This window comes from Molothrus ater, chromosome 16 (assembly GCF_012460135.2).
Source record: "Molothrus ater isolate BHLD 08-10-18 breed brown headed cowbird chromosome 16, BPBGC_Mater_1.1, whole genome shotgun sequence".
NCBI classification, from domain to species: domain Eukaryota; kingdom Metazoa; phylum Chordata; class Aves; order Passeriformes; family Icteridae; genus Molothrus; species Molothrus ater.
The window spans coordinates 2,872,943-3,011,181 of NC_050493.2; the positions used below are offsets into that span (position 1 = coordinate 2,872,943).

The 138,239-nt window shown below is 53.1% G+C and overlaps 4 protein-coding genes and 1 long non-coding RNA gene across 9 annotated transcripts; 2 read left to right on the forward strand and 3 right to left on the reverse strand.

The window, feature by feature from the left end:
* The first annotated feature begins 14,605 nt into the window (after positions 1–14,605).
* Positions 14,606–25,490, forward strand: DHRS7B (dehydrogenase/reductase 7B). 3 transcript variants are annotated; one of them, XM_036392168.2, is made up of 7 exons: positions 14,606–14,661; positions 19,242–19,417; positions 21,283–21,398; positions 22,031–22,241; positions 22,869–22,961; positions 24,245–24,397; positions 24,741–25,490. In XM_036392168.2, the coding sequence occupies exons 1-7, from the start codon at positions 14,642–14,644 to the stop codon at positions 24,944–24,946; spliced, it is 975 nt and encodes a 324-aa protein (XP_036248061.1). In that variant the 5' UTR covers positions 14,606–14,641; the 3' UTR covers positions 24,947–25,490. The 3 variants fall into 3 exon arrangements, with proteins under 3 accessions (XP_036248061.1, XP_036248062.1, XP_054372493.1); XM_036392169.2 differs by lacking the exon at positions 14,606–14,661 and adding an exon at positions 15,047–15,326; XM_054516518.1 differs by lacking the exon at positions 14,606–14,661 and adding an exon at positions 15,651–15,691.
* Positions 25,491–28,825: 3,335 nt separating this feature from the next.
* On the reverse strand, positions 28,826–37,680 carry TMEM11 (transmembrane protein 11). 2 transcript variants are annotated; one of them, XM_036392171.2, is made up of 2 exons: positions 37,613–37,680; positions 28,826–29,646 (listed from the first exon to the last, which is right to left on the reverse strand). In XM_036392171.2, exons 1-2 carry the CDS (start codon positions 37,675–37,677, stop codon positions 29,130–29,132), a joined length of 582 nt encoding a protein of 193 aa, XP_036248064.1. In that variant the 5' UTR covers positions 37,678–37,680; the 3' UTR covers positions 28,826–29,129. The 2 variants fall into 2 exon arrangements, with proteins under 2 accessions (XP_036248064.1, XP_036248065.1); XM_036392172.2 differs by lacking the exon at positions 37,613–37,680 and adding an exon at positions 30,886–32,982 and having other exon boundaries at positions 29,020–29,646.
* Positions 37,681–39,540: 1,860 nt separating this feature from the next.
* Positions 39,541–50,458, reverse strand: NATD1 (N-acetyltransferase domain containing 1). Its single transcript, XM_036392738.2, has 3 exons — positions 50,291–50,458; positions 43,577–43,695; positions 39,541–42,869 (listed from the first exon to the last, which is right to left on the reverse strand). The coding sequence occupies exons 1-3, from the start codon at positions 50,385–50,387 to the stop codon at positions 42,753–42,755; spliced, it is 333 nt and encodes a 110-aa protein (XP_036248631.1). The 5' UTR covers positions 50,388–50,458; the 3' UTR covers positions 39,541–42,752.
* Positions 50,459–53,546: 3,088 nt separating this feature from the next.
* MAP2K3 (mitogen-activated protein kinase kinase 3) lies at positions 53,547–83,934 on the forward strand. Of its 2 annotated transcripts, none has more exons than XM_036392636.2 (13): positions 53,547–53,634; positions 70,510–70,542; positions 70,922–70,991; positions 72,730–72,778; positions 75,057–75,170; positions 75,817–75,936; positions 76,096–76,212; positions 76,353–76,404; positions 77,186–77,313; positions 77,884–77,961; positions 79,962–80,101; positions 80,778–80,823; positions 81,230–83,934. In XM_036392636.2, exons 1-13 carry the CDS (start codon positions 53,619–53,621, stop codon positions 81,311–81,313), a joined length of 1,047 nt encoding a protein of 348 aa, XP_036248529.1. In that variant the 5' UTR covers positions 53,547–53,618; the 3' UTR covers positions 81,314–83,934. The 2 variants fall into 2 exon arrangements, with proteins under 2 accessions (XP_036248529.1, XP_036248530.1); XM_036392637.2 differs by lacking the exon at positions 53,547–53,634 and adding an exon at positions 65,632–65,911.
* Positions 83,935–90,586: 6,652 nt separating this feature from the next.
* On the reverse strand, positions 90,587–95,008 carry LOC118692550 (uncharacterized). Its single transcript, XR_004981170.2, has 3 exons — positions 94,856–95,008; positions 94,419–94,726; positions 90,587–91,019 (listed from the first exon to the last, which is right to left on the reverse strand). It is a non-coding gene; the product is annotated as an uncharacterized LOC118692550 (long non-coding RNA).
* Positions 95,009–138,239: the final 43,231 nt, after the last annotated feature.

Below are 138,239 nucleotides of genomic sequence, written 5' to 3' on the forward strand. Positions count from 1 at the left end.
GCAGGGGGGAAAGGATGGGAATTATGCCGTGGTTTCTCAAGAGTGAGAGTGGAGGCTTTGCAGAGGCTTCTTAGACAATCACTGCAAACGCTGTGCAACAAGGAAATAAGTGGCAAAGTGCCACCACATTATTTCACCAATCCCATTTTTCAGTGCATGCTAATCCCATTCCTCAGAAGCTGTAACCTTGAAATCTTCACCTTGCAGATCCCCATATAGCGTCCAGTTTCCTGACCTGCTGCTGCAGCTTGCCAGAAATAAATACAAAAATTTGTGACAATCACCTGAGGACTTTCCGTTTCCTCCAGAGGTGCTGCTGGTTTAAAAAGAAAGCAAGGTAAATAGTAGGAAGCTTGGTTTATGATCTGTACGTAGCTAGAAGGTTTGGTGGCAAAGCAGGGCTGAGCAAAGAGCTGGGTTTGTGCCCCCAGGCTGAGGCAGCAGCAGGACACGCTGTCCCTCTGCGTGGGACACCTGTAATTGCTGCTCCTCGTGGCTCACACTACTTATTAGCCTCTCCCAGAAATCCCTGTTCCACACAGTCTGGGGATTATACTCCAGTGATAAACCTGGAATTGCCCCACAGGTGGAAAAATAAAGGTGCCAAGAGCCAGGAGAGGACCCAATTATCGCGCTGTGTACACAAATTGCACTGAATGTTTCAGAAGATTATGAGTGGAATGTGGAGGGAGGCTGTACCCTCTCTTTGACCCTGTGTAATCATTAGACCTATTAAGTCATCACAGTGCAGCCTACAGCTCCTTGGAATGGGAACAGCAATTGGTGCTGCACGTCCTTCCCGTGTTAACCCAACTTCCAGGAGAATTAACCAGTTTTCAAAAGCAGGAGTCAGAGCCAGGCGCCTTCCCTGAGAAAACCACCCTCAGAAAAGAGGGAAGTTAAGGATTACCAGCTCAAGGTGCATAGAAGGGAACAGGATGGGTGATTAGTGTCCTAACAGCATCTAATAATTTTTCTCTGAATATTTCCAATTAAACAAAGCCTCCGATACTGCTACAGTCTAAATACAAGCAGAAAGTTATTCTTATTCTGCACCAACCTACTGTTACTAATCTGGGGCTTTTCTCCATGGCTACCACATCAAAACAGGAGATAAAGATAAAAGAGAGAATTTCTGCCAATGAAATTTAAGTCCATCTCACTGAAAAAGCAGGATACCAAAGAGACAATACATATGTTCAGGGTCCTGCAGACTCTGAAATTTTCACAGAGATTTCTCTGCCACTCTGTCTTGCAGAGTCCCTGTGTTTACTCCCTTTAGGGTGTGCTGTCTTATGCAGAAATAACAAGAATTGTGAGTTTAAACACAATTGCTTTAAGAAACACATTTTTAGTGGTTCTCTTTCAAAGAGAGAACCTTTGAAAAAATACTGATCTTTCTGCCTCTGGCCACTTCCAGAATAATTAGCACAGTTACCTACTCCTGTCCTGAGGTTTCTGACCCTGCTGAGGGTGTGAGGAGCATCCTGAGAGCCACAAAGGACCCACATGGAGGATCCCACATGGAGGATACCCATCCTGGACCCCACCTGGTGAGAGCCACTGTCACTTCCCAAAGGCAGCAATGTAGAAATTTAAAGATCAACTCTTAGGGGACATTTCCAAAGTGTAGATGTTACCTTTCAAACTTAAAGCTCCCCCAGGGTTCCCTTGGCACCTTATCTCCATAAAAGGGGTTTATTTATGCTAGAAATTCAACTTGGGCTTCTTGTGGTAAATTGGAACCAGAGTAAAAATCCGCTTTGGAACAGTGTAGAAAACAGTGGCTTTTGAGATTTTTTTGAGGCCAGCTCCTGATTTGGGGGGCTTGAGGCAAAACTCTACACATGTCATTAAACCCTTTGCTTTCTGTCCTGTGAAGACACCAGAATCTTTCCTATGAAGTATAAAAACTTCCAACTCTACCAACACTTCTTGCTTGTTGCAGCCCACACACTAAAGGCGACACAACAGCACAGAGCAGCAGCCAAAACAAAACAGGACTGGAAAACAGTGACAACATTTTGTCAGGTAGTAATTGTCAAATCAGGGCCTGCTTGCTGCACACACACACACACACACACACACACACACACAGACACACAAGTTTACAAGTTTGCTGTAGTTTAATTTACTCTTGGGAATGTTTCTAGAAAAAAACCTTTTGGTGCAGCAGATAGCTTGGGAAAGGATTTGCCTCTGGGGGGAAGAAACAGTTTCATTCTCTCCTGTGTCTCTTAGAAGATTTTTTAATTTTAAAGCATTGATGATTATGCTAATTAGTGCTTACCCTCAAATGCCAGTGGAATATAAATGTTGATAGTAGCTAAAACACACTGCAAATGTGCAGCAAAGTCTTCCTCCAGAGAGTCATCTGCGTTCCATGATAGCTCAGCTGGGGAGAAGCAGCATTCTTCACATGGAGGAGCAGAGTAACTGCCTCTTCTATCCATGTCATCCCAAGGTGGCACTTCTAGGCTCCTCTAGATAGCCATGAATCAGCTGTCACCTCATCACCTGGGCATGCTCTGCCATGATATGTGTTAAAATGTCCAGTTTCATTCTTAGGTAAACAGGAACCTTTCCCTTTGTCCAGGTGTGTGAGCAGCATCAAGGATTTGGGTAGGATTCCTCCCATAACCCTGGATTACAAGTGGAGCTGGCCTAAGTTTGGACCTGCAAGAGGCTGAAGGCCCTGGCTCCACAAGTGGAATTGAAGGGGGGTGTTCAGGAGCTTTGCTCCTGCAAGCACAAAGGCTCTCCATGCTAATAACCAGTACAGAATATGGGAAGATTCCTTAGTACCTCTCCTGCTTTTTTTCAGGCACTCTAAAAATACAAGTTCTTCCACATTCTAAAAGGAAAGAACTTACAGAACTACTATGCTTACCTAAACACACACAGAAAAATATTTCAAAGCCTAAAAAGAACACTTTTACCTCTTAAAAATTACCCTATTTTTAATCTTCAGGATTTTTTTTTCCCCTGAGCTCAACTCTTTTGTCATCCAAGCATTGTAAACTTCCATGCAAGTAGTACTGCCATTGCTTAATCCACAGGCTTTAAAGCAGATGAGGCTGAATGTCTGGCTGCAGGGCTAAAAGCTCTGGAGATACCAGAGGCAGAATCCATTGTGTGATTCTGCCTGAAGCTGATTGCTTCTGAATCCCTGTGAAGTTCAGCTGAGTTACCTCAGACACCTGAAGGTTTGTAGGGAAACACTGGTACCTGTCATTTATCTTGGGGAAGGAATACTGACCTTGCTACAAAACCAAAAGGGTTGGAAAGTCCCAGCTATGCCAGCTTCTCTAAAAAGCCTGGTTTTCATCCCAGTCCATCAGTAATGGCACCTGGTAGGTGCCAGAGCAGAGATTTCCACGTGGCTCAGTCTTAGCTTAGGACACAGTGGTTTCTGGAATCCACAACATTCCATGACAAAGGATTGGTTCAGCTGAGCAGATCCTGCCAGAAGGATGATTGTCAGTCCAAGGGCTGCACAGACAGGTGGATTTCAGTGGATAAAGCTGACTTTGGATTCATGGCCCCCTGTATAGCAAATTTAAAGGTACTGACACTAAAATTCCTTGTCTTTGAGATCTTTTGCAGACCTCTTCAAAGCAGTGCACAAGACTCCAAGGATTCATGGCCTGTGGATTGAAAATAGTCCTAGAAAAACACAATGCCTCTGCTTATTTTTCTGCAGATCCCTTGTTAGATTTCCCGTCAGCGCTGTCAGAGGGTGAAATCTTGGCCCCAGCTGAACTCAACAGGAATTTTGCCACTGACTTGAATGGAGCTAAAATGTCACTCCTGCTATTTGTCAAGGCAATTACATCCAGACAATACTTTTAACATCTGGCTTCAAGTGAACACACAGAGCAGTTCACTCCCTCAGTCTCTGAAGACAACACAGGACATTGGCTATCTCCATAAGAAATGAAACATTTGTCCTTGGCAAGCTGCTTGTAATGAAGAGGGGATCCATCCAGTGACATCCAGGAACCAAGTCCCTGTTCCTTAGCCTATAGTTATTGGCAATAGCATCAATAGATTTTCTGTCACTTTCTGGGAAGAATGTCAAAAGCACCCATGTACTGTTGCAAGTCATTCTCTTGTAAAAACTTTGTTTAGAACTGCAGATCTGGCCTCATCTGTGGTTTCTCACAGACAAGGGGGGTTTTCACCCAGTTCATCTCCTGTTTCTCAAGGCACTGGAAGGTCCCTTCTTAGGTCAGGGAGCAGCATTTCTATCTAAACCTTTCTCTGAGTATGGTGGTCAAAGGTAAGGCTGAAGGACAACTGATTATAGGAGAAAAAATGGTGTGAGCTCATTTAATTTTCTAAAAACCCACCTGAGACAAGGCAATATTGATTCATTGCAAAATATAAAGGTTAGGTCAACCTCAAGTGGGGCACACCTTCTCCTGGTAGGAAAAAATGAAATCTTAAATATAGGATTACTTGATTGGTGGTGATTAAAAAAAATCTCTTTGAATGGGAAGAATCACAGGATCATAGAATGGTTTTGCTTGGAAGAGATACTGAAGATAATCCAGTTCCAGCCCCATGCTGTGGTCAAGGACACTTTTCACTAGACCAGGTGGCTTCAAGCCCCGTCCAACCTGGCCTTGAACACTTCAGAGATGGGGCATCCACATCTTCTCTGAGTCACTGGATGATGTCTGGAAGAACAGAGATGTACAAAGAGAGGGGTTTTTATGCATGAGGTAGGCAGGGATCTGTTCCCAGCTGGTGAGCTGCTGTACTGCTCACCTGTGCAAAACCAGCTTCCCTTGGTCTCCTTCCATCCCCTGGGATGCAAAGCCAAACTCAGTCACCAGCATCTGATGAGCCTTAATTCCCAGCACTTAAATAATTAGCTTCTCAAATGTACAAAAACAACTCTCATTTTCTGGATTAATGAGGGGAGCTGGGTTCCACTGAGCACAGCTATTATGGAGCTGCTAATGCAGGGCAGGATTCCATGGCTGCCACTGAGCACGGAGCCCTGGGAGAGCAGGAACACGGGGAGAGCAACGCTGCAGGGCAAAGTGGGAGCCAGCAGGGGAAACCCTGGCACTGCTTGGTGGGTTTATGCAGGGAGGGTTTTATTTCTGTGTCTGCTGAGTCTCGCCATTGATGATGATGATGCCACATAACCCAGATGAAGGCTGAAGCTCAGGCAGATGCCGAGGGTGGGGAGTTTGCTTTAATCACAGGCCAGGTAATGGCAGTTTCTGAAGCTGGGTAACAAAAATGTGACACAAACAGAAACCTAAATCTTAGGATGTCACACAGCAGCTTCTGCCCAGTTTCTGTAGCCAGAGCAGTAGGGAATGGCGAGGAGCTGGAAGGCTACAGTGGAACTGGAATATTCTTGTGTTCATTTGGCTGAGAAGTTGGTAGGAAACTGGTTACAAAAAGTCAATTTTGCCTCATTTTGGCAGGTACAGGCATCTAAACTCATCAAAACAGACTTCTGTTCTCTCTTTGGGATCTTGGCACAGGGCTGGCGAGTTTGTTTTTCCCAAATGGAAGGAGAGGGGACTGAGGAAATGCCAGCCTGCAAAGGCTGCCTTGCTCTGCCCTGGGAGGTTTAAACTGGGGCCACATGACATGGACAGCTCAACACTGTTGGGACTGTTCCCTTCCTCTCTCTGTGTCCCTGCTTCCCTGCCTTGTACATGGAATAGGCAGGAGAGAAAAATTGCAAAATCAGGGAATTTGAGATGCAACTGCAGCCACTCAACAAAGTCATGCAGCTTCTCAGAGAACTGGAGATCAAAAGGCCTGGAGTGTTGATTTCCTCAAATTCTTAAGCCATCAAAGAGCCCTTCAGTACATGTCATTCTCCCCCACCCATTAGTACATCCCAATTAGTGGTCATGCAGCCCTGGATGTGGATTTGGGGCTAAATATCTTCTCACACTGAAGTTCTCCTCCAACAACATGGCCTCAAGCACATAACATCTGTCACATTTGCAAACCAAACCAAACCAAAACTAGTGACCTCTGTAAGACAAGTCTGAAATTGCAATGGAAGCCCTGGGTTAATCAAGAACCTTGGTGAAGATATAGCAGGAGTTGAGAGGTTAACAGGGAAATTCATGGAACTGAGATGGTTTATGCAGAAAAGTTCCTGCTGCATTCAGTGCCAGGCACCAGGGACACCAGGGCCCTGCAGGTGCTCAAGAATCTCAGCACCTTCCCCAAGCAGGAGCACTTCCCTGGAGGTGGCCATTCAAAATTAAGCTCCTTTGAAAATGCATGGATGCTGCCTCTCATGTCAGGGCTTGTTGGACCACTGACTCCAGAGGAGTAATTTAGCTGAAGCAATCAGGAAATAATTATTACAGTGGAGAGTTAAAAGACAGTAATTAAACTGTATAAATAAATAACTGAAGTGACTAAAAAAGTCCACCCAAAGCCTACTTTTGGAGCACTATTTAATGTAAATGAATCACTTAGTGGACAATACAACAATCATCTGTTCAGCTTCTATTCATTATCAAAAACAATACAGAAGGATTGGCAGGGAATAGCCATGTGCCAGAGGGAGCCCTTTAGGAAATACCACAGAATCTGGACTGGCTTTTGTCTGTTCTTCTATTGTGTTCTGACAATGCTCTGCTAATGAATGTCCAACGTCATTTCAGTTGTCTTTTTCTTTTTTTTTTTTTCCCCAAAACCAGATCAGTGGTAATCTTGGCCTTCTAGGGTTGCTTGTTCCTGTTGGGAAGACTTCCACACATTATGTATCAGTTCAGCCAAGGTCCAAGAGGCTGAGGATGTGTTGTCTCAGGCCCTCTGGGAAATCCCACTGTAGCTGATGAGACAAAATCCTTTGATTTGGGCAAAAATCCACCAAGTTTTAAAGAAATCATCACATATCTCTGAAAGATGCAGTACTTCAGTGAGTTGTATACTCAGTAAATTTGTCTTTTGTTACTCTATTTGAAAGGACAATAACCTCATTCTGAGAAACAAGCTGCTTTTCCATAGGGAGTATTTACACTGATCATTGCCAGCATTATCATGGGAGTTATCTGCAGGAAGCTGCAGGCTAAAGGGAATCCCCAGCAGGAATCTGGGGAGCTAAACCCAGCAGACAGACACCTATGCTAGAACAAACACAGGTAAGACAACACCAAGGACTAAAATGGTGTCACTATGCCTCAGAATTGATAATCCACTGACATTCCCATCTCTGAGGAGTTGCTGGTTTGGAATAGCTCCAAGTTCCCACCTGAGGGTGCAGCAGGTACCCAGAGGGGTTCCCTTTTCTGACCTGGCTCTTTGGCTCACTCCTGCATTGCTGCTGCAACTTTCAGCTCCTGCAGCGCTGCTGGTTGGACTCTGAGGAGCCCTGCAGTGCAAAATCACTGTGACAGTCTGAGTTAAGAAAAAAGGACAACAGTGATACACTTAAGAAAATAAACAGGCTTTTCTGCTGAGAAAATGCACGTGGAATAGCACCCAGATTTCACTTTTCAATGCTGTCTCTGAGGTTGTTTTATTTTGTATTAAAGAAAATCTGAGGCTCTGCAGCAAATTTCTGCAGCCAGGGTTTTCTGTCAAATCCAGTGACAATGGAGGATGTGGGTTTCTTGTTAAAGCTATCTAGAATTTGAGATAGAAATGCACACTTCATAAAATCTTGCTCTGAGCTCAGTCTTCCAAATAAAGCAGAGATGGCATCAAACCCTCCAGGGCCTGCAAAATCCCCACCAAGTTCACTGCAAGCTTGGTGAGCAATTTGGGAGTTTTACTCACAGCATGAACTCAGAATGCCACTGAAGGTGGGACCTGAGGGTTGACAGCCCCTCTGGGGGCTATTTCTGATATTCCTATTTCCAACTTCTCCTTGTCCTTCAGCTGGAGATCACTGGGGCTGCAGGATGGGTGGCACATCTCTCCGTGTCACCACAATGCTCGGAATAGCAGCAGAACCTGAAATGATTGCTGGCTTGGATTGATACCCCGGGCTGTGTGTGGGGATGCACAGCCCAGCTGCCACCTCGGGGCAGGACTGGCACCTCTGACAGTGAGCTGGGGCAGCAAGAGCCAAAATCCACCCTCCTGGAACTGCTGCACTCCTTGGGAGGCACCAGTAGTGTTACAGCCACCTCCAGACTTACAGATCTTGGCACCTGCGAGGCCAAGCTGCCAGGTGGTTATAGCACCCTAAAACTGCAATCCTGAGTGCTGCCCTTTCACTAAAATAATCTGTCACTGGGCTTGGGCAGAGGAGGAAAACTGCTGAGCTTCTGATAAACAGTAGTTCATTTTGCAAGATCGTTGCCACCATTTGCACTAATTGACACTTTTTTATAGTAATCTCTGTTAAAAGACAGAATTTATCAAGTATGCTTTTGGTAGGAAAAGAAAAGCTGATTTTGTTAATGCTCAGTATATTAAAGGCATCATCCTTATTTTGGGAGAAAGAAAACCCAAAATAACTACCCTCCCTTGTTTAATAAACTTCCCCTAAAATATATTTTTAAAAATTTATTCAGTAAAGTTCTGTTCCTCCCTGCTCTGGTTAAGAATTCTTTTTGTTAGTCCCTCGAGTGGATGCTTAAGTCAGGTCTCGCTGTAATTACACACCTCGCAGCAGTGAGGGAGACTTAATTAAGAGAGTCACTGGAGGTGTGTTGTCAGACAGACACAACCCAGGGCTGCTGGAGGAGGCACCAGCATCCAGCTGCAATGGGCATGTTGGGGAAGAAAATTCAACTTTGCCAAAGATTTTGAGATCCTCCTAAAAAAAAAAAAAAAAGAAAGGAAAAAAAGCAGCGTGGACACACCCAGCAGCCTCTGTTCAAAGCCCCTCAACTCCATCATCAGGGAGTCTGTGGTTTTAAAAATCTCTCTGTACTCACCAGGAGACGCTCTGCCACACGGCAAGATTTCAGATTCTCCCTCCCCTCCTCCCAAAAGTGTGACTCACCAGTTTCAAATGGTGACATTTCATTCCCAAACTATTCCGGGAGCAGCTGGCTCCATAGCACATGGGGATGTGGGGAGAAGGGAGGAGGGAAGGAAGAGCCAGCTTGCACAGTGCAAACCACTCATTCTCTCCCCCACACAGGTATGTTGCTTTTACATCTCAGAACCACGTAATTTGGGACACGCTGGCAAATTCCATCGGAGGAAAACAATAAAACAAGCACATTTCAGGGGGAAAACAACAAAAAAAAATCTGCACGCGCCAGTGATGCAATTCCTGGGTCACCAAACCCCTTCCCTGTCAGGCAGGAGGGACTGGGAGAGGGGTTTGCTCTCCAGATGGAAGAGATGTGAGGAAATGCCCTGTCCCCCCTTCTCACTGGGTGAATTTCTGTGTGATCAGGGTCAGGGTTTAGTCAGCATCAATATCTTAATAACGATGAACAAATGCATGTGCAGTGGGACGCTAACAGGGGAATGGCACAGAAATCCGTGTCAGCCCCTGTCCGCAGAGGGGTTTTGCGTCCCACTGCAGTCCGGCAGCGCTGTGTCCCTGCTGTGGGGACATCGCTGCCATGAGCGCAACGTCCTGCGTGTGAGGAGTGAGGTGCTGCGGGCACACACAGGATTCTGCAGGCACAGAATCCCGGGAAATTCCGAGCTGGGAGGGACCCACAGGGATCACCGAGCCCGACTCGGACGTGAACGGCCCAGCCGGGGATCGAACCCGCCACCTTGGCGTTGGCAGCAGCGGCCGGGGCGGCGCTGGGGGCAGGAGCGAGGTCTGGGGCTGTGACTGAGCGTGGCTGTGGGGTCAGAGCTGGCACCCAGCCCCATCTCCAGCCCCAGCCCCATCTCCAGCCCAGCCCAGCCCCGGCCCCGGCCTCAGCCCCGGCCCCAGCCCCAGCCCCGGCCCCGGCCCCAGCCCAGCCCCATCTCCAGCCCCAGCCCCATCTCCAGCCCAGCCCAGCCCCAGCCCCGGCCCCGGCCCCAGCCCAGCCCCAGCCCCAGCCCCAGCCCCAGCCCCAGCCCATTCATCGATGTTCGCCAAAGCGGGGAGGGAGCTGTGCGCGATGGGACCCGCCGGCAGAGCCGGGGTGCCCGCGGGCACTGGCACAGCCGCCTGGCACCGAGGCACTGGCGACACCACTGGGGCTGCAGGGACCGTCCCCAGGGAGGCGACAGCCCCAGGGAGACGTGGCGGGGGCCCAGCCGCTGGTTCTCCCCGTGTGTGCCGGATTGGAACAGGCTGTCACAGCCCAGCCCAGCCCCGTGCATGTCTGCACAGGAAATGTTTGATTACAGCTTCATTCATCCCCTCGGCTGCCGTTGGAAAAGGGGACGCTGTTCCTGTGGCTTTCTCTGCCCGGCAGCAGCCTGGGACCTTGTGCTGCCCAGATCCAAGCCTAATTCCTATTTTTTTCCTTGGGGGAGCCCCACTGAAAGCAGCGCTCATTCACGAAGAGGAGCTGCTCGCTGCTCGATCCAGGCATGCAGCAGCAATGACCTTGGCTAGGTAACCATCTCCTGAATACAAAAATGGATATAAAAGCAGCAATCCCCTTTTTAAAAAACACCCAGTTTTCTGCTAAGGTAGGGAAAGGCAGTGGTTTGTTAAATAAATGCGTCTGTCAGGGCTGGATTTCTTTCCCAGCTTCCCTAAATGCCCTTCACCAGCAGAGAGGGGGAGGGGACCTGCTCTTTGAAGCCTTTTCCTTATGGGAATAGAAAACACGGAAAGAATTCAATTCTCTGCCACAGCCCAGCAGCGCTGATCCACACTTCAAACCCCAAAGCCCGGGAGCCCGGCGGGCTGGTGGGTGCTTGGAGCCTGCAGTACCACAGATTAGCCTTGTTCGATATCCAGCATCATTAAGTGTCCCCCGTGGTGTTAAAGCACAGAAAAAGGGGCAGGAATGGAGACTGGGGAAGAAAAAATTAGGAAATTCTGTGCAGAAAGAACTGCGGTTATCCAAATCTTTGATCAAAGCACCATCTAGTGAAGAACAGGCTCCTTGCAGCTGGCAGCGCTCTGGGCAGCTGCACCAACATTTGCCTTTCACCACAAGTTTGCTGCTAAAAAAACCCCAAAATCACCCAAATATGCACAGCTCGTGCTGGATCCGAACGATCAGGAACATGCCCCAAAAATTGCTGCTCTCTCCTTAAATCTTTCTGAGTGGAAACGCGTTCCTGTGCTCCCCTGATCTCCCACCAGAGAACCTCAGCCCCCTGAATCCTGCAGGGAACGAGGCACCACAGGAAGAGAAGGATTTCCATGTTGTAGTTCGGGAGCTAAGGAAAAGAAAAGGTAAGGGAGCGGTCCAAGGTCGTGCAGGAAGCCAGAGGCAGATCCGGGAATAGAGATCAGCCACCCTAGACCCAGGGATGCCTGAACAATAGCACAGCCTCTCCCTCTGCTGTCATTTAACTCCTTCCTGACCCACCCAAACCCAGACAGGGGTGGGCTCTCCTCTCCTCTGCAGATGTGTCTGCACCTTTACAGCTCTTGGGGGGCCCAACCCTCAGCCTGGTCCTGCTTTTCCTCCTCCAAACCAAGTAAAGGCAGCAGGGAAGGGCAGGGCTGGGTATCCTGAGAGCAGTGAAGCTGCAGGTAGGAAATACTTCTGTAAAGCTGGCCTGAGCTGTCCTCTCATCAATTAAAACAACCACAATTAGCATCTATTTATGGAAATGGTGGCTCAGCTTTGCCATTTCTGTGTGTGACAAAACATCACTCTCTCCCCTGGAAGCATTCAGCTCCATTAAAGTGGCTGTGGAGTGTGGGGATCTGCAGGAGGAGAGGATATTGCTGCCTCTCCCTCTTCCCCAGCTCTTGGGTTATCTGCAAGGATTGGGGATTTGCAGCACGATCACACATCAGAAATGCAGTTTCACTAAGTCTACACTGTTCTCACACTGAGCTTGGAAATGCTGCAGTGCAGGCTCTGGAGGAGACAGTAATTACAAACAAACCTTATAGAAAATAGCTGGGAAAGAAAAATAATACTCAGGTGGTGGAAAAAAACTGAACTGCAATGAACTGAACCTGCAGCAAAATTCTCCCAGAGACAAGAGCTGAGAGAAATAGTGACCAAGTACCCAGAAAGTTCTCTGAAAGGAGTTTGATGTCCTTGAGTCAGAGCCCAGGTCCAAACCAGAACTACAACTGAGGCAAAAGTTAAGAACATTTTCTTGGGTCACTGTCTGAAAGGGACACAGACAAATCTGCAAACAGCTGCAGGGGCAAAGAATTGGAAAAGCCCTGAGAAGCCCTTATTTGTCTGTTTTCCATCCTAGGTCTGCTTTTTTCCCCCCTACCACCCCAGAATGTTTTCATTGACTCCAGTGTGGGAACAGGGAGGGGAGGATGAGAGTCTGCACCCTTCTATGAGAGGCTGAGACAAGAAAATCTTTAATCCTGCCACAGCCCTTGGAACATTTACATCTCCCAGCCACGGGCATTGTGAAACTGGGAACTCTCAGTTCAAGCTAGTTCAAGGATGTTTTCCCTGGGGAAGGGTTTTGTTACCCTGTGGGGATTTCTGCCCAGATCTTTGCTCTTAGGGTAAGCAACCAAAGCTTTTCTTACAGAAAGAAGCTGCATCTTATACTCCTGGAAAAAGAAAAAGTGACAAATAAGAGCCCACAGGAATTAGGGCACAAAATTGCTGCCCTAGAGATTAGGGTTAAAAGGCTGCAGATCTGCACTCAGTGATTGCAGATGTCACCAAACACAAGTGCAAACTCAAATCCTTGAGTTTGGAGATTTTTTCTTTTCTCCCCGTCAAGAAAGAGCTCCTGCACTGCAAGAGGGCAGCAACAAAACAGCAGGATGTTTGTCAAGGAAGTGTTAACATGCTAAAAGGATTCCAGCCCTCTGCAGTTGTGGCCTGACAAAATGAGAAAGGAAAGAGATTTGAGTGCAAATAAAACCAACAAGCATAGTTTTACATGATGCCACTATTTACCAGTTGGGGCTTGCCCAGTCTGCAAACCAGTCCTAGATTTGGGGGAGAGTCTTCACTGGTGGTTCTGAGAACAAAGACATGTTGACATCAGTAAATCTTCTAATCCCAGTGCATGATGTGTCAATGAGCAGCTTTAAATCAGAGGTGAATTTCTTGCTAATTACATTAGATTAACCTAAGGAAATGGAATCCCAGTCAAAGCAACAAAGTCAACCTTTACTCCACTGACTTTGCAGCTGCAGCTCCAATCTGAGCTTTTGCTGTGGGACTTGGTTTCAATCAGCTCTGCCAGCACCTGCCAGCCTGGGAGAGAGCATTTGAGCAGGTTCCTGTTCCAATAAGCACCTGGGAGATGCCAGGGAAATGAGGAGAGCAGCCTGGGCACAGCTCTCAGGTCACTGCTGTGCTGTGCATGAAGCTCCAGCTCTTGCTGCCCCACCTGGGTGGGCAAGCAGGACTGAAATGGCTTTTTCCAGCTCTGAACCAACTACAGCTCCCAGTAAGGCTGCCATGGCATAAACTACCTTCTTCTGGGGTTTATTTTTCGATTTAATTTGTGTAAATTAAATGATTGATTCTTCCATATCATTACATATTGTCCCTGAAGTCAAAAAAGTGCATGATCATCCTTCCTTTCAGACAGTAATTTTTAGGAAGATTTTGAATTATTTTCTCATTTTTCCCTGAAATATTGATCCCTTACTAATCATGAACCAGCATTGAAGCTTTGAATTAATTTCAGTGTTTTCCCTATTAGAAGAGATGAGCAGAAAAAATTTACCATAAAAATGGATGATAAAACCACCTTTCAAAGAACTGCTGCAAAAACCCTGTCCTTTATCTCTCTGCTGTGCACAGGGAAAGACATCTGGGATTAAATACCCTTGGAAACATTTCAGTATTTCTGATTCCTCTGTAAATGGAATCATAAAAACCTCACAAAATCCTTCACTAAGAGCAATGCCCTGTGCCTTTCCTTCCTCAGGGCAAGAATCCTGACACATTTGGACTTTGGGCTTTTGGGATCACTGGGGCCAGGTTTGTGCCCTTATCAGTGCCAGGGGATTTACAGCTGCTCACCCAGGCTCCATTTCTGCACAGAGCTCATGGAAAATCAGAGAAATTTGGGTTTTTCCCCATCACAGATTTGAAAAAGGCTCTGCAGAAATGTCTATTTTCTCCTACAGGAATTTACTGCTGTTCCTCACAGTCACACCTTGCACAGTCCTGTCCTGTGCCAATGTCACCCTCAGGGTGGGATTTTGGGAGTGTCCTGTGCCAGTGTCACCCTCAGGAGGGGATTTTGGGGTGTCCTGTGCCCATGTCACCCTCAGGGTGGGATTCTGGGGTGTCCTGTGCCGATGTCACAGTGCCCGAGCTCTGAGGGGAGAGGCTGTGGAGCCTCCCTCCCTCACCGGCCATATTCCAGAGCAACCCTGTTCCGTGCTCTGGGACGGCCCTGAGCAGGGAGGCTGAACCCACGCCCCACAGTCCCTTCCAGCCTGACCGCTTCGGGATTTTGGGATTCCGGGACTGAGGGCAAGACCCACCCGGCGGGAACCCCGAGAGGGCGGAACCTCTGATTGCATCGCCGCTTCCGGAGGGGCTGCGCAGGCGGAGGGACAGGTGAGGGCAGCTACTCTCCCACAGCCACTTCCGGTTGGCGTCACGGGGAGAGGAGTCCGGGCGGAAGCGACCCGGGCCCACTTCCGGCGGTGGCCATGGTGACGGCAGCGGCCAGGTGGGGACAGAGGGGACAGGGGGGACACCCGGGAGGGGCCGGGGGGCTGCGGGGCTCAGGGGAGTGCGGGAGAGCTTGGGGGAAGGCGGCGCTGGAGCGCGCAGGGACGCCAGGCGCTTTCCGGGACAGAGTTCACCGCTGGTACCGACATTAAAAACCCAATTACAGATAAATTAAAAACCCAATTACAGATAAATCAGGGACAGCCGGCTGTCATGGCCTCACGGAGGTTTAAGTGGCTCTTGATTTGGTAAATGTCTGCAAAAGGCTTTGTCTGGAACAACAAATGTTTGAGTTTTCTGATCAGGCTGCCTTTGTTTCTGTCCCGAACACCAACGGAGGAATTCCGTGTGGGAGGGAGGGAGGGAGGAATTACACTTTGGAATTACACTTTGTACCTGAGTAAAAGGGGCAGGAAGATAAGAGAAAACGATTTCATAGAATCCTAGGCTGGCTCGGGTTGAAAGAACCTTAAATCCCCTCTCATTCCACCCCTGCCAGCACCTTCCACTAGACCAGGTGGGATTCCAGGTAATTCCTCAAGTCCGGGCTGGTTTCTGGGTGCTGCAAACAATTTTTTTCCCTTTTTGCTGCACCTTGGGTTGAAGAACTCGGGCAGGATGCACTGAAGGACTGCAGAGATCCAGCAGAGGCTGATGCTTCAGGTAATGCCTGGCTGGCTTTGGGAATTCCAGCTTTCTTTGGGAATTCCAGCTGGGCTGTTCTCTCCTCCTGCTCCCTGTTTGGATGAGGAGCTCTGCCCAGTTGCTGCATTCCTCCTGAGCAGTTTTTACTGCTTTCAGCGTTTGAGCTCACTCTGTTTTCTCGGTGTGGGGGTTGAATTCCCCGTGCCCTGGAAAGGTCAGGGCTGTGTTCCCTGGGTTTGTTTTTAGAGGCAGCCCGGGCTGGGCTGGCATTGGACACTTGCTTGGATCGCTGCCAGTTCCACATTTAACTCGGGGCTGTCCTGAGGCAGCACCGAGGCAGCTCCAGCTCAGAGCCACTGTTGGTGAGCCCCTTCCTTTCTCAGGTAGGACCTTGTGCTTTCTTCAGACTAAAGCCCTCACTCAAGCCCACAGGGGCTGTGCTTTTTTTCCTTAGGAAAACCAGTTTTTTCCCCCCTTCCTTTTATCCCTCAAGCCGTTGGGTTTGGGGTTGCAGCCTCCCAGCTGGTGCCACTTGTCACCTAAAGGACAATGTGATTCTGGGAGCCTGGAGCTGCACAATCAGCTTTATTCCCCCCTTGTTTGGGGAAGCTTCCAGGGGTTTGGTTCTTTAGGATCTGCTCTCATCTTTGCACCCTTGACCTTATTAATGAATAAGGTCATTAATCCTTGTTCTTTGAGAAACCACTGTCCTGGCTTTTATAGGAGAACACCCAGTTTTGTTTTAAAGGGAAAGTTCTGGGTTTATTTTTAATTGGATGGTTGTAATTTATTCTATGGGAATAAATCACATTTATCCAATTAAAGTGGATAAATGTGATTTAAAAAGTTTCAAAAAAAGTCTCCTGTCACCTGTATTTGCTGACATTATCAGTGTTCTTATTTCTGCTCTCTGGTAACCTGCATGTCCCAATCCTGCCCTTTGGGATGGAGAATTGGGAATTGCAGGACTTGGGTTGCAGTTAATGAGCAGAGGCTTCTCCCAGGCTGAAACCCTGGTGTAATAAACATTACCTGTTAAAAACAGAGGGGTTTTTCAGCCTGAATACCCAAATTACTGAACAGAGGTGATGGTGGGGTCTCAGACCTTGGAGCAGGAGGCCTGGAGATGGTGAATGCATCTCAGATGAGGGGTGGCCCCCACGTGTCCCCCACCCTCACCCCCATTTTCAATGTGACACAGCTTTTCCTGCTCTGGGCTGCCTTTGGCTGCTTCAGTGTCACCTAAAGTTGGGGTTGTGATAGAAGCAGGTCAGGAAATCAAAGCAAAACTTGTTGCTGTGGGTCTGAAGTGCTACAGAAGTTTTTCTGTCCCAAATGATTTATTCAGCTGGGTTGTGCTCTCTCTCAAGTCTGACTGATCTGAGATTTTCTTTGTTTTGGGGTTTTTTTATAAGAGGCCATTTGAGCACCTTGGAAGAAGGCACTGCATCTGCATGCCCCCAAAAATATTAATATAATATAATATAATATAATATAATATAATATAATATAATATAATATAATATAATATAATATAATATAATATAATATAATATAATATAATATAACTGATATATCAATAATATGTTTATATATTATAGATTAAAATTATATACTATATAAAATAATATATATATAATTTATAATATATAAATTATATATATAAAATATATAATATATATAAATATATAGATAAAGATATATAAATTATATATTAAAAATATAATTAAAATATATAGAGGGATTTACATCTCTGATTGGCAAATCCTTGTCTCTCTGGCTCCTCTCCCTCTCTTCCCCATCCCATCTTTCCCCTCCCCAGAGCTGTTACCTGTTGGCTCAGGCTCCAGCCTGGGAGCTGCCAGAGCAGCTGTTGCTCCTGCCTGGGTTCTTGGTTTGCTGCAGCCTTCAGGCAGAGATGGACAATCTGCCCAGTTCCTGTGTATAGCATGAGAAAAAGGAAAGAAATGCAATAAAAGATTAGAAATATTTGTCAGATCTCAGTGTGCTTTAGTCAGGAGAGGTGTCAGGAAAGGCCCCTCTCCTCAGTTACCTTTGCACCTGCATTTCACTGAAACCACAGCAGGGCCAGATTTTTCCAGTGCCTCATGAAGGAAGTGCCAGTGCAGCTGTCAGCTCCCACTTGGGAAATAATGAAAGGGCCTGAACGTGGGCTGAGGATTTTTTTTTTTATTCCAGAATGTCCTGTAAGCCCAATGTCAGCACAGCACCTGCTGTCCCTGCCCACACTTTGTGCTGTGAATCTCAAGAGACCTTTGAGAGAGCAAAAAAAGGGGAATCATAGAGAAGGCAGCTGCTGAGCATGAACCAGTCAGGAGAACCTTTTCATCCAGCCTGAAAATCCAGTGGGCTTGTGTCAAAACATCCCTTTCACAGGAATTATTCCAGGGAAGATCCATTATCTTATGGCAAATGAACTGTCCCAGTCCCTGGCTGCAAACCAGTGCCAAACACGCCCTGTGTGCACTCCCAGACTCGGGTGCAGGAATAAGATGCTGTGCAGTGCCTGAGCTGAATCCTCCTTTGGTGTTTCTGCTTCCCCACTCTGGGCACGCTCCCTGTGCCTGGGCAGCTGCTGCTCTGGTGTCTCCCTGCATGATCCCCACTGCATCCCACCAGGAAGGACTTGAGACACACAAGAGTCACTTTGGGAATGGGAAGCTCCAAAGGACCCCAAGAAGATTTGTGTTCTACCTTGGTGGTTTTGTTTTTAGACCTTGCCAGGTTTATTTAGAGCTGTCTTTATGTGTTACTTTATTGTGTTCCAGCTGTAACCCCAGAAATAGTTATTTTATTCAGTTCACTACTATTTCAGCAAGCTGTTCACTGAGCAGCTATTTGAGGAATTCTCTCCAAGCCCCTGATGGGTATCTGGAAGAGCCTGACATTTTCCACATTAGCTCTGTTCCATGGCATGCAGAGCCTCTGCCATCCCCTCAGTGACACTGAATTCTGCCTTAGCATTGTAGTTACCTCTTGTTTTCTGCTTCTCATGCTCTCCTTGTGTTTGAAGGAGCACAAGTTGTGTGCCCAGAATTTCCCAGTATCTTCCCAGTAAAGGCCTGTCTTGCAGTTCAGACTGCAAGAGTTCAAACTCTGCCTGCATGAGAAAGAAGAAGGGAAGGGAAAATACCCTGATGTTTCATTGTGACTTCATGTGTGACCCAGAAGATTTCAGGAAGGGGTTGTAATTAACTGTACTCTTACACCAAGCTTTGATAAAAGCTCAGGGATATACAGAGGGAAAATTAGTGGCCTTTTCACAGGAGTCCCACTTGCTCTTTGGCCCTTAGTAAGCTGTCACATAAACTCTCTTGAAGGAATGGCTTAGCAAGGAGATTAGGGCTATGCCTTGGTATCAGAATCCAATCCTAGGATGAGATTTCAGTGTGTTAAGCAAATTACTGGCTCAGAGAGAAAACCTGGAGCCTCCAAAAGACAGACTGGCTTACATCCATCTGGGATAACACACAGTAACTGATCTCTGGCTTGTAGATACTCTGGTACTGGCTGTTCTAGAGAAATCTGAACAGTTTTTTACAATCAGAAGAATGTGGAGAAATATCCCAGCCCTGAGGAACTTCCACACAAGAGGGTGAATTTAGGGCAAAACATGGGAACAGCATCCCTGAACCCAAGTTTGTGATGGGACAGCTGACAGGATGCAATGCCAAGTGTCCTGCTGGGATGTTCACTTCATTACTGTTTCAGTGCTTAAAATTGGGTACTGATGTGAACTTTCCAAAACCTGAATGAAGGGATGAGAAAACCTGCTGAAGACACAGAGGTACCTTGGTGGTTTATTGGTGGTCTAAGGCAGGGTTAAGAAGAATAATTTCAAAGTAGTTTTCAGGCCTTTGCTCATTTTCCTCATGGTGAAATGATCTCTTTCCTCTCACCCTGTGGCTCTAGGAAGACAGCTGAGAAAGGGAAGCTGATGGATTTCACCAGCACTGTCATCATCCCGCTGCTCTTCGGCAGCCTGGGCATCTTCGCGCTGTTCCGGCTGCTGCAGTGGGTGCGGATGCGAACCTACCTGCAGGAGGCTGTGGTGGTGATCACAGGGGCCACCTCTGGCCTGGGGAAAGGTATGGACACACACAGCCCATCAAGGGCAGCACGGGCAGGGGGCTGTGGCAGGAGCAAAGCAGGAATGAGCTGAAAGCTCCTGCTGATCTGAGTTTGAGACACGCAGCTCCCACCTGAGTCATAAGCACTTGGTTTCAGTCAGCTCTGCCAGCACCTGCCAGTCTGGTAGAGACCATTCCTGTTCCAATAAGCACCTGGGAGATGCCAGGGAAATGAGCAGAGCAGCCTGGGCACAGCTCTCAGGTCACTGCTGTGCTGTGCATGAAGCTCCAGCTCTTGCTGCCCCACCTGGGTGGGCAAGCAGGACTGAAATGGCTTTTTCCAGCTCTGAACCAACTACAGCTCCCAGTAAGGCTGCCATGGCATAAACTACCTTCTTCTGGGGTTTATTTTTCGATTTAATTTGTGTAAATTAAATGATTGATTCTTCCATATCATTACATATTGTCCCTGAAGTCAAAAAAGTGCATGATCATCCTTCCTTTCAGACAGTAATTTTGATTGATTCTTCTTGTAGATGTATATGCAAGGAAGTCTCAACATTTGGTACAAAAAAATTAAATCACCTTGCATAAACTGGAGCTCATCAAACAAGGAATTAGATGCTGTTCTTGTGCTGTCAGGGATCTTTTCCCTAAATCCTGAAAAAGCCAGGAAGCCAAATTGTTTCTTTAAAACCTCCCAGAAATTGTGTTCTGCCTTCACTTAATTCCAGCTGCTCTGCAAAACTTTCCACTCCTTTTCTTTGTCCCTCACCCTCAAGTTAAGGTACCTGTCATGGTACAAATCCATCCACTCTAAAGTCAAACTCTTGGCATTATTAACACCAGGGAGTATTTTTTTTCCAAATGAAACTTATGTTTTGCTTCAGTGGCTACATTCTCTAATTCTGCTTTCTATAATTGCTTTAAAAGCTGCTTGAAGAGAAGACAAGGTGCTCTCTGCTATCAAGTCCTCTCATTAGGATGAGTACATTTCTAGAACAAATAGAGCTTTAATTGATGCTGCCTTTGCATGTGAGTTTGTCCCTAAGGACAGGGGTGTTCAGGAACTGGCCAAAGGAGATGAACTGGTTCTCTCTGCCTGCCTCAACCAAAGAGTGGGAGTGGTAAAGGATCTTGTACTTCTCATCAAGAAGAGAGGAAATTAGCATTCCAGGAGAGACCTTCCAGCTGGAGCTGTCTGTGCTGTGGGGTGTAGAGACTTCCACCACTGTACTGTAAAGTTTCCTCCCTTTTTGACTCATTTGCAAGATCTTCTACAACTCCCCTTACTCCTAGTTATTAATACACCAGACCACCTCTAATTACTGTGTGTTCACTGCCATCCACTGTCACCCCTTGTGCAAACAAGCAGTTTGTCCCTCTGGCTCCCAGAGGGGACAGGAACATGCAATTAGGAGGACAATGGCCTGGCATCCCTTCTCCAGGCTTTTCCCCATGAAGAGAATCACCTTGATGAAGGCATTAAAGCCCAGGCTCCCAGAACCTCTGGAGGTGTTCATTAAAACTGAAACTCCTAAGACCTGTGGTAGATGACACACACAGGGTAACTGTGGTCAAAAACAAAGAGGCAAATGTGACCAGCTGAGGGGGAGGATGTGTGAAGAGCACAGTGAGTGTCTGACCAGCACTGAATGTTGTGAGCACAGCAGCTGCCTCATGTGTCTGTCACAGTCCCAGGAGAGTGGGAGTGGCTGTGACCTCTCTGTCAGTCAGCCTGGCCACCACACAGCAGCAATAAAGCCACCTGCAATAAAGACCCTGCAGCAAACAGCACTTTGAGCTATCCCCAGGGCTGATGTGGATCTGTCCTTTGGCTGATATTCACATGCCCACTTTACTCTCTTCTTGCTTCTCCACAGAATGTGCCAAAGCTTTCCATGCAGCTGGCTCCAGGCTGGTGCTGTGTGGCAGAGACAGTGAGAAGCTGAAGGGGCTGGTGCAGGAGCTTTGTGCTGTCAAGAATCACCGCAAGAACGTGAGTGTGGCACCAGGACAGGCCCTGGCCTCACCTGGCCTGGATTTCTGCTTGGGCTCTCACAGGAGTTACAGAATTGCCTGTGGGCTGTTCTCTTGAGCAATAGGAAAAATGCAGCTCTGTGTTAGGGATGGATGCTGATACAGGAGTACACTGAGCTGGCAGGTCATTCCTTGTAAAAACCCCTAAAAGAAGCCAGCTTGGCTAGAAATGGAAGTGAAAGCACACGAGGGCAGAGTGTCCAGACCCCTTACACCTGCACCTCATACACCAAATCTAGAAAAGTGACTTCATTTCTGTTTTTATTTTTTATGCCTATGCCTGCTGACTGTGGCTAAGAAAGGTACTGCTGGCTCCTGCAGAAAACACATGGGTTAGGTTTTGCCTTTTTCAGATGCATTTTCTTTAATAAGACAACAGGAAACTTTAGTACTTGAGGAAGATCTCCCTTGTCCCTTTGCTAGGCTCAGGGATAAGGAACAGGGTACAGGAGCACAACCTGATTCTGCCATGAATTCCCCACGTGGAACAGGGTCTGGATGGCCCTGCTCCTGTGCTTCCAGAGCTGGGGGATCCCAGAGCTGGCACACCCAGCACTGAACTGGATTTTGCTAACTTGAGTTTCTTCACAGCCACACGAGCCTCACACCGTGGTGTTTGACCTCTCAGACACCAAGGCTGTGGTGAATGCAGCTGAGGAGATCCTCAAGGCCTTGGGTCACGTGGACATCCTGATCAACAACGCTGGCATCAGCTTCAGAGGCACCATCGTGGACACAGGGCTGCATGTGGATAAAAAAGTGATGGAAACAAATTACTTTGGACCTGTAGCCCTCACCAAAGGTACCTGTGACCCACAGGATTTGGCTGATGCCTCTGCAGACCACCAGAGCTGAGCACAGCTTTGCTTGTGATGTCATTGTGGCTGGTACAGCACAGGCTGAAGGGAGGTTTGGGGTTCTGGGCAGGCCTGAGGGCACGACTGTGTGGGAAATGCCCCAGTGGAGATGATCCCTGGTTCCATCTCCTGATTTCAGTCTGGCAGGGGCTTGGGAAGAGGTCCAGTTATCCTGTCTGCCCTGACAGAATGTGTTGGGGGGTTCCAGTGGAGCTGCAGCTTTCCTGGGAAGCTTTGGTCACACAGAAAGATCAGCCTGGATCGTGTCAGCTGCAGGAAATGGGAAGATGTTCTGGTGGCAAGAAAAGCAAATCCTGCTGCCCACTGTGTGGGGGATCAGAGCCACCACAGCAGCCCTTGTGCAGCCTCTGGCACAAGGAATCTCCTCACAGGTGACCCTCCCAGGCAGACACAGCTTCAGTCAGAGGCACCCCAAGCACTGTCCCAACCCCTGCCCTGAAAAGGGATCTTGTAATTCCCTTCAGCATCTCTGAGTGCTCTGAAAGCTTTGATTCTTGACAGCAGCAATGGCAGGAGTGTTGTCTGAATGGGTCTTTTCTGTCCTTTGCTAGCACTTCTCCCCTCCATGATCAAGAGGAGACAAGGCCACATTGTGGCCATCAGCAGCGTGCAAGGCAAAATAAGCATTCCTTTCAGATCTGCATGTAAGTACCTCCACAGAAGATGGGAAAGACATATTTGGGGCACCAGGCTGAATAAATACTTGGCTCCTGCTTCCACATTTAGCTCTCCATGGAATTGGCTGTGTGCAGGGAAGGCAGAGCTGTGCATCACCCTCAAAGGGGTTGCAAACCACTGACAGCACTCTTAAATACAAAATCTTAGCCCTGTCCTAAAGTTGTTAAGGGATGGAGAATATGTTTTGAAAACAGCTTGATTGTCCTATCTTGAGAGTCATTATAATTCCATAATTTTATGGTATTTTGTCCTTGTCATTTGTCTGCCTTATCTCCTCTAAGAAAGCAGGAATTTTTGGTTTTAATAAATTATGAAGTGCTGTAGTACAAACAATGCTAGAACAAAAGCCTAAACAATCTTGATCCAGCAAACTCTTCAAGGTAAATTAGTTATGACAAGAAATATTGGTGGGATTACTGAGAAAAAAACCTTTTAAAAGATGGATGAACTAGGATGAGAGCAGACACACAAACATCTGTAAATCACTGAAAGTGAACACCAGAAGTAGAGTGGTGATGGCATGCAGTGGGTCAGGAATGATGCTGAGGGGGGGAGAGCCTGGAATGTCTGAGCCATGGGGTTTTGCAGGTGATGTGGGTCCAGCTGCAGAAAGTGTGTTCTGAGGAGCTCCCAGGCTGCTTCCCAGGGACCAGAGCCTGTGGATGTGGCAGCAGGAGCTCAGCCCTTGCCTGGATCACTGCAGGGTCCTCAGCCCTTGCTGAGCTGGCTCTGGTGCTGCTGGTGTGGTGGGGGCAGCCACAGGCAGTGACCAAGCACAAGGACTCACTCAGCCATTTCATGGGGGAAAATCCTGCCCTAGGCCACGCTTCCCTGCTGTGCCTGCCTGTGTCATCTGCTGTTCCTTTGTGCAGCCAAGCCCTGAGCCTGCTCTGCAAGTCCCTGGTGCTCAGCACGTGCAGGGCAGCCAGCTCTGCCTTCCAGAGGCTTTGGGTCTCCTTTATCAGGACTGGGAGGCAGCTTGGGCTCACTCTGGAGTGCTCTGGCAGGGCTGTGATATTAAGCTCAGGATCCCAGCCAGTTTTGAACTTGAGTTTACATTTTGTCTTCCTAAATTGCCTCTGACTCCCACTACCTGTTGCTGCCATTCACTAAACAAAAACAAAGGCAGAGGCTGGAGAGCAGCTCTTACTCAGGAGTGGCTGCATTGTAGTGAAAATCCCATTCAGAAAGTGAAAATTCCTTCAGCCTGCTCCTCTCCTTGGTGCACAGTCCTTGTCCTGTTTTCCAGATGCTGCCTCTAAGCACGCTACCCAGGCCTTCTTTGACTGTCTGCGAGCAGAGGTGGAGCAGTATGACATTGAAGTGACAGTTGTGAGCCCTGGGTACATCCAGACCAACCTGTCCCTCAACGCTGTCACAGCGGATGGATCTCGCTATGGAGGTGAGATACCCCTCACTGCCCTTTCCAAAGCATCTCCATGTCATCATAAGGTGTGTTTGCAACACATGGCCTCTGGTGGGGCCACAGGTTAGCCCTGAAGGATCAAAAACCACCTCTGGATGTAGGGTAGGAACAGCAAGCCCCAAAATTGAACCTTTCCAGACAGCAACTATTGCCTTCAGGGCCAGCCATGAGCAACAGCTGCCTGTGCTCCCATACCCAGCTGGAGTGAGAGCCAGAGCAAGCAGCCATGTGCAGTTAGAGCACTCCTAGGAAAGGTGCTCAGTGGGGTTTACCTGCTGCTGCTGCTGCTGCTGGTGCTCACTCAGCTTTCCCTTGGCAGTTATGGACAAGACCACGGCCGAGGGACAGACGGCGGCCGAGGTGGCTCAGGTGGTTCTCAATGCAGTGGGACAGAAGAAGAAGGAAGTGCTTGTGGCTGGCCTGACCCCCTGCCTGGCTGTCTACCTGAGGAACCTCTGCCCCAGGCTGTTCTTCACCTTAATGGCATCTAGAGCAAAAAAGGAGAGAAAAGCAAAGGGCTCTTAGAGCTCAGCTGCCCTGAGCAGGGAGAGGCTGAGCCCCTGCAGTCGGCTGGGACATCACTGGAGGTGCTCCTGCAGGAAAACCCTTCCTCCAAAAGCTGTTTACCATTGCATGGAGACTGGGAAGTGGTTTCCCCCACACTGCTGGAAGACAGCACCTAAACCTCAGCTGGAGAAGGAAGGTGCTTGGACAATGGGGGAGAGATGAGGTGCCTGGGAGGGGTCAGGGGAACACTGCAGCTGGGGAGGCCCTGGCTGGGAGACTCCTCACCTCACTGCAGGCATGCTCAGCTTTACTGGCCTGCTACAAATAAACCCCACCTGTTCTGCCTTCACACGAGCAGCCCTTGGCTGTCCCCACCCCTGTGAAATACAGTCCTCAGCTGGGAGCTCTCGTGATCAGTGTCTCATTCCCACTCCTTCCAGTCTGATCCAGGACATGCTGCTTGCAGTGGGAAACTTCACAGCCTCTTCCTGTTAACGTGCCAAGTCAGCTGATAAATTAGGCTCAGTCCAGTGCCACTTTTAAAGAAGTAACTGATGTACAATTTGGGTGTATTTGGCATCATTTTACCTGTCTGAATCATGCCCTGCTGATGGACTGGGACAGTTCATTCTGCAGTGACAGCTCTGTGGATCCCAGCCCGAGGAATGCAGGGAAGCACTGAACAGGTAGAACAGCACAGCAAGGCAGCTGCTGCCAGGACACACTGCACAGGTGACAGCAGCACACCTGGGCCACCTGCAGCACAGAGCAGGTGTGATCCTGTGGATGCCAGGCACTCTCTGGCACTAGAGAAGAATCCATGTGTGTAAAGTGCAGAGTGTAGCAGACAGACCCTTTGTTCTCATCTGCTTTAAAGCAATCACAGATGCTAATTAGGATCACATCCAGTGGGGAATGATACCTGCCTGTTCAGGTATCACTTCAGGGAGCCTGACAGCCTGAAGGGTGCTGTGTTCCATTCCTCAGCCCTTCTCCTCATGTGAGGGATACCAGCACCATTAGGAAAAAGGAATTGCTGCACAGACAGAGGACAGAAATAATCTTAAAATTGAAATTACTAGTAGGAACCAGACCTCAAGGTTCAGACCTCTCCTGCCCCTCCATGCACTTGCCAGCATTTTCCACGTGTCCTGCCTCACATGTCCTGCCTGGGAGTGCACATCTGATGACAAATAAATTAAATTGCTATGAAATGAATCCCTTGGTCTACTCCAGCTCCTCACAGCACATAAGAGGAAGGGAAAGCAGGAGGGTTTTGTTTTTCCTTACATCCCTGCAAGGTGCTATTGTACCAGTAGTAGCTGCAGAACAACATGCTTTATCCCAGCCCTCTTTATGGACCTGTTAGCTTACACAGTGTGAATCCACACAGAGGATTAGTCACACAAACTCTGATATGGGTGTGCAGGCTCAGCAGGACCTTCTGCTTCCAAAAGCCTCTTCTTAACCACTACAGATTTATAAACGACCTCTGAGAACCAGAATGTGTTTAATGGTGACAATGCTGCTGCTCTGTCAGGACATCCATCCTCTGCCACCTTCCCTGTGTCACAGAAAGGCCTGGGCTTGGACTGACAAGGTGAAGCTTTCAGGTGTAGACACCTTTTTTCCTGTTAAGAGAGGAAAGCAAGGCATTACCTTCTGTGCCTCTGCACAAGGGGAGTGTTGGTGTTAGTTGTGCTTTTCCTTTTGTGTTTCCCATGCTCAGCTCCTCAGTTCCTTGGTGAAATGCAGTGCTCCTGCCAGGCTTGTTCAGCTGCTCCATGTTCTGGTGTTCCAGGTCGTGGCTACCCAGGAAGGACCAAGGGGCTGCTTTGCATTTCTGTGTTCCCATCCAGGGCACTGAGGGTGAAACACATCAGGCCTGAGGGGAAAATGATGTGTGGGGAGTTCCTGGAGTTCCTGTGGGAGCTACAGCTCCGAGGCAGAGGTTGCTGAGAGTGCAGCCATTCCCTTTGGAGGTAAATTCCCTCTCTGTGATGAGGGGAATGCTGCACATTCCAGAGCAGGTCCACAATGGGCAGGGGGGACAGCAAAGTGTGGGGGCTTCTGAAGGGAGGTTTGTCCCCAGCCACTGATGATTCCACTGAGCTACTGGCACTGGGGACTGCAGATACAGCATCACTCCACATGGATGGGAATTTCTGGAAGTTGTTTTACCCTTTCACCATGTACAAAAATGCCTCTCAAGACCCCTCTCATTCTCCCAGGTCACCTTGCACAGTTACAGCCCTGACTGACTAACAACCAGGATGTTAAAAAGCATTTTAGCTACGTTATCACTGAGATTCCTTGGAAAACAAACTCCCCTGCCCCTCCACCTCAGAATGGAGTAACAGCTGTGTTTTTCAATCAGACCTACCCGTTGTGACAGCTAAGCTGACTTTTCACCTTTCCTCCTGCAATAAGAGACCCCAGGAAACTTGCTAATTTTTAACTCAAGTCTCTGATGCCAGCCATGCATTTAGGGAACCTGCCATAGTGATCATTCCAGACCAGGGGAAGCTTAACACAAAAAAGCACCAGGACCCCAGAGGTTTGGTGCAGGAAAGGAACTAACAGCTCTGAGAATTCTGCATTGAGGAAAAAAAGATCAGGAACACCTTTGGTGTGGCCAGCACAAAGGTATTTCAGGGCCTTCTGTAGCAATAGGTAGCAGTAGCTGTGGCAGATGTGCCACTGGCTTCAAATCCATCCAGCAGGACTCTGGAAACACGTCAGGGTGGGAGGGCAGCCTGCCCAGCCTGGCCTGACCACTGAGAGATGAAGTAGTTGCATTTCTTTGCCTCCTCTCTGCCAAGACAACTGTACATTGTTGCTATAAATAGATGCTCTGGATCCCAGCTTCTTTTAACCTTGGAGGGAGAGAGCTCAGCACTGTACAAAGGGCTGCTGCCACCCAGAAATGTCTCAGTGCCACTGGAGCTCCTCCAGCCCCCTCAGGTACAGCTGCCTGTGCTGGTGCTCAGGGCTGGGACACCCAGCAATCCCAGTCTGCCCAGCACACACACAACGGGCTGTGTGTCCTGCTCACAGAAAAACTGCCCCAGCAGAGCAGCACAGGTCAGAACCGTGCTCAGAACAGCCCATGGAGGTGAGGACAGGGAGACCTTGGTGCCTGCTGTGGCAGCTTGGAGAGATAAAGACAGAAAGGCAGAATTTGGGGCCTGACCCCTGTCAAGGTCGGTGTTTGAGCTGTGAAGGTCAGGCTGCAGCTCCCACTGGAGCAGGGAGCACACAGTGCACGGGCAGCTCTCACTGCAGGCCTTTGCTCTCCTATTTCAAATGTAACACCTGGAGCTGTGCCAAGCTGGCCCTGCCAACGCCAGCCACACCTATTCCCCATGTGGTGGGAGGAGATTACAGACAGCAAGCCCCTATCTTTTAAAAATAACTGGCAGATGTCACAGAAGAGTAAATGCTTCCCACTTTAAGAACAAGATTTTGAGTTTAGAGCTAAAAAATGGAATAATGCACAGGACTGAATTCTAAAATTTCAGGTAACAGTTACAAGGTGCACTCATGTGGATGCCATGCAGCAGGAGCAAACAGCTCCTGTGTTCCAGGCAGAAGCAGTGGAATTGTGTGGTCAGGGCACAGCACAAAGGTAGGTCAGGTGAACTCCCATCTTGGCAGCCCCCAAGGCATTTCAGAGATGTATCCACCTTAGGAAGAACTTGTACAAGAACTGAGCAGAATGTGCTTGTACCTGGACACTTCAAGTGACATCACTTTGATAACAGTGACAAGAGAGCGAGAGCATTTGAAATTCTCATCCTTTAATGGTCAATGATAACTTCTGGCTGGTTCTGTGTAATACAATTAAACAATATACTTAAATGTTTCCCAAAAAAAAAAAAAAAAGAAAAAAAAAGAAAAAAAAAAAAGAAAGCAGCTCTCACACCCCTTCTTTCTATTGCTTTCTTTCACTGACATTCTGCTGCTGGATTGGACTCCCCTGGCCTAACATACGGATCTCAAGTCACCACACATCCACATCTCAAGTGTAACGAAGAGCTGAAAAACCTTGGTGCACCAGTGATATGTTATTTGAAAAATAACAGCTCTATCAAACCAAATCCTTCCCAGTCTCCACCGCTTCTCAAAGAGGAAAAACAAAATGTTACTGTGGGAGTCTTAATACACTTGTCTTTGTGGGTTTCTCTCTTCCCTGCTGAAGTCATACAGCATAGAGTTCATAGATCTTCTTTACACAGTACACCAGGGCAGCGAGTGCTATCGTGTTGTGCAGTCTCTTTCTGTGCAGGTCGTCCTTCCTCACCAGCACCACGGGAGTGGACGAGGTGAGCGTATGCAGGGGCAGGCGCGAAAGTTTATAGGCATCGTACTCCACCTGGTACTTGCAGCAGGGATCAAACTGCCACGAGATCCCGTACAGGGTGCAGCAAGCCACGCTCAGCACTCCAGCAGGCAGGGAGATGTAGTGAGAATAATCTACGGGCAGTGCCAGGGGGGTGAAGAGGCAGGTGGTGCCTGCCAGCACAGCCGTTTTGTGCAGGCAGTTCCCCACGGTGATCCAGCGCGCCGTCTCGTCCCCGATGCGCGTGGGCTCGATCACGATGTACTTGTACTGCGCCTCCAGCGCCTGCTCCAGCTCGTACTCAAACTGGTCCTGAGCGTTCTCCCCGTTGTAGATCTCGTGCACAATGTAACAGTCCGTGGAGGACAAGGTCACCCTGGTGAGGGGAAATGAAGAATTAAAACTACAGGGCTGAAGGACAAGGCTGTTCACCCACCCGGATGGGAGAGCAGGACAGAAGTGCCCCAAGTGAGGGCAGCCCCTCAAGGTCACTGCCTGTTTCACAACCCAGCAGCTTCTCAACTCAAGCTTCATTCCACATCAGCTGATTACTCCTGCTGTACAATAATTCATCCTGAAAGAAGGCAATGTATTTTTCTTACCTTTTCCTAACTTGGAGGACCTAGAACAATTTGAGAAATAGGGTCTTGTAGCAGTCCTGAAATGGTTTCTCACACTGTTACCCAAGCAGAAGTGTCACTAACACCTTAGTGACCACGACACATCACTGAACAAACCCCACAGACTTCAGGAGCTTTCATAGACACCAAGACAAGCAGCTCACTGATCAGGAGGACAAGCTGCTCTGGGAGGTTTGGAGAGAGGAAACATCTCCAGATGAATACACTTGCTTCCTGATGCAGCTTGCTATTTAGTCCTCCATATGAACACAGCCTAGTAAATCCATGGTAGATCCAACAAGGATGGCCAAGGAACGCTGCTGAAAGGGAAGGTGAAGAAGGCAGCAGAGCATTCAGTTTGTGGCAGAACGCTTCCCTCTCTCTCCTGAAGTGGGATGCAGCAAAGCAAGACATGAACAAGTTTTTAGCCCAGGCACTGCTCAAACAGTGAAGAAAGAGCTGCTCACTTCACCTGGGAGCACATTTCCTACTCAGGGGATTCAGGGAACTTGTATTGGAGCAGCAGCTTTCAGCTACTTAATGTCACATCAATTTCCACCTTCCCTCCACCCCCTTCACCACATCACCTTATATCTGCAGCTACATTCATGTACAGACTGCTAAGAAATAGGATTATGACTGTTCACCTGCTCTGAGAAAGGGTAAAAACCTGTCCATCAGAACCAGGCAAAATCCTCTCTTCTATGCAGAAATGAATATTTCTGGCATACTTGTGCTTAACCAGAGCAAAACTGAGCACATGGCCTAGCAAAGATAAAAATATCTAACATTCCTTTAGCAGAAGGAGAACAAATCACACATCTGACCTAATCACAGCAGACAAAACAGCCTCATCCCAACAGCATTCAGACCCCCGTGATATCAGGAGGAGCACACTGCTCATGTGGAGAACAGAATGAGCACTTTTTGCTCCATTAGTGCAGTGGTACTTATGTGCATGCACTGGAAAAAAAGGGAGAAAAATACACACTCACAAGCTGCTGTTGCCAAACATTATCCTTAATGTGCAGCTCCACTCAGGCTGCAAAGGGGATTGAGCAGTGGCCAGCTGTAATCAAGAATATTGTTAAATTACAAGCTGTTGCAGACATGGCTGGGTTTGTAACAGCAGCAGACATCAACCAGCAGGACCTGAGAGGCACCACCCTCTCCCAAAGCAGAGTCATAAGCAGTTTCATTAAAAGTCCAGCTGGAATTTATATAACCTACAAGGAAAACTCAACTTACAATGTAGTTATTGAGTTCTTGCAGCGCATTTCCCCCTTGGCTTGTTCATGGGTAGAAAGAAAAATAAAAGTCCAGCTTAATTCTGTGCATGCTGGGGGCTTCTTTAGGGCAATGAGTTGTTAGATATTGTTGGGAAAATTACCATTAACCCTTTCAGCACAGGATGTGGTGGGCTCTGATGTTCTGCAGTGAACTGAGTGGTATTTAGAGAAAAAAAAACTTTAAGAACAGGCTCTATATAAGGATTTTCTAACAAGAAACCAGTTAAGCAGGTGTTACACTGACACCAAGGACACAGCTGGTCATGGTTTCTGCCAAGGATTCTTTTCCCTGATAACAGCTGCTCCAAGTGCAGCTTCTTCCAAATCAAAAGTCCAGTTTCATTGCAAAAGACATAGAGAGGCTTAAGGTAACTGCACACCACCACCCATGACTTTGTGAAACCACTTGCTGGGGCATAATGACTTCATGGAAAAGCTATTGCTGAAAGGCATTTTCAAGCTGGAAGCCAACCCAGAGCTAACCCAACTTTCCAGACAAAATTAATATTCCCAACAAGGAGCACTTTCAGTGTTTTGTAATACCTAGGAACATGCAGATGGGTGGGCAAAATAGAGAAGGAGAATCCAAATTCAAGAGAGAACTTCCCAGAGGCTTGGGCACAGCACAGTTGTCATTCCACATCTCCCTGTCACCACTGGGATGATGTGAGGCCATTCCTCACATCAGGGATGAAGTGAGGCCATTCCTTCCCTGCCTCTGCAAGAGCCATGGGAACTGAGCTTCTAACTCTAGCATTCAGTACCTACATGGGATTTCTCCAGGCCCAGCACCAGGACAGGTGGCACTAACCCTCAGCCTCGTTTCTCCTTGCTCAGTCTTGCCTGTTCTTCCCTCTGAACAGCCTTTTTTCCTTTCAGCATCACTGCACAAGCAGAGCCACACCACAAACAGCCACCTGTCAGCAGGAATCCCACAGCCTGGCCAGAGGCAGCACTGCCCATCTCCTCTGGAATTTTCTGGCTTGCCAGGCTCTGGGGCTTTATAACAATACAGTTGAGAAAAGCAAATGCTTTGTTTTCTTGGCCTCCATAGCCAAAACAAGCAGAATTTCAAGTATGTTCTGCTGGGAAAAATAAAGATTTATTGGGAACTGAACGGCACAAAGGCTCCATCCCTGAAAAGAGTCTCCCCCCCCCCAACTGTGCTGCTTTTGCAAATGAGTCCTCTAAAATCAGAATAAATCTCTATCATAGTGCTGAAGCTGCAAATGGCAAAACAGCCAATCCAAAAAAGGTATCTGCTTAAATAGGACATGTGAAGAGTCAGCAAAGCAGGCAGCAAGTCTCAATTTCTGCACAGGGAAGTGGGGTATCATGTGTTATTTCCACACAAGAACTGGCTGCCCCTGGAGCATGGAAAGCTGCAAACTGTTTGGATTTCAGATGATACAGAAAGAGACTCAGATATGTGGGCTTGAGGAGGTTTCAGCTGAGGACTTCACAGACACAACTCTCCTGACACAGCCTTTCCACTGAGCACAGCAGCTGCACACCAACAAATCCAGTCAAAGCAACTGCATCTGCTCAAACACTGGAGGCTCTGGAGTTTGCCTTTTGGAGCTTGTCACCCACCCTGGCCATGACAAACACAACTGCAGAGCTCTGCAAGCAACTCAGAGCTGGCATCCACCACTTATCAAGTGTGGGGATTTGATATAAACTCCATTTTACTTGAAAGAATAGTAAATAACCAGAGAGCACCTAATGCCAGAAGACATAAAATGCTGCCAGCTGTTCAGAAGCCTGATAGGCTGTTTACCAGACTGGAGCCTAAAAGCAGTTGTTAATATTATTCAATCAAGTGATTTTCCAGGACCTGTCTCCCCACTCCAAAGAAGAGGGCACAGTTAAAAAGTTGTAGAGCTCTTCTGTAGGAATAGTTCTAGGCCTTATATCCAAATATTTGTTCTACTGCAGCTTCAGGCATTCTATATCTGAGAACTTTTAGTGTCTCATTCCTGGTGCTGAATGAATGCCTGGATGGGAGGATGTGACAGAACTCTCAGCTATTCAGCACAGCAAGATGTAAATCACTTAAAACTCAACAATGTCAAATTTTGGTATTGCCCAAGTTAAAAATAAGGAATCCATTGTTAACAGAGCTGCAGCAGCAGGAGGGGCAGAAGTGTCTGCTAGCTATAGAGCAAGCTTCAAATTACATTTGGATTGTCTTCCTAACATGGGAATATGGGAGAGCACCAGGAGAGGGTGAACAATAGCAGCTCCAGCAGTTCATCAAATCCTGAAATGGTTTGGGTTGCAAGGGACCTCAAAGCCCACCCAGTTCCACTCCCTGCCATGGCAGGGACACCTTCCACTGTCCCAAATTGCTTCAAATCCTGCCCAACCTGGCTTTGGGCACTTCCAGGGATCCAGGAGCAGCCACAGCTTCTCTGGGAATCTGTGCCAGGGCCTCACCACCATCACAGGGAACAATTTCTTCTGAAGTTCCAGTCCTCAGAGTGGCTCCATTTCTCTGCCTCCACCTTGGAAGCAGGCTCCTGGAAACAGCAGCCTGCCTGGTAAATGGAAATTTCAGTTGGATAGTCTCTATGGATGAAGAAATAAGAAACATTCCAAAGAGGAGGCACAATGTCACTCCATGCTTTGCCAGGTGCCAAGTGGCAAAAGCAGAAACAAAGGAACAGAGCAATGGGAACAAGGCAGGGGAAAACATCCTGGGAGAACCCTCAGCATCCTCCTACCACTGCCCACCTGCAGTCTGGAGAAGGACTGAGCCTCCTGAGTTTGCTGCCTTCAGCCTAATGGCACCTGCCAGACAGACTTTTGGTGAGGGTTTCAAGTTATCCAACTATCTCAGTTCTGCAAATGCTCAAAATCACACTTGGAAATAATCTTAAGCTGCACAAGTACAGTTCTGGACAAAAATAAAAGTTCTTTTGAGCCCCTCCCATAACACGCAGGTCAAGTTTTGGTAAAGTTTTCTCTCCTGGCCAAGAGTTTTGCTCAGAGCACCAAACAATCAGATTAACTGAAAATGGAGACCAGTTTGATAAGTAGTTAAAAAAATTAGAAAGAAGAAGCTTGCAGCAGTGTGATAACACTTGGTCACAAGCAGCACACACAGCCCAGCTCAGCAGTGCAAGAGGGGTTTTGTGCTGGCTCTCCAAGATCTCAGAAAAAGGACATTAGAGATGGCCAGAGCATGTCTGGGAGCATTGCTGGCATCTCAGGCAAGCTGGAGGAAGTCAACAGAGTCAAGGCTTGACAAATCCAAACACTAAACTTCCCTCCCTCCAACATAAATTCTTCCTGAAATTTAATTTAATTCCAAGATTAAGAAATGAGCTGTGGCCTGGCTTTAATTCTCAGTGGAAATATTCCACCTCCCAGTCATATTCCCCAGTGGATGTTTCTACTCAGGATATGGTGCGCAGAAAGCACAAACACATCCCACCCTAAACACCTGGAGAATTGTTCCTCTGCTGAAGGTCCCCACAATCCACCAGGCTCAAGCCCTCAGCCAGGGCTGTCAGGCCTGGGGCTTTAAGAAGGGCACTCAAGCAGAGGAAGAACAGGAAATGCAGGGCAATAAAGCAAGACCTGAATTCAAAAGATGCACCTTTAATTCAAATAGGAAAAAGGACAGGAGAACATTGGGAAGCTCTTCAAGCAGCCTTAGGGAGGGACAACATTACCTGAACTCTAAGGAAAACATCACCAGACCATTACAACAAATCCAGCCCCAGACAACAAGGAGGTGTCAATTTTAAGTCAACTAATGATTAGCCAGGCTGATGGAAATAGGTCAATCATTGCTGCAAGCAGAGCACAGAAATCTGAGCAGTGCAGGCAGCGAAAGGGGAGCTCTGTGAGGGCACCAGTGCAGGCAGTGCTGATGACATGGAAGCTGCTCTTTCCAGAGTTTGTCAGAACATCTCCCAGGGGAACAAACGACATGCTGTCCACTGCTCTGGCGGGCACCAGGCTGCCTTTTGTACAGAAACACCCCACACAATCCTGTGTCTGTTCTGTATGAAAAAGTTGTTTTGGTCTACAGATTAACAATTCCCTTTAGACAGGCTCCATTAAAGAGTCTATCCAGAATGAAGAAAAACAAATATTTAATTGGTTCTCTTCAGTGTTTTTGGTTATTTTGTTTAACATTATTATTTCACCACTAGAGCCAGCTGGAGTTCACAGTCAACATCCTTTGAAATTAATGTCCTTACATTCACTCCTAGCAAGGAAAGTACTTTTTAACCAATTATAGCTTTCTCAGTATCAATAAAGTCACTTATGAAGGGACTCAGTCTCCAGAGATACGCTGGTCTATTTTTTTAAAAATAATTTTAAATGAAAGCTGCTGTATTCTCGTAGCAGACAGGATTTGATTCAGTACTGAGTCTCCTCACACCACCTCCGACACACAGATGCCTTTTAGAGCGGCTGGCTGACAACTACAAACCCTCCTTGAAACAGCTCAGCTACCAGGAGAACTGGATCAGCACATTCAGTTCAAAGGAACGTGTCTTTGGACAAGAATCCTGCCCAGAGTAAGAAAACTGTATTCAGCCTATAAAAAGCACATGTCATCATGTGATGACATCAGGTCTGTCAGCGCTGCCTTTGCTCAACCGGTGCTGCAGCAGCCTGGCAAGACAGGCAGGGGTGGTTTGGGATCAGCCACTGAGGCACAGGCAGAGGCCCAGTCATCCACAGCTCCTGCTCTGCAGCTGCCAGGAAGGAGCAGCACCTTGCTGACATCACCCAACACCTCGTGGAATTCTCCTCCTGCCACGTTTGTCCAGGGTGACACCTAAAGAACCACCAGCTTTTGATGGAGATTCTGAAATGCTGCTCAGGGGAGGATGTGCTGCTCTGTTCTCTTCCATACCCTTCTCACTGGCAAAGGAAAAATAATAAATGCAGCAGGTTCATGGAGTGACTCGTGTTTAGGAGTATTTTTGATCATAAGATCAAGAGCAATCACAGCTTTGAAAAAAAGATCACCTCAAACAACAATTAGATTATTGTACAGGTTACACATGAAGTTACACAGTAACAACTCACTTTTAAGTCTGCGTCAATTTTCACCCTGGAAGAATAATTGAAGTTATTAAGTGTTCTTTTCCATATTCTTTTTCTTCCCTTCTGCTGGGAGGACACGTCTGCCACATGAAAACTCCACACCTCCCATGCTGGGGCAGTGCCAGCCCTGGGTGCAGACAGTTTTACCACTGTGGTATTCTTAGCTGTTTATTTAAACCACGCTGATGCAGGAATTCCATTGGCCCTTCCAGTTCAATTACTTTTGAATTCCCTGAACATAGGCAGCATTCCTGCAGTTCACATTAGCCCCAGAATTTTCAGGGCTACTTGTGGCTCTCCTTGGCCGGGTGGATTCAACAGCATCAAAGCAAACGCTGCTGGATCACAGCAAGGGAACAAAGTCAAGCAAAAGCCACGAGACAAATGAAGGGGATATCAAAGTTTCTAATTAAGAGGGATATCAGAGTTTCGAGGCGAGGCAGCAGGACAAAGAAAAACTCAGAGAACACTGCAGCAGCTTTCAGCAGCTGCCGGTTACATCAGTCAGCCCTGGGGCAGAACAGAAAAATGCCAACGTCAGGAAATGCGGGATAAACCCAGACATTTTCAGCAGGTGGAGGGCTGTGCACACAGGTTTTAAAGTAGCTCGACCAGACACTGTCTTAAGCTGTGCCACGGGAGGTTCAGGACTGACATTTGGAAGGATTTCTTCACAGAAAGGATGATTAAACACTGGAATGGGCAGCCCTGGGAGGTGGTGGAGTCACCGTCCCTGGAGGTGTTTAAGGAAGGACTGGGTGGCACTGAGCGCTCTGCTCGGGGTGACGGGGTGGGGATCGCTCCCAGGTTGGACTCGATGACCTCCGAGGTCTTTCGAGCCTAACTGATACCGTGACATATCCCTCCGTCTCTTTTCCCCATTTTAAAGTTGCGATTCCCAAACTTCCACCGCTGCTCCGTGGGTATTTCCAGCCTGTGCCGGCCGCTCCTCCGCGCCGGCAGAGGCCGGAGCGCGGTCCCGAGCTCCGTGCCCGCCGCGGCCCCGGCAGAAGGAGGTCACCCTGGAGGACTCGCCGCTCCCTCCCCGCCTTTAAAAATAGCCGTGGACGGAAGGAGCCTCCCGGGGCCGGCCCTCCTCTCCCCGGCCCGCAGCGCCGCATCCCGCCGCGGGCAGCGCTGCCCCGGACGCGCCGCGGGCCGCGCTGACCTTCCCCGGGCCCGGCTCCGCCGAGCGCCCCCGGCCCCTCCGCGCCTCAGCGCGGCCGCGTCCCGCGCCCGCCCCGCCCGGCCACGCTCCCCTCGCGGCGCCCCCGCCCTTGCCGCGAGGTCGCGGGGCCGCCGCGGGCGGTGCGGCCCCGCAACCCCCGCCGCCCCTCGCCGCCGCCCGGCCGCCCCTCACCTGTCCCGGCCGCCGCCGCTGTTGGTGCTGCCGGGGCCCGCGCGCCTCCTTCCCCACGCCGCCATCTTGGAGACACTCGCCTCGCAAATGTCTCCGCCGGCGGCCCGCGGGCGCGCCGCGATGCCCGACGGAAGATGTAGTGCGTGGGGGCGGCGGCGGCCGCTGCTTGGGGTGGGGCTGAGCCCACGGAAGGACTACAAGTCCCACAGTGCCTCGCGCCGCCGCACAGGCCGCGGGGGGCTCTGGGGCGTGTAGTCCCCTGCACGGGGGCGGTGGGGCCAGGCGGGCACCGCGGTGAGAGCCCGGCGAGACCCCCGGGCACAGCCCCGTCAACGGCGGCGGAGCGGCTCCGCGGGGCTCGGCTCGGCTCGGCCCCGCCGCCCGGGATCCTCCAGCCTGTGGGAGGAGCGCGGCGGCGAGTCCCGGCCTGCCCCGCGGCCCCGCCGTGAGGAAATGTGGCTGCCCAGGGTCGGCGCCGTTCAGCATCGCCTCCTGATCCCAAAAACCCAGGGGGCTCCTTCCCTGGAGAGACTAGGGATGGAGGATCCCCTGTGCAGCACTTCCCTGGAAGAAGAGGCGGTGCGGTTTGGGGGTGAATTTCGCCCCCTGAATCAATCTCGAAATAGGGGCAGTGGATGGGGAGACTCCCCTGCTGCATCTCTGAGGAGGAATAAATCACAGAATCACTTAGGAAAAGACCTCAAGATCATTAATTCAATATAAAATTGAATACCAAACGCTTCTCTAGAATTGCAGTGTAGCTTTGGTACTGCCAGAGGTTTCCCAGCTCCTGTGGATCCATCAGAAGGTTTTGTGCTTGGATGGTCTCTCCAGGGTGCTTGAGCCTCTGCAGGGCTCCCTCTTGCTCCGGGCTGGATTCCTCCCAGAAGAGGAGCCTTTTTATCAGGAATTTTAAGTTTTCCTTATCAAACAGCAGCTCCTTGCTCCACACCCCCTCCTTTCTCAGAGCCCTCCTCCAGCCTGACAGCGCTGCCTCTGCATCTCCTGTTCCTACAAAAACCCTCTTTCTGACAGCATTATTCCCAAGTGATGTAATGTGACTGTAAGAACAAACCCCTGGCTGCCTCCACCTCCCCAGGCATGCCGAGGCCCTCCCCCAGCACTGCCCTCCCAGCTGTGTTTTGGGGGGCAGCTGTTTCGGGGGAGGTGAAGGCTGCATTCACAGGAACAAGGAGGTGTTTGGGAAGCGTGCCCAGCCCGCAGAACGTGCAGCAGGGCTGGGACAGGCCGGAGCACGGACTGTGTGGAATGTGGAATGTAAACAGAGTGTGTTACCAGCAACAGCCCGGCCACAGATCCCAACCGGCCGTGCTGTCCCTCGGGAGCAGCAAACCCCACGCTCCTGCTGCAGCCCAGGGGCAGCTTGTCACACTGGATCAAATCATAACTGCTCCCCACACCAACCTTCCTGGCAATCTGAGTTATCCAAACTCAGCCTCTGCAGCCTTCTCACAGTGCTGGGAATTGACACAAATGCCCTGCTAGGATCCTGAGGGCCCAGGCTGTGCTCCCAGCCCTGGGGAGTGCTGGCTCCAGGAGGGAAGTGCCTTGTGTCCCTCTGAGTCACCTGCCTGCCCACCTTGCTCTGACAAGCACAGCAAATGGATATTTAAATATTTTCATGCCCATCTTAAAGCAGTGGACACAAACACTGAGTGTCTGCTCATTTGCAGGACAACTCCCAAAGACTGGCCTGAAATCCCAAGGAGGAATGGTGAAGGCGAGCAGGGCTGGATCAGCTGGCAAAGGAGAGGAACCAGTTGTGATCCCGCTCACCCTGAGCTCTGCACAGTCATCACCAGGTCAGCCAGCCCTGTGATCTCAAAACACAATCATTTCACCCCTTACCTACTGATCCTTTGCAGTGGGAGCATGTGGTCCCCTCAGCACAGCACAGCCACTGCAGCTCAGTTAAGCCACACTTTTATTGTATTGTATTCCATGCATTATGTTCATGTTTTATAGTATGACAGAGGGAGGGATCAAGATAAATGTTAAACAAAAACAAGAGCAGAAAGGTCGTTTGTAACAGGTCCTGAGAAGGAAAGGCACATCGTAACCACCGAATCCAACAGAACGGAAACCTTGGACAGAGGAAGACAACGCTGGAGAGCGGATGAGGGAGGGGGTGTTTCAAGTTGGGGGCTGTGGAAGCAGGTTTGACAGCCACCTGCATTCCCCCACCCACCACAGGTCTGTAGTTCAAACGGGTTTGGGGAGCTCAGCATTCAACCAAACCACTTCCACACTCCTGTTGCCCGGGGAGAGTCCAAAATCCCAAACTCCTCCAGGCTTAATCAGCACCAAAGGGCAGCACAGGACTCCAAGCTCCTTTCTGCAGAGACCAGCTGGGAAAAGGCAGCTGGTGGGGAGGCAGGGAAGGGTTACCCAGCACCGAGGGACCCCCAGGCAGGTCCCACCCAGCCATGCAGGGTCACAGGAGCACCGTGGGCTCATCGCTGGTGAGCTGCGGGTATTGCTATTCACTGGCATCGAGGAGGAGGGGAGGCTGGGACGGACAGAGCAGGGACACAGTAGAGAAATGGTTGGCACAGCCACTGGCACAGGTCTCTGCCAGCTCAGACACCAGGGGGTTGTAGCACCTCGAAGGAAGCAGCAGCAGAACCGGGAGCTGTGCTGAGTTAAGGCAGCGATCGCTGCAGGGATCCAGCGCCGGGAAGCTCGAGGTTCCTGCCAGAGCAGCACAGGGGCTCCAGAGCCAGGCTGGGCATGGGGCTCTGCCCAGACAGTGAGCACAGCACACCCTCCACTGAGCTGACACATCAGGGGGCTGCTGGAGACTGCTCACAGTGGAAATGAGCACTAAAGCAGGACAGAGCTCAAGCATTGCACCCAGCCCGGCTGTGGCACAGACACAAGTGTCTGATCTTGGCTTCCAGGGGACAAAACAGCTCAGCTTCACCTTGGAATCAAGAGAAGGGATGGTTCAGCCATCACAGCAGTACCAGAGCCAGCCTTGCTCCTGTAACTATGTGTTGAAGTGTGTTGTGCATGTTAAAGAAGGAACATTTAGCAGCCCACGTTTCTTCTTGAGCCCCTTTAGTTTGTTACCTGTCACCCTTTCCCAGTCCCTCGAAGCCACCCTAAAGGTCACAGCCTGGGTGAAATAAGCAGCAGGAGGGCAGAAATGAAGCAGAGGCAGGGCTGAGCTTGAAGCCTTTCCTGAGCAGCACAGGGCAGAGGTGGCTCTGCCCCCTGGCACAGGTGGTGGGCACGGGCAGGGGTCTCACAGCCTGCAGTGTGCAGGGCAGGGATGGAGGTTGGGAGTTCTGGAAGCCTGAGAGGGCTTGGCTGTGCTGTGCTGGTGATGGGCAGCCCAAAAGCACAGGCAGGCAGCAAGGGTTCCCCTCGAGCTGGTGGCCAGGGACAGCTCAGGCTGAAATCCTGGCACAGGGTCTCCATCTCTGGCCACCCCAACCAGGAGAGAAGTTTGTAGGAGTTTTTGCCTTTGCTGCCATGGATTTTGTGCTGGGCTCTGGGAAAGGGCTGAGCTGCCTCTCACCTGGGGCTTCAGTCACTCCGTGGCACAGATTGTAAACTTTAGTCCCTGCTGAGCTAAGCAAGGCCTGGGTTTGGTCTCCAGGTGAGAGGTTCTCCATGTCCTGCCTGGCTGCAGCCCCCAGTGGCTGCTCAGGGCTGGGAGTGTTGAAAACATCTTTCCCTCACCACAGCTCTGCCTTGGGACACTCCAAAATCCTGAGAGCTCAGTGTGAGATGCTCTGAGGTGTAGCTCAGGCCCTGGAAAATGCAGGCAAGGCAGGACTGGCAGCAAGCTGGAGCCTGGCAGTGCCCTGCCATCGTGGTGTCACCTCCACGTCTGAGGGTGGCAATGCTGGGTTGTGCTACAGAATCATCATCCACCGAGGGAAGAGCACGAAATGAGGGTGTTCCTGCTGCTGGCCAAGGTCCCCACGATGCTGCCAGTGCCTTGAGCTTGGAGCTGTGAGGGGGCCCTGAGCAGACAGGTAATGCCATGAGCCAGGGCTTCTTCCCAAAGGCTGTAAGGAGGAGCCATTGGAATCCACATGGATGCAGCACCTCCAGCACTGAACCCTGGAGATGGGCCAGGAGCAGGTCCTGGAGGCCTCACCCTGCTGCTCTCAGGATGTCCTGGTGGGGCTGATCTGGGGCACGGACAGGGATGCAGAGATGGAGGAGAGGGAGATGGAGGGAGCCTTCCTCTTCAGCTGCAGGAAACCACTCTGGTGCCCTGGGATGTCCCTCACTGCTCAGGCCAAGGCTGGCTGTGGGGCTGGTCTCTTCTCCTGAGCAGGCTGTGCCCACACCAAGGGCAGGGAGACAGGAATAACCATCCATGACCCTCTGGGATGCCACTTCAGGGTTGTGTACACAAGCTGGGCAGGAGCTGGCATCTCCAGGGAGCAGCATCTGCAACTCAGCCACGTTTCTTCCTCTGCACAGACTCTGCCACTGCCTCTGCAGTCCAAGTCCACTCCTCACACGGCTCTTGTCTCCAGCCTCAAGGGTGTCACCATCCCAGTGTCTCCACAGCCAGGGCAGCAAAGCCCCTGAGGTGCCACCATGGTCCACACGTTCTGGTATGTACTGCAGGTGGCCTTGGACACGGCCTGGTGCCCACCAGGTGCTGCAGGGGATGAGCCTGACACAGGGCTGGGGCTCCTCCAGCACCTCCCTCTGTCCCACAAAGCTGAATCCACAGCATCTCCCCAGCTGCCAGGAGCAAAGGGGGGCTGGTAGCCCATGAGCAGCCCTAACCAACATCCCCCAGCAAGTTCAGAGCTGTTGCCAAGCAGGGGGGAGAGGATGAGGTGCAGAACAAGTCATGCCCTGGCCTTGTGATGGAGTTTGGTGGAAAGTTCACCCTCTTCTATCCCCTGGCTTGGGAAAAGCACTGGTGGGCAGCCTGTGTGCCCAGAGCAGCCTGGCCCAGGGGCTGTGGCCATGCTCACACGTGGGCACAGAGGAGGAGGAGGTGGTGCCCTCACTCACACACCGCATGGACACGCTAAAAAACCGGGAATTGCCAGTGTGGGAAGGGGGTTCCTGAGACTGCAGAGAAGCCAAGGCCGCCTTGAACAGTCAGGGCCAGGTGTGCTGGTGAGGGAGCAGTCCTGCCTTAAGGCTGCAAATGTTCCAGGTACTGCGGCAGAGGGTTCTCCTTGACGTATTTCTGAATGTACCAGCACGTCAGGTGCGCCTTCAGGTCCTCCTCCACCACAAAGTCCAGGGCTGCCTGCAAGCAGTGCAGATCAGATGGGTCACAACCAACACCCCCAGCCTCAGGGGAGACCTGTACCCCTCACCCAGATGGGGGAAGCAGCAGGAGTCCCTCAGGTACCCCCTGTGTGAGGCAGGTGGAGGCAGAGGCACAGCTGTCCTGCCACAGCCACCAGCTCAGCACAGAGTCCCCAGTTTAACCCTCAGCACATCCAGCCCCGTGGATGCTGTGCTGCAGGTGACACAGCCCATCCTGTGAAGGCCACCTTCATCATCCCTTTGTCCCTGCTTACAGGGCCAGGGAGCAGCTGGACCCCAAAGCAGCACCCCACTGTTGTGCTCATGGCTCCCCAGCTCCCCCTCACAGCCCAAGCAGGCAGAGGGCTCATGAGGGCAGTGAAGGTCTGAGAGGAGGGGTCCAGCTTGAGCTGAGCTGAGCCATCAGCCCCTGCACAAGGGATTTCTGTTGAGAGGAGGAATGGGCTGAACCTGGGGGAGTGGCTGGATTTGCTGACACTTACCCAGCTCCTCTTGCCACAAAACCCAGGAATGTCTGAGCCCAGATTTCCATCTGCCCCTCCAGCCACCCCATCTCCCATCAGAGCAGGATTCCCACAAGGCACACACGCAATTCCAACAGGACAGGGCCTGGTTCAGCCAGGATCTTTACCCACAGCTGGGATGGCAGCAGGATGGGCACCTTGCCCTTCTGGGGGGCTGTACCTTTGCCAGGTGCTTGGCAATTCCTCTCCCTCGATAGGCGTCCGGCACCTCCGTGTGCTGCAGGTCCACGATCCGCTTCCCCACGTACTCGTAGAGCAGCACGGCCTTGTCGTGGCAACCTGAGGGTGGCACAGAGGGGACAGGGCTGGGGTGACACCAGGGAGCCCACAGCAGGGCATGGAAGAGAGGATTGAGGGTTGGGATGTCCCTGGAGAACCCACACCAGGGGATGGGACAGAGGGGTCAGGGTTGGGGTGTCCCCAGAGAGACCCCAGCGGGGAATGGGACAGAGGATTGAGAGCTGGGATGTCCCCAGAGAACACACAGCAGGGGATGGAAGAGAGGATTGAGGGTTGGGAAGTCCCTGGAGAACCCAGAGCAGGAGATGAGAGAGAGGATTGAGAGCTGGGATGTCCCCAGAGAGACCCCAGCAGGGGATGGGACAGAGGACTGAGAGCTGGGATGTCCCCAGCAGGACAGGCAGTTTTGGGACTGCTACGTCATCCCTCATGCCACGGGAATGGCTCTGGTGCTGGGTTTCAGTGGTGGCTTTTCTTTCAGTGACACCTGGATGTCCTCGCTGGTCCCCCCAAGGCCTTTCCATGCCCCTGGAGCAGGAGCAGGTTTCTGACCCAGCTCTGAATCAGTGATGCCAGCAACACAAGTTTAGGGTGGGAAAGCAGCTGTGGGGAGGGAGGAGATGTGTTGATGGTGGGGGAGAGTAAAAAGAAGAGGGGGAAAACCAACAAAGCTGACCCAGGTAACAGCCAGTTAATTTCTCCTCCAGCACAGGGTTTTTTTTTTGTTGTGGCACATAAAACAGGACAAAACTCCTTGGCCTGGTGTTGCAGCATTGTCTAGACATGTTTTGGGAAAGATGAATCCCACAAACACACAGGAAAGCACACACAGGTGTGCAAGGGGGGCTGTGCACATAAATTTACATGTACACACACACAGGCTTCCTGTTTCAACAGCCTGACCTTTCTCACAGCAGCTCAGTTACAGGAAAAAAGAAGTTTCAGCTCATGTATAAATCAGAGGAGTCAGAACAGCCCTCTGGTTTCATCCACAGAAACTGAGCCTTCAGTGCAAAAGCAAATGTTTCATTTCTAGAGAGTTTCTGTGCTTAAAAGTGAGTTTCAGAAATGCAAGATCCCAATCAAAGAGACAAGTTTGATTAAAATAATGGGAACTTTTACTTCTCTCTGATGTTTTTTTAAGGCTGAAGGGCTGCAAAGTTCACCTGCATTCAGGATGAGCTTTAGCTGAGCTCAGTACCCTCCATTTCACTGCACTGACAACTCCAACCCAGCTTGCCTCACCCCTGTATTCAAGAGAAACTAGAAAGGAGCCCATTGGAATTTTGTGTTTCCAGAGAAGCAGCTCAAGCTTTTATTCCTGCTCCTTTTATGCAGACACTCCATTCTCCTACACTGGATGGAAACCTTCACATTTCCAGCCCGAGTTTATTCCTGCTGGTTTCTGCCCACTCCTTCTTGTGCCAACATTGTTCTTGGGTGGACATAAATAATTTCCCTCCCTGCCATTCCCCCAAGTATTTCTAGGCTTCAGTCCTGCCCCTCTCAGCTCTGGCTCACCAAAAAGCTTTGAGTTTCCCCCAGACAGAAAAGAGGGAGCACTGCAATGTTTCTCCATGTGGATCCAGGCACCCCAAAAAAGCCAAGGGAGCGGGTGAAGCCCTTCCTGCAGCACAGACCTGGAGGGAAACCTGCCCAGGCTGGGGCATGAGGTGCCCTCACCCTCACAGAGCATTTGGTGGCAGCTCTCAGGGGTGGCAAGGGCAGAGTTGGCAGCACCAAAGGCTGTAAAATGATCTTATAGCAGCAGCTTTCACTCGTTCCAGCCCTTCCACCCCACTCTCCTCCCAGGCTAAAACTTTCCATAGCCTCTGCCTGAAGCTTTGAGGAGTTTAAAACTAAATTGACCACAGAACAAAAGATCTTTTTTCTTTAAATACACTTTAAAACATATTATCTGTTTAGAAGTATCAAAGACACAAATGCATTTTAAAGCAGGAGGTGATTGGAGTGTTTGGAGGATCTCAGACATGTCCTGGACAGGCTTTTCCTGGATATTCCCTGTACCACAGCAGCACCCAGCCAGGACAGGAGCTGCAGAGTGCCACCAGGGCACAGATGAACACACACAGAGAGGATTTTACAACCAGCCTGATTTTACAACAGTCAGTGCTGCTGGAAACTGGGCCCAGTTCAGAAAAACATCCCAGCTCAGCCAAGTGCACGATCACATCCACACACCTCGGTGGCACAGCACCCAAAACCAAGGACCCTCGTGCCTCAGGGTGTGGTGTGGGCCCTGCAGGTCCCAGCCATGGCTTGGAAAGAGCCAACCCTGGAGCTGTGTGCTGCCCTGGCCATGGGGGCAGCTCCCAGAGCAGCTGGGGGGGCTGTGCTGACCCTTCCAGCCCCAGTTTGGTGCAATCTCCCCCAAAGAGAGGGGGCACAAGCAGAACCCCCCCCAGAACATGGCATGAGAGACACCTCCTGCCAGCCTGTGCCACCCCTGGGCTCTGGGACAGGAGTTTATCACCTGCACACAGCTGGGCACAGACAGCCTGCCCTGGAGTTTGACTCAGTGACACTGAGGAAGTGGAGTCGATGCAAATCAGCACAGCCAGAGAGGAGCAGGATGGCAGCCATGGCAGCACAGCTGGTGCCCTGCTCACCCCCTCCCAGGGGCCACAGGGAAGGGGAAGCTCTTCTGGGAACTGGGCAAGGGAGCAGCTCTAACCTCGCTCTCCATGGAAGCTTTGCTTGCACCAGGAGCAGTGGTGGGCTCAGCCCTGAAGCCAGACACAAGTGCCCAGGCTGGGGGAACAGCAGAGAGCCCAGTCCCAGCCCAGCTGAGGAAGGGACACCTCAGGCATCTGGGAGGACACAGACCCCCCAGCCCAGCCCATCCTTCACTGCCCCCCTCTCCTGGCATCCACAAAGTACCCAACAAGGGGAGGCTGCAGCACTGCAGGGCTGTCCCTTGTCCCTGTCCCCTGCACCAACCCCAGCCCACGACACCCCTTTGTGTGCCCAGGACCAGGGCAGGGCCCTGGCTGCTGCCTGCAAGGCCAATTTCTGTGCCCCAGCCCCCTTTGGACACTGCTCAAAGCCATTCCCTGGGAGCAGGGGGACAGAACAAATGTCCCAGGAGCAGGAGGCAGCTCAGGTCTGCTGCTGCTGAGCCAAACAGTGGGGGAAAACAAAAGCAAAAGCTGTGTGTGGGGTGGGCTGAGAGGACAAGAAGTGCTGAGGAGCTCGTGCATCCCAGGCTGGAGCTCTGCCTGCCATGGGCTGGCCTCACTCCCCAGGGAGCTACTGGCACGTTACTAGGGAGAGAAAACACAACAGAGCACAACAGCCAGAGAGGAGACAGCACAGGGCTCGTGGAGGGGCCTCCCTGGCAGGAGGGGCAGCAGGGGGGGCTGGCTTGGAGCAGTTTCCTGTTTAGGAGCTCTCTGGAAGTGCCTGTGGCACAGGAGGAGTGGGGATGTCTTTGATGCAGGGCCTGGTGAGAGATCCCCTGGTCCCTGCTGCAAACTCAGCGCCTTCTCCCCTCCTGAAAGCACCTGCCCATCAGGCAGGAAAGCTCCAAGGCATGACCTGCTCCAGTTTTCCCAATAAACCTGAGCCTGGGCTCCTGGACAAGGAGCTCCTGAGACTCAGATCAGCAGTGGGCAAAGCAGGAGCTTCCAGCCAAAATCCTGCCCTAGTGCAGCTGGGGAGGAGTGGGAGGTTTGGGAAGTGTGGTGTGCCGCAGCCAGCAGAAGTGTTGGAGCTGGAATGTGTGAGAAGCCCGAGCATCCCTGAGGAACTGGAGCTGCTCCATGCTCGTGGTGAGCCTGATGGGTGTGATGGGCATCAAGAAGAGACAGCAGCTGCTGCTAAAAGCTCTTCCCCTGCCCCAAACATCTGTGCCAGCAGCTGGACCAACCAGCCAACTGCTTTGGCATGGGGGGGTCCCTTTGAGTTTCTTGTTTTGAGCTGAAATTTCATCTCAGACTCAAAGAAATACCCAACTATTCCTGACAAAACCAGCCTATATGATTCCCATGGAAGCTTTTAGCTTTGACAAATTGATGTTTTCCAAGAGAGTCTCTGCACAGGGAGGTTTCTGGCTGGCTCAGGCTGTTAGTCACATCCTAACCCATTACAAATCCAGTTGGGCGTCTCTCTGCCCTCCTCTCGAGGGATAACGAGGCTCAGTGAGGTCTGGTTATAATCAGCTTTACTTTCAGCTTCTAAATGCTCCTTCATTTGGGATGCAGGGGAAAAGGGAACGTGTTCAAATGAAGCAGCTGTTCCTACCAGAGATTTAGCAGCTACTGCAGCAATGAGAGAGGGGAGGAACCAGCAGAGAAAGGGAAGACAGGGCAAGCCCCAAAAAACTCAGAAAACTCGAGTGCAATTCATCTTCCCTGTGCACAAGGAGGAAGTCCTGACACGAGGTCACACAGGGGCGCAGAGGCAAACACAGGATGATGCTGCAAATGAACACTTTCACAACCAGTTCACAGCTTTCACTGTCTCAGCCTCCTGCTCCTGGGATTTCCAGAAATTCATCACCATGCAAAGTTTTCTACCTGGCATCACACCACCATAAACCACCAGCTGTCAAAGTCTGGCTGCTTGGTCCACGTGCCTGGTGCATCCATGCTCTATCATCCACACTTGACATTTAGCAGAAATTAGGACATCACAGGAAAGTTGACCCTGGAGCCCACAAAGTGCTGCTCATCTCTCAGTGACACGGGACAAGAGTGCTCTCTGAGGGACATGGACGGTCACTTTGATGCCAAAATCTGTGTCTGACCCATTTCTTGTCATTCCCTGCTTGCTGCAGGGAAAACCTCCCAGGGCATTCCACACCAGTGATGCTCATCATGCCAGGAGGGACAAAGAGCAGTGCAGGAAATAAACACCCAGCCATGCACTCCCACAGAGATGTTATCTCCTGAGCAGCTTCCAGGGCTTGGCTGCTACCAGCAAGGGCCTAACAAGGAGGAGGAGAGGTGGGTCACCCACTCCACGTGGATGTTAGTCAGCACAGCAGCACAGACACCAGCACAGCAGACACTGCTCAGCCTGGTGTGGCTGAACTCACAAAAAAGGGCTCAGACTCTCCGAGCTCCCAGAGAAAACACAACCTTGGTCATGGGGATTCACCTGGGTGAGGCCATGGCCACACTGGATGGGGCTTGGAGCAACCTGGTCCATGTCTGGACACACAGGTGGTATCCCTGCCCAAGGCTGCAATGAGATGAGCTTTAGGATCCTCCCAGCCCAAACCACTCTGGGATTCTGTGACTCCGGGACCCCCTCCTGAATCAGGAGGTTCTGTGCTGATTCACACACGACTCCCACAGCTGAATTTCTCCCTCTCAAAGTTCACCCTCTCCAGTCACGACTCATCCCTGCTCAGCCACCAAATGCTGCTGGGCCCGTGGTGTGGCTGCCAGAGCTTTTATCCAGAAAACCACAATAAAAGATTATGTCTCCCTAATAATTGTTGACCCTTGGCTGTCCCCTCTATTTCCTGCACACACCAACTTCACTGGCTGGGACAATGCTCTGCTGGTGGCAGTGGGGACCCAGCACCTGGGATCTTGTTTGATCTCAGGCTGAAATAAGCAGTTGGTGAAATTGTTTTCTCCGCACCCGTCTCCTCCTTCCTCGCTCCACCACTGCCGAGCTCCAGCCTGCACTTTGTAATTAGTGGTTGAAATGAAAATGGGGTGGGGGGGGGAGGAAGAAAAGTCTAAAATAAAATCTGGACTATTCTTGTTTTATTGACAAAGCCTCCTGCATTCCCTGTGATTTCTGAACTACGCTTTTATTTTTTTTTTTTTTTTAAAGGCAGCTACCCTGCAATTTCTGTATCGAGAGTAGTTCTATACCCAGAGTAGTTCTCATCATAACAAATGGATGGGGAAGAGATGCTGGGATGGTTGAATATCTGTAATTAACCACCAAGATGAAGGCTGGGAAAGAATCAGTGCACCACAGAGAAATTTTAGTGGCATCTACTTTTTGTTCCTTTGTTCACTCCACCCAATATGTGACAGAGCTTTTTGGGGGTCACTGTGTCACCAGAGCTCCACAGGTGGCTGTGGCAGCTTGGATCCATGTCGTTGGTCCTACAGAACCGCGGCACAGACCCTGCTGGAGCTCCCGAGGGGTTTCCCTGAAGGAATGTCCCCAGAGCTGGCACCCCCACATCCCCCACAGGCACCTGCTGGGGGGCAACAAGGCAGTGCCCCCAACCTGCCCGTGCCACCATCGGGCTCCACAGCCCGGCCCCAGCCGAAGGAGCCGAGCGATGCCCACACCTCCCCTGGGAGAAGGTTCTGGGGGCAGGAGGGGGTGGGAGGCACTGGGGGGGGTCACACCGCGGCAGGGTGGAGAGTACGGGGGAAAGCGCAGCGGGACACAGGGCACGGGAGGAGGAGGGAGCGGGGGAAATAGGTGAGAACCGGAAAAAGGGGAGGAACAAGAAGAAAAAGGGGGGGAGGAACGGGGAGGGAAAAGGGGGGAGAGACGGGGGGGGGGGGGGCGAAGGAGGGGGGGGGGGGCACAGCGAGAACTGAAAAGGAACGGGAATCTGTGTCCCCAGCGAGGCGGAACCGCGGGCGGAGGGCAGCAGGTAACGTCCCGGGGAGCCCCGAGCGCCGTCCCTTACCGTTGAGCCGCACGGTGAACTGCCGCCGCTTGCGATCGTGCTCCACCTGGATGGGGCAGCCCTGCTCCAGGAGGCCGAGCGGCGCCGAGTGCGCCATGGCAGGCCCGGTGCCGGTGCCGCGGTCGGTTCCGGTATCGGTGCCGGTGTCGGTGCCGGAGCGGAGACGCGGGCGGGCCCGGCGCGGCCCCGGCCGCAGGAAGCCCCAGCTGTGCGGCACGTGCCCGCCCCGCAGCCAATGGCCGCGCCGCGCTTTTGTTTTGGTACGGCCGCGCGGCCCTTAAAGGGGCAACGCCGCCACCGCCGTGGGGACCGCAGCCAGCGCCCGGCGCCCCCGCGCGGGCGGGCACCGCCACCAGCGGCCGCCAGAACAGCACGGGTCCGGCACGGGTTCTGTACTGGTTCTGTACTGGTCCGGCACGGGTTCTGTACTGGTCCGGCACGGGTTCTGTGCTGGTTCTGTACTGGTCCGGCACTGGTTCTGTACTGGTCTGGCTTGGTATCTGTACTGGTCCTGCACTGGTTCTGTACTGGTCTTGCTTGGGATCTGTACTGGTTCTGCACGGGTTCTGTAGCGGTTCTGTACTGGTCCCATACTGGTTTTTACTGGTGCTTTACTGGCCCTGCACCGGTTTTCTGCTCTGGGTGGCCGGGGCCGCTGTGCTGGGGCTGCCCGCGGTGCCGGCTGCTCTGCAGCAGGGCCTGGGCTGCTGCCCTGCCTGTGCCCTGTGCTCTGCCCTGTGCCCGTGCCCTGTGCCCTGTGCTCTGCCCTGCCTGTGCCCTGTGCTCTGCCCTGTGCCCTGTGCTCTGCCCTGCCTGTGCCCTGTGCTCTGCCCTGTGCCCTGTGCTCTGCCCTGTGCCCGGCTCTGCCCTGCCTGTGCCCTGCCTGTGCCCTGTGCTCTGCGCTCTGCCCTGCCTGTACCCTGTGGTCAGCCCTGCCTGTGCCCTGTGCTCTGCCCTGTGCCCTGCCCTGCCTGTGCCCTGCCTGTGCCCTGTGCTCTGCCCTGCCTGTGCCTGGCTCTGCGGGGGCTGCGGGGAGAAGCCCCAGGTCATGGCTCCTATGTTATTCTGGGACCAGGTTGCTTCAAGTCCATCCAACCTGGCCTTGGACACTTCCAGGACCTGTGCCAGGTCCTTCCCACCCTCACAGGGAGAATTCCTTCCCAATATCTCATCCATCCCTGCCCTCTGGCAGTGGGAAGCCATTCCCTGTGTCCTGTCCCTCCATCCCTTTTCCAAACTCCCTCTCCAGCTCTCCTGGAGCCCCTTTAGGCCCTGGAAAGGGCTCTGAGGTCTCTCTGGAGCCTTCTCTTGTCCAAGCTGAACACCTCTGGCTCTCCCACAGCAGAAGTGCTCCATCATGTATCACACACACATCACATATCACATACACATCACATCTGTGACCCCAGAGCTCTCAGTGACAGGAGCTGAGAGTGCCCGAGGTGGCTGTGCTGGCAGCTGCAACAGGAAAAGCAGCAGCACCTAAATTCACAATAAAGAATAGTTCACCAGCAGCTTCTCTGCACCTGAACACCATCTCATGTAGCTCAGCCTTTGTTTACTCATCCCTTCAGCTCCTGCTGCCCTGTGGGAAAGGGATTTGTAAAGAATTCAAGGCCATAGAATAGAAGGCCATAGTGGGGGAAAAAATACAAGTGATTTGTGGTAAAAGTAATAGCAGCATTGTGTGGCAAAAGCTAACAGGCTGAAAAACATTTATAAAGTATTGTGACCAAGAAATAAGTTAGCTTCTGATAGGATGGCATTGAGTTTTACATCATTTGTGTCTCGGTACTCATCGAGACTGAAAACAGAATAAAATTTTTTCAAATGCCTCTCAGTTGCCCCATCTCTGGGCCAAAAAAAAAAAATATTATCCAACACCCAAGCACTGCCTCAGCCCAGAGCTGTGTGGATCAGCTCAAACTCCACTGCTGATTCCAAGATCAGCAAGATCTTTTACCCAAGATGTGGATAAATGTCAGAAAGGGCCCCTCAGCTTGCCCAGCCCTGCAGTGACACCCACAGCTCTTGCATCAGCTGATGACCCGTGGCTGGGCTGCGGAGCGGTGGCTTTTTTTTGGGAAAGACTCCTCCTCGTCTGTGTTGAAAGACTTGAAAGGTGGTGAATCTGCGACGTCTCTGGGGAAGGTAATTGCTCTCCCCATTAAAAACCTGTAATTTATTTTCCATTTGAACTCTTCCACCTTCAGCGTGCAGCTGGATCTGGTGCCTTTGGTGCTGGATCGCAGCTCTGCCTGAGGCACCCGTGCAGCCACAAATCCCAACCCCTCCAGCTCCTTCCCTCTGGCAGTGATTCCCCTCCACTGCCTGGCTTTCAGGAGGTTTTTCCAGTCCTCAAATTTATCCCAAATGCTCTGCAAAGCTGCGAGCTGGCTGTGGCAGAGCAGCTGTGATCTCACCAGTCCTGTCAGCAGTTGCCACCCCTCCAACCCCTCCTTTGCATCTTTACGGATCACACTAAGAATTCCAGCCAGAAAGTGGCATTTGGTATCTGCTTTTTTTTGCTTTTTTGACTGCATCTCTCACATCCTGTGCAGCACTTGTGCCTGCAGCCCAGCTCGGGGGGCTGTGGGAGCATCCTTACCCCGGGATGTGCCACGTTTAGGAGGGATTGATTCCTCAGTGACTCAGAGAGGAATTAACCACAGAGTCACAGAGTGTCCCGAGCTGTGAGGGACACACAGGGGTCACCCAATCCCACTCCAGGCCCCAAACCCACACTGTGCCTGCCCGGGAGCGTTTTCCAAGCACTGCTGGAGCTGTGGCAGCCTTGGGGCTGTGCCCATTCCCTGGGGAGCCTGGGCAGCGCCCGAACACCCTTTGGGGGTAGAACTTTTCCCTCATACTCAACCCGATCCTCCCTGGCCCAGCTCCAGCCGCTCCCCTTACTCCCCGTCCATTTCCCAGCCGGACACACCGCTGCCACCCGTGAGGGACCCACGGGAGATGTGGCGAGCTGGCCATCCTTAGCTGACAGCTGAGGTGCGCGGGTCGAGGAGCAGCACAGGACAGGGATGCTCCACGCTCCAACCCCACGGGTTCCGCGGAGGGGCCACACCAGCGACGGTGACACCGAGGCCACCTCTCCTGAGGGGCAGCAGCGCCCGCCCGCCTCACTTCACCCTCACAGCCGCGCCCAAGAACCGCAAAGCCGTTTCCGCGCGGGGGCCTTAGCCCCGCCCCCGCGCTGCGCTGGCCAATGGCGGCGCGGGGGCGGGCCCGGCGGGGCGGCTGCCGGCGGGGCCGCGGCGGGCGGGACTCGCGGGCTCCGCTCGGGCCGGGCCCGCCGGGCTCGTACAGCGCCATGTCCCTGCCCAGAGGTACGAGCGGGCTCGGGAGGGCCGGGGGGGAACCGCGGGGCCGGGCATGGTGCTCAACCCGCCGGGCTTGGGCTCCCCGCGGCTTCCTCTGCGCGGGCCCCGGTGGTTCCGCAACCCCGCGGCGTCGCTGGGGCCGGAGCCGCGATGCGCGGGGCAGCGAGCGGGGATGCGCGGAGGGGCCGCGGGGGACGGGGCGAGGCTGCGTTTGGCGTGGGGACAGCGATAAAAACAGGCGAGTTTTGTTTTCGCTGCCTTGAGCTTCCGCTCCTCGGGAATCCTGGGCTGGGAGCCCTCGCCGTAGCTCAGCCGGGTGGGAAGGACCGGGCTGAGGTTCCGGGCGTGGGCCGTGTCGCCTCGTGTCGCCTCGTGTCGCCTCGTGTCGCCTCGTGTCGCCTCGTGTCGGTGTTGGGGCACGGCCGGGAGCCGATGCCGGCGTGTGCCGGGGTTGCCTCGCTGCTTTCCCGCGGTCCCGGCCGGAGAACGTGACCGTGTGTCACCGGGGTTATTTGTGGAGCACGGCCGTGACTCAGGTGTCCCCATCGCCAGGTGAGCACCGGCCTGCAGGTGTCGGCCTGCGGCGGCCGTGCTGGGAGGGATGGATGGATGGATGGATGGATGGATGGATGGATGGATGGATGGATGGATGGATGGATGATGGATGGATGGATGGATGGCGACAGTGGCTCTGCCGGTGTCCCGGTGCTCCCCGGAGCCGGCCCCATCCGCACACCGGGCGGAGCAGGGATCGCACGGAGTGTGGCTGCCGCCTCTCGAATCAGCGGAATAAAATTCGAGGGGTTTTCCCTGATGCTCTGGAAACTCGAAGTCAGGAGCCATGTGAGCAGATGAACGCGCCTCCCGTGACTTTTTTTTTCTTTTCCTCCCCCCCCCTGATTTTAAACGATCCGTGTCTTATCCGGAGGGAATGTGGACCTGAGTTTCCTGTTTGCTGTGTAAGCAGGGGGTGAATCAGCAGCGATTTTTCGGAGCTGCTGAGTGGAGCTGCTGACTCACAGGTAGGAGCACATGCCTCCAGCCATCCAGCCTTGGAAGGGATCATCCAGGCTTCTTAAAAGGCTGGGACACCTGAGCCCACACCTTTCCTCGGCTGCCTGTGCCGGACCAGCGGATGTGTGCATGGAGGGACGAGGTGAGCCTGGCCCAGGGACCACTTGTGCCAGACGGGAGATGATGCTCAAGCTGAGCCTGGAGGATTTTGGGGGAAGCAGCAAGAGGTGATGCCTGGAGGAGCACCTGGGAGCGCGGTGCTCTCCTCGGAGGAGGTTTGGAGCTGCTCTGTGCGTGCAGGTTTCTGTTGGTTGCGATAAACTGGTTCATTCATGCAGTTAGCCTGGTGTGCTGTGCTGGAGGTGTCACACGTGTGCTGGCAGCTCCGACTCCCTGTGTGACCTGAGCTCCTTTGCTTCCACCAGGGCAGCAGCAGCAGCACGAGGGTGGATCCTGAGTGTGTGGCACACATCTGCCTCCTCTCATCCTGCCTCTCCTTGCCTTGCACCTGCCTCCCAGGGGGTTTTTCCAGGGATGCTCGCAGGTCTGGCTGTGTGCACCTGCTGCTCATGGCAGCTGCTTCCCTCTCTTTCAGGCAGCCTGAATTAAAGCTGAATTTCCCTGGTTTTCCTTAGGGAATTTCAGTGAAAAATCTCAGGTTTCCCTTGCTGGTTCTCCTTGGGTTTGTGTTGCTCAGGGTTGTAAACAGAGGCCTGCTGTGTTGAGGCTCTTGGTTGGTTCTTTTTGTGACAGATGCCTTCCAAAACTCACCTGCCATCACTTTGGTTTAGTCACAGGGCAGTCTCCTGCCTCGGGAGGTTTTTGGGACACGTGGCTGGCTGTGACACCGGCGATAGGAATGGTGCTGTGCCGGGGCTTTGCTCTGCACTAAACATAGCTTGGGAGATAAACACCTTCTGGGGATTTTGTGGAGCTTAGGGAGGATTTTGGCTTTCTTTCTTCCTCTTCCCATCGCTCCTGTCTGCTTGATCCAAGTTATCTCACAGGATCTTGTATGTGGGAGAGCATCTCCTGTGTTATCTTGTGCTGTTGAGGCTGGTGTTTACTCATGTATGCAAAATCTCCCTGTTTTCTCAGGTCACCCAAGTTCCCTTGAGCTGTGTCTCATGGCCTGGGTGGCACTGAAGGAAGGGATTGGGAACAAAGCTCTGGAGCTGTCCCTGTGTCCTCCTTGCAGAGCTTTGCAAGGGACACAGCCTCTGTCTGCAGCTTGCAGCATGTGGCTGGGTGTGATTTTTCCAAAAGGTTCCACCTTTTTCAGGGAATGGATGCTGTGCAGGGGGAGGGTGTTGTATCCCAGAGGGTTAAAGCAGGAGGGGATTGAAGCCTCAGGGAATTTTCAGCCTTTGTGTGGGTGCAGAAACACAGTGGAGGATGCAAGGTCTGAGACTCTGGGGGTACAAAACCAGGCTGTTGCCTTTTCCCTGGGCCTCAAGGTGTATCTTCTGCCTGCCCTGCACATGGAAATCCCTGTGCCCATCCCTGGGGCTATTGGCTGTGCCCTGAGTGGCCCCTGATGCCTGGGAAGCCCCTCCTGGAGGGACAGGCAGGAGCGTGCTAGTGGGGAAACAGTTGTTTCCCAAAATTTTGGGGTTTGCTGGGAAAAGCAGCTGCAGGGAGGGAGGGAGGGTGGGTGAGTGCATGGTGGGATCTGGAGGGAAACCTGCTTGTCCTGTCCTGGCTCACCCAGCACCGATGGCTGAGTAATTCAAAACCGAGTGTTTTTCCTTAGCAGAGAGATTGTCCTTTGGGAATAGAGGTGCTGCTGGGGAGAGGGATCAGGATCTGTCTGGAGCCAGGCTGTGTCTCTGGGGAGGCAGCTCTGCTTTACCACAGAGGCTTGGAAAAACCAGCAGTGAGAAATGCCAGGGCCTGGGGATGAACTGCTGCTTGTTCTCGTGGCACATCTATTCTGGGTGGGTAAATAAGTGGTGGTGCCTTGTCCCTGCCGTGCCCTGGCCGTGCCCTCCGTGGGAGCACACCACTGTTATGCAATTCAGTCTGTGAATCCAGCACTGTCTCATCTGCCATTCACACTTTTCCAGCTGCCATCCCCAAAAAAAGGCAGCTCTGCCAAAAATACACGTGTGGGTCGTGACCTGCTGAAGCAGGACTTTGGCTCCTGGGCTCCTGTGCTGTCCAGGCAGAGCAGCAACCAGCCTGGTGTTCCCAGGGTGTGAGTGCTGGGACAGGTGGGAGCTCTGATCCCATGGAGCCATTATTTAATTTGAGTTAGAGCATCATGGAGCTCGAATCCAATTAATTGTTAACGATCCTGGAGCAAACACAGCACTTTGCTCCTGCCTTCCTCCTCTGCTGCCACAACGGTGGGTGCCTGGAAAATATCATGCTGGATGTGATAAATATTTAGCTGTGCCTCAGAAATCCATTTCCCTCCCTGGAGGGATGCTTCCCTGCTTTTCTTTTAGTGGATAATGAGTCTCACTGCAGGCTGATCCCTTTGTTTTCCAGCTCTGAGCCGTGGTCCAGGGCTGAGCCTGGAGTTTGTTTGCAGAGGTTGTTGTTGTTGCTGGAGGAAACTCATCTGTGCTTTGTAGAGGCTCCCATTGGGAGCAGCTTTCTGGTACTGGTGATTTTGTGCCCCAAAAGGACACCTCGGCAGGTGTGGGGCTCTGTGGGTTTTTGGGCAGAAGATGTTTTTTGCTTGTGTTGGTTAATAAGGCACAGCCTGGGCTGGCTGTTTGCTGGGCAAAGAGCTGGGAGAGGAACTTGTGTTGGCTGGGGACGTGATTTTACTCTATCAACAAAAAGTTTGGGGTTTTGCTGGCATGACTCAGGATGGCTTGTGGGTTCATGTGGAGCTGGATCTACCCGCTGCCTCTTGCTGACAAACCTCTGTAGCACAGGTCAAGTGTTAGTCAGGGATTTGGAGTGGGGGAAAGGGCAGAGAGGATTTTTTTTTTAATGATGGAAACTGGAAGTTTCTGTTGGTTTTTTCCACCTGGGAGATTTTTCATCCATCTCCTCACAGCCTCTTATCTGTGTGGGGGCAATGCTGCAGTGGTGCTGTGGCAGTGCTGTGAGTCCCAGTGTTTGTTGTCCTGAGGAACTCTGGAATTACTGGGCACAACTGCAGCAAGCTCAGATGTCACAGTGCTGCCTTGTGGCCCCAGTGGGCCTCAGTTTGCCCTGGATCTGAGTCTGCTCCCTTTTTTGGAGCTGGGACAGGGCTCCCTGTGTGCTCCTTTCTCTTGCAGCCATTTCTCTGCCCAGCAAAAGGCTGGAGCAGAGGTGCTGCTTGTATGGGATGTGGTGGGTTATGGTGTGGCCAAGGGGAAGGGCAGGATTTGGGGGTCCCAGTGGGTAGGGGAGGAAGGAAATCATTGCCTTGTGCTGGGGACCTGTAGTGGGGTGAAGTGAGGATGAGCTGGAGCCCCTCCAGCACCCACAGAGCTGCCACAAACTCCCTCCTCTTGCCTGCACTGTGCCCAGGGAGGGGCACTGCTGAGTTGATCTGTGCTCCAAGCCTTAATTTCATCATTTCAATTGAAATTATTAAAAAAAAAATTAAAAGATAAATTTCCACTAAAAGCATAACTTGTAAGAGGAGGCAGGATGAGGAGGAGACAACGCTTACCAGAAGTTGTTTGTGGAGCATTCACCCTTCCTCCCCCTTCACCACCACCAAAGACAAATCTGGGTTTGGAAAGGAAGAACCCTCCAGAGTGCTCAATACAAGTAATTTCCCATCAGAGGCTGCTAACCTTAGCTGTGGTTTGGCACTGGCATCAGCCAAGCTGCTGGTGCCTGATGCAGCTCTCTGGGAATGGCTTGGACCCTTTTCTCCCTGGGATCTGCCTGTTGAGCACCAAGTGCCCCTTGTCACCAGTGTTCATCCCTGCTGCCTCCTCTCCTGCTGTGCTAGTGCCTTTTAGGAAGTGTAAAAAGCAGCTTTTAATTTTTGTACTTAATTTCTAAGCATCTTGGAGGTTTCTCATGAGGAATGCATAAATCCCTGCAGCTGGGATGGGGTCCTGCCAGCATCAAGAGCCACATCCTCCCTCAGCATCCATGGGTGATGGCTGTGGACCAGCAGTGCAGGACAGAGGGACAGGAGGGGAAGAAGTTGTCCTGCAGGGCCTGGCAGGTGACAGTCATGTGTGTGACAGATCACAAACACGCGGGGCTGGTTACGTGGATGGGCTGGGGTGGTTTAGGGGAGGATGACGGGGTTATCTGGGGTGTGTCAGCTTGTCTGGGCTTGCAGGCCAGTTAGAAACTGCTCTGTGGTGTGTGTGTGTGTGTGTGTGAGAATTCCTTCCTAGCTGGGGTCCCGTGGGGATGGCTGACACAGCGCTGGGCTGGCTGCTGTGGATGCCTTCACTGGGCTGTGCTAACAGCAGCTTGGAGATGGCAGCAGCCTGACCCTGCTGGCTGGAGGGCGTTTGGCACAGCTGGAGCAGATGCTCCCTCTTGCTGCACAGCAGAGACTGTTCCCTGCTCAAGCTGGTGAAGGACAAACACGCTGCAGGATGGAGGAGTTTTCTGCTGTAGCACCAAGATCTTGGATTAGTTGGTGTGGGAGTGGGAAAGCTGAGGCTTGAGAGGGAGATGATGAAGCAGCAAAGTGTGCAGCCCTTGGGATGGCCCCTCTGAATCAGCCCTGAGCGCTGGGGGCACGGCTGCAGGGCTGTGTTGTGCTGCAGACACGAGGATGTCTTTGCAGCTTGTCACCAAAGGTGACGTGGCTCCTGTGCTGAGGGCCAGATGTGCTCATGGTCAGGGCTTTTGAGGAAAGCTGCTCTGCATAGTTCACAATCCCCTGCTGCTCTGCACCGCTTGGTTTCTCTCCTGACCTGCTGCCAACTTGCACCCTGGCCAAAGCTGAGATGATCTCGCGCTGATTCGTGGCTTTGGCTGCTCTTTGTCACCTTCCAAACACCTCTGAAAGGTGCTCGGGGGTAGGTGACAAGCCCAGCCCCACGTGCCTGTTTGTAAAAGTCCCAGAAAATCCCTGCTGGCACGGGGCAGGGCAGTGTGAGACACCCGTGTGTGCGTGCACGTGTGCTCAGCTGACTTCTGAGGTTTCCCTGGTGTCCCCAGAACTAAAATCCTCCACTCTGTGCTAAATCCTCACCTGTTTCACCTGTGGTGCTGACTGCCACCCCTGTGGTGGTGAGGAAAATAAAAAATAAGATGTAATTGTGCAGAAAGAGGGATGAAGGTGCTGGTGGGTGGTGATGCTGCTGGAGGACCAGCCTGGACCTGACCAGCCCCTGTGCCAAGCTCTGTCTGCCTCTCTTTGGCAGCACCCGTTTTCCCTAGGTCTGGAAGCAGCTCCACACTGCTTTAAGGCTGCTGAAAAGAGGGATGTGGTGGGTGTTGTGATGATCTGCTTGTACAGCTGCCTGTGTTCAGTCCCTGTTAGCATCTGCAGCCTGTTTCCCTCAGGTTTTTGGTTGATCCCTGCAATTGTTTGGCTTTGAGCATCAGGTGCTAGAGGATGGCTGGTGCCAGCCAGGGCTGGGGTAGTCCTCAGAGCCCAGGATACCTGCAGGGCTGTGCTGGAGCTGCCTCTTGTGCTCTGCTGATGCTGCTTTCTTACCCAAGAGCAGCTTTTTACAGGTATTAATTACTCCTGTCCCTGCCTGGTTTCTTGAAGGGTGATGAGAGTGAAGCGAGGGCTGGAGGAGGTGCCTCCAGAAATAACCAAGCAGAAATTGTGGGTGAATTTCTAATTCTTATCAGCCTTGTGTGTGCTGTGCTAAGGTGCTTGAAAACCACTCAGCTTTTCCTCCAGTAGCTCCCCTGTAGGTGTGATGTTTTTGTGTACATTCCAGGTACCTGCAAGAGTTTCCCCTTGATTTTGGATCCACAAAGGGTTTTGTGTTTGGTAACTGTGGGTTTCCCCAGGGGGTTTTACAGCCTCAGCTCAGTGAGGGAAACCATGTGTAAGCATCCCAGGGACAGGAGGCAGGGTGTGTTTCCCTTGATCTCAGACAGGTTTGATGTTTCACACGTCTCCTTCCAGCTCCTCTCCACACCTCACCCTGCAGAGAGAGCGCTGCTCCTTTCCCCAGAACACGGATGTGAGGCTTGCTCTTCTGAGAGAAAAGGGGTTTCTTAAAAATTGATTTTCAAATGGAAATGGTTCTTGGAAGCCCTGAGTGTGCCCCGAGACAGCTGCTGGCTGGGCTGGGCTGAGTCACTGCGAGCTCTTGAGCTGGGATGTGAGCCGGATGCGTCGGGACCAGCCCGGCTGTGGAGACCTCTGCCTTCCTGGGATGGAGAGCTCTTTAATCTGCCTTTACCAGGAAAAACCTGCAACTCTCACTTCCCTGAACCCTGGAAAAAGTGCAGTGTGATAGGGTGGATGTGAGAGAGTGACAGAAGGAGGTGAAAGAAGATCAATCCCACCCAGAGGAGCAGCTGTGGTGGCAAAGCACCGCTGAGCTGTGGGCACGTTTCCTGTGGAGCTTTTCCTTGTCATGAATCAAAGCTGCCCTGTGGGTACTGGGCAAATCCACCAGAAAATAAAAGTGTTTTCCCCACACAGACCTGGTACAGCCTTTGATAAGAGCCAGGGTGATGCTGGGCAGTGGGGCTGGCAGTGTGCTGGTGTTCCAGCCTTTAAGTGGGGGGCATTTTTTAGGCTTTGCAGCAGGGAGTGTGAGGGAACAAAGGAGAGAAGTGTTCACAGGTGATTTCTCATGGACCAGCTGGACGTGGGGTTTGTTCTGGGAAGTGCGGATGCAGTCTGTCCTGTGGGGCAGAGGAACAGTGATGGGAGGGAGGGCAGGAGGAACGTGGTGTGGGTCATAAGGGTGGTGCGGGTAATGCCAGGGAAAGAGGCTGCAGGTCCAGCTTGGTGGGGTTGAGCTCTCTCTTGTTTGTGTCTCCTGCCTGGTTCCCTGGAGCAGAGAAGGGATGGGTGAGAGAGGCAGGGAAGAGGGTTGGCACTGAATATGTACCAAAAAGAGCAAAAATTTGGTGTGGGGCAGCAGGAAATGCAGGGAATTGTACTGCAACACTCTCCTGCTGCTATCTGTGAGCTGCTGGAACAGCACCCTGCTCCAAATGGAATAATCCAAGGTTTTCTCTGCTCCTGCACCTCAGAGATGTGGCGCTGGCTCAGTGCTGGAGGTCAGGAGTTTTCCTCTGAGGGAGCACAGGCTTTGTCCACCCAAGCTGTGGTGGCACCCTGGGAGTGGGAAGCATTCCAGGTCCCTGGGGAATAATGTCACTGTGAACCGTCTGAGCAGCTGCTTGGCTGTTCCCCAGTGCAGATGCTGCTCTTGAAAGTCCTGCCTGAAGTCTGTGGGCCAGGGAAGCACCTGGGTCAGTCTCTTGTTTCTTCTTCTCTCCCAGAGCAGGCAGCTGGGAATGTGAAGGGGTTTTTTTCACCTCCATAAATTCCATTTTCATAGCAGGTGTCTGCTCTCTTACATCATTTGCAGAGATGACATCACTCTATCCCTGCCCAAAGCAAATGGGAGGGAGGATGGTAGAAATCTTTCTTTTTTTTTTCCCCTAATTTTTCTTTTTTTAAAAAGCAGAGAGGGGAATACTTTGCTCTCTTGATAAGTTTACAAGGACACCTGGAAGTACATGAATGATGCCAGTTTGGGTAGAAAAAGTGTCTATTGATGCAGGAGTTGAGTTACTGCTGACAATTACAAAGTCAAACTATTCCCTTTCCCACTGTGCCTCCTGTCAAGCTGATCTATTCCAAGGACAGTTTGAGTTTTCTCTCCCATCAGGAAACTGTCACTAGCCAGTCACATCAATTCCAAGCAGATTTTGTTTTTTCATGGCTTAGCCTACGGAGTGAGAAATCAAAGGAAGGGGTGATGCTGGTACCTGCTGGCAAGGAGAGGGGCACAGGTGATGATGTATCTGGCTTTTTTTTCTTCTAGTGTGTTCTTTGCTTTCCCTAAGCATTCTCTCCTTTGCCTTCCCCTGACAATCCCAGGGCATCAGGGCTGGGATTCCTTCCAGATCTTTGTTTCAGAACAAAGCTGAGTTTTGAAGAGGTGCAGTCTCAGCCACTGCTTTTGGGGAGAAAATCCAGTTGGAGCAAGGGATGCAAAGGAGGCAGTGGCCGTCCCAGAGGATGCTCTGCCTGCACCCCAGCTCGGTGCCTGCTCTGAATAGCTGCCCCTGTGACTGTCCCCACCTTTGCACAGGGCTTTTGCACAAGCTCTGGTGCAGAGCACCACAACTCTGGGCATGTACCTGTTGTGTCCTGTAATGTCACCGTGTCAGTGTCAGCCAGATGGGGCTTCTCAGCTTCCTGAGGGGAGTCTGGCCTCTGGTCACATGTGGGAGTGGAGCCCTGGTGTTCCATTGTCACGGGGCAGGCTGACACATGGAGACGAAATCAAACGTTTTTTTCCAGCCCTCGAGGTTGTGCAGGTAACCTAAAAATACATCAGGAATGTGGCTGGGCGGTGACATCCTCCCTCCTGGGGCTGCCCCAGCCTTATCTGCCTGCTGCACAGAGCCCGGGCGTGGCTGCGAGCCCCAGAGGTGGCTGTGCCAGTGCCTCTGCTTGTCAGACACTCTGGCTGAAGTGCCCATCCCCAAATTCCTCACTGGACACACCGGGATGTCACATCCTTCTCCCTTGCACAGTCTCATCCAGAGCTGGTGGCACTGTGGCTGGGATGTCCTGCTCTGATTGTCCCCAACCTCATGGACAATGTCATGCCCCATCCACGGGGATGAGAAGGATAACACTGTTCCCTTTCCACCTGGATTCAGTTCAAAGGCTCTGTTTTCAAGCAGAGTTTCCAGCCTGTGTGTCCCATGCATAGTGGGGCATGTGAGGCATTCCCATGGGATGTGTGAACAGTGAGCACATCCCAGACTGGGGCAGTGCCTGTACTGCAGCCTTGACTAGGGAAGCTGCTGCCATTCCTGGGAGATTTGGGCTCATCAGGCAGTGTGGTGCTGGGATGGGACAGCCAGCTGGTGCATGGGCTTGTCTCTGAGCAGAGGGAATGAAGTATTCCATGAAAATCAGACTGTCCCCGTGGTTAGGCAGCAACTCTACTTAGGAGACACGTGAAGTAATTTAATTTTGTGGCCTATCCCAAATACACCTATAAGAAGCTCCTTTCCAGCCCCAAATGGGACACTTCTGCTGCTCATGGCAAAGCAGCTCGTCCCCTTCTCCACTCCCTGGCTGTGATGGTGACCCAGCCTTAACTGCAGTGGCCTCGGGAGGGGCTGAGTGTCCACAGGGGAAGGGTGGGGAGAGGGGCCCGCTGTTGGCAGGGCACTGTTTGAGCTCATTGCTGTTTTTGTGGGTGTGCTCTTCCCCTTATTCAAGCCAGCCCCCTGGCAGGAGGCTGCTGGGAGGGATGGGAGCCATCCTTGTCCCTGGCTCTGCCCTGGCATACCCAACCCTGTGCAAGTACCTGAATTCTTCCCAAGATTTGCTCTCCCAGCATCCCTCACCTGTTTTGGGGTGACATCCCTCATGGGGAGGCTTTGTTAACACCACCTGATGCTTTTTGTTCCCCTGGGATTACCTGTGCCCTATAAAGGACTGGATAATTTCTGGCAAATGGTGCACGCCTGGTTATTCCAACTGCACCAGCAAACCTTTGAAAGAGTTCCCAACAGTGAGACTTGAAAGGATGGTTGGGCTTGTTTTTCTTTCTTCACTTTTTTCCCCTTGTTTGTTTACTTTTTAAAGATGCTTTTGAGATGTCAGGAAGCTCAGCTTTATACCACCCCTGGTCCTCAGGCGCTGAAACCCAACGGGACAAATTCAAAGGAAATCTTCTTTCCCATCCCACCTGCTGGGTTAGGGACTTTCTGCTCCAAAGCAGCTCTGACTCTGTGGGTGTCTGTAAAGATCCTTGGAGTGTCTGTGTCTGGGTGAGAGGGAATTAGCTGTTGATAGAGTGAGTGATGGGAGGGCAGCACAGCACTGCTCTCCCCTGGAGTGCTGGGGATGGGTGCTGGCGGCTCTCAGTGCCATCTGCAAGAGCAGCTCCTGCGTCAGCATCCTTTATGTGCTGATGATCTGTGCCTGAAACTATACCCTGGGAGTGGAAATGAGCCTGAGAAAATACCTTCCGCAGTCCTTCTGGGGCTTACATAAACACTATTTAAAATTAGAGCCACTCATTATGTTGGTATGTGCGTTTACCTTGACCTCTGACTTTTCAGCCTGCAAATGTGCCTGGTCCAGCACAGCCTGGAGTCGGGAGAGAGCTCAGCAGCAAAGCACTGGTAGATTTTCTATAATTAGTTCAAGGTAAAGAATCTGGTACAGTATCTCCCCTCCAGGCTGACAGGGAAATCGAAAACAAAACTCCAGCCTGTCAGAGCTGAGCCTGGCTTTGATCAGGAACATCAGCGTTGGCTTCTGCTGGAGTGGCTTTGAGGGAAAGGGGAAGAGCAGCAATTCTTGGCCATGGCTTTTCTTGCACATGCTTGCAGAGAAATGAATGCTTTTATTTTCCCACTCTCCCTTGCTATTTCCCAGCCAAGTGCATGCAGCAATTTATATTTTGCTACCATCTCAGTTGTCACCCTGGAATAGCTGCTGAGCTCCGAGCTGGCATTGTCATGGAACAATATTTCTACTATTTGTTGTGGTAATAGTTGTTAGTGGCAGAGCAATTAAAGTGTCACCTGCAGCACAGTGAAACGTGACCTCTTTCCATCCCAGCACCCCTTTGGTGCCCAAACCAGCGAGCCTGGGCTCTGCTGCTTGGTGCCAGGGCTGTCCTGGAGCAAGGGTCACTCCGCTGGGATGCCTGGGCCTGCAGGCTGGCTTGGAATGGTTGAATTGGTGGGAAGGGAACGTGTCCCACCGGGATGCACTTTAGCAATCCAGCGCTTCGGCAGCTCCGGGAGCTGGAGTTTGGCTCCCCACCAGTTTCCTGTTGACGTCACCTGCTATTTCTCTGCTGCAGTTTTTACAACTGTTGAGCTTTCAAGGGTAATCGGAGCCGAGTCCGGCCAACCTCGGCAGCTGCCGATGAGGGAACGCGGCTCTACCTTCCCCAATTCCCCCTGCTTGCCTTGGCTGCCGCTCCCAGCCTTGGGGACCCCTGGGATTTGGGGACACAGGGCTCTGTGAAGCCAGCGGGTGCTTGGGGCCATGCATTCCCACTGAAAGGAATCAGCGGTGCTTGCAAGAAGTGCCGTGCGCTGGATCCTGCGGGAATTTTTTCCCCTCCCTCCTCCAGTCCGCCCCCATCCCTCTCTCGTGCCAGGCGTGCAGGCGCTGCTCTTCATTTCTGGGAAACCATGGACAAGAAGCAAGGTAGATGTTGCAATTTCCAAAACACGTGGTGGGGGAGAGCAAAGGGCTGGTTTTGGTGCTAAAAGGGGCTGTGTAACTTTCTGGGGTCAATCCACGCGTTTTTGTTTCTCCTGGCTTGGGCAGGGGGTCTCTCTTTGCAGCTGGGGATCTGTTTTTAAAGCGCTGGAAAAGTTGCATGTTTTGTGGGGTTAAAACTCTGGCTGTCTTAATTGTTAAAAAAAAAAAAAAAAAATCAAATCCAGCATGTCTGAAGGAAAATATGCAGAGGGTGAAGCTGGCTTCTGGCTCTGGTTTGAGTCGCATTCCTGGGACGCAGGGTTTTCCAGCAGCTCTTGGTGGCCGTCCCCTGCCTGTTGCATGGGCAAGGTGGGTGCCCACGGCCCCAGCAGTCAGCAGCTCTGATTCAGCACAGGCTGAGAGGCTGTTTTGGGGCTGCAAGGGGCTTTTTGTGCAGCATGGTTTTTTCCTGCTGCTCGCTGGCAGTTTTGCAGAAGTGCGGAGCGCGCTGACCCGCGGGAGCCCCTCTGCAGCGGGACCTCAGTGGCTGATGAGTGATGGCTCTCAGCAGGTTGAGAGCCCTTTTTCCACTTCCATGGATAGCTTTTTCCACTCCCAACAGCGGAAAACAGCACAAAGTGTGCTTCTGAGGAGCTGGCTCTCATGACCAAGCACCCAAATTCCCCTCTCTGCTCTGCACCCTGCCTCCAATTTATTTCCTTTCTTTTCTTCTTTTTTTTTTTTTTTCCTTCATGCTTTTGTGTTCCAGCTCTTTATTTGCAGCAGGGCTGGGATCCACCCTCCAGCTTTCTGCCCTATCCATGGCATCTGACTCTCCTCCTTGGATCGAGGAGAGCCGAGATGCATCCAAAACATTTCCCCCAGCACTAACAAAAGCAGCACAGCTCTCAGAGCAGCCTCCCGTGCCCAGGACTTCACCTGGGGCTATAACCAGAGCCCTGGAGAGGCAGTGGTGAGGTTTAATTTCAAAGGTCGACTCAGGCAAATAGTTTTATTTGCAGTTCTTTAGGTTGTCCTGTTCATTTCTCTCCGCCCACGCCAGCAGAGTGGGAAGGAAAAACCTCCCGTGGAGAGGTGCAGCTTAATAGGGCTGAAGCTGGTGGTGGCAAAAATGAGGATTCCGGTGTTGAATTAGGCAGTTCCAGGAAATGTCTGGTGGTTCTTAACTGGTGGTGGTTATAGCATGAGAAAAAATCTCGTTGGGCTTTTTTTTTTTTTTTTTCTCTTTAGGAGGAAATGGTTCCTTTCTTAGCATAAAGGATGCAGTTACGTGCCTGCAGCATCACGTGGGTTGCAATTTCATCCGCACCAGGAACTTCTGTCAGCTAATTTTCCCCTGCCTGGGTGCAGGGCACCGTGCTGTGTGTGTCTGTGGCTGGCAGCCCTTTCCTGTGCCCAGAATGGTGCCCTGCCGTCCCGTGGGCTCGGGGCTGGCAGCAGAGCCCTGGAGCTCGCAGGGATAACCGGGACACGTCCCCAAATCGCCTTGTCCTGCTGCTGCCTTTTGGCCTTTGCAGAGGGATCTCTTGAGGGGAACTTGTGCTTGCAGACACCCCTCTTGCAAGAGCCCAGTGCCCTGGGAAACTGGAGCATTTCCAGGATTTTCAGGTGACATAAGCAGTTGTGCACATTCTAGCAATTCCTCCTGCGGGGTCCCTCGCGGGATCCCAAATGTGGGAGGGATTGTGCTGAGTCTCAAGGGCAGCAGAGGCAGTGCCAGGGACTCTCCAGTGGGAAGGAGCTGACAGCAGCTGCCTGCGGGGGCTGAAGGGCTTGAATTGCAGGGTCATGTCATGCCCATCCCACTGCCTTTCTGCTTCTCTCTTTCTTCCCTTTTTTTTTTTTATTCCCTTCCCCAGTTTTTTCTGCATTCTCATTCACCCTGAACGGGGCATGGACTCTCCTTGGGGAGAGGCACTGGAGCCACAAGCAGTGGGAGAAGCTTGCAGCAAGGAGTAGTTCAGGCCAGCCTTTGGGAGCTGGAAATCTCGTGTCAAATTTTAGGAGAGCTGTAACAAACGAATCCAACCTCTGCCTCAGCTCCCTGGCTGCAGGGCAGCATCCTGGGTGATTTTATTCCTGCAGGAATGGGCTGAGCTGGGTTTTCTGCCCTTCACAAATGGCCCAGGCAGAGTCTGGGAGTGGTGGTGTAATACCTCTGCTTTAATCAGTGCTTTTTCATGCTGGAGCTAGGAAATGCTTTTTGGGGCTAAGCAGGACAGGCTGGGAAAGGGATGGTTGCTGATTCCACCTCTGGGAAGTCAAGGGTGGAAGTTTGGGAGTACAGGGATGTGTGCAGGGTGCCTGTGACAGCAGAGTTCATGGCCAGTGCACATCAAAAGACTCTCCTGTACAGAGCAGGGGGTTTAGAACAGGGAATCTCTGTGTCCCTTGCTGCCCTGGTATCCCATGCTGCAAATCCTGCCTGCAAGCTCCGGCTCTGCTGGACAAGGCACCCTGTGATTCCCAACCCCACACTGGGTGCTCCCTGCTCCCTCCAACCCCAGAAGGGCTGAGGAAGGGCTCAGGCCATCCTGCAGAGGCCTGGCTTGGGTGCCTGTGGACCCTGCTGCTGCCCTGTGAGTCACAGCCACGGTGCCAGGGGAGCTGCTGATGGCACAGAAGGCGCTTTGTGCCGGCTCTGCGGGGTTACTATGGCAATTGGGGAGAGGGAGAGCAAACAGATGGAGCAGAATCCCAGCCAGCATGGGGGGATTTCAGGGCTTCGTGTGGAGGTCTGGCTGGTAACTGCTTGAGGGGGGGCTGTGTGTGGAGCAGAGAGCAGTCTGAGTTTTGGAGCAGGTCCTGGGGGTGAAACGCTCAGCACGGGGCTAAATCCATCCCCTGGCATAGGATGGGTGCCCACAGCAACTCCCCAGCTGAGTGCAGAAGGACTCAGGGGACCCCAGTTTCTAGATTCTGTTCTTGGCCTCCCACACTGAGTAGCAAGAAGCTGGGAGTGGGAAGGGGAGGCACTGCTGAACCCACGGACAGGATCGTTCCTCTGGCTCCGTTTTGTGTTTGCTCCCGTCGTTGCTCCACTGGGTGTTTTGCCAAGTGCCATCCGTGGGTGTGTGGGGCTATTCATAGTGCCCCTTCCAGCCCTGCTGGGTGGGCAGTGGGGAAGGGAAACTCTGCAGGCTCACAAATTAGAACTTGTGACTGCTCTGACATGGTCAGGTGGTTTCCATCCCAGAGGGATGGGCTTGGGGTGGAGTGGCTCGTGTGCTGGTTTCACTGAGCTGGAAGTTCACATCATGGAAACTGTGCTGGTCTTGGAGCCTTTGGCTCAGCTCTGATGCAGGAAAAGTGGCAGATAAGGTGGGGGTGTGGGCTGATCTGTGCTGATTCCCTCAGCAGGGAGGGATGCTGCTGGTCCTGCAGGTGGGACCTTTGCAGTACGCTGCAGACCAGTTTTGACCCACAACCTCAGTGAGGTTTGCATTTGGGGAAGGACAGGGCAGGAGAAGTGAGTCCCAGGCACCTGTTTTGTCCTGGAGCTGGCAGGGCACAGGGCTGGGGGCTGTCAGAGCTGGGGACATGCTGGGCATGTGTCTCCCTTCTGTCCTGCTGCAGCTGCAGGAGGTGTTGTACGGTGCTGTCTCCTGCTGAAATTCCAGCTCCTCGCTCTCCCCTCCCTTCCCTGGCAGCCTTTGGAGTGCTGGACTTTGTCCACACGCCTGCTCCCAGCAGCCAGGCAGGTAGGAGCTGCTCTGAAAGGCTGTCCAAGGCCACGCTGAGCTGTCTGCTCCCAGCCCCATGCCTGGAGCACACCTTGGTATTCCTGCTCTCTAATGGATCCTCCAGCTCTGTGCAGCCACAGCAGCTTTAGCTGCACAGTGCAGCTGCCTCCTTGTCTCTCCTGGGAGGGATCAGGACCTCCATGCTCTCAGCTGCTGCACTTATAGCCCCTTGGGGTCAGTTTGTTTTCTCGGGGATGGAATTTTCACCTGCAGGTTTCTGGCCCTGCCTGAGCCCTGTTTCCCTCTGCAGCAGTGGGTGTTGTTATCTCAGTGCTGTTTGGAGCTGGGAGGAGGGGGACAAGAGCATCCTCTTGCCAGTCACTCCTGGTGCCTTGTCCTGGTGCCTCAGCCTGTTCAAACACCCAGATTTGTGAGGGGTTCACTGCTGGCTGACAGTCAGCTCATGTCTGGTCTTTCCCTGTTTTCCATTTGTTGTGGATGGGGTGTCCCCTCTCCTGCTGGGACCAACCCCTTGCTTTTGCTGGGTTTTGGAGTGCTTTTGTTGGATTTTTGCTGGATGTCTCATGGTCATTGCTCTCCATGCCAGATCCAGCTCTGGCTCTTCCCAGGAAGGCCAGGCTGGGGCTGGGGCCCTGGGGGTCAAGGAGCCTCTGGACAGGGAATGTTTTTTTGGGAGCCCTGCACATCACTAATGGCGTGGGGACCTCTTGTGGCTGGAGAAACAGGGATGGGGCCAGGCTTGGCTGTGCTCCCAAAGCCCAGCTGCCTCCCTCTCCTGGAGCTCTCCTGGGTCCATGAGCCATGAGGGGCACAGGGCTGCTCTCTGCTTAGGCTGCAGCATGGAGGCTGAGCTGGTGTCTCGTTTTTCTCTTTCAGATTCCAAAGGATCCTTGGAGCCACACAAACCAGGTAAGTGCCCAGCAGAAATTGCAGCTTTCACCCCAGAAAGGGTTTAAATCCCAAAGAGAGGGGACTGTTAATGGCCATGGAGGGTAAAGAGCACTTTTGGGGTACAGTGCTTGGCTGCAAGACCTGGAAAATGGTCTGTTAGTGCACCCTTGGCTATTTCTGCAGAGCAATGCTCAACAGTGTCATTGAGACCCACTCGTGCTCTGGCTCTTGCCTGAAATTTTGGGCAGGTGGTCACTGGGACCTTCTTGGCATTTTGCTGACCATGGTGAGGGGTCCAAGCCGTGCATTCCTGCCTAGTGGCTGCTGGGAAAAGGGTACTTGAAGGAAAAAAGCAAAAATCCATTTGCTCACCTTACGTGTGCATCTTCTCTTGCAGTGAAAGGCAAGAAGAAACGGGATCTGAGGATCACATGTGTCCCCATCAAACCACCCGTGGCCAACACCACGTAAGGATCTCTGCTGCTTAGAGCTTCTCCAGAGCTGCATTTGGCACTTCTCAAGGGGAATGGCCTGTGAAGGGTTCCCAAAATCAGCACAGTTGTTCTTTTTTCTGAAGCTGGGGCTCGTGGGTGATGAGAAGGAATTGCACACGTGTGTTGCTCTGGGAGGTGCCTGTTGGATAGGAAATGTCCCAAAGGCAAAGACTCAGAATCCTCTGGGGTGCTCTCCCCAGTCTTTCTGCGATGGCTCTGCCAATGCCAAAGGGCAAAGATGTGGTAGAGAGAGTAAATCTGCCTGAGGGAAGAATTTTAATGCAGGGGAGGAGAAGTGGTGGTAGCTGGACCTCGACAGAAACCAGAGGCACAAAGGTTGGGGGAGTGTTTTACACGGCCTGAGTATCAGGTTTAGTTTGAGTTGTTTGCAGCTCCTTACCCTGCTAAAAGGAGGACACAGACATCCTGCACTGTTGTGCTGTTTGGGGCCAGTGCCCAGCAGTATCTCAGGGCACTGGAATTTCTCCCTGCCCTGTTTGCTTTGAGCTGCTGATGCTTGTTATGCCATGGGGGAGAGCCCAGGGTAGCTGTGCTTGGTTTGACAAAGAGCAGACTGCTAAAATTCCACTTCCATGGTGCTCTTCCAAAACACTTTGGGCTGCATCACCACTGCTGAGCCTTGTTTGCTCCAGAAACCTGTTCTAGAGAACTCCAGGAGAGCAGTGAAGTCCCCAAAAGGGAAACATCACTGCTGAAAACCCCAGGTAGAAAGAGGGAGGCAGGGGAGCTCCCCCAGTGATGCTGTGCAGCCTCGCACAGCCCTGCCCTGCCTGTGACAGCCACCTCCTTCCCTCACGGGCACATCTGTCTCTGCTCCTGCCAGGGTTTGAATTTCCCCTGGAGAAGGCCTCATGCTGGAGTCTGCAGGGCTTTGCATGCCCAGAGTCTGGTGCAAGCTGCCCACTGCTCCTTTTCTCCCCTCCTTTTCAAGCTGCAGTGCAAATATTTGCACAGTGCAAGGCTTTTGCTCCGAGCCCAAAGTACTTCCTTGAAGCTGGAGGCTGCTCTGGTGGGAATTGAGACTAAACCAGTTGGGCAATCACTGCTCTTTAGAAGCTCCCAGGGGATGGGGAGAACCCAGAAGTGAGGCACAAGGGGCAGAGCACTCGTGGTGGCTCTAAAAGTACCGTGCTGCCCAGAATGGGAAGTGGGCAGCAATAAGGAAAAAAAGCCATAAAGGACAACTTTCACCTGCCTGGTGTTGTGCAAAGGGTGACACCAAAGTGCTGCCTGCTCTGCCTGCCTGGAACAGGCAGCAGAGTGTACACAAATGACTCACAGGGGAGGAATTACCTGTTGTTCCCTCGCGTGCGTTTCGGGCTACGTGGCTGTGCTGGTACAACACCTGCCTGTCAAAACATGACAGCTGAGCTGCTCTGCCACAGAAACGTCTCATCTCGGCTCCTCAGGCTCCTCTCCTGAGCAGGAATGGTTTCACAGCCTGGTGGTTTGGTGCATGTCTCACCTGGCTGATTCCCTGGGGTTCTCACTGTGCCCCGTGGGTGTGGGGTGAGGCGTTACTGGCACGATTTAAGCATTTGTGGGTGTTTGGAGGGGGCTGGTTGGAACCTACAGTGAGGCACAGGGGGAAAGCAGCAGCTGAAAGTGCTCAAAGGAATGTGAAACCTGGCTCTGGCCAAGAGGGTGAATGAAGCTGGGCTTTCTCCTGACTCTGTCTCATTTCTTGCAGGCCCCCAAGGAACTTGGACTCCAGGGCCTTCATTACCATTGGAGATAAAGTACGTGTCAATGGGGTTTCTTTTTTTGCTTCCTTCCAGTTTGGTTTTCCCTGGGCATGGAGAGCTCTGTGGATTGTGCCTTGCAACCTGTCAGATCAGGAGTGCAGCCTCCTGGGGTACAACTTTCAATCTAAACCATTCTAGGATGATCCAACCCATCTGTCCTAAACGAGGGTGGCCTCACCAAGCTCTCAGACTGCCCCAAACCAAGTCCCTTTATCCTGCCTGTGTTGCTGCTTGAGGCCCAGGAGAAGCTGGGCACAAAGTTTCTCTCTGGTTCTCAGTCTTTCCTAGTGACCTGATGAAAAGCACTGCTGGAAATAGCCACTGTCCCTCTTTTATTTCATTCTCTTGTTATGGGCTCTCTTGGGGCTGCAGAAGCTGTTTGCAAATGAGCTAAAAATACCCTGCATTGGATCAGCCCTATATCTGGACCCTTCCAGGCTGGGAGGTGGCTTGGCTGATGGGATCTGGGTCCCTTGGCCTCAGTGCAAGGATTAGGGTTGAGGAGAGGAAGCTTTGGCTGGGTCCAGGGAACAGTCCTGCTGCCTGTGCTGTTTTCTGGGCCTGGTGTTGAGTGTAGCAAGAGCTCTGGGAGAGATGCTCTCTGTGACAGCCTGGGCACTGTGTGTGCAAGGGGACAGTGCTGCAGCCTAGGGAAAACTCTCTAGAGTCACTTCCTTGCCTGCTCCAGTGTTTGCAGGAAGGGTCTGGTCCGGGTATTTTGGAGTAACATGGTGAAGAGGACTGGGGCAGCAGTCCAGCTTCAGGAGTGGAGGTGGGTGGTGACCTCGGGTCCCTGGGATGTGCACAGGCCATGCCATGCATCCCATTGTCCTGGGAGGGCTCCTCGGGTGCATCCATCACCTCTTGTTGCTGGGCAGGGCAGTGCTGGTTCCTGGAGCATGCTGGGAGCCTTGAGGCAAATGCCAGGAAAGGAAAAACACAATAACCAGGAACAACTGCAGAACACGTGTCCAAAAAGCACCACCAGATCCTTCCTGGAGGCCCCTGCGAGCCTGCTCTGCTCCTCTGCCTTCTGCCTGTGCTCTCCTCACTTCAGGATCCACGTCCTGCCCAGGAAAGGGCCGGCACCTTCCTGTGCTGGGCAGGGCACAGCTCAGGCTGAGCTCAGCCCTCCACATCTGGCTGCAATCCACAGCCACATCTGGCTGGGACCAGGGCTGGCAGGAAGGTCGGGCAGACCTGGTGGCTGCTGCCTGTGCTGAGGGGACAGTGCTGGCAGCCACATGTCCCAGCCAGAGGCCGTTTCCTCTCTCCCTGCTCAGGGCGTAGCTCCGTATCCGGAGCTGTGCCGTGCTCCTTTCCCACCCTCACTGCCTTTGTGGCCACTGGGGCACTTTGGCATCCTGGTATTATTTTCGTTCCCTGAGACCGGAGGAGAGCTGGAGGCTGGATAAAGGCTGGCTGGAAGGAGGCTGTGACTTATTAGGAGCCATGAATGCTGCATCCAAAAATAGCCCGTGTGTCACTGGGTTGGTGCCCTGCCCAGCAGAGGCAGCAATTACAGGGGAACGTGGCTTTAGGGAAACTTGTTTGTGGCTGGTGCAGGAGCTCGCTGGCTCCCTGCAGTGTTGGCCACTCGCTGGGGTGAGCACTGGCCATGGTTTTTTCACAGCTTAGGTAGTTGTTTTCTTGGTGTTAACTCAGGTTTTACCTTGCTGGCAGCTTTGTGGTGGTAGGAGAAGGTACTGAAAATGGGTAAAACCTGTGTGAACTCACTGGTAATTAGAAATGGAGTTGCTGTGTGCACCCCATCTAAGAGAGGCTTTGCACAGGTGTTGTTAGACACACACAGGGGTTTTTGTGACTGATGATTTTTGGGATGTGGGGAGAGGTGAGGGATCCCTGGCTGTTGGTGGAGGCTCCTGGCAGCTGCCCATGTTGGCACAGGAGCTGTTAAAATCCTGCAGATAGTTCAGCAACTGCAGAAATACCCTTGGTGGGTAATCCCCCACAGGCACTGAGGCACCAACCTTTGGTGCCCTGTGTAGTGGCAACGTTCCCTGGGCTTAAAGGATGAAAGTCCTGATCTCCAGCTGCAGAGGGGGAATTAAATGAACCCTGGTGAGTGTGGGGTGAGAGGGTTTGGGCTGTGATTCAACAGAGCCAAAAATACCCCCATCCTCTCCAAGCGTGGTGCCTCCGGAGTCCTCCATTGTCGAAACGCTCTGCACCAGTGAGCTGACAGTGTTGCTGATGTCCTTGCTGATAAACCTGCTTGTCCCTGATGCCATTTTGTCCTCTCTCCCTAAAGAACTTCGAGGTGGAAGCTGATGACCTGGTGAGCATTTCAGAGCTGGGCCGTGGGGCCTACGGTGTGGTGGAGAAAGTGCGGCACGCGCAGAGCGGCACCATCATGGCCGTGAAGGTGAGCACACCTGGCTGGGCTGGGACACCTGGCTGAGCTGGAGACACCTGGCTGGGCTGGGGACCACGAGGGACAGCCCCAAGGGAGCAGAGGAACTGCTGAGCTCCACTGGTTGTGACAAAACGAGGGTGGGTTTATCTAGGTTTGGCAGCCTCTGGCATTCCTGGTGTGGTTTGGCCAGTGCAGGCTCTGTGCTGATACTGGCTGGGCACAGTGGGGTTGTTAACAGGCTTGGGAATCCAGGATTGGTGCCTGCAGTGCAAGGCTGGCGTGGCACAGTGCCTGTCAGGATGCTGGCCTGGCCCTGCACCCTCTGCAGAGCGTGCCAAGGGTTTGGCATTCGTTAAGGCTCTGTCTGGCAGAGGCAATTTGGGCGTCTCCTCCTGGGTGCTGCTGGCTGCAAAATAAGGATAAAACACCCTGGCCCCAGGACTGCAGGTCCTGAGTCAGGCTGGGGGATTCAAGGAGCTCAATCAAAAGTTATAGTTATGGCTTTTTGCTTTGCTTGCTTTTAGCCATGCACATTGGCCAGTTAGCCAACCTAAAACAAGTGTTTGAATATCTACTAATTTCTTCTATCGTTTGAATATCTGATATCTGGTTACCCCACCCACACCAAACTCTTGTTGTTTCATGTTTGTCTCAGAGGATTCGAGCCACTGTGAACACTCAGGAGCAGAAGAGGTTGCTGATGGACCTGGACATCTCCATGAGGACAGTTGACTGCTTCTACACAGTCACCTTCTATGGAGCCCTCTTCCGTGAGGTACTGACCTGCTGGGTGCCTGGGGCCACCTGGGGCTGTGGGATTGCACTGGAGGCACCAAACTGTCCCCAAACACCCCTCTGTGTTCTTCAGCCCAGCCCTTTATCTCCCCTGGGTTTCCAGGGAATTCCCTCTCAGCTGCTTTCTCTCCATCCGCAGGGTGACGTGTGGATCTGCATGGAACTCATGGACACTTCCCTAGATAAATTCTACAAGAAAGTACTGGAGAAGAAGAAAACCATCCCTGAAGACATTTTGGGGAAAATGGCTGTGTCTGTGAGTGGCTCTTGGGTTCTCAGATGGGTTTGTGCATCCCCTGAGCCTGCTGGAGGCCTCTGCTGAGGGCTGTGGTGTTTGCAGTGAGAGGCTGCTGCTGCCTGTGACTGATGGGTGCTTTTCCACTCTCTTATCCCCAGATTGTACGAGCTCTGGAGCACCTGCACAGTAAACTGTCTGTGATCCACAGAGGTAAATGCTGGATGGGGTTAGTGGAGTGTGGTTGGAGATCCAAGTTAGGGGAGGGCACCTTTCCAGGTGTGCTGTGTCCCTGTGGGATGCCTAAAGTGGAATCTGCTGGTGCTCAGGACTGTGGCGAACAGATCTAGATGCTTGTTCCTGAGATGCTTCCCTTTCTGCAGGATGTTGTTCTCTTCCTCCTTTCCAGATGAAGGGTTGAATGTAACAACAGAATTCCTCACCACCTGTATTTTATGAGCATCTCTGTCCCTCTTGGAGTACAGAAATGCCTTGAAGGCAGCTCTTGGAGATAAAAATCCCCAAATCCTCCTGGCTGAGTAGTTTTAGCAAAGTGAGGGCTGAAGGAGACCTTAAAAATCACAGATGGGAATTGTAACACCCAGGTCTTGCTCTCCACCCTGGTGAAGTCCCTTGTGTAGTTGTGGACAGATCAGGATGTGCATGAGTCAAACTCTCCTGAAGATTTGGTGGAGCTGTGCTTTTAAGGCTGTGCTGGGCCCATCAATCTCTCCTAAGGAGCTGGGGATAAACTCCTCAACATTTTATTTCAACCTTTTGACCTGCCTGGTTGGAGAGGGGACTTGTTCTCCCTAAGGACACGGTTGTCCTGTGAATAACTTTTATTGCAATAAGACTGGTGGGGCTTTGTCTCCCTTCCCCTGTGTTGGGGCCTGCCTGGTCCCTCCCAGGCCTGCAGGGAATTGCCACTTTTGTCTCAGACTCTTCAATATCCCTGAACAAGCTCAACTTTCCCTCTTGCATTTCCTCTTAGACGTGAAACCTTCCAACGTGCTGATCAACAAGGAGGGCCACGTGAAGATGTGTGACTTTGGGATCAGTGGTTACTTGGTGGACTCTGTTGCCAAGACCATGGATGCTGGCTGCAAACCCTACATGGCTGTAAGTGCAACCCCTGTGCAGCCTCAGTCCTGCCTGTAAGAGGCTGCTGCTCAGAAATCAGCCTGTTCCCCCTCCAGCCTGAGATGAAAGCCACTCAGGAGTGCTCTGCTCTCCCTGACTCAGCAGAGCTTCCCTTTAAGCCCAGCTCTGTGTTAATCCCACAGTGACTCTCCCTCTGCCCCTTCCATTTGCAGAAGGACACAAAACTGGTTGTGGCACTGCTCCTTGTTGGAGAGAAAGTGCTGAGGCTTTTCTTGGCAGGATTGTTTAGTTTCATCCTCAAGTCAGTATGAATTTCCCTTTGCCATCTGTGGCATCCATGTGGGAAGTGTGTGCTCCTGGGGGAGGGATCATGCAAGCCTCACTCCCCTGCAGAGAGGGAGAGTTGATGTGAGTTGTGTGGAGCAAGATGTGGCTTTCATCAGAGCTGGATTTAACCTCAGACCCTGCCTCCCTGAGGACATGAGCCAGGGAAATCCACCCAGCCTGGCTTTTGGAGCCAGGGATGTGCTCTGTGGGGTTTGCACTGGGAAAGCAGGAGTGGTAACATCTCCCATTTTGCTGTTACAGCCAGAAAGAATAAACCCTGAGCTGAACCAGAAGGGCTACAACGTGAAGTCAGATGTCTGGAGCCTTGGGATCACAATGGTAACACCAAGGGCTGGGATCTGGATCTGCAGCCCAGGGTTTGGGATGGGGTTTGGGCAGGTGGGGCTGTACCCTGCTGGGAGCACTGGCAGCTGGGTGGGTGCCCATCAAGTAGGACTCAATTTGAACATGGGCAATGAGGTTAATTACCCAGGGAATTCAGGCTCCCAGCAGGCAATATCAGGATAACAATGAATATCCACGCTGAGTATCCAAGAGTCTGGCTTTGAATTGCCCTGCAGCTCCCTGCCTGCTGGCTGAGGGGTAGTCACTGGAGCAGGGTTTGCTGCAGGTGGGGCTCAGCCTTCCTGCTTCACCCCCAAGTCACCAGAGCCTTGCAGGGGATTCCAGTCCTGCTGCAGTGAGAGCTGCTGTGTGTGGTTTGCAGCAAATCCTGCCTGCGGGGTAGCTCAGAGCAGCCAACAGGAAGGGGAAATGCTTTCAGTTCCAAAATTGCAGCTGCTTGGGATGGTTTATCTGCCTCCTGCAAGAAGCAGATCTTGCAGAAAGCAGCTGAGATCCTCTGGCGCCAGTGGACAAAGGAAATCCCAGCTGCTGCTCCGAGGGATGCTGCCTGGGAAACAGCTCCTGCTTTCCAGGAGACTCTCTCTGAGGGTAGATTATTTTCAGGAACTTTTCCTGTGCCCTCTTAGGCTTTTGTTTCGGGGGCTGCATCCCTATGTTTGTGCATGCTGTGTCTTGGCAAATATTCCCTCTTCCCCAGCGTGGGGATCCAAACCCAAGTGCCAGACCCAAGGCCCTCTCCCTGGTGTGCCCATGCCAGGGCAGAGCTGGTCTGGCTGACTGGAAATGTCATCAGGAATGTCATCTGAGCTGCAGGAAGCTGTGGGATGGGAGACTGAGTGATGGAATATCCAAACCTTTCCAAAGCTGGAAGGGAGAGGACACCTTGCTGGAAGCTGGCCAGCCTGCAGCTGAATGGAGCCCCAGGATGTTTGGTTCCTTCTTATGTCTTCCTCCTGGGCTGGCTTCCTGGGGTGTTTTAGGTTTATTTTCTTTATGAAGGAGTTGGATTGATTTCAGGCCAGACAGTTTGTGGGCCATTGAGTTGCAGGGCTGTTCCAGGCCTTCCTGGGCTGGTGGCTTCATTCAGTTTTGAAGCAGCAGGAACTGAGCTCCCCTGGCTTGAGCCAGAGGCAGGGAGGGACGCTGGGCTCTGTCCCAGTCTCTGTCCTTTCAGGTTTGTTATTTCTCCCATCCCATCACACCCTACCAGGCAGGTCTCAAGGTTCTGTTGCCCATTTTGAGACAGGAACTGATCCTTGGCATGAGGACACTACCCAAGAGCTGTGACAGACTTTTTCCTGCTTAAATGAGGGATGGAGCAGAGGTGACTTGTAGGAATAACCCAGTAATTGAGCTGGTTTTGGCAAAATTATGTTCTAGCGCTTAATTTTTCTTGGGTTTGTGGATTTTTTGTGTGTTTAGCTCAGGCAGTGCCAGCCCAAGGCCCAGAGGCTGCCTTAGGGCCAGCAGAGCACTTTGGAAGCCAGTGTAGAAACTGTGTGCTGTTATTATCTTTTTAAATAATCCCATTTTACATATCTTTTGTGACTTCCTGTAAATGCATTAATATGCTGAACCAACCTCAAAAGGAAGTATTTTTGGCCTCTGGGTCTTTATATTTCAAAAAAAAAAAAAAAAAAAAGAAAAGGTGGTATGACCCAAATTTAAATGGTTTGTAAGGAAAGAGGATTTTTCTTTGAATCTGGGCATGGTGGGGCTGTGCCTGGTGTGTGTCTCACATTAAGGAAAGAGGGTTTTTCTTTGAATCTGGGTATTGTGGGGCTGTGCCTGGTGTGTGTGTCACATTAAGGAAAGAGGGTTTTTCTTTGAATCTGAGCATCGTGGGCATGGTGGGGCTGTACCTGGTGTGTGTCTCACGTTAAGGAAAGAGGGTTTTCCTTTGAATTTGAGCTGTCTGGGCATGGTGGGGTTGTTCCTGGTGTGTTTCTCACGTGTCCCTGCCTCCACCCCAGATTGAGCTGGCCATTCTCCGCTTCCCGTACGAGTCCTGGGGGACGCCCTTCCAGCAGCTCAAGCAGGTGGTGGAGGAGCCCTCGCCCCAGCTGCCCCCTGAACGCTTCTCCAAGGAGTTTGTGGACTTCACAGCACAGTGGTGAGGCTCCAGCAGGGACTGCTGGCTCTCCCAGCCTGCCTGAGGAGCAGCCCTGATCTCTGGGGGTTGGAGTGAGGTGTGGGGCTGGCTTTGCTGTCCTTTGGGAGCCCATTTCTGCCCTCCTCGCTGTACCTGGTGCTCAGCATGGCAGGAAGCGCTGCCCAAACTGGTTTTGCTCTCAGCCTGACTCACCCAGGCAGGCTGGAAGGTGCAGAGGTTTCTCTTCCCCTTTTCCTGTCGCTGCTGCTGAAATGTTGGTGTTTTCTGGCAAAGTGGCAGTGAAACCAGAACCACCCGCTGGCAGCCCCTGGGTGAAAGCTGCTTTGTGGGTTTGTGGGAAGCTGCTCCCCCAGGGTGTCCCCTGCTCCCTGGGTGCTGCCAGACAAGGGCAAGCTCACCCTGCAGGTGCTGGGAAACCATATCCTCCCCTTCCCAGTTGTTCTCCATGTGGGGCAGACTGCAGAGCTGCTTGGCTTGTGCTTTTTGTGGCAAAACACTGAGTTGTCCTTCCCCAGTCACTTGCCTGGCTGCTTTGCTGGTGGTTCAAACCTGCTCAGGCAAGGAGGGAGAGGGATGGGTGCAGCCCATGGGAAGGAGAGATCCCCTATGACAGACCACGTTCAGCGAAACAAAAAGATCCTACAGCTTTTCTGTCCCTTTTTTTTTTTTGTTCCAGCCTAAGGAAGAACCCAGCTGAGCGAATGAACTATTTAGAACTTATGGTGAGTGCAGAGCTGCTTCTGCTGATCTTTATTCCCAGTTTTGAAACTCAAGTCAGTGGTCCAGCAGGGAAATGGGACAACACATGGGTGATTTTTCAGGCATGGAGTGGGATGGGTGTAGTGTGTCAGGGGTGGAAGGGTGTGTTGATTTCATGGGTGTTAAGGTCAGGGTTTCCAGCTGTTTTGTCCCTCTGTCCTGTCTGCTCTTGGAGAGTTTAGACCTGGAAGGATGGCAGTACAGCTGCCAAGGTGGGGTGTCCTGCTGGGGCTGAACTGAGAAATGCCAAAGTTCATCTTGTAGCTGAAGAATGGTGTCTGGGGAGGAGGGTGGAGTCCACCTCCAGCTGGGTGACATCCCCCCGGGGTCTGTGGTGTCAGCTGACGTTTTCTTTGATCTCGTTGGCAGGAACACCCTTTCTTCACCTTGCACGACACCAAAGAGACTGACATGGCCTCCTTTGTGACAGAGATCCTCGGGGAAGACTCCTAACTCCCAGCTCCCAGCTCCCTGCAGTCCCTCCATCCCGGCTTCCCCGCAGGAGAGCGAGCGAGGACTCGAGTTCAGGGTGCTTTGCACAAATCACAGATCCACCTCCCCGGCCTGGGGGCATCTCTGGCCCCATCAAAATCTCTTTTCTCTTTGCCCTGAGGAAAAAAAATCCCCCAGGAGGAGCCTTTTGAAGCCAACACCTTCCCAGCCAAGCCAAGGAGCTCTGAAGGCTCAGGAGGTCCCTGGAGAGGAGCAGTGGGTGCCCGAGGCCACCTCCCCTCCCCAGTACCCAGAGCACGGCACAGGGGGTTGTGTTTCTCTGCTGTCAGGGGAAGACAGAATCAGTGCTGCTGTGCTTCTCCCACTCCTCTCCTGCCTGCCCAAAGCCCCTTCCCTGGAGTCTGGTCTCCCTTGCCTTCTCTCTGTGCCTGGCTCTCTGCCCCCAGGAGCCCACGCAGCTTTAGGGGCTCATGGAGCTCCCTGGGCTGCTGCTCACACCAGAGGAATGTTGTTTGAATGTTTTAATGCCTGGCTCAACACCTTAAGGACCCTTTGAGGCAGCACCAGCTCAGGCATCCCTCTCCCTCAATCAATGCTGCTCTCTTGAGGAGGAGAGGGAGAAAAAGGCATTTTTCCACGAGCCCACTGTGCCACAAGCTGCAGCCCACCTGCCCGTGGGGCTTCACCCAGCATCCATCCCTTGCCTGGGGGGCACAAGGGGATGGAGACACAGCAGCTGCCTGTCCTCCCTGTGGGCTGGGAGTCACATCCCTGCCCTGGGCATCGCTTTCCTCAGCCCTGGCTGCCTCCACCCTGCCTGGCTCCCTGAGAAGTCTCTGCTCCATCTGCTGTCCAGCCTGGAGCTGCTGTCAGACCTCGCACTGTGACGCTGTTCCAGAGGCTGAACTCGCACCCCTGGCGTCCCAAACTGTCCCCAACCCCTGCGGGTGCCAGCGAGAGCCAAACCCCAGAGACTGGCCCGGGGCTCTTGTACATTTGATGTCTATATATGATGGACTTTGTAACGTGTTTCCTAGGTTTGATCTAACTCGCTATAAATTAAAGCCCTTTCTGTGTGGGAGGAGGGAGGAGCAGTTCCTTCTCTGCTGACAAATCCACTGTGAAAACCTGATGTGTTTCCCCAAGCTCCCAGCCTGAGGAGCCTGGGGGCAGGAGGGGTTTCTGGCTTCTACTGTACATGATCACGGATAAACGCACCGGCTGTGGATTTTGGTTTTGTTTATTTTTTTTTCTTTTTTTTTTAATAATTGAGTTTTTTCTGAAGGATTTTTTTTTCTTTTCTAATATATATTTGTGTGTGTGTATGTGTGCTCTATATATATTATATATTTTTAAATCAGTGATGAATGTGTGGATGTCTATGTGGCCAGCAGATCTGGCGTAATAACAATTTTTCTGGCTAAATTTGGGCAGGTGGGGAAGGGGTCACTAGAAAACACTCTGGCCTAAGATGACTTTTTTTCTTTCTTTTTTAAAGAAATGCATCTATTTTTTAACTGAATCTTTTAAAAATGTTATTCCTGAAATTCATGCCCTGGAGGTCTGAATTTCAGGGTGAATTTCCAGTGTTCAGGGTCCCCCTCAATGAAGAGTGATGTTCCCTTAAATTCATTATCCCCCCCTCCTGCAGTCCAGGGTTTGATGCAGTGCTGGGGACCCCCTGCCTGGGAGCTGGGGTGCTCCACTCCACCTATCCCCACCAGCTGCTCCTGGCAAAGCTGCTCTGGGGAAAATGGTTTTCAGCCCTTGATGCATCACACAGCCAAGGCTTTTCCTGTGCCATCCCTCTGATCCCCCTCCCTGAGTCCACAAACCCTGAGGAACCCAGCCCAGGTGGAGCTGCACAAACCCTGTTCAGCTTCAGTTCAACCCTGACCCCCCAGCCCACCTCTGGATGGAAAATAAGGAAGTGATTGATGTTCTCCATGTCTCCCTCCTCCTCATCCTGCTCTGCAAACCACCCAACACTCACCTGTACCTGCTTGGTTTGACAGCTTTGCGGCTGAGATGTACAATTGTAATTTTTTTTCATAGTTGGTTACTTTGGATTATTTTTGTTTTGAGTTAAGCTTTTGGGTTTTCTCTCTTCTCTGTTTAAATTCTTTTCCCCTTCCTTTATCTCACCCTTTTTTGGTGCTTTGGGGAATGGCGTTCATTTTTGTAAAAAATTTTTTTGCATGCTTTTTATTTTTTTCTGCATTTCTCCTCCTGGAGAGAGTCCTGATTTCTGTGTTTTGGGATAAGGGAGCATCTGCCCTTTCAAACACAGGGGAGATGGCTCTGGGGTGGGCTTGGGCCCCTGGGGATGAGCTGAGGCTTTGCTGAGGAGGCCAGCACACCACACCTCCCTGTGCCATCTCCTCTGCTTCATCCTACACAGGTCTCACCTGTCCAAATCCCGTGTCCTTTCCACCTCCCTGCTCCCCTGTCCCACCTCATTCCCTCTGCAGTGGCAGTTCCCTGGTGAGAACCAGCTTGGCTTTAAGGTGGGCGAGGATTTTGACTCGCATGGGAAGCCCCTCTCCCCTTGTATTTTTGGGAATGGTCTGTACCCCTCAACCCCCATCCTTATTTCCAATAAAATTCACCCTCAAACCTGATTCTTGTCTCCTCTTGCTGTTTGAGCATCAGCTGGGGGCTGTTTAGGGCAGCAGCTTGGAGGGGAATCCTGCTTTCTCCCCATAGTGTGGGGTGATGCTGCTGCTGATTTGGGGATTGTACAAGCTGTGACCCTTGGGATGGGACCCCTGGAGCAGCCCCCCTGGGCCTGGGGGTGCAGGAGGCTGGGGAGGGCTGCTGGTTCCAGTCTGGGGCTTGCACAACCCGGGAACCCCAGCTCAGCATCCCAGGAGTGGCAGCCCCGGGAGCGCTGCCAGGGGCTCCCCGCAGGGCTCTGCTGCTCCTGGGGCCGGGCAGGAGGGTGAGGCTGTGGTTTCTGGGGCAGGGGGATGCTCACCATGGGCCGGGGATCCCCTCGAGTCGAGGGTCCCGGGGCAGCAGGCGCTGCCCGCGGCCGCGAGGGGGAGGCAGCGCCCGGCGCCGGGACCGAGCGGGATCCACAGGGGTGAGCATCCACCGGGACAGCCGGGATGGGCCTGGATCCGAGAGGGTGAACATCCACCGGGACAGCCGGGATGGGCCTGGATCCGAGAGGGTGAACATCCACCGGGACACGGCGGGATGAGCCTGGATCCACGGGGGTGAACATCCACCGGGACACGGCGGGATGAGCCTGGATCCGAGAGGGTGAGCATCCACCGGGACAGCCGGGATGGGCCTGGATCCACGGGGGTGAACATCCACCGGGACAGCCGGGATGGGCCTGGATCCGAGAGGGTGAGCATCCACCGGGACACGGCAGGATGAGCCTGGATCCGAGAGGGTGAGCATCCACCGGGACACGGCGGGATGGGCCTGGATCCATGGGGGTGAACATCCACCGGGACACGGCGGGATGAGCCTGGATCCACGGGGGTGAACATCGACCGGGACACGGCGGGATGGGCCTGGATCCGAGAGGGTGAGCATCCACCGGGACAGCCGGGATGAGCCTGGATCCGAGAGGGTGAACATCCACCGGGACAGCCGGGATGGGCCTGGATCCGAGAGGGTGAACATCGACCGGGACATGGCGGGATGGGCCTGGATCCACGGGGGTGAACATCCACCGGGACACGGCGGGACCGAGCTGGATGCAGGGGGGTGAGCATCCACCGGGACAGCTGTGATGAGCCTGGATCCACGGGATGAGCCTGGACCCACGGGATGAGCCTGGATCCACAGCGTGAACATCCCCCAGGACACGGCTGGACCAAGCGGGACAGCCGGGATGAGCCTGGATCCGCAGGGATGAGCCTGGACCCACGGGGGTGATAACAATGGGAACCCCACGGGATGAGCCTGGATCCGCAGGGATGAGCCTGGACCCATGGGGGTGATAACCATGGGAACCCCGCGGGATGAGCCTGGATCCGCAGGGATGAGCCTGGACCCACGGGGGTGATAACCATCGGAACCCCGCGGGATGAGCCTGGATCCGCAGGGATGAGCTCCCACCGGCGGCGGGAGCCGGCGGAGCCCCCGTTTCCATCCCAAGCCCCCCTCTCGGCACTTCCCAGCCCTCCCTCGGCCGGGATTAGGGCAGGGGTGGCCGGGGATCATGCCCATGGAGGATGGAGCTGCAGATTAGGCGGGGCACTGGGAGGAAGGAACAGCTCCCTTCCCAAGTGTTTTCCCTGTCAGCCAGGCAGGATCAGGTCGGGGTCACTGCGTCCCTCAAGCACCAGGATTTGGTGGTGATGGTTTGCCTGGAAATGGAGTGCCAGGAGGGGGTCAGCGGCGCTGGGGAGAACAGGGACCCCAGGAACACCCATCCGTGTGGTGTGGGGACACACCCGACCTGCTGGGAGCTGGAGTCTGCTCTGTTCCAATTACCAGCTTAATAGCTACATCGAGACCATTAAAAATGCATCAGTGCCTCCAAGGAAAGAACTTCAGGAGAAGTGGAAAATTCATCACTTTGAGCTCCCTTATTAGGAGAAAAGGTGGTTTTGGTGTTCCCCCCCCCCCCCCATTTGTCTCGAACAGAGGTAAAAAGAGGTTATTTGGTTATTTGGTTATTTCTGCCTGGTGACTCCCCCGTGGGACTGTCACAAGGTGTGAACAGGCAGTGCCCAAACCTGGGTGGAAAGGACACAGCTCCTGCTGCTGAGAAGGGAAAACTCAGCACATCCAGCACAGGCAGGGGCATGGGGACCATCAGGGCTGCAGCAGCTCAGTCCTGCTCAGATGAAGGGCCAACAGCTCTCCCTGCCCTGTGCTGAGAACATGTGTTGGGAGCATGGTGTGATAATGAGTGACAGAGAGACCCCAGGCAGGTGCAAAGGAGGGCTCTTCACTGCCAAAAACCCCAGGAAGGTGTGAAGGTGGGCTCTTCACTGCCAAAAACCCCAGGAAGGTGTGAAGGAGGGCTCTTCACTGCCAAAACCCTGGCCTTTTTAAGCAGCTAGCCAGTTATGGTTTTAAGGCACAACATGTTTACATGGGTACATGGTTTTAAGGCACAACAAGCCCAAGTCAACCAACCACCATACACCATGAAGTGGACGTGATGTGGACATGTGGCAGTCACACAGCACATCTGTCACACCTCTCTCGTCTCCCTCATCTCTCTCATCTCTGTACCCTTATTCCAGCTCAGTCACTCCCCCACATCTCCCTTCTCCTTGGCCTAAGTAACAGGCTTGGAGCCATCTTATGAGGCCTTCCCTTTATAAAGCCTTACAAGCAGTCCCTCTAAAAGGGCAGACCCCAAAGTGCTCCCCCAGTACAGTGCAGGTGTTTGTACTGGTCATACTGGCCCTTTGCAGGGGTGGTTCATCAGGAACTGTTGTGGTAGGACAAGGAGTAATGGGTTCAAAATGAAAAGGGGAAAATAAAGGTTTGAAACACAAGACCTTCTTGGCTTTGAGGGTGGTGAGGCCTTGGCACAGGTTGCCCAGAGAAGCTGTGGCAGCCCCTGGATCCCTGGAAGTGTCCAAGGCCAGGCTGGATGGGGCTTGGAGCAACCTGGGATAGTGCAAGGTGTCCCTGCCCATAGCAGGGGGTTGGAACTGGGTGATCTTTAAGGTCCCTTCCAACCCAAACCCTTCTGTGCTTCCATTCTGTGGTGGTTCTCTCCAGGAGCTCCTGAGCTGGAGCTCACGCTGTTCCTAAGAGCCGTGTGCGGAGGAGGGCTGGCTAATGGATTAGCAGGGGGTGTGATGATGCAGCCAGTTTTCTGGGGCTGAGGGTTATTTATTTTGCTTAATTTTTCCTTTTTTTTTTTTTTTTTTTTTCAGATGGTGGCTGAGCCCGTTTCTAGGACAGGGGTGGTTTTTTTTTGGTTCAGGTGGCCTGTGGGCACCTTGTCGCTCGATAGTGTAAATTAGCGAGTTCACCCAGGCCAGGGGTTTGTACCAGACGTGTTCAATCCTCCCCTAATAGCTGCCTCACCCAGAAACTTCCAAAGCTCTTGTAGCACCTAAGCACTAATGAGCTGAAGCTGCAGAATAGCAATGAGGCCTCAGGAATATGGATCAGCCTTTCCTGGCCCAGCCAGAGGCTCTAAAATCGTCTCAGCCTGCACCCAGAGGGACCAGTGCAGCCCAGCTGGGAGGGAAGGGTTTAAATGAGGTGCACTGGGTGCAGAAGCCTTTGCTGCCCATGATGAGCTGCTGGGGATGTCTCCCAACTCTCATCTCCAGAGAGGAGTGTGGGTGGCTTGTGCTGCGGTGAGGAGAGCCCAAACTTTGGTTGAACCACTGGTATCCAGGTGTGTTGGTGCCCTGCCTTTTCCCTCTGGTAATTGATCGTCCCTGGTTGATCTAAGTTTGTTTCTAAGTTTTGTTTTTACTGCTGGCTTGCACAAAGCATCTCCAAGCCCTTTCTGCCTGTCCCAGCCCCAGAGTGTGTGTATTTATGGAGTGAGTTGTGCCACCCATCCATGCACAGCTGCTTCACTGCTCCATCCCCTGGGAATTGTACAGGACCAACACCAACTCCCCATCAGCAGGGTGCTGGAAAGCTGGGGTGATTTCTGCTGGAGCCCCAAGCCAGGGGGAAAACTCCTCTCTCGCCCAGCAACACCAGCCTCCGTCCAGCCTTCCCTCTCAGCTTGAAGCTCCCATTGATTTTTCCGAGGCGGGAACGTGGGGGTGGGAGGAGGAAGCCTCAGCAGCGCAAAGCCTGAAAATATCAAAGCTCGACGCCAGCGCTCCGGGGGTGACCGGGGGGGTCACCTGCCCCGCAGGGAGCCCCGGTCCCCCGGAGGATTTCCCGGAGCTTTTCCAGCCCCGGAGCGGCGGCTGTGGCCCCTCTCACGCTGAGTTAACCTTTGTGGAAATGCCAAGCGGAGCTGGAACGGGCTGTTTGTCTCCAGAGCTGCAGGCACACACAGGCAGGGGGCTGAGAGGAGCCTGGCGAGCCACGGTGGCTTTTGCACCCGATTTACATCTCGGGTGGAGCAGGAGACACAAACCTTGATGAGCAAACCTTGGTATCAGCTGTGTTTTCCTCAGTGTCACTCCCCGCTCGGCGCTGCTTGTTTCTCCTCGAGGGATAGACTCCTTTCCCCTGACTGGAGCTGGGATTTCATAAATAAACCCCGAGGTTTCTGACAAAAGCTCCGGCTCGGGTCCGAAGCTGCCACGAGTGGTGTGTGGCTGCTCCGAGCACCAGTGCTCCACTCAATTAATTAGCGACTAACTAGCATTTCCCAGGTCATGCCGACCCTCTGCTCGGGCTCTGCAGAACATCATCCCTGCAACAGGTCCCGTTCCACGCCGGAGCTGATGGATGATCCCGAGCATGCCCCAGGGTGTGCCTGCGGATCGGGGAGCCCTGGCTGCGGCAGGAGGTGCTCGGTTCCTGTGCTGCTGCCCCATCCCCGGCAGAGGCAGCCCCAGGGATGATGCTCAGGGCTCGCAGTGGCTCTGCAAATACCCAGCAGCTGCCGGGGATCGATCCGGGCTGGCTCGGCTCGCTCCGGGCACGGACCCCACACCCCGGGCGGGCGGGAGGGGTCGGCAGCGCTGTTGGTGGAATTTTGGGAGCCTGGGGTAAGGCAGGAGGAATGGGGAGGTGCTGGTGGCTCCCAGGGCTGTGCTGGCGTGAGGGGTAGGGATGGCACGGGGATTCCTCAGGCAGTGCTGCCTCCAGCTTGTCTTCTCACCCCGCTGTTTTCCGTAAGGGTTTTTTGGAAACTTACTCTATGCTTCTTTTGAGGAACCTCTTCAAACAGCCAAAAGTGGTCTGGGGGTTCTTCTGACTGCACCCCACTTCCCACATTTTTCCTGGGCTCTGACCTGGCCCCTTTTGGCTCAGAGGGGGCGAGCTGGGGTCAGGACCTTCAGCTCTGAGGACCCTCCAGCCTCTCCCTCTCCTTTGCCATAACTCAGAGTGGAATCCACAGGAATTTGGGCTTGCTCCAGGCTGGAGCACCTGATAGCCCTGTGGGAACCTCAGCCAGGACTGGAAGGTTGTTTTTGGGGTGCAGAGCAGCCTCTGTGAGCTGCATTTGGGGGATCCTTCCCCTCGGCGAGGGGGGCAATGATGGGGGCTCTGCCCTCCCTCAGCCCCAGCAGCAGCAGGACGTGTCCTTTGCCATCATCCCGCCCCACCCTGAGCTTCTTTAATTACAGCTTTGAGAGAGATCTTCCCCTTTATTCCCCCAAATCTTCTCCTTAATTAAAATCTTCGATCTGGGCCAGCGGGGAGCAGCTGTTGCCTCTTTGCAGTGTGCTGCAAGCTGCCAGCCTGAGTGTGGGCCAGGCAGGGACAGTGAGGGGACAGCACGGGGACATTGGCACTGCCATTGTCACTGTCCCAGCCAGCTCCAAATGTTGTGCCCAAGATGGGCTAAAAGGCCAATAATTTTCTTTTCTTTTGTTGCAGCTGTTGCCTCTTTGCAGTGTGCTGCAAGCTGCCAGCCTGAGTGTGGGCCAGGCAGGGACAGTGAGGGGACAGCACGGGGACATTGGCACTGCCATTGTCACTGTCCCACCTGCTGATGGCTGCTGGGAGCCTTGCCCTGCTGAAGTGAGGGCTGAAATCATCTGAGCTGAGTGGGGATCAAGCACTGGGTCTCTCTGCACCTTCCCACCATGGAGCCCTTCCAGCGAGGGAGAAAATGGCCCGAGTGCAACGAGCCCAAACCCGTTTGGGTTTGCCAGCTCCTGATCTGGAGAAGGGCTGGATGATGCAGGTGGATGAAGGTGAAGGTGGAGCTGGGGCTGTTCCTTGAGTTTTGTCCCTGGGATCCACGATGTGCCTGGCCAGGGGCAGCTGTTTCTCATTCCCCTGTCCTTCAGAGGAAGCCCATTGGCACCTCTCAGGTGGGACACCCCTGCCACCCCCGTGTCCCCATTCTCACCACAGCCTGGGGACATTCCCTGCCATGGCCTCGCAGCCTCCTCGTGTTTTCTCCCAGGATTAGCCCAGGGAGGTGACTCTACCCTCCCTTCCTGCTCTGTTTTCTCCCAGGATTAGCCCAGGGAGGGGATTTTACCCTCCCTGCCTGCTCGGGGCGGGCGTTTCTGCAGCAATCCATCGTCACAGCAACGGGGAAGCGTCGGCAACAATCAGTGAGCTGGTGGTGTCAGCTTTATCTCAGCTGATGTGTCTCTTCTTAATGAAACTTGTGGAAGAGAAAAGCAGGGAAAAAAAAGGAAAAGGCTGCTGACAACAGATGTATTATTTCTATTTCACCTCAGATTTACTGGTGCATGCATTTTTCATTCATGGAAGAGGCTGATATGTAGATTTATTCAGAGCAGAGCAGGTACAACCCTTTGTGGATCAATTCCTGCAGCAGGCTTAGGAGAAAAGGACTTGGCTGAGCAAACAGCCATGCAAGGCACTCCCAAAGCCGGCCCCAGATTTTGTGCCCAAGATGGGCTAAAAGGCCAATTATTTAATTTTTCTTTTATTTTTCTTTGTTTTTTTTTTTTTTTTTTCTCCAAATCCACCAATCTGGGCTCCAAATTCAGCCCAAATTCTGTTCCTGTTTTTGGCCAGGGGAAACTTCCACTGACAGTTATTACAGCTTCTATTTCCCACGTACTTCAGCTGGGGTGGCCTGGGTTGACTTTGTTCCTCTTCCAGCTCTGCTTTACTGGAGGCTCAGTGCCCCCAGGGTGGCTTCACCCTGTTTTGGAAAGGATGAATTTATATTATAGACTATATATATATATATATATATATATATATATATATATATATATATTTAAATATAAAAAAATGTATTATTCATATTGAGATAGCTTTTTCAGGAGGATCCTTCTTTGTCCTGGCTCCTTGGTCACCAAAGTCATACCTTGAACCTCAACACCAGAGCCAGGTGTCTCTTACTGGCAGCTAAAATTTGGCCTCCAGATGTGTCTGAAGCTCTTCTCCTTCCATACAGAGCACGCTGTGGTTTCTCTGCGATTTGGGGGGCTCTGCTCCCCTGGGGGAGGACACCCTCTGGAAGCCAAGTAGAATTTAATCTCCCTGCAGTGATGAAAGTGAATCCAAGAAAAGTATTTGAGGTGTTTTTCCCTCTCATTAGGAATGGAAGACAGGAGTCTTCTGTCTTCTGGGTACTATACAACCAGCATGAATTATTTAGGACCAAGCATCTCTCCGATAAATAATTTTTTTTATGTGGGGAGATTAAATCTGAATTTTTAAAAAAATATAATAACAAAAGCAATTTCTCTCTCGTAAGTCCTCATATTTCACCCAGCAAAGAGATCCCAGGCATCCATTCCTGTATTGATCAGCAAATAGGTCCTTTTATAGATTTAGTTCACCCAACCTTGTTTAATTTTGGATTCATTGATTCAATGCAAAGATCTAGATGAAAAGCAAGTGGGCTGTTTCCAGTGCTGGTGATGCTATTTTTAAATAAATCTAGTGCATGCTAAAATAAATATGCAAAACATTTTTGTAAGGCCGCGTACGGGTGGGGAGACCAGATGTACTAAAATATTTAACAAACTTTTCCCTGATTTCTCGAAATGCATGTTTTATTTACTAAACACCAGTGGAATTTAATCTCACCCAATGTTTGCTCCGACCCATTGTCTGGGGTGAGCAGGAACGTGGGACCTTGCAGGAGCTGTCTGTGCAGTGACATTGGTGGCACATTTAAATGCAAAGCTCATTAACCGTGTCTGGGATTTTTTGTTTGTTTCTCCCTTTTTTTTATGTTCACGTTCCTTACAAGAGCAAGAGATGAAATACCCATCTACAATTCCCTTTCATCTCCAGGCATGTTTGGCTGGGTTTTTTTTCTCCCCCCCCTCTTCTACTGCTCAGATGACAAAGTTTCTTATTTGGTATTTTATTTGATTTCAGGAGATGAGAAAGAATTAAAAGCATCTTCAGGAGGTTGGGCTCACCTTACTCTATCCAGGATCCTTCAGAAGGAGGATGAGTGACTTGGCAAAGGCTCCTGCCCCCAAAGGATGGAGTTCATCCCAGGGTCAGAGCTGCATCCTGGCTTTTCCTTCACCTGGGGTGACCATCCTGCAGATCCTGCAGATCCTACAGATCCCAGCCTCCTGTCCTGGGGCATGGCCTCCCACTCTGGGTGTTTGTGCCTGTCTCCTCCCAACCCTCTGCTTTCAATCCAATCTCATTTAATTGAATTGTGGTTTTGATCACATCTGACGGTGGCAGAGCTCTTGCTGATAATCAGATTCCCATGGGAGAGGTGGAAATGGGGCTGGTGGAGGAGGGAGGAGAGACAGGGGCTTGGGTGATGCCACTTGGTCCTCGAGAGACACCAGGGAGGTGACACAGCAGCCAGGCTCTGTCCACCCTGGGGTCAGTCACGTTTTGGGGATGGGTAAATTAACTGAATGTCCCTGTAGGGGTTGAACCCTGCAGGTTGTGTTGGTTTTGGTTAAAAAAAGGCAATTTCCTTGGCAAAACCTTCCACCTTGCTGCAGGTTGGAGCAAATCCAGCATCCCCAGCACTGCTGGAACCCAGCCTGGCCTCACCCTGCCCTGCCTGGAGTCTGTGCAGGGATGTGCTCAGCTCTCTGCACATCTGCCATGTGTGTGGTGGCAGCAATTAATCACAGAGATTCATGTGTGATTTACATGAATTCAGCTGGAAGTGCAGCCCCTGGGATGGGGGAATATTCCTTGCAGAGCTGTGCTGCCCCCCGCTCCAGATGCCTTTCTGCCAGCAAAGTGCTTCATGGGGTGTTTGTTGTGTGTGTGAATTTGGGGGTACCAAAACAGGAGGGGTAGAGCAAGCAGCAGCCTCTCCTCCATCCCTTGGTCCTTGCCAGGGGCTTGGGCATAGCAGGGAAGGCCTTGGGTATGCTGAGACAGCAGGAATTTCCCCCCAGACTGGGATGAAAACAGCATCCTCCACCCTGACCCGTGTGCCCCATTCCAGGCCCCCATTCCTGCTGACCCCAGGGCCCAGGGGAGGAGAAGATGAGGGCCAACAACCCAACCCAACCCCTGTAGTGCTGTGATGTGGGGCTGCCACTGCACGAGCTCACCTTGCACTGGGTTGGCAGGTTCAGCACAGAGGCTTGGTGCTCCTGCTCTGCCTGAGCTCTCCCTGACCTGGCACAGCTCTGTTTCCCTTGCTTTGGGTGTTACAGCAGCTTTTCCCATTGAGCTGTGGCTAATTTACCTCCTTGCTGTCTGCAGGGTACAGCCCTGTGGTTTAATGCACCCAATCTCCTTGGACCAGAGAATCCCAGAATGGTTTGGGTTGCAAGGGACCTTCCAGATCATTCAGTTCCAACCCTGGGACAACTTCCACTGGAACCACATGGCTCCAAACTGCATCCAGCCTGTCTTTGGACACTTCCAGGGGTGGAGAGAGAAGAGATCTAAGACAGAGAACTGCCAGAGGAGGATGCAGGGCTGTATTTGTGGGGGTACATGAGGAAAGAGAGACTCCTGCAAGGACCCTGCAGTGTGCTGGCTTGGTCCAGGAGAGGTAGCAGCAAGCCAAGAGACTCAGATATCCTGGCCAGAAGGATGAGAGAACATTGCCAAGACAAGCAGGTGTCCAACAGAGCAGCTCTGGGCTTGGAGGAGACAGGGGGAGACTGGAAAGGAACAACGAGGGAAAAAAACCCTGAGGTGTAAGGTGACAGCTGGAAATAGAAGGGAGCAAGTGATATTTGTATCAGAGGTATCCTGGGGAAGGCATGAAGGAATCCAGCCCTGAGAGGAATCCAGCTCCTCTGTTCAAGCTTTTCCTCTCAAACCCAGCACAAACCATCTCAAAGGCTCATCTCAGCTCACCACAAGAGAGGATGGAGCTGCCCATGGCAGCCAGGCACTTCCACTGGTCCACTGGCTTGGTTCTCACCTCCACTGGTTTGGTTCTGATCAATAATGAGCTAATTAGTTGCTATGGAAATGTAATGTGGGAGAACTTTAGGGAGGAGAAATTATAGGTAATTTTTATTTGTTTGGGCCCTGTTCCTATAGCAACAGGAGAACTTGTCACTGACTACCAGTTGGTTTCCATGGAGTTGGCTGCTAGTTCTGGGTTATTAATGCCTCCAAGCATAAAACAACTTACCTAGTAGGGCTGGTGGATTGTCCTCCATCATCCATGAGAACTTTGCAGTTTGCCAAAGTCTGGGCCTGGCCCTCGCAGTGGAATGTGCACGCTCCCAAAAGTTGGGATGGCTGGAGTGTTCATCATCAACAAACAGTGTGGAAGTGCTGGAAGGATCGATTATTCTGCCCCTCTCTTGAATTGAAGACATCATGGAATGAATAATCCATCACTTCATGGCTTGTTCTACTCGCAGCATTGCCTGATTTTTAATTGGATTTTCTCCGTCTCCGGCTTCCAGATGCTTGGCGTTGATCTGCCTTTCTCTGCTAAATTAAAAAGTCTTTTAGCACCTGGCAGTTTTGCTGTAAAGGGACTTACTGTAATTAAGTCCCTTTCTCCTCTCCCCAGGACTGGTTCTCCTGAATGAAGCCGTTTGTTTTCCTCCAGGCCCTCACCTGACGCGTTCCCGTTTCCGCGCTCCTCCGAACAAAAGGGATGTGGTGTCTGCTCTGCAGAGGGCTGCAGCTCTGTCGAGGGACCTCTCAAACTCCTCCAGGAGCCGAGCCTTGGAACCAGACCAAACACTCCTGAGCACTGAAGAGACTGGATTTGGGAGAGATTGGTTTTATGATAGGTTGTAATTTCCCTCCCACCAGCTAACTCCTCAGCTTTCCACGGGTGATAATTACCCGGTAGGAGCTAAAATGTCTCTCCCCACTCCCCCCTTATCAACCCATTCTCCACTTTGAAGGCATCACCACTTCTTCCCAGAGTGTCCTGGCCAATCTCTCGGAGCGCCTGCTCATCCTCTGTTGTTTTGGAAGATGGTGCCACGTCCACCACCTCTCCCCTTGGAGGCCGATCTGGCTCCAGCTTTGGAGGCAGATAAGTTGATCAGCGTGTGGATAAACCTTTAATGGTATTTGGCTGAGCTCACCAGGCAGTCGGAAGGGAGGCACGAAGCAAAGGGCAGCTCCTCACCAGCAGCCCTTCCTCGGATCTCTTGGCAAGCTCTGCTGCTGGCCCCCAGCTCTGCATGCTGTGCTCGCAGCTGCTCCGTCCCCGCTGCTGAGGCACAGCCCAAATGTCTCCAAGGAGGCTGCAGATGGGGCTGGAGGATGAGTCTGAGGATGAAGGCTGGCTGTGGAGATGGGAGGAAAGTCCTGGGCCGTCCAGGTGGGGTCTGGCTGGCAAAGCCAGCAAAGCCAAACCTTCAAGGTGGAAGAAAGGCTTCATCCAAGAGTTCCTGCATCTCCTTGGTGCCCCTTGATTTGCAGATAAATTATGTGAGAAATCCCCCTGCAAACTCTGTTTGTTCTTCCATGTGTTTCTTTCCAAGAGTGGTGCCCATGGAGGGACAGGCTTGGGAAGTTCTGTATTGAGGCAGCTAGCAGCAATGGCTTTAGCACAGACTGGCTGCTGGATGGAGAGTGTTAGCTGGGTGAAGGGGGCACATCCAGCACACCAGAACCAGCTCTGGGTTGGGAATCCAGGCTGGGGACGCAGGAGGTGCCCAGGAGGTGACATGCTGGGAATGCCCCACGTTGTCCCTGCCTGGGGCAGCTGCTGGGGTCTCTCTGCCCACATCAGTGTGGTGGCTGTAAATAACAGGGATGCTCTGGGTGGTCACCTCCAGCCTGGCTGTGATCCATGACTCACCAGCTTCCTGTCCACAGCAACGCTATGGATTGACTCATGGCTATGGGAGTGTTTCACCCTGGGCCCACAGCCCTTTGATTTCACCAGACACCCTTGTGTGTTTACAAACCAGAGATCTCCATTTGATCAGGCCTGTGAAAACTGGTGACATCCTGCAAAGCCACGCAGCAGATGATGCTTCATGCTGAGCTTCACCTGGGTCTCCTCCTCCCCTTCCCTCATGTGTGGCTGGAGAGAAATTCTTCCTGGCTTGCTCTGAGCTGCAGCTCTCCCAGGCTGGGCTTTGCTTCACCTGTGTTGGTGCAGTCCCTTGAAAAATCTGTGTTTTCCCACTTAATGTCTCAGCCTTCCTGAGCCTGGAGCAGCCAGGGCTCTGCACCAGAGCAGGCATGGGGCCTCATGGAGGTGTGGGAAGGCAGATGATGTGGCCCTTTTGAAACAGCATCTGAAGAGAGGTCTGAGCATGGAAATTACCTGGGAAGGTGAGACCAGCCTTTGGAAAATGGCTTTGAGTCACAGAATCATGGAATGGTTTGGGTTGGAAGGACCTTAAGATCATCTAGTCCCAAGCCCCTCATCATGGGCAGGGACTTTGTGTCCCTGATGCCAGTGGAGCTGTGCTGCTTTGCTCTGAGCATCTGTCACCGGCAGGGCACAGCAGGGGAAGGGGTGGCGTGTGCCATGTCACAAGGTAAGGCTGGTGCCAGCTGAGAGAGCCATCCCTCGGGGCTGAGATGGCTCCTGGCACGTCCAGGTAGGGCTCCTCTCCTCCAGCAGGCTCTGGGGGACGTGGTGGAGCCTCCTTGGAGGGGTGTGATGGGACAGGCTGGCGTGGCTGTGGTGAGCACTGGAGATCCCGCCCGGCTCTGCGGGGCCTGTGGTGGGAGGAGGACACAGGGTTTGTTTGGGTGACACACAAGCACATGCTTTTACTCTGAGTAACCTTCTCCTGACAGAGAATGGAGGCTTCTACCATGCCCTGTGCTCCAGGAGGGTCCATGGCAGAGCTGTGGGCGTTGTGTGCTGGAGCAGGGCAGGCACATCCAGCACCTGTCCATGAGAGTGTCCATGGCCACCTTCTGGCAGCAGAAGGTGGCCATGGAGGAGCTCCATGCTGGGACAAGCCTGGGTGGCTACTCCTTGTCATCCAGCAGCTCTGCCATGACTCCAACAGGCAGGTTTGGGTTGTTCTCCACAAAGTAGGCAGGACCTGTTTGGGTGCGATGTTGTCCCAACCTCCTGCTCCAGGTTTCTGCTGTTCCCAGTTCTTTGTGACAGTTTCAGACAGCTCTCCTGGGAGGTTCTCTAGTGCTGAGGTGTCCAGATGGGCTTATGGTGAAGCCTGGGGTCCTTCCCAACACTTACCTCTGCATCCTGACGCCCACAGGATTTGTCCACACCCTAAAGGTCAAGGAAACTTTAGAGGAGCTGAATTAACCACAGAATGGTTTGGGTTGGAAGGGATCCCAAAGATCATCTCATTCCCACCCCTGCCATGTGCAGGGGCACCTTCCACTGCCCCAGGTTGCTCCAAGCCCTGTCCAGCCTGGCCTTGGACACATCTTCCCAGTCCAGCCATTTTTCAGCCCTGTTGTTTTTAACCAGCCATAGCCTGGACTTGGAGCATGCTGTGAACCTGTAGATCCTGGTCCTGGAGCAGCTCAGGAATGGGTAGGCAGAAGCATTTCTCCAAAAGCCTTATGTGTGGCCTCACAGCTTCGGTCTAAAATAAAACTGAGGAGCAGAAAGCTGTGTTAGAACACCAGAGCTACACTGGAGCAAGCCCAGGCTGGATCAGTCCTGGATGACAAAGCCATTTTACCTTCAGGAATGGCCACAGCAGACCCCATCCTGCACAAAGGCCTTGCTGGCAGCCTCCTCTCCTCACCAGCTGTGGCCAAGAGGAGGTTGCATGTGCCAAGGGGTGGATCTCCTGCAGCCTCCTGTCACTCCCTGCCCTGCCAGCCCTGCCTCACTGGGAACATGTCTTTCCAGGTGAGCATGGCAAGGTGTTTCCTGTGGAGCCACTAACCAGTGGTTGAGCAAGCGTTGCTGGCTTGAAGGGAGGTTCTCCTCCTTCCCCAGCCCTTTCCCTGCTCTGGGTCCATCCGTGGGGAACGTCCTCTCTGAGCTGCCGAGGCTCCTCAGCCTCCCCGTGGCAGGAATGGAGGTGTGGAGGTCTCCTCTGGGCTCCAGCAGCAGGACAGGGTGGTGAGGGCTGGCTCCAAAGAAGAGGTGAGACCTTCCTCCACCAGTGCTTGGGAGGTAGGAGCAAGAGGAGAGCTCCAGGAGCCATCTCAGGAGCTGAGTGTGAGTCTGGGATGGGATGGGACGGGATGGGATGGGATGGGCGAGCCTGTGCAGCTGCTCCAGCCTTGTTTCACCTCCCACTGAGGTCCAGAAGGCTCCTTGATTGCCAGGAAGGGTCATTTGGAGGTACAAAGCAGTGATCTGCAGCAGTCCACCTGTGCTGGAAGTGTTCTAGAGGCTCAGGGGTGAACCAGCCATCTCTTGTGGGACCTGGAAGGGTTGGGAGGAAATCTGGGGGTTTTTCTCCAGGCCTGGGCTCCTCATCTGCTCCCAGCAGCAAAGGGAAGAGTGGATGGGGTGGTCTGGGGGTCACCTCAGTGCTTGAAGGGACTCAGGGTGGTTTCCTGGTCTAGCTCAGGGTGCAGCAATGTGTTCCAGCCCCAAACAGGGCTTTTCTTCCCAGCTGGGCAGCCAGGCCAGAGCTGGAGCCTGTTTTTGTAGGAACTGTTTCTGCAAGGGGATTTCCTTGCTCTGTCCTTCCCCATCTCACCACAGGCTTTTCCATGGGTGTTCCTGGGGGCTGTTGCTGGGCTGTCTCTGACAGGACTCCCTGGACCTTTGGACAGTGACAGGGATTTCGTTCTCTGTGTGTGGACAGGTCATTCTGTGTCCCTGCAACCTGCAGGACAGGCTGTCCTGGGGCTGGTGGCTCTCTGGGGCTGCCACCTCTGTGTCTGTGCTAGAGGGGTGCTCACAGGGTGCGGGGTTCAGGGGGTGCTGCCATTGGGTGGGACCCAGGGGCTCTGTTCCATCTCTAGGACACCGTGCTCCGTTCTCCCTTCTCCATCCTGTTTAAACTTCCATCAGCCAATCAGCTCCTGCCACAGAGCAAACATCATCTGGTAATTAATCTGCACAGATGGGCTTTGTTTGAGCAAGCTGGTGTGCAGTGGCCTCAGAGGAGGGAGCAGCAGGGCCCTGGGGTGGGGGCACCTCACCACACCCTGCTCCAGGCTCTCCCCGTGTCCAGGACATTCCTGGCATCACCAGATCTTCTGCCCAGTGCTTGGGGCTGAAGGTGGTCCAGGACATTTGGTTTTGTCAAGGGAGAGAGACGTGAGAAAATAGGTTTTGTGGTTTGGAAACCCTGATGGAGCCAGGGAAGGAGGGAGGGAGGAGACTCCCACTCCTCTCTCAGGGGCTTCTTGAGCTGCTCCATGCCCTGTGATCAGAGCAGCTGGGTTTGGACATGGAAAATGTTCAAGTGGAAAATGTTCAATGAAATTGCTGTCAAAGATCTCACCTGGAAAACCTCAAAGTAAATGGGAATCTGCATCTCCCAAGGAAAAAAACCTTTTGGAAGCCCTCAAGAGCTTCAATACCCTTGAATTATTTTTTGCTCCCCTGGTAATTATTGCCTCAGTTTGTGCTGAATTGGCAAAGTGCTGCTGTTGCCCCAGAACCTCATTTTTCAGGTGAATCCCTGTTAGCTGATGTTTTTTGCTGCGGTGGTGGCCACAGGGGCTCATGGCCACAGCTGAGGGCAGAGGAGGAAACTTCCCAACCCCATCGGCGCCAGGTCCAATCCCAAACTGAGCACTCAGGGCCCTGCCTGCCCCTGCTCTGCCTGGGGAGGGCATTTCTGGGGACAAACTGGGAACCTGGAGCTGTGTCCTGAGCCCTTTAGAGACTGAGCCCAGGCAGCCATTCGGGAGGGACACATCTCCCCCACTGCCCCGTGCTGGCTGCAGGTGACAGATGCCACGGGCAGCCCCATGAACCACGGGAGAGCAGAGCAGCACTTCCAGCCTCAGAGATTTCACCTCCCTGGCAGCAGATCCCAGCCTGAGCTGCCCTCCTCCCATTCTGGGTCACTGCCTGCAGCTGGGGCTGCTCCTGTTTTTAACAGAGCATTTCTAGATTACAGCAAGTGACAGCAGAGTGATTTGTGATGGGTCAGGCTTCCTGCCCTTTCTCTCATAGCTCTGGCTTATAAAAATATCCTCCCTGTGGGATTGCTTCAGGTCCATCTTTGCTGGCCAGTTCAAATCCCTGTGTTTTATTTGTGTTAGGAGGGCTTGGGAAAGCTTGATGCCTCCTGGTGCCAGTGCCCAGCACAGCCCAGCCCTTGCCAGGGCTCCGGGATGGGGAAAGCTGATTTCCATCTCTGTGGAGATGAAGGGAGGTGCCCTGGGGCCCCGAGGCAGGGAAGGATTCACCTTGGCACCCCTGGAAGTGGGACCTTGGCCATCTCACGGTCCAGTTTCACAAAGACTCATCTCATGTGCCCTGTGTGTGGTCCTGGTCTCGCTGCCTTATAAAAATCCCTGGCTCAGGAGGGAATCTGTTGGTTTTGCTGTGTGGCATGAGGCTGGTTTTGGTGAGGATTGGTGTCTCAGGGGGCTGGGGTGGCCAGAAGCTCCTGCAGCTCCAAGAGACATCAAATGAGCAATTAACTGAGGCTGATTAAAGGACCTGAGGGAAGAGTTTGATGCAGGAAGCAGCACAGATCACATCCATGGTTCCCCACCACCCCATTGCGTCCCACTCTGCCTCCCATGGCCTCTCCCTGCTTTGGGAGATCTCAAAAGGCCTCACAACCACCACGAAATGGAGATTTTATTTTTTTTTCTGGGCAATCAAGACTGTCCTTGCTTCCCAGACAGGGAAACAGGGTGGGATGAGATGAAGCCATTCACCCATAAACCCATGCAAAGCCTCAGCAGCAGATCTGAGTCCCAGCCTCCAGCATGGCTGCAAATCCTCCTGCTAATCTCTGCTTTGCTGAAGAGCTCCAGGGGATTTTTAGTGGTCCCATTGAGATTACTGTCATTTTTCTCTCTTACTTCCACTCCACCTTGGCAGAATCGATTTCCTTTACTTGATTTAGGCTTTCACTGTGGCAACAAAGCTGTGAGAAGATCCTTTTCTTCTGCAGGACCCCTCTTAAAAAACCAAGGAAGCCTCCTTAGCACTCAGGAGTGGCTGCAGCTCTGTTTCCCAGTGCCAGAGGTGCCAGCTCTTCCCTTTGAGAGCACTTCAAGCACTTCCACTCCAGTTTGTAAAGGTACAGCACAGATCTCACCGGGAGCAGAACATTCCCAGGAGCTTCAGGAGGACAGAAGCACAGCAGGACAGGCAGAGGAGGCCCCCTGGGACATGCAAGGGAAGGAGAAGGCACCTTGCAGGATGGGCTGAGCCAGGGCTGCATCCATCCCAAGCAGGTTGGATGTGCTGGCTGCATCCCTGGGCCGAGCTGGAAGGAGCCCAGGGAGAGAAAATGGGCTGGCAGAGGATCCAGTGAGCAGCACAGAGCTTGTTGCTCAGGCAGGAAATTGCTGTGTCCCAGAGCCTCTGCTGCAAATCCCCCTCTGTGGGAGCATCGGGGGCAGGAGGGTCGGGATGGATGGAGAGCAGAGATCTCTGCAGCCAGGTCTGGAACTTGGGGTTTATTGCAAAGGGCCAAGTGCAGGGCCCTGCTGGGAGCTGCAGCCACAGCTCAGAGCAGGACTGAGAGAAGAGAGGGGCAGAGAGGATGAGAGGGTGAGAGAGTAAGAGGGTAACAGAGAGAGGGGTTCCCATTCCAATACAATAAATCTTCTTCTGTGTTGGATGTTCTAATTCTCACTAACCAATCTAGTACAAGATACAAATCCTATAGCATTTACATACAGCCTATAAGAATCATTACATTACCATACTGTGTTACATTTTAAACCCTAAAAACTCCTCTTTGGGCCCCTCTGCCAAGCTGTAGGGTCTGCTCTGACCCTTGGGCCTGTCTGCAAGCAGAGGGTGTTGTTCCATTAAAAGGGGATCACCTTCAGCTGGCCACAGCCATTGTTTTCCAGTTGTTCAGTAACTAAAGTATCTCAAAGCTTGCTTTCATTTCAATCTCACTTATAGTTTCTATATTCTCCAAATCTTTTGCCAGACAATCATATTTATAAGGCTTTCCTGTCTCATCTTCCCCAACACCCCTTGTCTGGGGATGGTGTGGGCAGAGCTGTGGGACCCAGCCCTGCAGGACCTGCAGACCCACAGCTAAAATCCAACTGGGAATCGTGGAAATGCAAGGCCTGGCTGTTGTCACCTGCAAGGGGACTGTGCTGCAGTGTCCCAGCATGGCACAGCCCTGAGCTCAGCTGCTGCTGCCTCTGCCCAGGCTCCAGGGCAGGGAATCATCCTCTCTTGCAGCACTGTGGGTGGCTGAGACACTTCTGCAACAGCAGTAACTGGCTTTGAGTCTGATTCTGACCTGACAGAGCCCTGCTAATGCAGCTCCTGGATCAGAGCCAGCAAAGCCAGGGTGGAATTTCACCTTTCTCCACACAGGGAGATGCTCAGACTTGGATATGTGCAGGCAACATCTCTCTCCTGCTCAGACACTGCTCCCATTCCAAGCCAAGCAGTGGTGGGAGCTGCTCTCTGGGGTAGGATTGCCTTGTGGCACAAACATGGGCTCAGCCTCCCAAAATCACTCAGGAGTGCAAATCTTTGCCTGCTGCAGGCATGGCAGGGATGGATATGATGAGTTGTTAGTTGGGATGGAGGAAATATCTAAGCCATGGCAGGGTGGGGAGGCAGAGGAAAATGTTCAGGGTCTGGTTTGAGAGCTGTAAGCAGCCTCCTCTCTCCCCTTGAGCTGTTCCCAGCCCTGTGAGGTTTTCCCCTACCTCCACTGCCTTTTGAGGATTTTATAGAGAAATGGGGAAACTGAGACAGGGAGATGTGCTGAAACTCATGCCAGGAATTAGTCTGAGGGGCTTGGGCTCCCTTGGCTGACGTGTGCCTCTGTCTTGTCCCTCCTTCTCTGGACTTAAAGGGTCAGGGAAAAGGTACAGTCCCATCTTCATGAGGAAAATGGAGAGCTCCATGTCCATAGCCTAGATAAGTAGCAAAAACATTTGCAAGATGAGAAGGGTCTGGAGAGGCTGGTTTCCAGGAGGGGCTCTTGGATGCTGAAAAAGCCAGAAATGCATAAAAATTCCAATGGCTGCAGCGAATCTAGAGATCCAGCAGGTTTGAAGATGCAGAGGTGAACTTTTCCAAAGGGAGGGCAGGGAATTTGGGAGGTGGGAAATCTCCCTGGCAGTTATGCCATCCCTTTAGGAAACAGGGTTCCAGTCTGAAAGAATGGGCCCCAAACTCACTTCCAGCCCCCAGATTAAGCAGGAGGAGACAATAAAAAAATCGCAGTGTCCCGACAAATATAATTAACAGGAAAAAAAGGAGAGATTTTTCAAAGTTTGGGTCCTCAGCAGCGATGTTTTATTCATGGCCTGGCAGGGAAGTGCTGGCGGTGCCATTAATTATGGGAGCTGCGCCTGCTCCGGGGAGCTGGGCTGGGCTTTATCATCCTGACACCTGGAACAGGGAACTGGGGCAGCCTGGGCAGCCTGTGGGGCCACCACGCTCAGGAACAGGAGCCTTGCTTCTCCTCCCTGCAGCCATCCCTGCTCCTGGGTGTCCTCAGGCATCCACAGGGTCCTGCCACCCCTGCTCTGCTTGGAGCACCACATTCCCAAAAGAGCAGAGGATGGACAAACAGCCCCATAGGGAGGGATCACCACCCTCCCTATGGCTGGGAAGATCTTGGCAGTGCCACTGAAGTCATGGCTTGGTCAAAGAACCAAATCAAAAGGAATGAGGATGATATTAAAAAACACATTCAAAGCACAACTCAAGAGCTGGTTGGAACCATCCCCGGGCTTGGTGCACCCCCCAGGAGCAGCTCACAGCTCTGATGATTTCCTATTCTGGGAAATCTCCCCAGTAACTTTCCAGAGAGGTAATAAATAAAATATTTAGTGTTGAGCAAACTAAAGCAGGTGCAAGAACAACACAAGTGGGAGAAGGGACCTGGGAAGGGTCCCTGTGGGAGTTGGCTGCAGTTTCCAGGGATGTGAAGGAGAGGGACCAGCACAAATGGGGCCAGTCTGGGAGAAAGGTGACCTTGCAGCAGGACATCCCTGTGCATCACATTTATACCCCTGGAAGTGTCCCAGGCCAGGCTGGATGGGGCTTGGAGAAATCTGGGATAGTGGAAGGTGTCCCTGCCCGTGGCAGGGGTTGGAATGAGGTGAGCTTTAAGGTCCCTCCCAACCCAAAACATTCTGGAATTCTATGAAAACATTGCCGTGAAAGAAACTTCTCCAAAAATCTCTTTGAAATACAAAAGTGGTGAAACAAGGCTGGAAACTGGGACAACAACCTGGGGGTAAAGAAGAGGGTGACCTGTGGCATTGTTAGACCCAGTCCAGGGCTGCACCCAGGGGGGCTGGTGCACCTGGTTGGTGGCACTGCACAAAGAACGGGGTCTTTCGTGTCTGCAGTGCCTGAAAAGGCAGGGCACAAACCAGGAGAAGCTCTGAAATGGCAGGAGCATCCTCAGAGGAGCAGATGCTGCATTAGTGGGTGGAACAACCTCTGTTTGCCTGGCAAGGAGGGACCATCCCTGGGAGTGTGGGATGGTAGGTGGGACCCGCCAGGCTCCTGCTGTCACCTGTGATGGGGGAGCTGATGGTGGGGGACAGCCCTGCCTGGCTCTGCTGGGACCCAGTGCTGCATTTCCCCATCTCTTTTAATCAAGGAAATGCTCAGTTGTGTCCAGGCCCGGGCAGTGTCACCAGAGGATTGATGGCCTGGCACACCCAGCCCCGGTGGCAGCCCGGGCTCAGATGGCCCCGCTCATCCTTGCTTCCAAATGCAAACTGCATTTCATTTCTGCAGGAGAGGCAGGAAGGGAAGGGGCTGGCTGAGCACTCCTGCCTGCAGTATCAGCCCCAAACCTCTCCTGGCCCTGCTATCCCATGGGCAGGGCTCCACCAACCCCAAATCTCTGCTACTCCATGGAAGGATGAGCTCTGTTCCCAACCTTATGGTTGATTCAGTGTTTTTTTAGGAGCAAATAATGTGTCTAAAGAGTTTCATCTGGGGGGATTCTATCCTACACTCAAGGGGCTCATAACCCCCAAAATGCAGAGGGACCCAGAACCCTGGGCTGTGTGATCAGGGAACCAGCATCAGCTACTCAGGGGGATGCAATTAGCTTAACTGGTGTGAGTATTAGAGGGAAGATGGTGTACTCTTGCCCAGCTCAACCTAATGAGAGGAGAGGCATCCTCCTCCCAGCCTGCTGGTTATAAATAGGAGGAAACAAATGGGGTGGGTTGGAGGCTGGGCAAGGCTTGCCTGGTGTGGGGCCTGGTGGTGGTGGTGGGATGAGCTGTGCCTGTGCTCAGCCCCTCGGTGCCTCCCCCAGTTCCCTCAAGGGGGTCCTGGTGCAGCATCTCTGGGGGAGGTGGCGTGGGACAGTCTGTCACTGCAGCAGGGCTGGGCTGGCTCCCAGGCATGGCAGCTCCATCTGCTCCTGCAGAAAGCCCTCCTGTTCCCTCCTGTTCCGCCCCCACAGCCAGCCAAAGGTACCTGGTAACCCTTGCTCGGAGCTGGCTCTGCGCAAAGCCGTGTGCTCTATAAAAAGCCAGGCTCCCTGGGAAGAGCCCCCCTCTATTAGGATTTTTTTAGAGACACCCGATGATGAGCAAATCTCCCCTACAGACTGGAGTGGATGCTCTTGGAAAGCAGATCTGGGAAGAAAGGGTTTGTGAGGAGAAAAGGACATATCCATGGGGGCAGAGGGGCAGGGAGCTGCTCCTCATGGACTGAGCTGTTCAGGGGGAATCAGCAGCAGCACTTGACTTATCCCTGAGCCCTTCATCTTGCTCTGAACGTGTCAGTCCCTGAAACTTTAATGCTTTTACACTGATGCTTTAATTATTAAACGTGGAGGTAATGGAGAAGCCAAGCTGGAAGAGGTGGCTGCTGTGCAGGGGTACAATCCTGCATCCTGGGCATCCTGGATCTGAGCATCCCAGGGCTGCTGTGCTGAGCAACACAGATCAGACACTGCTCTGGCTTCATTCTTAGTGCTTTTTGGAATTTCCCACATTATATTCCTGCTCTGCAGGGACCATGGAGGGTCTCGGTATCTCCTGCTCTCTGCCCGTGGTGTGTTTGTCTGGTTAAGTTTGCCAGAGGGGATGGATGTTCTCGAAGGACTGACAGAGGAGATGTTTGTGATCCCTCTGGATGAATGTCTGTGCCTTGGTTGTCTGTAATTTGGGAGAGAACTGTGAGCTGTGTGGCTGCTTCCAAGTTTCTTTCCCAAAGGGAACTGTGTCAGATTGAAGTGGAGGGGAATGAGCTCGTCTGCAGCCACGATCGGAGCCTGATGGTGCTGGGGAAGAGCCTCCCTCTAGCTACAAAACTGCACCGTGCTTGCCAAAAAATGTAAAGCTCTTGTGCTAACAGGGTAATTAATTAATTACAGCTCATTAGAAGAATTACAATCCCATTAGCTCCTTTGGATCATGATGGGGGGGAGCTGATCCTCAGAGGATGAGACTGAGGGCACTCCAGGCTGCTGAGAGCTGCACTGGGGAAACTGGGGCTGCTCTGATTTGTGGGGATGGGGTCCTGCTCAGACCATCCCCAAATGATGGCCCTCTGCTTCCAGGGAAGCAGGCATTGAACTTGCTCCTGCCTTCCCAAAAGAGAAGTGCCAGCACTGCTGTGTCCCAGTCTGCTCCCAGGAGCTTGTGCTGGTTGTCAAACTCTGCTCTGTCCTGCCGTGCTCTGCCCACATCCCCATTTACAGATGGCTCCTGAGACTCTGCCTGAGGAGGGATGGATCAGGATAAGTATCTGATCCCATGTGGGACAGGTCATGGGGTCCTGCCACCACAGCTCTGTGCTTTCTCTGGAGCAAATCCTCCCTCCTGCCCTCCTTCTCCCCTTGAAATCCCATTAATGCTTCCTTTATTCTTTGCCTCACTTTGCTGTCACTCACCAGTCACTCGGTTCTTTGATCCCTTTAATTTATTACTTTTATTTCACAGAATCTTTTATTATAATTTTTTATATATCTATAAGAAAAAGGCTCTATCATTGAGGCTGGCTGACTGGGGACTTCTCTGATTAAATATAGCAACGAGACGTGCTGCTCACTGCGTGCCAGCCCTGGGGTGTAGTGCTTGTCCTCCCAGAGCTTGGGCTATTTCCCTCCTCCTCCTCCCTGCTGGGACATGGAGGAGTTCTAGGGCCTGCCACGAGTCCAGATAAATTGCTCCAGACCTTAAGCCCTGACTGGAGCAAACACCAAGTTTCCTCAATTTCCGTTCCCTGAGCCTGATGTTTAGAATCTGGGTGTTTCCATAATGCAGTAACACACCTCATGAATAAAGATTAAGTTGATTAAAAAGGAAAACCCAGAGCAAGGCTGAATAAAAGTGATTTGCAGAGATTAGATGCTCTAGCACATCAGGAGTTCCCTAAAGGGCTGAGCTAACATGTTCAAACATAAGAGCTTTAAGCCTTCTTCCCTGTTTTGTAATTAATGGCTTTGGGTTGGGAAGACTGACTCTCCCACTTGATAATTGTCCCTGTGGGACACACTGAAGTTTTATGCACTGCTCCAGAGGCCAGCATCCCCTGCAACCTGTTCCCTGCTTTCCATGGGGCGTGCTTTGGGCAGTAGTTGCACAAACAGTTCCCTTCCAGTGGCCAGATGTGGGGGCAATGGAGCAAAGCAGGGGGATGAGCCTTGTACCCCAGCAGCCACAGCTTCTTCCATGCTCCTGGGTCCTCCCCAAACTGGGGATAACTCTCCCGTGTGGCTGAGTCTAAGGAAGAGAAATAGTGAAAATCAAAATTTCCTTCTTATTTGTGAAAGTGAGACTGAATATGAAGTGTGTCCATGTGATGCCCCAGCAGACAGTGTCGTGTCTTAAGTACCTGGAGCAGCCAAGGAAAAACACCCAACTCCTTTTGCTGTGCATCAAATCCAATGGGCTGCTGCTGTCCCACCCTGAGCTTTCCCTCTGCCACAGAAAAACAAAGATACATCTTCTCTGAAAAATGGGAAAAATGGGGGGAAAAGCCCCAGAGTCTTTTCTTTCTCCAGGGAATCTCCTTCCCTGGATAGCCCTGGGTCCCAAAGCTTTAAACCTGCTTCTTGCATGCCTGGGGTGATGCTCTGGGAAAGGGGCACTGTGTGTTCCTTAATGGGACAGCAGGGAAAGGAATGTGAATACCTCATCTGGAAAATCTTTTCTCTGGGATTTGCAGGGGCAGATATACAGGCAGAATCCACCTCACTCATTTTAATGATGCAACCTCTGCCTTCATCAGAATTTCCCATTTGTGCTCAGGGCTGCAGCAACGTCCCTGCTCTGGGCCAGTCTTGCTGTTTAAGTGAGTGAGACTATTCCTGTATTTAAGCCCTGTTTGAGTGGGTGAGACTATTCCTGTACCTGAGAGATGATAATGTAATTGGCCTTTTTAATTCTGACCTGAAAATGGGAGGTTTTCCACGCCACATATCCCACTCCCCTGTGCCCATTCCCTTTCCTCTCCGGAGATGCTGTCACTGAGCTAATGCTGGTGGTGCCTAACTGGGAGACCAGCCCCAAGGTGAGGCTTTGTGTGTCCCAGCATGTGGGGAGCCCACCCTGAGGTGAGCACACCTGGAGTGGAGCATCCTCAGGAGGCAGCTCCAGAGCAGGATGCCAGCAGCAGCGAGGGGTAGAAAATGGAGCTAATTTAAAGATTTCTAGGACAGATTTCTGAACTTGATTATGCAGCATAGCAGGGTCTGAACTTGGCAGTTCAGGGTCCTCTTCCTTGTCCCTGCACGACCCAGGAGCTGCGATTCCTGCTGGAGTATTTTTTTTTGTGTGTGAGTCAAATTCCATCACGGGCAATTACACTCAGTCTCTTCAAACTCCTTGGGGAGCAGGGAGGCATTTGCTGGTCCTGTGCCTGCCCGAGGAGTCTCAGGTGTCAGGAGCTGCAGCCTGGAGGTGGCTGCATTGCAGGCGCTCCCGCCGCCGCGCTGCTTCACTCTCTGATTTCTTATCCAAATGAAATCCCTGCCTTCCTCCGGGCTCCCCAGCAGCAGTGGGAGCGGGGAGGCTCCAGGGGTGCATTCAGTGCTGCCCTGTGCAGTTGGGGCAGTCGTGCTCCGATGCTGAGGGATGCTGCCTTGCGAAGGTGGGAAGAGCTTTGACTCCAACTGGAAATGCAGCTGGTGGAGCAGCAACTCCCCCCTGCTCCTCTCCCTTCTCCCTGCAGTCACAGCCATTCATCCCAAGCAGTTGTACCCAGCGCTGTGCTTCAGCAGGAATTGCTTCCCCATCAATCCAGCCGCTGTTTCTTTCCCCCCCGAGGCTTCCAAAGGCTGTAAGTCCGCAGCAATGTGCAAATACTGGAGAGCTGTGCGTGGGGGATTAGTGACTTGGCAATTAAAATATTTGACCTACATCTTGTTGAGTAGCAGCAAGGTCAGATGGAGCCGTGCTTCTTCCCAAAACTTCTTCCCAAAGGAATTTCAGTGTTGCTGTTACTTCTGTTGGAACAGGCTGCTACTGAATATAAAGGGAAGGGCTCAGGGTCTGGATCTGTGGGGCTGTGTGAGGGCTGGACCCCCCAGCAGGGATTTTGGGGGTGCTGGGAGATTCTGAGGGCCGGGTTGGAGATCATCTCTACAGCACAGACACCCCATAATATTTACAGGACTCTTCCCACAAACACGGCAGAAGGCAAGCATCTCCTTTTGTTCCTGAGATTGTACGTGCTGAGAATCCTTGTCCAAACAAATGAGTGGGTTTTTCTTCCAGCAAACATCACAGATCTCTTTTTTTTTTTTTAATTTTTTTTTCCTCTTCTCCTTTTCACGTGTTGTTCGCTCTGTTCTGCAAACAATGTTCTTTTTAAGCCAGGGCAGAAATCTGTGTGTGTGTGTGTGTGTGCAGAGCACGATGTGACGGCAGGAGCCGGCAATGTCCGCTTGGCAGGGAGAGGGAGAGGAAGTCTTTTATAAAGCTCCTCTCATCCCAAAAACAAAGCCCCCCCAGTACTGCTGGGTTTGGATGCTTTGCTCACAGCTGGGGCTACAGGGACAGTTGTCAGAGGGTTCCTGGACACCCCTAGGCTGAGGTCAGGCACAAACCCTCCTTGGATTCGGATGGTGATGAGTGGCTGTGACAGGGCTGGAGGAAAACTGGGAATTTGCTGCTTTGGACTGTGGGCTGTTGATTGTTTCTCCAAAATCCACTTGTATAGCTGGCATCCCCCCCCAACAACCTGGGGAGGATGTTTTGGGCTGTAGTTTGAGTTGTAACAGGGATCCCTTGTTGTGACTGGCACCAACAGCTCTGCCTGTTACTCCTACCCTTGGGAAAGTGTCTGCTCTGAGCCTACCTGCTCCAGGCAGGGCTGCTGAGACACCAACTTGCTGCCAATCTAAGGGAGTTTGGAGTTCCTGCCTCCTGAAACTGAGCAGAGGAAGCTGTTGGCATATCCTAAATAAGCCTGGAGGTGATTACAGCCCCTTGGGTGTGATCACAGGGAAGGGCTGTGCAAAATCTGTGTGGCTGCTCTGGGACTTGCTGCTGGCTCTAACACTGGGAAATCCCAATGCTCCTTCCCCTACCTGCTAAGCAGGTGCTCCAGGATGCTGCCTCAGAGCAGGAGAAGCCCAGGCCATTGTTGGTCCCAGCTGATGATCAAACCAGAGCCCAAAAACCGAGTGGATCCTCATTTCCCTATGAAACCCTGACCATGAGGATTTACCTGTTGGACCCGAGAGTGTGAACCTTTACCAAGAGAGTCAAGTAACAGGTTTATCCAACAGCAGCAATGCCAGATTTTGGCAAAAGAACAGTTAGAGAGTTGAAACCAAGAGGTTTTCAGAAACCCCCATGGTCTGTCATTCCATAGGGAAATCACTCACCCATTCTTTCCATGCTGAGGGGTGCCCCATCCTTTCCTTTTTTTTTTCAGTGGGGCTGGGGTGAGAAACTCCCAGTTGCTGCTGGGGACTCACCTTAGTGAAGGTCATTGATGCTGTTTGCAGTTGTGCTGCCTGCCCTGGTCCTGCCTGGTTTCCCTTGCCTCCCCAGGATCACTCCAGGTGGGATTTGATAGCTTATCTTTATTGAGTCGTGCTGTCCTTGGAGTCTGGTAGCAAGGATTTCTTGCAGAGCCATAAATGTCTTCAGGGCCACCAGTCTGTGAGCCAGCAGGGAGCAGGGAATTGCTGAGTTTGGGTAAACTTGTCATTAGAGAGAAAATAGTTCTTCAGGTTCCTCCCTGAGCAATACACGACTTAAAATAAACCCTCAAAACAACAACAACAACAACAAAAAAAGAAAAATCCAACCTCTTCAACAACCTACACCTCAGCATGGCTCAAAAGAAAAAGAACATCTTTTTTCATTCTACAAATTTTCCTGCAACCTCTCCCTGATTTTCTTTGGGAAATGAACTTCTGGCTAAACCTATTCAATCTCACAAAACATTTCAATTTTGAAAAGAGTGCATATTCTGAAGGAACGTGGTTTCATCAGAGTTCCTCCAGCCAGCTCTAATCCCAAATGCCTCGCTGTGACTAAACCTCATTTCTATGTTAAGTACTTGAGCTTGCCTGTAAGGACCAGGTAAAAACTCAATCAGTGGAGTAGCCTCCCTGCAGCTGCCTTGTTAAACAGTGGGCTTTTAAAACTTTTCTCCTTTTTATCTTAATGGAGAAGAAGTGGAAGATCCCCTGGGGAGAGGCACAGTTTGATCCCTGATAAACCAAGCCAAAAATTTACACTGGAACCTTGCTGACATCCAGGGAGATGTAGGGGCTTGGGGGTCACTCAGGACTGGGCTCTGGGAAGGTTTTGCTGCTTTGTTTTTTATCATCCATCATCCAGAAAGGAAAGGGGGAGAGGAAGAAAAAAAGGAATTCTTAAGAAGCAAATTTGTTGGGAAGCACAAAGTGCCGGCCTGGTAGGCAGTGCCCTCCTGCTGGCTGCAGGCCTCAGGGAAGGACATAAATAATTTCTGCCCTGCCCTGGGCATTTACATCTGCTGACAGCCAAACTCCCATCCCAGTGGCACTGGATTTGAGGCATGGGCTGCTCTAGCAGCAGGAGGAGTTCCTGTCCTCCCAGAGAGCTGGATCACACCTTGCCTGGCTGTCCCACCTCACCTTGCTTTGACATCCCCATGTGAGGTGCATGTGCCACCTGAGCATTGCAGAGGGCTGAGCTCCCCTCTGAAAAGGAGGGCTTTAGGAAGTCCCACAGCAGCTCCACGTGGGACTCAGCCCTTCTGTGTCATCTCTGTGAGCTGCTGCATTGGAGCATCCCAGGGCATCAGGTATCACCTGATGGGATCTGCTGTGCCACCCCTGCATCACAAATGGAATTCCCTGGCTCACCCCACAGGGATAAACACCCCAAAAAAGGGAAAGGGTATTTCCCCAGCCCTTTAGGAGCTCCCAGCCCTGGGGTTTCTGGGTGCTGGGGCTCTGCTCCGGGGTGTGCTGGCAGCCGTGTGTGCTCAGCACTGGCACTGCAGAGCCTGGCACCCATCCCAAACTCATGCAGAGCTCAGGAATTACATGTGACTGCTCAAAATGGGGGAGAGAAACAACTGGGAACACCACGGTGCTTTACCTTGGCTTTTTGGAAACGTGGAGTTTTCAGGGAGAGTCAGAATGCTCTGTTTGGAGGTTTTTTTTTTTATTTCAATTGCCTCTTCTGCTTTGGAAAATGTCTTTTAAATTATCTACAGGAGAACTGTGATTTACAAATGAGTGCAACAAACCTGGTGGGGAGTTGGTGCCCTTTGGATTGAACAAACTGCTTTGAGGCTCATGGAAAAAAACCTTTATAATTTAGTCTTTCGCTTAAAAATAATTTGTTTCCATATGAATGTACAGTTTTATTTTGCTCCACAACCCAAAGAATAGCTCAGCCTTTCATCTCCCTGGCCCTGGGCACTACTGAACCTCTGTTTTCTAGGACTCCACCCTCCAGAAAGCCATCACAGGCAGGTGATCCCAAAATGCAGCTCTGTTTCAGCCTGGCCTCTTGGCTTCCCTGGCACAGCCCTGGTGTCTGCTGTGAGTCCTGCTCAAGGCTTTGAGCAGAGGGTGAAAACTGGGGGTTCGTGCCAGTTTTGACTGTTTCTTCACTCTATAAATTCCAAGTCCACTTGGCTCTGGTGCCTGCAGCTGCCCAGTGTCACTTAGTGCTGCGTGCCTGGGGACAGGACTTGAGCAATCCCTCAAGTTTTACCTTTATTGCCATACCCAGATCCCAGGGCTGCCATGGGCAGCTGCTGCCTGGACCCCTTTTCCCTCCCCCAAACCCTGAGAGCTGCCAGCAACGGGCACAGAGGCCTTGCCAAGAGCAGGACAGCACAAATATTTGTGCATATGTTCCCCTCTGCCAGCTACAGACCCAAATTCTCTGCCTGCCTCTCTTTTCTCCCCAGCCCAGGGCTGCTGGTGGCACGGCCAGCTCAGCCGGGAGCTCCAGTGCTGATGGAGGAGCTGCTGGTGCTGATTCTGCAGGGATGAATTTAACCTTGCTCGGTGCCCAGCACGGCCCCGGGAGGTGCAGCATCTTTATTTAGCAGCGGGGGCGGGTGTGAAATGCCTCTTGTGAAAGACAGGGCGGGTTTTCAGTGTTTAAGTGACCTGTCAAAGGGAGCAGGAGGCTGGGGCGGGTCATGTCCTGTCTGATCCCTCGGCCTCCTGCTGTCTGTGCCTCCGAGCATCCTCCAGCTGATGTCTGACCCCACCGAGCTCGCTGTGACCTGGTCTGGCACAGGAGGGGATGTCCCATGCATGGGCAAGTCCCCCAAGGCTGGTGCTGACAGGTAAAGGCAAAATCCCACTCATTTGGGATTTTCTTTGGCCAAAACCACTGTGGGTAAATCCTTTGAAGATGTGAGCCCGGAGAGAGGGAGGAAATAGTGTCTGCCAGCATAGCCCTCACCTGGGTTTTCACCTCACTGAACAGCCTGGAAAGATGCTTCAGTGCTGAAGATGCCCACAGGTTATCCATCCTCTGCATCCTGCTCATGCCCCAGCCCAGCTGGTTTTACCCCTGCTGCATCCATCCATGGGCTCTCTCCAGCCTCCCAACTCCAGCTGTCTCCAGAAGGCTGCTCAGGACAAAGAGGAATTTCTCTCTCTCTCTCTCTCTCTCTCTCTCTATCTTGTCTCTGGCAGTGCTGTGAAATTTGGGGGAGACTGAGATGAGAAATTCCCCCCGTGGTGGGAGCTGAGCACTGGCAGAGTCTCCTGGCTTGGTGTGGTGTCTCCATCACTGAGGGCACATAGGGCCCAGCAGCTGTGGCTGGGCTGGAAGTGCTGCCCTTGTAGGAAGGGCCTGTTGGGCTCTTCCAGCCCTGCACTCAGCTACCAAATCCTGGAGGACAAATAGCCTGGGGGCAGAAGTGATTTGTCATTTTGACCCCTTCTTCTGGTGTTTTTTTGCCTCTGGGGACGGGCAATTCTCCACACACCAGAGTTTTCCCTGGAGCCTCCTCTGGCTCACCAAGGGGATCTGCCAGGTCCATGATGGGGACAGCCCCTTCAGGCCCCCCAGGCCTCCTCTAGTGCCTCTGTCAGGAGGGAATGGCTGTGACATGGCTGAGCTGGCTCCAGCCAGGCCAGGGGTGCTTACATAAGATATTTACAGAGTGGCCCAGGAGTGCCTTGGGAGGAAGCCAGCGTGCTGATTAGGTGACGTCTGCCCGGCGGGTGGATTTGCCCTGGGAGCATCTGCTGCCTGTGCTGGTGGTCCTGCAGGCCCTGCCCTCAGCTCCTTTATGTAAGCAGCCATTTGGGCTCTGGGGCTGCAGCCAAACCTCTGGGTCGTGTGAGGTGCCTGTCTGACCCACAGGGTGTCCAGCCTGGGCTCTGCTGGGAGCAGCTCATCGCTGCTGCTTTTTCCTCCTTCCTCACCCTTTGGTTGAGGGGAAGGGGAGCTGAGCATTGGTTGTGGAGTGAGGAGAGCTGAAAGGGCTCCATGGTTTCTCCTGGGTGCTGTGAGCCCCCAGGGGAGCTGCTCTTTGCTGTTCTTTTGGAGGATCCCTTGGTAAAAAGCCAAAGCTGTGCTCATCACAACTGGCCCGGGCCATGGAGCTGGCACTGGGATTGTGCACAAAGTCTAGGAATTCCTACCTGCTGCCCCAAATTCTCCCCCCAAACACTGCAGGCCATGACAGCAGCAGATAAGCTTCCTTCCTCCTGCTTTTTCATGTTTTTTTCCAGTCAGGATCCCAATTCATGGAGTTTCTGGCCTGGTCTTGGAGTGGTGGCATTCTGAGGGTGCAGGATTTTCCTAAACTGGCTCAATTTTTGCTCTTCAGTTGTGGATAAGGAGCAGGCTCCCAGCTCTGGCCATGATGAAATGCACTGGCCAAGGTCTCCTCAAGTGTTTGTCCTCTCTGTGTGCAGCAGGGTGGGGTCAGCACCTTTCAACTCCTAAATGTGTATCATGACCAGCTGGGAAATCCTCTCGGACTGTGGAGGGAGGTGCAAGTTTTATGGAGGTTGTGCTTGTTTGGACCAGCACTGCTCATGGAGGAGCAAGGCTGAGCCATCCCGAGCTGAGCTGTGTGCACAGGGAGAAGAGAAGCAGAGGAAGAGTCAGAGGAGGATGCTGGGGAGTGACATTCCCTCGGGACCCTGCTGAAACAAGCTCTAATGGGTGAAATTAAACTGAGTAGAATGGGAAAATTTCCTAGGATGTGTTAGAGCCTCCCGAGGGACACGGTGCCATCCCAGCAGCACAGTCCCCAGGGCAAACACAGGGGAGCAAACCTGGCAGGGGGATCTGTGTCCCTGCTGTGGGGCAGAGCCTGGGTTTGCAGGGAGCCTGAGCTGTGGCACCAGTGCTGGGATGCGACGGGGATGCTGCCAGTGTCCGTGTTGTGGCTGGGGCTGGGATCCAGCTGGAAGCTGGATGGAGCAGTCCTTCATTAGCAAAATCTGCAGAGTTTCACTGGCTACAAGTGGCATTTCATTTTGTCAACTGGCAGAAATACAAATGTCTTTTTCTTTTCCCCTGTGCTAGCCATTCTGGGGAGAAATGGCTCACCTGCTCCATAGCTTTTCATGGAGCAGATTATTTCTCCTGGCTGATGGTTTCTCAGGCCAAATCCTGCTTTTTCTGTTCCTTCCTGGGTGAGTGGAGACAAAGGTGCTGAGCCAAGAGAGCAAGACCTGCTGGGCATGATGCAACCAACCTATGGAGTGCTGCTCCACATCCCTGCATGGCAATGGCCAGTTCTTGTCCCTATCAGCAGTTTCTGGTCCCCAAGACCTCACTCTTAGTGCCAAAAAAGCACCGCAATCAAAGGACCTCAGCTGCTGTGCTCCTCCTGCCACCAGCTGGGCTCCTTCCCTGCTCTCTGTCCCTCCTGGTCTTGCTGAAGCACAGCCAGAAACCAGAGGTGCACAGGGATGTGCATTCCTCTGTTTCCAGAGAAATCCATGGCGGTGCCACAGCTCACTGCTCCTCCTGCCCTGGGGTCAACCTCCCTGAGCTCTTTTGTGCTCCCTCTGTGCCAACACAGCCCTTGAGATGCTCTGGACGTGGAGGGCAGGTCTGAGCATCCCTCTCTCCATCATCCAACTGCTCCTGGACATCCTTGCCTGCTCTCCCAGGCTGAGATCCCCTGGTAACACAAACATCTCTTCTGCCCTGGGCTCTCACCCCTGCTTTCTTCCCTGCTGTGAGCACTCCAGGGGCAAGAGCAGTGCCCACAGCCCGTGCCATCCCTCCTCCCCTCCGTCTGCCGCATCCCCTGGCCCGCTCTCTTCCCAAATCCCACCAGGACTTGGCTTCCTCCTTCCCTTTGCTGGCCAACGGCGTGGCCTGGCAGGGTGGGCACCCCATGCCCGTGAGCAGATGGCACAGCCGGACCCATGCCCAGGCTGGGAGCTGGGGGTCAGCCTGGGCAGGAGAGATGGAGCCAGCTCAGATGGGGCTGGAGCGCCAGGGCCAGGCGTGGCCGTGGCAAAGCTCACGGCTATTTTTGACCTGGATGGATGAGGGTTTGTTTCCTGAGCTGGCACGTGTGGCTTTCACTGCCCAGTGGATGGAGGGACATGTTTTGGGTCATCAAAAGCCTGCAAATGGCCTTTTTTGGAGCAGAAGTGGGAAGGGAGTGGGGTGCTGGGAGAGAGGAGCTGGTATTCCATAGGGGTGTCCTGCAGTGGTGTTGTGATCTGGTGTGGCTTGAGTTCTGCATGTTTTGCTGGGCTCTGGGGTGCATCCATCAGCCTTGGGGCTTTCTCAGCTTGTATTTCCAAGTCCCAGTTATCACACTGGAGCCTTCGATGGGGCTCCAAGCCTATTTCCCCCAGCACCCCACCTTCCTCCTGCTGCAAAACCCATTGGAGCAAATGGGCGAGATGCCCATGGGAGCACACACTGCCCTGGGGGATTTGTGAACAACCCTGCACCTTTTGGTGCTCAGCAAACCCAGTTTGCTTGCAATCCAGCTGCTAGGTTTTTGGAAGGGCTTGGGGACAATGGGCTGTGTCCCCAGGGTGTGCAGGACGGGCTGGTGGCACCCGATCCGAGCGGCCACCAGGAGGATGGGTGACTTAGCACGTTTCCCCATCCCCGCCTCCCCCTCGGCCTCCTCCCCTGGGAGCCCTGACATTAATGCAGCGGGGGGGGGGGGGATTCATGGACGGCAGCCCTCCAATCGGGCCATCCATCCTGATTAAATTAGCCCTAATGGCTCAGCGCTGACTCTGAGCTCACGGCCCCGCGCAGCCGCGCTCGCTGCAGGCGCTCACCAGGGCTCGGTGCACCCTCCTTTCCCCTCATCCTCCTCCCCTCACCTGGACAATTCCTAAAAGAGTGGTTTGGGGCAGGGGGAGCTTGGATCCTGGCTGGAGCTGTTCCCTGGCTGGGAGCCCACGGGACATGGGGGTCCCCAGGGCTGCGGTTCTGTGCCGACAGAAGGGGACAACGAGTTTCTCCCCAGCCCTGGTGGAAAAACATGGGGAACTTCTCCCCAAAAGCAGAGGGAATCTGGGGCTTACCAGGATGGAAGTCCCAGGCGAATCATTTGCATTTCCTGTAGCAAACTTGGGAGAGAGGGATAAGCCACCAGCATGGGCAGGAGATGGGAACACCAGCCTGGCCAGTTGTGGCTGCCCAGCTCCTCCCAGCCTTCCCAGCCAGCCCCACTCTTGGACTGGAGACCCTGAAGCTGCTCCCCTCACCCCAGTGGGTGCCCCTGGCCCATGGCCGGACTTCCACCCCAGCTCTGCAGCCAATCTTTTAATCTATTTTTGAAGGGAGCATCAGGAACTCTGGTCTGGCACCTCTGGCTGGGCATTGGGGCAGGGAGGTATTTGGGAATCTTTCCATGGGCATGCTGGGGTGACAGGAGAGGAGGAGCAAGCTGGCATGTGAGAAGCTGCCTGACAGACAGAAAGCAGCAGTATTTTGGGGTCAGGATGTCCCTGAGTGGTCTTTACAGGACCACCGTGCCCAGTGTGTGAGCTGGTGTCCCCTTTGATCTGCAAATCCCAAATCCCTGCTGTGAACTGAGTATCCATCAGGGCTGGGGCAAGGCCCTGCAGTGCTTTTCATCCTGGGATTTTGGTGTTGGTTGAAATTCAGTGTTTCTGAGGTTTGTGGAATGGGGTGAGATGGGACAAGCCAAGGTGGAGAAGGGAGCAGAGGCAGCGCTGGGAGCACTGCCCTGAGGTGCTCTGGGGTGTTTGTGAGCAGTGAGGGAACAATGCTCCATCTCAGGAGAGGATGGGAGCTGGGCACCAGGAGAGTCGCTGCTCCAGGATGCTGCCGAAGGAGAGAGGGAGGAATTGCTGGTCCCAAACTTGTGGTGGGAACCACGGAAAAGTGAGGGAGAGGCTGCCAAAGGGCAGGGGAGGAGGCAGCCTCCTCATGTGCCGTGTTCTCTGTGGGGCTTTATGTTTTCTCTGTGACCTGCCAGCTCGTGACAGCCACGCTGAGCAGCGCCGAGCATCGCTGGCGAGGCTGGAGGTCTCCTGGCTGTGATTTCTTCTTCTTTTTTTTTTTTTTTTTTTTTGAACAAAGCCTGTGAATCCCCAAAAAAGGAGCAGGCAGCAGCCCTGGCATCTCGCGGGTGACCGAGTGTGGAGGAAGTGTAGCAAAAATTACAGACGGTGGCTGGTTTGCATCTCCCTCTGGCTGGGAGCCAGCCGAGGTTGTGAGCCCACTGCAGCATCCCTGTGCCTCCCGCTCCCCTCCGCGGGGGAAGGTTTCACTTTGACCCTGTCCAAAAAGGCCTCGCTGTTATAAGGATAGTGTGACCTGGAGGCACCCAAAGCCTCCCAAAAGGCTTAAAATAATGCTCACCACCAAAGAAACAAACTTGGACTCCAGTCAACCTTTCGAAAAGAAAATAAAAATAATCCCCGCCTGCAATAAAAAGACGTGGCTCCAATTCTCAGCCCTCCCTCTGCCCCCATCTCCCCTCCCCACACACACACAACCCCCTGCCCCTTAAACCAGCCCAAAGTGAAGCCTTCAGGGACGCTGTCCCACCATCGATTTTCCATGGAAGGTGCCCAGCGAGGATGAGGATGGGCTGCAGGGCTGCTGCCCCCCGAGCAGCGCGGGGGAGCTGAGCTGGATCCATCGGGAAGGGGCTGTTGCTTCCCGGCTCTGTGCGTGCCGGGGCTGGGGCTGGGCTAGAAAAAGCCAGCGGAAGCCATCAAGGTAGAGGAGAGGAAGAAGAAGAAGAAGAAGAAGAAGAAGCAGCAGCAGAAGGGCCGAAGGGCTGGGGCGAAGCAGCCATTAGGAAAGTGCTGATGCAGAGGTTCCCTCGTGTCTACGGGCAGAGTTGGAGGAGTTGCTGTTCGCGGACAAAGGCAGCAGGAGGGAGTGGAGCTTTGTAGAAGCCGGAGCCTGTCTCACTGGGTGTCTGTGTTTCATTCCCTGTCAAAAAGCCTGGGAGCTGGTGGGGGAAAAAGCAGGGAAGCGGCGAGCTGCAGCGCTCGCTCAGGATCAGATAGCAAGGAAACCAATAGCGGCGAGAAAAAAAAAAAAAAAAAAAAAAAAAAAGAGAAAACCAACCCACATCAACCAACCAACCCACCCACCCTCCACGCTGAGGCTGGAACAGGCAGGTCCCTGCCAACTCCACAGCACGCAGCAAGCAGGGAAGAAGGGAAGAAGTCCACCCTCCCCGGGCAGGAGCGGAGTTGAGCCCGAAGGATATTTGATGACACTTTGGCTACGATGGGTCCCCCAGCATCTTCCAGAGCCCATTTGAGGGTGAAGGCTCCGAAAGCGCAGAGGGAGTTTGAAGCTAAATTCACCTGAGTCTGGATCTCTTGGTCGCTGGGATTTATCTATTTTTTCTTTTTTTCTCCACGGGGAAACCGAACCAAGAAAAAAAGCGAGTTTGCTTTTTTTTTCCTTTTTTTTTTTTTTAATCTCCCTCCTTTTTTTTTTTTTTTTAATTTTTTTTTTTTTCTTTTGGAAGAAGATTATTTTTTTCCCCCTGTGGTTGGAATGGAGGGGTTGGGTCTGTGCCTAAGAAGCAGCAGCAGCCGAACGTCGGTCCTGGGAGAAACCCGAGTGGATGTGGGGTCCCCTGCCAGCTAACTCTCCAGGAGCTGCAGCCCCACGGCCCGAGGGGCTGGATGCAGTGAGAGGTAAGTGCCGGCTCCGGTGCCTGCCGACCACGGCTCCTCCAGCTCCGTCTCAATCCCAAGTCAGAGGCAAAAACAGCAGTCTCATAGTGAGTCAATCACTTCCACCTATTGCAGCCCTAATGGAGAAATAAGACGGGGAAGTTTCGCAGCGCCGGCTCCACGGGGAAAGTTCCCCCTCACCCCTGTGCCCCAAATGCCAGTTTTGGGGGGGGGATGCTTTGCCAAGCGGCGTCACCGTGCCAGTGCCATGGGCCCCGTCCCTGCCCAGCCAGCACTGAGGGTATTGCTGCTGCTTTTTGGGTTCCTCTCCGTGCTCCTGCTCCCCTCTGCTCGCTTCCCCCGGCCAGCTCGTTTCCTCACCCAAAACTTTTGCACAGCAGCGGTTTTGGGCGATGCCCACGCGGGGTTGTGCCCCTCGGTGCCCACACAGGGATGTTCACATGTTGGTGTGACACACACACACAGCTCCTGACCCTCCTATCCCCAACTCCCCGGGCCCTGCCGGCGGGGACACGCTTGGGGTGAGCCCGGGAGCTGCAGGGCTGGGGGGGTTTGGGAAGCAAACTGCAAAGCACAGGGAAAAATCTGAGCGAGCCGAGCCCAGCAGCAGCAGCAGCAACAGCAACAACAGCAGCAGCAGCAGCAGCAGCAGCAGCAGCAGCAGCAGCAGCATAATTGCATCACTGTAATAGTATCGGCGCTGAGCACGAGCCAGGCGAGTAAAATTGTCCAGAAAATGAGCTGTACTAAAGTGCCTCCAGTTAGCAGCACCTGCACGCCTTCACTGGGTGCTCGAGGCCGTTCGTATTTTTAGAAGTCTCTCTTAATTATAGAGCAAAGAGTGTGAGAGGGAAAATGGTGTGTATTTAGCAGCATTCCCGGACAGTTTTGCAGTGAATATGAGCACAAAATCACCAAATAGGGTTTATTTGATTCCCCCCCTTTGCACTTGTGATTTTGAACCACCTGTTTTGCTGTGGTGTCAGCAAACGAGGGCTGGGTTCTTTTCTTTCCTGTTCTTAGAAAGCGTGGCGTGACTTTGCCCGTGAAAAAGATGGGAAGCGGTCCTGCTGCCTTCCCTCTGCACCCCAAATCAACCCCAATTTCTGAGACCTCCCCATTCCCATCCCAGGGGTGACACTGCTGGGGACAGGGCGCTCACATGTCGGCGCCAGGTCTTCTGCAAGCAGCAGAGAGCTGGGGATGTTTTACAGGTCACTGTGAAAAAAAATCCACAACAATCCCTGCAACAACTCGTTTTGCTTCTACAAACCTTCTTCCCCTCATCCCCTTCTATGCAAAACTTTCCAGGGCCTTTTGTTTGGAACAGCAGGTGAAATTCCCTTTGTGTGAGCACAAAGCAATGAAGCCACCAGAAAATAATGAAAACAAGACTAAAAAAAAAAAAAAATTAAAAAAAAAAGAAAATCCTTGCCTGCTCTTTTCAGGCCTGGAAGAACAGCGAGCGTTCCCATCCATGCCAGATAAGCTTAATAAAGCTCTGGCTTTGCTGGGGAAGGCACCGTAAAGGCCACTTTACTTCTTGCCTCTGATCCAAAGCACACTTTGAAATTCTGTGTTGCCTCTGCTGCTCTTTACCCAAAAGAGTTGCTTTGCCTGTGAAGTCAAAGCCGTTTTTTCCTTAGCGCTGGAAAGACCCGGGGGGGTTATGGCAATTCCCTGTGGGACCAGCTGGGGTGGGATTTTGGTGTCACCCTGACTCTGGTGCCGTGGTGCTCTGTAGTTTTTGGTGGTGTCACAGTGGGGTTTTCCCCTGTCCCTGCTGGCTGGGGCAGCTCCACCAGCAGCACAGCAGAAATGCTCCTGCTGCGGATAAACTTCGGAGGAGCTGCACCCCGAGCTGAAACCTGGAATTTCCACCCAAGTCCTGTCAGCTTTAGGGGCTCTTAGGGTGGGAATGTGCTTGAGAGACACGGGAGCCTCACCCAACCCCTGTGCAGGGGGAGGGAGGCTGGGTTGGCAGTTTTGGGGGTGCTGTCTGCAGCAGGAGTGGGAGCGCTGTCCCTGTCAGGGGCTGCTGGAGGGACAGTGCTGTCCTGCTCTCCTGTCACCGCTCGGGTGTGTGGCACTTGGAGGGGACACCTTATGTAAGCAGTGATGGCAGCGCCGTGCCCCGGCCGTGCCACCCTGCTCTGCCACGGCCAGGCCCCGTCCTGAGGGTCCCCCCTGGGTGCAGGAGCTGCTGGATCACTGTGGAAGGAGCACAGTCCTCCTGTCAGGACAAACAGCCCCAAGCCCAGGGTTTGCCTGGGGGTTTTGCAGAGTTCATGGCTGCACCCTTCCCAGCACAGGCTCTGGCATCCCCAGCCCTGGGAGGTGGCACCAGGCTCAAGCCCCTTTCTGGGTTCTTTTGCACCCCTTGGCTGAAATCCAGCCCCCTTTGGGTTTGGCAGTGCAGGGCAAGGGCTGGCTCACATGGATGAGGAGGCAGAAATTGTCCTCATGAGTGCGGGGACGCTGGCTGGCAAAGGACCTGTGTCCCTGTCCCAGATCATGAGGCTGTCCCTCCACCGCCCTGAGTGCCCAGTGCACACCCAGCCACCTGCCCTGGCCCTGGTGTGCCTGAAATGGAGGAAAGGAGAGGAAAAAATGAGCATTAAGGGTCTTGGGAAGCCCCTGTGCCCCAGGGAGCGGAGCTTGGTGGGTGTCTCATCCCTCCAGCTCCACTCCAGCTTCTGAGTTGGGGTACAAGGGAGAAAGGTGGGGGTGTGGTGGCAGGGAGGGTCCCAGTGCTGCTCTGCACAGCTCTGGGTGACTGTGGGCTTGTCACCTCACAGGGATGTGCCCCTCTTTCGCCATTCCTGGCTCCTTCCTAGCTTGTTCCCTGGTTCCAGCTGGGTCCTGCAGTCCCAGCTTGATCCCAGTTCCCAGCTCATTCCCTCGTTCCCAGCTTGCAGTGAGGCAGGACTGCCGGTGGGCGATGGATTTCTTGCAAAGCTCTCTCAGATTCCCCCGTTGGACTTTTGAAGCATCTGGTATCACTATCTCAGCGTCATTATGAATTAATTAACATTAATTTCCTGCTCTGCTATCTCCCATTGCTGGGACCTTTAGCCTGGGCTTTTTTCTCCCCCTCCCTGACATCCTCAAACAGAAATGGCCAGATCCAGACCTTGCCTGACAGAAAACCAGAGAGAAATCACCTAACTGGGCAATGGGGGGCTTTTGGGGTGCCCATCCTGCACCAAGGCAGGGGATGCTGCTGGGATCCCGATGGTCTGGTAGCCAGGATAAGGCTGATCCCAGGCAGTGCTGCCAGCCCTGCCTGCCCCCTGGCCGTGCCCCAGCACGGGGGATGAGTGTTTGGGGATGGGAGATGCCGGCTGTGCCACCCCTCACCTCCATTTCCCTGCAGGGATGCGGGGCAGGTGGGGCCAGGGCTGTCCTGAAGGGGAAGGATTTTCCCTCCAGCTCTGGGAAATCCTGCTCGTGGCTCCCCAGCCTGTGCTGGAGGCACCAGGGGTGTTCCTCTCTGGGATGCTGCTCCAGGGACGCTGATCCCAAGGAGGTTGATGGCAGAGATGCTGTCACAGGGATGCTGTCACGGGGATGCTGGCCCCAGGAAGGCCGTCCTTAGGGATGCTGACCCTCCGGATTTGTGAGGATGGGGATGCAGATGCAGCAGGCTGGGATCAGGGCTGGATCCTTTGCATCCTGCTCCATGAGTCACCCCGAGGGAGGCACAGCCCGGGAGGCACAGCCTGACCCTGGCTCATTCCCTGAGCCCTCACCTGCACGGGTGAGCCCTGGAGAGCCCAGAAGGACTCAGGGGGATGTGAGTGCAGCACCCGCTGCCTCCCAGCCCCATCCCACCCTCCCACGCCCCATTCCCTGCCCCACAGCAGCCCAACCCTCCTGTCGCCCCAGTGCCACCCCGGTGTCACCACCGTGTCCCCCACGGCAGGGCCACAGCAACCCAAGGGCCACCCCAGCCCCTCCTTGCAGTGTGGGCCGAGCTGGGGGGGGTTTCCCCCAAACTCCCAAGCCCCGGGGTGGGGGTGGCAGCCCCGGGGGGGGCCGGGGGACAACCCTGGTGTCCTACATCCCCCGAGCTGGCTGGGGCTTACGTAACGGCCGTGCTGCAGTGTCTGCTCTGCTCAGCGCCAGTGCCACCGGCGGAGCTGCAGCGCGAGCCCGACTCCCTGGATATTTGCTTTTTGGGGACGGGGGGAGGGAGGGGGACACCTGCAGGGGAGCTGAGCTTCGGGGAGTGGCCAGCATCTGGAGGGGGTGGTTGGCAGGGCTGGCTGGGCGTGAGGTTGAGGTGTCTGCTCACAGTCCCTTCTGGCAGTGACCTTGGGGGTCAGAGTTCCCCCCGGGTGGCAGCAGGAAGGAGGGGTTGGGGATGGGGACAGCAGAGAGGGCCTTGCCCTGGTCCTAAGCCAGAGGTGAGGTTGGAGTCCCTGCTGCACCCTCCTGCCACTCACAGTGCTGCCTCTCCCCTCTCAGGAGAGCACTGTGCAGGTGGGGAAACTGAGGCAGGAGGCTGTGACATCCTGTGGGGAGCAGGTACCAGGGACCCTCTGGATGGGGAGGGGATGGGGAATTACCAGTTCCTCGGAGAACCCTGGGTTGGAGATGCCCCAGCTGAGCCCAAGCTCAGCCCCCAGAGCTGGTGTCCCCACTCAGGGCTGGCACTCGGAGCAGCCTGACAGGGAGGGGCAGCTCTGGGTGTGTGTGACATGCCAAGGGCCATGGGGGGACACCGGGCTGGCTGCAGCACCCTTCGTGTCCCCAGCTTGAGTTCCCAGGAAGCCACAGGGTGCAGAGCAGGGAACTGCAGGGAGAGACCTCCCTGCCAGGCTGTGCCAAGGCCGTGGTGTGGCAGGGGACCAGTGTGTCACCAGTGTGTCACCAGTGTGCCACCAGTGTGCCACCAGTGTGCCACCGTGCCTGACCACTGCCAAGTGCTGGGGTGCACCTGGGATCTGACCCAGCCCTGGGGGCTGTGGGTGGGCTCAGGGTGCTGACAGCAGCCCAGGGGCTCAGGTGGCACCTGCTGCAGGTCCTTCTGCAGCTGAAATGTCACCACAGTCCCACTCTGACCCAGCTCTGCTCCAGCACAGCTCGCTGCAAGCAGGAGGAGGGTTTGTGTCCCAGTGCTGTGGGGACCTGGTGGGTCCCTGGCCCATCCTGCTCGTGCAGGGCCATCCAGTGCCACCAGCAGCTGGGCTGTGCCTCCGTGGTGCCTCATAGCAATGCCACCACCTGTGAGTGCCACCTGCCCTCAGGGGTGCCTGGCAGGACAGCATGTGTGTCACTGCAGGGCTGTGGGAAATCCCAGTGTGAAATACGTGGTGTCATCCATCAGTGACAGCCAGGGTGGCCCCAGGGACCGAGGCAGTGAGACCACCCTTTTCTCTCCCCCTTTGCCCCTCATTCCCAGGCTCAGCTGGCATTTCTGCCAGGGTTTGGTGGGATGGAGCCCCAGCACCCCCAGCATCCTGCTGGGTCCCCTGTGCCCTCCTGGAGGGCGCACGCTGTGCTCAGCACAGGGACCCCACACCCCGGGGCCAGGGGGAACCAAGGACACCAGTGAGCTCATCCCTCCTGCCTGGGCTGGGAAAATCATTGCATTGTGCTCCCTGCAAGAGGCTCAAAGGCCTTTGGTTCCCTTTTAGGATGTGGCTGGAAAGGAGCCACCAAAACAAATGCCAGGAAAAATAAGCCTTCGGTAGTGGCTACTTTCTTTTTGGGATCTGAATGTGGGTCCCTCACCTCACTTGGGGAACCCCCAGTGCTTGGGCTGTAGGGATGAAACTCACCCCAACGCAGGCCCTTCATTTCTGCCAAATTCCAACCTGTTGGGTGATTCAAATGTTCAGGAGAAGTCTCTGGATTGTGCTGCTTTGTCCCTGCAGCAGAGCAGGGGAGCCCTGGCACAATCCCCTGGAGGGTTGGGGCACCTGGCTCGGTGGGATCCTGCTCCCCAGCCAGGCTGGGATCTCAGCTGGGCTGAGAACACCCTCCAGCTCGTCACACACATGGGCCAGCTAATCTGCATCTGACAGCGAGTCATCCTTCCCACCGTGCTGAGGGCTGCACTGACAGTGTGCCTAAAGGGGCTGATGAATTAAGTGCATCTTATAAATACACCAGATATTAAAATTCCCGTGTAATTACAGTGCAATGGATTGTGTGTGGTGCTGAAGGGGAAGCAATTCAGCAGAGCAAAGGAATTACAGAGAGAGAGGAGAGGCAGTGAGGCATCACTGCACCCAGCTCTGCTCTGCCGGGGTAGAGCAGGGGCTGCAGTGGGAGCAAGGCTGAGAGGCCCCAGAGCTCTGCTGGCATCCAGGGCTTGTCTGGGACACTGCAGGGACTGGGGACACTGAGTTGGAACCTGCAGAGTTTCGTGGAGGGGAGTCAGAGAGGGCTGTGCTCTGCTTCATCCCTTGCTCTCCCAGGGAGGAGGGACCCTGCTCCCCGTCTGCCTCTGGCCACACAGACCCACGAGCTCATCCCACTGCTCCCAGGGCTCCCATGTGTGACCAGCACTCAGTGCTTGAGCAGATCTAAGAGAACCTGATTTCCTTTCCTTTCCTTTCCTTTCCTTTCCTTTCCTTTCCTTTCCTTTCCTTTCCTTTCCTTTCCTTTCCTTTCCTTTCCTTTCCTTTCCTTTCCTTTCCTTTCCTTTCCTTTCCTTTCCTTTCCTTTCCTTTCCTTTCCTTTCCTTTCCTTTCCTTTCCTTTCCTTTCCTTTCCTTCCTTTCCCTTCTCTTTCCTCTTTGCTATCTTCTTTCCTTTCCTTTATTTTTTTTCTGTCTCCCTCCTCTCTTTTCCCCTACTGTTTTTTTTTTTTTGTTTTTGGTTGGTTGGTTGGTTGGTTGGTTTGGGTTTTTTCCCCTGCTTCTCCTTTTCTCTCTCCTTTTCCCCTTTCATGCTCCCAGCCCCGGGAGCTGCAGGTGTGTGAGCTGCAGGCAGAGGCTGCTCCAGGTGGTCAAACATCCCATCCCACCGCTCACATCCCCACATTCCAGCATCGGTGGCACGGGGGGGAATTTCTTGGTGCTTTCAGCCCCCCTGGCCCGGGGAGGGGGTGCCACCTGCAAGGGACCTTGTGCTCAGAGTGTCCCCAGCACGGTTTGGCTGCGGAGCTGCCGGAGCAAAGGCTTTGCCTTAATGAGCCGGTGCTGGCTGGCTCATTAATGATGTGGAGCGGCGCCATCGGCAGACAATTAGGGAGTGTTGTCCCCGGCTCTAATGAGGGCACAGAGCGAGCTGGGGGTGCTGTGGGGTGCTGTGGGATGTGATGGGATGCTATGGGATGCTGTGGGGTGCTGTGGGGTGCTGTGGGATGTGATGGGATGCTGTAGGATGCTGTGGGATGCTGTAGGATGCTGTGGGATGCTGTGGGGTGCTGTGGGATGTGGTGGGATGCTATAGGATGCTGTGGGATGCTGTGGGATGACATGGGGTGCTGGGGGATGCTGTGGGGTGCTGTAGGATGCTGTGAGATGCTGTGGGGTGCTGTAGGATGCTGTGGGGTGCTGTAGGAAGCTGTGGGATTGCTGTGGGGTGCTGTAGGATGCTGTAGGAAGCTGTGGGGTGCTGTGGGACACTGTGGGGTGCCGTGGGGTGCCACATGTGTGGGCACAGAGCTGGGCTGTGTCAAGGCACCCACAGTGCTGCCTCCTCCTCATCCTCTTCTTCCTCCTCCTCATCCTCTTCTTCCTCCTCCTCTTCTCCCTCTCCAGAAGGGCCAAGAGTCACACAGGACACTGTCCCCATCGTGTCCCCATCCCACACTTGGTGAGGACACGGGGCCCTGTGATGCCTGCCTTCACTGGTGCAATGGTGTTTGTTCACTAATTAGCACAATCTGGCAACCCACACCGTTCTCCCAGTCATTAATTGTTATTAATTATTTGTTATGCAAATAGGATTGAGGAGCACAGGGCTGAAGGCAGCACAAACACAAACAGTCCCAGGCCTGGGTGTTTGTGTAAGGGTGGGCAAGGTGGGAGGGCCTGGAGCCACCCTGGCTCTGGGTGCTGGCCCCTGCCTGGGGTCCCCTGGGAGCTGGGGACATGCTGGTGGCATCAATGGCAATTGGTGTTGCAGGGCTGGCGCTGGAGGGGACTGCAGGAGTGCTGGATGTGGGCTGTAATGGGGTCATGGTGCTTTTCAGGGTCCTGGGGGAGGAAGGTGATGACCTAAGGGTGAAAGGAGATGTGCTGGTGGCGGGTGGCTGAGGAAGGTGCTGCTGGCAGAGGTGGGAAAGGTGATCTCTGTGTTCTGTGGGTGCTGAGGATGTCCTGTCCCACTCTTTCCCTGTGCACCATCCCTGGGAATGGTGTCTGGGGGGAAGTTGGGATCTTTCACCAAAGCTGGTTCATAGGTGGCAGTTTCCCGTCTCCACCCCCAGCTTGGATGGAGAATGGGGCTGGGACCCACCTGTGCACCCCTCCCAGCCACTGCCTGGTGCTGATGGGGCTTTATTTGGGTGCTCCCCACCTTCCCCTTCCCCTCCACCTGGGGCTCTCTGCTCTCTCCATGCCTCCCTTCACTTTGCACGCCTCTGATCTCCCCATCCACCCCAAATGCAGCCCCCCATCACCTCCCTGTGCCACAGAGCTACAGCACCAGGGGCACTGTGCCACAGGGACACAGCCTGGCAGCAGCAGGGCCGTACCCAAGCCCTGCCTGAGCAATGGGGAAGGGAACTGAGAAAAAAAATGGAAATTAAAGAGAGGAAAGGATTAATAAGGATCCTGCCTCAACCACAATGGCTTTGTTTCAGGAGAGCTGATACCGCACGCTGGCCAATGCTGTTCCTCAGAGGGTTTTGGGAAGCAGAGAGGTTTTGGCCATGCCCAGGTGCAGATCTGGAGTGCTGTGAGTGTGGTCTTGGTCCCTGCCCAGCCACTGATATTCCCTGGTGTCCCCAGCCAAGTGCTGCACCATGAGGCCACCGTTGGCACAAAGCAGAGCCCTGGCAGAGTGGAGATGTGGGGGAAGAAAGGTGTTCTCACAAGGCAGTGCCTGTCCTGCTGGGTGCTCTGTGGAGCCGTGCCCTGGGACATGGGACAGCCTGGAATCTGGAGGGCTGCTGGCTCCTGCTGCACAGGGCATCACTCCACGGGCTGTGTACAGTTCTGAGCACAGAACCGCCCGTGTGTTTGTAACAACTCCCTCTTGCAAGCACCAAGCTCCATGTGGATCACCTGTACATCCCTGTATGTCCCTGTACCTCCCTCCCCAGCCCTGGTGTAATTTGCTTTTTGCACTTCCTAGATCCCTCAGCCACTGCCCCATAAGGCTGCTTCCTGCATTTCCTCCATCCCGGGGTATTTGCCCTTTAGAGGAACATTTCTTTAGAGGTATTCCCAGCAGGGATGGGAGGGGAGCAGCACTTTGCACAAGCTGTGCTCAGAGCTGCAGCGGCGTCCCGACAAAGCTCTCCCATTATTCCTGTGCCTGATGTCCGTGGGGAGCTCAGCCTCTTTTCTTCCCTCTCCGCTGCAGGAATCAGCTCTGGCTGCCGCCAGGGTTATCTCCATCCTCCAGCTTGCAGCACGCTCTGCTGGTTCCCCGTCCCTCCGAGGGCTGGGGCCCGACCCCGGCCGGGCAGCTCAGGCTCCCGCAGCGGAGCGCCGGGGCTGCATTCTCCCATCGCCAATAATGAGCTCGCAGATAAAATCAGGAGAAAAACCGGGGACTTGTGGAAGTTCCCTGCCTGCCGCCTGGGCACTGGTGCGTGCTCTCTGCCCCATCCCGATGCCAAGGCTGAGCCGGGGGCTGCGGGGAGGGCTGAAGCCAGATGCCAGTTTCTAATAAAGCTCAGCTCCCGCCGTGAGCCGCTCCAGATGAGAACGGCGGGGAAGCCGCCGCCGGACGGACACGTGAAAAGCAGCTGAAGGTGAAAGGATCTCGCATCTGTGCGCTGCCCGTGATTTGTGGCATGAGGATGCCCTGAGGAGCATCGTGCCCCGGCTCTGGCCCCCGTGGGGGGCTCAGGGGGCTGCGGGGTCCGAGGCGCGGGCGCTGCGGGGAGCGCAGCAGGAAGGAAGCGCTGGGCGAGGACACAGCCAGCACTGCGTGCACGTCCTTACACGTGTGCTATTTTCAGCTTGACGGGGAGCAGGCCAAGTTCTCCAACAGATTGAGTTGGGAGCTGAAATCCTCCTCTCCTCCTCCCCGCTGCCCAGCACCCACCGCCTGCAGGCACGGCGGGTCCGAGCGCGCCGCGGGCCCCGCGCTCTGCTCCGCGCCGTCCGTGCTCCCATCCCTCCGGAGCTGAACCCCGCTCCCTCTGCCGCTGCTGCCGCTGCCCCACCTCGTAGCAAGGCCACAGGATCTGTCCCTGCTCAGGGGCCAGCGGCTGCAGCTTCTCCTTTCCCCACTTTGCAGCTTCTCCCTTCCCCACCACCACCAGCGTCCTCCCAAACCCAAACCCAAACCCATCGTGGATCTTCAGCCTCACCTGCCTTTGGCTTCATCACACACATTCTCACCTGCTCCGTCCTTGCTTTTTTCCCAAGAAGAAATATCTCTCCTCCCCTCCTTCCTCCCCTTCCCAAATTCCTCCTTCCTCACCCCCATCTCTGTGACCCCTCCAGAAGTGCAGCCATGTCCCCGCCTTGTTTGAAATGCAGGAAAGAAGCCCATGTGCACCTTACTGCCTCGGCACCCTCTAATCATTTTGTCACACAAAAAGCACTTTTGTCAAGCCCCCACAGGCAAACTGGAAGGGGATGGATTGGGAAGAGGCATCTGACACCACTCCCTGTTTTTTTCCCCTTTTGCCATCCGGGGTTTTGCTTTACGTGCGGGACAAGCATTGGGTTTTTCTCTCCTCTCCCTCTCCACGTGTTTCAACAACTGTCCTGAGAGAGTGAAAGGAATAAGGGAAATGTTACAGGAAAGCAGCAAGGCTGGAGAAAATGCATTGCCAGAGGCTGGGTCTGCTCAACAAAGTGCAATTACGCAATGGGAGGAGAAAGCTGTTCAGGCCCAGAGAGGGGTTTCCAACCAGGACTAATGGAGCCCCAGGCCTGGTCACCTGGGATGGCCCCAAAATGTTCAGGTGCTGGGGGGGCATTAAATGGCTCCTTCTGTCCAGCACATGAGCTGCTCTGAGGGGTTTTACAGTGGGAGGTCAATGGCACTGGTTTGCTCCATCCTCAAAGCAGCAAACTCAGTGACAGCGGCTGCCTGGCCCAATCCTGGGAACCCAAACCTTCCTCCAGGGCCAAGCCCCTGAAGGAGACAGGGTTGTCCTTGATGTCATCTCTCCCACTGCATGTTCAGGAGGGGTGTCCCTTTCTCAGCCCCTTCATCTTCTCTGATGAGAGTCTGGGGTCACAGAGCAGCTGACAGCAGCCCTTTCCTCCAGGAAAAGGGTGGAGGCACTTGGAGTCAGCATTTCATATGGCCTTGAGGACAGATGGGCTTCCCAGGGACAGGCAGACGGTGTCAGGGGAACAGGCTCTACTCCAAGTATGGGGACCTCTGATTTGGGTTCTGCAGCCTGGGAATGTGGCTCTGCTTTTCTTCCCTGCTTTTCTTTCGGCTGGCACTTGCCTGAGCATAGGGGCAAGCTGTCTTTGCCAGCCTGTGTCACATGAGCACCACGGGGAGTTTGCACAGAGCTGATCCCCTCTCCCTAACCTTTCCACTAATGAGGAGGCAAATTCCTGGGATGGCTGCAGCGCTGGAAGGTCAGAGCCATCACAGCCTGGCAGCCCCATGGCTCTGCCCATGGTCCCATCCCCCTTTCCCACATCCTTAGTGGTTTGGGGTGTAAAGAGGAGCTGGGAACGGGATGCTCCAAGGAATTCTCATGTCCAGGATGGCACCATTGGCTGGAAAAATGAGGCACCACAAAGCAAAGCCGAGCCCTGCCTAACGAACAGGCAGTCATTAACTCTGCGCTGAAGTGTTTGCAGGTCTACAGCACAGAAAAAAAAAAAAAAAAAATCCCCAGAACCCACTTGCAAATGCTGCTCATCTAATTAGGGTACCAGGAAAGGCCCATCCATCCTTATGTGTCCAGCATGTCCTCAAACACGCACGTGAAATCCGGGCCATCAAACACTCGGAGCCGGCGTCGCAGCGAGACGCTCCCGTCCGGAGACAGGTCTTTAAATCATCCCCGAGCTCTGGGAAAACTGCAGACAGCTCCAGAGCGGAAAATGAAAAGGCAAAACATTGCTCCTGGAGCTCTTGCCCTGAATTATTTGCTCAGCTTCAATAATAAGTTACACACAAGCCAAAGTGAAGCTGCTCAGATGGTTTTGTGGGGAGAACCAGCCTGGTGGATGCTGTGGAGCGGTGCCTGGACCCTTGGTCCTCCAGCACCTTTGGGAATTGATGTGCTCTGGGAAGACAGGCTGGGAAAAGAGGGGAAAAAAAATCCCTCTTTAATGGGCTTTTGTGCAGTATGCAGGTGTGGGAGATGGGATTGAAGCTTTTAATTGATTGTCCTGGAGCTGGAGGGGACAGCAGTGGTGAGGATGATGTTGCTCTGTCTCCTGTTTGCTGGCCCTGTTGCTCCCATGGGTGAATAACTGGCAGGTACCAGCAGGGAAAACTCTGGGCTCTTTCCCTTCCTTATTCTAGGCTAGTTTGACTAAATGTGGCTCGTTTAGGATGAATCACTCTTGCACTGCTGGTTGTGACCTGCTGGCCACTGTGCTTGCTGAGCTACTGCAATTTCTCTTTTATTGGTGAAAATGAGAAGTTGCTTTTTCTGCCCTTTTCTCTGGGATCACAGATTGCAAATAATGATTGCCTTAAACACAGGCTATTTCCCAGCTTGCTGGGGAAGGGATTGCTGGGTGTTCAGTGCTGGTGGCACCAGGAGCCAGGCCAGCTCTGTGTTAACATGGTCCAACAAGCATCTTAATTTAACTCTCTGTAATTTAACTCTCCTTTATTTAAGTCTCCCCTTTCTCAACTTCATCTTTCCTAATGGAGCAGAGTGGATGAGGTCTTGCCACGGGCCATGTGTTGCATCCTGCACACTGGGCTCTGGGTTGGTTTCCATGTGTTTCTCATGGAAAGGTGGTGTCTGGGCTGGATCCCGCTCTGTTGAGCTGCAATGGATCCCATTTTCTCTTGTGCCTGATTCCATGGGATCACATGGAGTACAAGGAGCTGTTCACACTGAGTGGTTGTGGCTGAATTTGTGTCCCTGGATTTATTGGTTTCTGTTTGCTGCTTTTTCTCCTGTTTCCTTTCCATGGGATTATTTATAGCCAGGCCAACTCTGCTCCCACCCTCCTCTCCTTCCGAGGTCCCCAGGTGTTGCCTTGAGGAGTCAGGTACCTTGTTCCCAGTGAAAGATGCTGTCAAGGCTTAGCCCAAGGGCACAGGTATAAAACTTCCTGCAGGAACAATTTGCTGCAGGAATTGTGCTGAACCAGCCAAACTGGGTGGTTTCAGGGGATCAACCAGGACTGCGCTGAGATGATCTCACCTGCTTGCTTCCAGCCTGATCCCATTGCTTGTGTAACTCAAACATGTTTTGTAAGGAAAATCTAACCTGATGATCCTTCCCCCTATGGACTAAGCCAGGATCTGATTTTGGCATTTCTGGCAATAGCAAAATATAAATTTTCCCCCACGGCTTCTTCTCTTTGTGACTCTCATAAGAGCCCTGAGGATTCTGCTGATGCCCTGAGACAGCAGCAGGTCTGGGCACATGGTTAAAGGTGCAGATGAGACACTTGGGACATGGATTAGTGGTGGCCATGGCAGTGCTGGGTTAACTGGGTGGTCTTAGAGACCTTTTCCAACCCTAATGATTCTGCGTGGTGCAGAAAGGCAGGGAGGTCTCCAGAAACCCAAAGAGTGGCTCCACATTTGCCTTGGGTCTGTCAGGACCCAGGACCCAGCAACCTTTACCCCAAATGAAAATGTGCTTTTGGGGTAAAAAACCCCAACAAAACACATTAAAAAAAAAAAATCAGTATCTGTGATGCCATCTGTGTCTGCAGAGTGGCACAGCAGGGACAAGCTGTGCCCAGACTGCTGAGCACCTATGCCAGGGAGCTGAAAGAGGTGGCACAAGCCTTCCTCCTCATTTTCCCCCCCTGGGAGAGGAATGTCCTGTTTCTCTTGGGAACAACGTATCTCCTTGGCATCTCTCTCTTTAGAAGCTTTGATTTCTTTTCCAACTGCAGCTCTCTAGCCTCAACAGCATGTCTTGGATATTTTTTTCTCCCACTGGTTGATCTCCTGTTGATCCCAGGGGAAGGCTGGTTGGAAACCTCTCCAGCAGCCCAGGCAAGAGGCAATGGAGGGCTGGGGGCAGCAAGTTGCCAGTTCATTTGTTTTCCTCGATGGGGCTTCAAAAAAAAAAAAAAAAAAGTGATGGGCTGATGAGTTTGGAGTCTCAGGGGGGCAATTTCCCTGGCAGCATCCAAGTTGTGTCACCTCTCTGCTTGGCTCTGTGACGACAGTGTTGATTTGAATTCTTCCAACTTAAGACTGATTTAAATGATGGTGAAGTTGGGGGGTGGCGTGTGGGAGTAGAGCACTGAGCGCTATTCTTTTTCGGTTGTCATATGCCTCCATAAAGACTTCTTCTGCCTTGGGGATTTGCATAGATCCCTGGTCCAGATTGTGCTGCAAAACCCACCGGTGGTCCTCAAAGCTATGGCAACGCTTCTGTGCTGGCTCCTGAGGCAGATGAAGCTGGGAAGTTTAGGTGTGTTTGCAAGTCTTATGCCATCATTGTTCCTTTTTGGGTTTGGGGGATGCAGATGGGGCTGGGAGCGCAGCTGGGAGACCCCACTCCCCTCCTGACCGACAGCTTTCCCCCTCCTCTGCAGCCCCATCCCCTGGGGAATGTCTGGCTGCATTTCTATTCTATTCTATTCTAGTCTATTCTATTCTATTCTATTCTATTCTATTCTATTCTATTCTATTCTATTCTATTCTATTCTATTCATTTCTCCTCAGCACGTTCTGCTTCGCTGAGCTCTCCCAGCCTTGCACTCCAAACCACTCTAAATTGATGGCAAGATGGTGAGGTCAGGAAAAAAACCCAACATTCTCAATGTTTTTGTGAAAAATAGGTGTTTGGGTAATGACCTCATGGGGAGGGAGGCTGCAGAGTGAGCCAGTCTCCTACCAGTGAAACCGCAGGAGGCGAACGAGTGGGATTGTGCAAATGTCCCAGCCACAGGGAAAGCTTAATTCGGTGCTTGTAATAGCTGAGGACACGCACATCTGTAGGGAAGCAGGCTCCCTTCCTCGCGCTGCTCCCAGAAGGGCTTGTTTGTTTAATTTTATCTCGCCGAGAAAATTATAAAAGGAAAAAAAAAAAAAACCAAAAAAAAAAAAAACAACAACCCATACAACCACCACTCTGTGGTTTTACTCAGCTGCAGCACAAAACCACCCCAGCGGAGCCTGGAGAGCGCCGGGAGCGAAGCCCTCGCCTGAGCCCAGGTATTTCCGTGGGGAAGAGGGGCAGCGAGGGGCCCCCTTGCTCTGCCAGGACCCCGCTGCCTGCTGGCACAGGGCCAGGCAGGATGGAGCCGGCTGTAGGAATCGTCAGAGCTGGAGAAATCCGCACATCGCACTCGCTAATCTTCCCCTCCCATAAACCCCACTGCCCCGGGCAGCGGTACCCTGGAAGGAGGGAGATGTTTGCCCTTTGAGAGGCTGGAGGAGGATGGGGGTCTCTGGGGCCCCCAGCACAACAGCCTGGCTTGCCCAGGTGTCACTACTGCACCTTCTGGCCGAGCAGAGCGGGCAAGGTTGGATTTTGGGGCAGAAAGTTGAGATCTTTGTGGTGGTTGGCGCTCTGGAAGCTGCCATGTAAACCCCGCCACAGAGATGGCTGGTGCGGCTGGATAACGTGGGAGCGCCTGTGCTCTGGTTTCAGCTCATTTTCCTCGCTGTCATTAGTTTAAATTTCCGAGGGAGCCTGGGCTTGGCATCAGACGCTGACATCCTTTAATTTAACAAATGTAAAAACGGGACGGTTTCCAAGTGGAGTGATTAGAAACGTCCCGCTCCGTCCCGCAGCCGCGGTGCCGGGCGCTGGCCGGGCCGTCCCCGCCACCCCGCTCCCCCCGCCGGCGGGGCTGCGGCTGAGACCTCCCACACTCGTCACACGGGTGTGACACCCATCATCACCATCCCTGCCCGCTGCTCAGCGCTGCCATCCCCATCCTCACCATCCCTGCCCGCTGCGCTGCGCCGCCGGGAGCTGCCGATGGGCCCGGCTGGCGAGCAGCAGCAGCGGGGCTGGGTGCAGGAGAGCAGCTCTCCCTCCAAGGGGAGGGACGGGCCTGTGCCCCCCGTGCCACCCCCAGAGCACCCCCCGAGATCCCGTCACCCCTTCGCCCTGGCAAGGGCCTCCTCCGCCTCCGGGTTTGCGTAGGAGGGCGCGTGTCCCCCCTAAGCTGCTTAATGAGGGTTAAGAAGCTAACGGGCTTATTTCCAGCAATGGTTTCCACAGCTCTGCAGGTGTCCCTGGAAGCGGAGTGGCCCTGCTCCCACCCGGGAGCATCCTGCTGGTGCACCCACCAGCCAGCCTGTGCTGCCATGAGCTCGTTGGTGCTCAGCCAGCTGCCTGAGTCAAATCAGTGTCTGTTTTCAGGGTGTTTCAACACCCTGTGACAAAGACCCAGGCTGTGGTTTGGGTAGGGAAGGGGAGTAGGGGGGTGGCATCCCTATGGATACATCCCCCACCGCCCTGGTCCCTCTCTCTCTGCCTCCAGAGCGTCTCTGCAGCATCCCTGGGCGGTCGCCTGGAGACGGCCGCCGCGGGTTGCCACAGCGACGGAGCCTTCGCTCAGCATCCCTCCAACTCCGCAGCCTTGGCCGAAGTTGGGCGACAGGAAAATATCCCAGGGAAGGGGCTCTGTCCTCCCCTGGGGTAGCAAGCACAGGGCTGGGGAAACTGAGGCACAGCTGGTGGGGTTGGAGGCAGCTGTGAGGCGATGGAGAAGGGTTTGGAAGTTGCCTGTGAGGTGCAATGGGGTGAAGAGTGGTGGAAATGGGGCTGGTGGAGGGCAGGGGGTGCCTGCAGTCTCTGGGGTGGGGGTCAGCACTTTGGGGGGCAGCACCTCCACATGAGTCCTCCCAGCAGCAGCCATCGATTGTCACCGTGGCAATGCCAGCTGTGCTCAGGTTGTCATCTGTTGTGACATCCAGCACGTGCTGGGGTAGAGGCTGCAGGAGTGTGCACACCCTGGGGGGCTCAGCCACCCAGAACCCAGACAAAAACCTGGGGTCCCCACACAGGATGGGGAGACTGGCCCCAAAACCATCAGGGTCCCTCAGGGATGGGGCTCCACAGGGTGATGCGGTGGCACAGGCTGGTGCCTGGCCCTGGGGACTCTCTGTGGTGAGGGAGAGGAGGATGAGACCCTTTGGGGTGACCCTTTGGGGTGATCATGCCCCCCACCAGCCCCACCACAGAGGGCT

Excerpts from the sequence above, each read along its gene's own strand:
- TMEM11 (XM_036392171.2), bottom strand. The coding sequence starts at position 37,677 with ATGGCGGCGTGGGGAAGGAGGCGCGCGGGCCCCGGCAGCACCAACAGC. Across the intron at positions 29,647-37,612 it reads AGCGGCGGCGGCCGGGACAG|GGTGACCTTGTCCTCCACGG; the intron begins GTGAGGGGCGGC and ends TCCCCTCACCAG.
- MAP2K3 (XM_036392636.2), top strand. Across the intron at positions 76,213-76,352 it reads TGGGGAAAATGGCTGTGTCT|ATTGTACGAGCTCTGGAGCA; the intron begins GTGAGTGGCTCT and ends TCTTATCCCCAG. Across the intron at positions 80,102-80,777 it reads GTGGACTTCACAGCACAGTG|CCTAAGGAAGAACCCAGCTG; the intron begins GTGAGGCTCCAG and ends TTTTTGTTCCAG.
- DHRS7B (XM_036392168.2), top strand. The coding sequence starts at position 14,642 with ATGGTGACGGCAGCGGCCAG. Across the intron at positions 21,399-22,030 it reads TCAAGAATCACCGCAAGAAC|CCACACGAGCCTCACACCGT; the intron begins GTGAGTGTGGCA and ends GTTTCTTCACAG. Across the intron at positions 24,398-24,740 it reads GGATGGATCTCGCTATGGAG|TTATGGACAAGACCACGGCC; the intron begins GTGAGATACCCC and ends TTCCCTTGGCAG.
- NATD1 (XM_036392738.2), bottom strand. The coding sequence starts at position 50,387 with ATGGCGCACTCGGCGCCGCTCGGCCTCCTGGAGCAGGGCTGCCCCATC. Across the intron at positions 43,696-50,290 it reads GTTCACCGTGCGGCTCAACG|GTTGCCACGACAAGGCCGTG; the intron begins GTAAGGGACGGC and ends TGCCACCCTCAG. Across the intron at positions 42,870-43,576 it reads TTGCCAAGCACCTGGCAAAG|GCAGCCCTGGACTTTGTGGT; the intron begins GTACAGCCCCCC and ends CACTGCTTGCAG.